Below are 140,002 nucleotides of genomic sequence, written 5' to 3' on the forward strand. Positions count from 1 at the left end.
TTTTAATGAATTTATTAGCAAATTATGGTGGAAAATAAGTATTTGGTCAATAACAAAAGTTTATCTCAATACTTTGTTATATACCCTTTGTTGGCAATGACAGAGGTCAAATGTTTTCTGTAAGTCTTCACAAGGTTTTCACACACTGTTGCTGGTATTTTGGCCCATTCCTCCATGCAGATCTCCTCTAGAGCAGTGATGTTTTGGGGCTGTTGCTGGGCAACACGGACTTTCAACTCCCTCCAAAGATTTTCTATGGGGTTGAGATCTGGAGACTGGCTAGGCCACTCCACGACCTTGAAATGCTTCTTAAGAAGCCACTCCTTCGTTGCCCGGACGGTGTGTTTGGATCATTGTCATGCTGAAAGACCCAGCCACGTTTCATCTTCAATGCCCTTGCTGATGGAAGGAGGTTTTCACTCAAAATCTCACGATACATGGCCCAATTCATTCTTTCCTTTACACGGATGTCTTCCTAGTCCCTTTGCAGAAAAACATCCCCAAAGCAGGATGTTTCCACCCCCATGCTTCACAGTAGGTATGGTGTTCTTTGGATGCAACTCAGCATTCTTTGTCCTCCAAACACGACGAGTTGAGTTCTTACCAAAAAGTTATATTTTGGTTTCATCTGACCATATGACATTCTCCCAATCTTCTTCTGGATCATCCAAATGCTCTCTAGCAAACTTCAGACGGGCCTGGACATGTACTGGCTTAAGCAGGGGGACACGTCTGGCACTGCAGGATTTGAGTCCCTGGCGGCGTAGTGTGTTACTGATGGTAGGCTTTGTTCCTATGGTCCCAGCTCTCTGCAGGTCATTCACTAGGTCCCCTCATGTGATTCTGGGATTTTTGCTCACCGTTCTTGTGATCATCTTGACCCCACGGGGTGAGATCTTGCGTGGAGCCCCAGATCGAGGGAGATCATCAGTGGTCTTGTATGTCTTCCATTTCCTAATAATTGCTCCCACAGTTGATTTCTTCAAACCAAGCTGCTTACCTATTGCAGATTCAGTCTTCCCAGCCTGGTGCAGGTCTACAATGTTGTTTCTGGTGTCCTTTGACAGCTCTTTGGTCTTGGCCATAGTGGAGTTTGGTGTGTGACTGTTTGAGGTTGTGGACAGGTGTCTTTTATACTGATAACAAGTTCAAACAGGTGCCATTAATGCAGGTAACGAGTGGAGGACAGAGGAGCCTCTTAAAGAAGAAGTTACAGGTCTGTGAGAGCCAGAAATCTTGCTTGTTTGTAGGTGACCAAATACTTATTTTCCACCATAATTTGCAAATAAATTCATTAAAATCCTACAATGTGATTTTCTGGATTTTTGTTTCTCATTGTGTCTGTCATAGTTGAAGTGTACCTATGATGAAAATTACAGGCCTCTCTTATCTTTTTAAGTGGGAGAACTTGCACAATTGGTGGCTGACTAAATACTTTTTTGCCCCACTGTATCTGTGGCCCATGACCTTGAGCCTTCTTGGATGGGCACTTCTAATGTAACTCTATGGCAGCACCCAAGGGGCTAGAATGTTCTATCTCTACCCTTAGACTTGGCGGTGACGTAGTGTCTCCATGAGTGACAGAACACTGAGCTAATCCCGGTGCAACGTGTCGTGGATATTCAGTACTGAGAGAGACTTGGTCTTGGTCATTTCTTCAAACATTCATCTTTATTTAATATCGATTAATTATTGCAATAATGAGACCGTCAGCCCACCAGTCTTGACTGACTGTTAGGCTGAGTCTAGCCTTTTCAGACGATGCAGTTTTTATATAGCTGACACCAAGATTGCTCAGTCAGAGACCATGTTTGTATGCGGCTTTATTAAGTCAATGCTATATTTTTTTTATACATTGTTTGCGAACTGATATGTGACACGTATTATTAATGCCAAAATAACATGCAAAACAGGCAAGTCACCCCCCAAAAACGTTTTTTTTTTAAAGTTTTTTATGTGGGGCTCAAAACAGATGGGGCTCTGCCTTATTAGCTCATTGTTATGGATGTATCCAAATAAATGTCACTAGAAAACAGCTTAAACAAATGCAGCTACTGTTGTTATTCTGTCTGCACTGTTTGACGTGACTGTAAGTTAGCCGTGGTTGGCTAGCTGGCAAGCAAGGAATAAGAACGTTGCCAGCCAGTACGACAATGGAACATTTAGAACAAACGACTGGGACTCCATAGATACAGAACAAAAAGACTGAACGTCTGGGTCGCATCTCTGGCAAACAAACCAATAGAACAAACGACCAGCCGGCTTGGGTAGCAACCCAAGATTTGTTTCGGGACTATGTCTTGTGGAAGGATGAAATAGTATGAATAAATTCATCAGAATAATGTTTTTAATTCAAATCTGTCAATAATTATTTGAATATGTTCTTAACCTGTTGTATAAAAGTGATAATGCCCTCGAAGCTGCTGTTTGGAGGATATATTGGCACGGTTTGCCAATTTATCCTCTAAACACCGGCTTCGAGGGCATTATCACTTAAATACCACAAACCCCTGAGGAGCCTTATTGCTATTCTAAACTGGTTACCAACGTAATTAAAACAGTAACTTTTTTGTTGTTGTCATACACATGGTATACGGTCTGATATACCACGGCTTTCAGCCAATCAACATTCAGGGCTCGAACCACCCAGTTTATAATTGTACATTGTACATTTTGATTGGCTGACAGCCGTGGTGTATCAGGCCATATACCACGGGTATGACAACAACAAAAAAGTTACTGTTTTAATTACGTTGGTAACCAGTTTAGAATAGCAATAAGCCACCTCCGGGGTTTGTGATATATGGCCAATGTACCACAGCTAAGTGCTGTATCCAGGCACTCTGTGTTGCGTCGTGCAAAGAACAGTCCTTAGCTGTGGTATATTGGCCATATACCACACCTCGTGCCTTATCGCTTAATTAAAGCATATGACCAAACTGATTATAAAGTTTAACACTAGAAATATACAGCAGTTGTTTCTTGAGCTAAGGGTTTGCTGGCTGAATGTTACCTTCTGTGTTGCCCAGGTTTCTTTAACCCTACAGTGGAGGACCCTCTGCCAGGACAAAAGACTCAGCTGGTGCTGAAGATCATCAGTGGGCAGCAGCTGCTGGTGGACTGAGGGGAGGTGAGACATATCTGACAACCTCAATTGACCTCTTTAATAAAAAAAAATGTAACATTTTTTTATTGGACCTTTATTTAACTAGGCAAGTCAGTTAAGAACAAATTATTATTTAAAATGACGGCCTACACCAATTGTGCACCATCCTATGGGACTCCCAATCACAGCCAGTTGTGATACAGCCTGGATTTAAACAAGGGTTGTGGTGGATGAATCAGAACTAGTTGGGTAACATAGATAATTAAGATCTCTCATCTGCATAATATGCTTATGTGATATACTTGTTAGTGGAATATCTCCCTTTGGACTCTGGTGTTGGCAGTTGCACTTCTTCCCTCAGCTGGGGCTCAGTCACTTGGGGCCCAGAGAGGGGAGAGGTCAGGCTTGTCTTTTACATGTCTCTGGTGCTATGCAGAACATCAGAAAGGGAAGAGGACAGGATGGAACGTTGTCTTCATATGTGAATGTGTCTTTACCTATTTCTTAAACCATGTGAAGGGATGGCGTGATTAATGGGGAACCAATTAATTATCTCCACAATGTCTGTGCGCCAGTCACTCCCTCCTTTGGCATTGGGGGGAGGTGTATGGCAGTGTCTGGAACCCTTGTATGTCCTCTCTGATGTTGCACTTATCCTGGGATAGTGTGTGACCTAGAGGCTCACTCCCCTCAGTGAGCTTGTCCAGGAGTGGGGTCAAGAAGGGGTTTTACTTGAGAAGGGAGTATCTAGAGTTGAAAATTTAGTTATGCCATTGGATGAGTTGGTGTTTTTGTGCTATGAAGTACCAGGAACAAAAATAGAACCTCATTGTATGGACCAAACTGAACGATCATTTATAGCAAATGTTATCTGGCTACGGGATACCCCTTTCCATTTATAAAGTCTTCCTTTGTGAACTGTTCCTATTATCTGTGGTTTGTTATGTTGACTGGTGGGGGGGGGGGGGGGGGGATATCTTTAATATAAAAGATCTCAGTAGTCATTGTGTTGTCACTTTCAATGGTTCATTAGAAATGGTGCATCATTGAAAGTCATTGCTATTGCAAAGCTCTTATTATTAAAGATGTAGTGTAAGTATAACTCTCACTCGTGTGTTAAACTTAACTCTCCTCATTTGGTAATACAGAAATTAACCCCCACAGGTATCTGTAGTGACACCTCTAGTGCTGAAATGCAGTGCCTTAGACCACTGTGCCACACTGGAGCCCAAGGATACTACAAGGCATTTAGTCTTGTCACTCGTGTGTTGTATGTGAAGATGGTTCTTCCTTTTTTTGTAGATTATTTCTCCTTTTGTAGAGGTGGAGATTATTGGTCTGCCTATTGATTGCTGTAAGCAGCAGACAAGGGTGTTGGAGGATAATGTTGAGCATTGACCTGACCAACCTTTCAATGCAGAGGGCTAAATCAGGGTCACACGGTGTGTGATAGTCTTAAACAAATTTACATTGAAACAAAAGTATATATCACACACACATGGTTATGGGCTTAAAAAATATAGACACCTCTACCATGTCAGATAAAGAGTTGAAATGTATTCCATTTTAAGTTTGCATCCCAATATTACACTTTATATACAGTACATAACAGAAGACTGAAATACTGTATAACAAAACTGTTTGATAGACACTGGATTTTTGGCGTTTAGACAATTTATGTTTATTAATTATGAATTTATAACAAATATTAATAACATTCCACTCATGAGGCAATTAGATAATTTGACTGCAGGAAAGGGATCTATTTCAACTATTTATTTTCTGTTTTTTATTTTAACAAGATGCTCATTCAAGTAAGCATTTTGATGTTCTATTACATTTCTGTTGAATGAAAAGCACGTAAAATTTTGTGGAAATGCAATTGAAGTTAATCGTCTTGTTCTTTCCCTGTGCCATTGCAGGGTTCTTGATGCCATTGATTGGGTCTCAATGTAGGCAGCAGCCTCTCTGAGTTTGATGGCCTTGAGATATAAGCTGTTTTTCAGTCTCCCGGTCCCAGCTTTGATGCACCTGTACTGACATTGCCTTCTGGATAGTAGCAGTGTGAACAGACAGTAGCTCGGGTGGTTCATATCCTTGATGATCTTTTTGGCCGTCTTGTGACATCAGGTGCTGTAGGTGTCATGGAGGGCAAGTAGTTTGCCCCCGGTGATGCGTTGTGAAGACCACACCACCCTCTGGAGAGCCTTGCATTTGAGGGCGGTGCAGTTGCTGTACCAGGCTGTGATACAGCCCGACAGGATGCTCTCAATTGTGCATCTGTAAAAGTTTGTCAGGGTTTTGGGTAACAAGCCAAATTTCTTCAGCCTCCTGAGGTTGAAGAGGCGCTGTTGCTCCTTCACCACACTGTCTGTGTGAGTGGACCAATTCAGTTTGTCTGTGATGGGTACGCCGAGGAACTTAACTTTCCACCTTCTTCACTGCTGTCACTTCAATGTGGATAGGGGGGTGCTCCCTCTGCTGTTTCCTGAAGTCCACGATCATCTTTTTTGTTTTGTTGACGTTGAGTGAGAGGTTGTTTTCCTGACACCACACTCCGAGGGCCCTCACCTTCTCCCTGTAGGCTGTCTTGTCGTCGTTGGTAATCAAGCTCATTACTGTTGTGTCGTTTGCAAACTTGATGATTGAGTTGGAGGCGTGCATGGCCACGCAGTTATGGGTGAACAGGGAGTACAGGAGGGGGCTGAGCATGCACCCTTGTGGGGCCCCAGTGTTGAGGGTCAGCAAAGTGGAGATGTTGTTTCCTACCTTCACCACCTGGGGGCGGCCTGTCAGAATGTCCAGGACCCAGTTGCACAGGGTGGGGTTGAGACACAGGGCCTCCAGCTTGATGATGAGCTTGGAGTGTACTATGGTGTTGAATTCTGAGTTGAATTCTGAGCTGTAGTCAATGAACAGCACTCTTACATACAGTGGGGCAAAAAAAGTATTTAGTCAGCCACCAATTGTGCAAGTTCTCCCACTTAAAAAGATGAGAGAGGCCTGTAATTTTCATCATAGGTACACTTCAACTACGACAGACAAAATGAGGAAAAAAAATCCAGAAAATCACATTGTAGGAGGCTGCTGTGCACTGGCAGCCTCCGAATCCCCCCCCCCCCCCCCCCCCAGAACCATGGCAGTTATGGCCACCAGGTGAAGCCTGTACCCAATGCCTATCTGACAGTAACTCCAGCAGTGGTGGCAGTATAGACATTCTGAGTTTGGAGCTCTTGTCCTCCTGTGTGCCAGTTGGTGAGCAGAGAGAAGTGGGCACCCTGTAGAGCCAGACAAACTCTCTCTTCAACCAGAAGATAAGGGAGATCCGCTGTAGTTCGCCACTCTTTTTTTGACGGTAAGAGTGAATCTTATTAGATTGTCTTATTGTATCACAGCTGGAGAGCATGCCAGTGTTAAAGATGTATTGTTTTGGGCCTCCCGGGTGGCGCAGTGGTTAAGGGCGCTGTACTGCAGCGCCAGCTGTGCCATCAGAGTCCCTGGGTTCGCGCCCAGGCTCTGTCGTAACCGGCCGCGACCGGGAGGTCTGTGGGGCGACGCACAATTGGCCTAGCATCGTCCGGGTTAGGGAGGGATTGGTCGGTAGGGATCTCCTTGTCTCATCGCGCACCAGCGACTCCTGTGGCGGGCCGGGCGCAGTGCGTGCTAGCCAAGGTTGCCAGGGGCACGGTGTAGCCTCCGACACATTGGTGCGGCTGGCTTCCGGGTTGGATGCGCGCTGTGTTAAGAAGCAGTACGGCTGGTTGGGTTGTGTACTGACCTCGCCTTCTGGATGATAGCGGGGTGAACAGGCAGTGGCTCGGGTGGTTGATGTCCTTGATGATCTTTATGGCCTTCCTGTGACATCGGGTGGTGTAGGTGTCCTGGAGGGCAGGTAGTTTGCCCCCGGTGATGCGTTGTGCAGACCTCACTACCCTCTGGAGAGCCTTACGGTTGAGGGCGGTGCAGTTGCCATACCATCGGAGGACGCATGTCATGTTACCAGACACCTTGCCCTGATTAAAAGCAGTGGTTTGCGCTTTCAGTTTCACACGAATGCTGCCATCAATCCACGGTTTCTGGTTAGGGAATGTTTTAATCGTTGCTATGGGAACAACATCTTCAACGCACGTTCTAATGAACTCGCACACCGAATCAGCGTATTCGTCAATGTTGTTATCTGACGCAATACGAAACATCTCCCAGTCCACGTGATGGAAGCAGTCTTGGAGTGTGGAGTCAGCTTGGTCGGACCAGCGTTGGACAGACCTCAGCGTGGGAGCCTCTTGTTTTAGTTTCTGTCTGTAGGCAGGGATCAACAAAATGGAGTCGTGGTCAGCTTTTCCGAAAGGGGGGCGGGGCAGGGCCTTATATGCGTCGCGGAAGTTAGAGTAACAATGATCCAAGGTCTTTCCTCCCCTGGTTGCGCAATCAATATGCTGATAAAATTTGGGGAGTCTTGTTTTCAGATTATCCTTGTTAAAATCCCCAGCTACAATGAATGCAGCCTCCGGATAAATCGTTTCCAGTTTGCAGAGAGTTAAATAAAGTTCGTTCAGAGCCATCGATGTGTCTGCTTGGGGGGGGATATATCTGTGATTATAATCGAAGAGAATTCTCTTGGTAGATAATGCGGTCTACATTTGATTGTGAGGAATTCTAAATCAGGTGAACAGAAGGATTTGAGTTCCTGTATGTTTCTTTCATCACACCATGTCACGTTGGCCATGAGGCATACGCCCCCGCCCCTCTTCTTACCAGAAAGATGTTTGTTTCTCCCGAGCCCGTACGGGAGTTGTAGCAATGAGACAAGATAGTAGCTACTACAACAATTGGATACCATGAAATTGGGGATGAAAAAAACCTGGGGGTAAAATTAAAAAAACAAAAAAAATAAAGCAAAGATGTATTGTTTTGAATGAGTCACAAAAAAAATAAAAAAGATGTATTGTTTTGAATGATGTTAATGTGTTTAGTAGAAACCTGTATGCTCAGATCATTCGACAGTACAAAATCGATGTTGATTGATGACCTGGAATGATAATGTTATTTGATGTGTTCTATTTACTCCATGTGATAGTAGTCAGCCATTACAAGAATCACAGCAGTGGATTAAACATAGGAATATGAAATACACTCTAAACATATAGCATTACCTTGCTTATATCTAGATTCTAGATGCTTGTACAAAATGTACCACCGTGATCTGTACTGTCAGGTACACACGCAGGATCATTACAGGAGCCCAAACAAGTTTATTAGTATAATGTAATCACCTACTTTTTGACGTGTGTATTTAGATTTTTGCATTAAGATGCATGTATTATAAATAGAATGTATTACCAAGTGGTAAATAGTTCTGATTGAACCAGAATGGAACATATATTCATTATTAGACTGGTTTTATTGAAAGGTGTGCCGTAACTTTTACATCAACATCATTCTATGACAATGCTTTTTTATGTATGTTGAGTTCTATAATAACCAAAAAAATGTAACTAACGGTTTTATAGTTTCAAAAGGAATGCGCATAATGTGTGCTGCCAATTGTACAAAAACAGTTAGGTTTACTTAGTATCTACAATATGTAAATGAATAATCTACTTTGAAACAAATGTATTGCATCATACAATTAATAGCAGTAATCTGTTCTCAGTATTTGTTCTGAACAAAAGTACTGAAATGTAAACTCTTTGAAACTGATAATTTTTCATAATTTACAGATGACTTGACTTGGATCTTCATGTTTAATTTCTATTTTTGCACTCCCCTTAAATATGTATAAATCAGTACACATTACATGTTTTGTAACAGTAAATATACATGTTGATTTTCTCAGTAAAATGCTCTGCTATCATATAATTATTTTTAAACATAGTACTTCAGTAGTATTGTTAATTTACTTCACTGTTTATGTATCACTCTGTTAATAAACATATCATATAACAGTCTGGAAGCCTTTCTGATACACTCTGTCTCACTGTGGTAGATAGTATTGAAAATAAGTGTACAAGCCATGACTCATGTCAAGACCTGCATGGAGACATTTGCTTTGTCAGGCTGTATATATTATCGTATACTATCGTGTCTCCTCATGCTTTTTCTTTGTCTGTTTCCTCACTTCTCTTCTCATTGGTGGTGGTGCCCCTGAAACGCTGACTCAGTTCTTCAGACAACACTGTGCAACATGATTTCTGTGGGGAGCAAATTGTATGGATGTTTAGAGAGATCTTGACCAGGAAATCTGCTAATCCATTCATATGAAATATTCACACAATGCTCCAGTGTTAAACCAGCAGTGACTAACTCACCCTCTGCTCCCCAGCACCGTTCCGGGACTTGGCGGTGAGCTCCAGGACAGCCAGCAGCACCCCCAGTCCCAGGCCCAGGGCCAGCACCAGAAACATGCCCTTCAGGCTGTGGGGCTGCAGGGAGGAGGCCTTGGCTGGGTCTGCCATGCAGCTGCTGGCCCACCACTTACTGCGCAGGTAGGACAACTCCCCTGCCTCACTCAGCTGCAGGATGGCCACGCTCAGGTTCTTCAGCATGGGAGAACCTGAATGACACAAACAGTACCATTTGCATGTCAGCTGGCTTGTTGTCATAAAATCAGCCATAAGCCAATATGTGGATCGCATGAATATCTTGGTGCCTTGCTATTTTGATTTATAGGAACAGTTTTTAAAAGTTTCAGTCAATATGTGTTGCATGAGATCTCACTATCGGCCTAGACTACATGGCTCACCCAGGGTGCCTGCAATGCTGTACCCTCTCATGCCGATGACCTCATGGACACGGATCAGCTCACAGTGACGTGCCACCGCCAAGTCCAGTGACACAGACTCTCCAATGAAGGCAAAGTTGCCCTCCTTTGCCCGGCGAACACCCTCATCCATTGACGACACAAAACTCTTGGTTCTTTCCATGTGCTCATAGATCTTGCGGTAGGTTGGGTTATTAGAGTTCTACACCAAGGAAAAGAAAAACCACGGACAGAGAGGAAGAGGAAGTCAGTATGCTGCTGAGAGAACTGATAGAACTGAGACCCTGACACGTGAGCCTAATCCTTTGATGGGAAAAAGAGGGATATAGGAGGGCCAGGTGTGGCGGGGTACACTGGCCTCACCTTGAAGTAGGCAAGTGTAGAGGAGCCAGACAGGGTCCCATACTCAATCCCTTGCTGGTTGGCCAGGTCCTCAAACCCTTTCACCATCAGTGAATTGGAGTCTGAGCCCTGAGAGGTGCTGAGGTTGGAGAAATAGCAGGCCAAGAGGACCAGACCAAACAACCACCAGGTGCAGCAGATAATGCGTCCTGATAATGCTTTGGGGTGTGGACCGGTACCTGAGAATAAGATAAAGGAATACTAAATCAGAAGATCAAACCACCAAGCTCCTCCTAAGCTCTTATGTTGTACTGCTGTGGGTAAGCTATTGGTTGAAATGCCTGGTTAAATCCCTGTTAGTTACCCTGTAAAGTGAGGGCTCCAGCGGTGTACCACAGACTGTGGCTGAGAGTGAAGCTGTTTTTCTCAGTCTGGGGTTGACTCCACTCACATGGGCTGAGTCTGTGTTGAAAGAGTTTTGTGTAACCGTCTTTAAATTCTACTTGTAAAAGGCTCCTGTCAGGCACACGATAAATGTATTTTCTGACGAAAGTTCATCACAATAACCACTCACCTGGCTACTACACAGAAGCAGACAGCAGTCCCCAGGTACGCAGCGAGGATCCCCACCCAGGTATCTACTGAGAAGGGGGTAAGGAAGTCAAAGAAGCCAGCCTCTTCTGAGATGTCTTTCCTCAGGAGAATACTGATGCCTGTCTGCATGAAGGGTTTGGTCATCCCCACAGCCTTCTCCCGGGCAGCAGTAAGGGTAAGAGGAGCAATCGCCAGGTCTGCCTCCTACAGGGACAAGAATATATATTAATATTTTATGGACTAGCACATTATACATTTGTTTTTTATCTGCATTAATAACATCACACATGGTTATAGTCACATCTGTACAGTATCTATCATAAGCAGATGTGTGAGTAAATTGTTTTTGTATTATAATCACCTATGTATGAAAATGCTAGCTTTACTCACCCCTCTCACCACCTCACCGATCATCCCGTTCCAGGCCCCACTCTCATCCTGCCTGCCATAGGACCCATCTTTCACCAGGTGCACGTTGTATTTGAAGCTCAGTTTCTTGGCCAGTTCAGACAGTAGGTCCATGCAGTACCCTTCCAGCTGAGAGCCTTTGGACATGGTGTATGGATCTTGCTGAAAGATGGGACACAAAGGAACCATTCTGATGTAATCATATTTATACAGCAGCAAATGTCTTGAATTTGAAAATAAAATGCTTTCAGGCAATAAAGTATAGTGTCAGAAACACGTATCTTACTACCTTTATTGTAGTGATTGTCAAGTCTGGTCGCACTGATAAGGGAAAAAAGATAGTCAAATATAGAGGTTATCTTGGTTCAGAGCACCCACATCCAAATGAAGTTGTATTTGAACATGTCCAATTACATCTTTAGTTAAATCAATTAGGATTCGCAGCATCTCCAACAGTGGAACATTTTTAGTGCTTTCTAAGAGCATCAATGCATCAATACATAATTTCAATTTAATAAAGGAATATACACATGAGGACAACAATGTACATGCTGACACATTGAAGAGACAGAGGAGAGGGAACCGGCAGCAGGCTTGAGCAGAACTTCTCCATCGGCATTGAGATATTGCCAAAGCGTCTTTCCAGTCCCACTGAGTTTTTCTTTCAGTCTGTGTGCAATGGGAGCACCTTCCAAATTTAGCAGGCGGAATCAAAGAGCTCTTTGTGTTGTGGCCTTCTTTAGGCCTTATACCCTAAGTCAGTGACCCCTTTGCAGATAGTGAGGGTGAATGTGGGGGTGCATTGATGCCTTCTTACTCATCACCACTGGTTTCCGGCATCCCAGAGATCTGGTCAATCTCTTTTCCCTCTTGAAAATGTTGAAAACCCCCAAGATCTATTTACAGCCAAAAACCAGTTAGTGAGTTAATTCAAGCCATCACAAAGCCGTGGCACTATGGGGTGGGAGGGCAGTCTAAGAGTATCAAAAGCCTTGATTCAGACTAAGGCCTCAGGGCTCCATCAATACCATAGGGCGATCCTGACACACACATCAGCTCCTCCTATTCAAAATATGACACACATACAAGCTCTCAATGGCCCTGTCACTATTTGGCTACACTTAAACACAAGGATTTTTGTGATCATGTCAGCTGGCTCTCTTATTTTTCTATCAGAGTGGGGTATGGTGTGTGTGTGCCAGACAGGATGCGGCCCCTCACTTTGATGCCATGCCCAGCTGACAGTCACCCCATTTATGACTCGTCAAGGCCTGAGAAACTATACCACGTCAAGCAGAGAGGACATGAGGAGTCTGGCATCAAAATGAGCATATCCACTGTCACACTGCCACCAGACAGGGATACAAGTGCAACGACTGGTCCAACGGCTAAAGAAAAACATCTAAAGTACAGATACAGTATGTAATTTTCACATGAATTTAGCCTGAGTCCCAGTTTGTTTGTGTCATCATGCTAACAATAGGTGGACTTAGCTATGTTTCATAGGTTTCAAATTAAATGGACCCCAGCTGCCCAAGGTGCCCACACTGACTGATTGTGGACTATTTTAGTTATATATTTTTCACACAAATGTCAGTGAGCCACTCACTCAACATCTTTATAGGCCCTATACATTTAATTTTTAATTGTGGGATAATAATAATCTAGCAGTACATTTATGGGGGAAATGTCTCCTTTGGGTGTTAGGGGGCCCATCAACAGAATTTTGAAATGGGCCCCCAAATCGCTGTCTGCCCCTGATTGCCAACTCCTTGTCACTCATTGTCATACCAAACAAATCTGCAATGTTCTGCTCCAGCTCTTTAGAGGTTATTAACAATAGAATGTTTTTCCTGTAACGCCAGACAATAACAGCATTGGGAAGAGCACAAACACATCTGGGACAAGGTTACGGTGAATCCCATGCATGTCAAGATTCCTGTTTTACACAATTTTGTTTGCTTAAGTGAAAGACAAACAGGCAAACCACTCACTGGGTTTCTAAGCACAGTAGGATGTATGTTAAACATTGCATTACCTGCAGCACAGCTCCCTAGGGACAGTAGAAGCACCACCGTGCACACTACAACACCCTCCAGCACCCTCATGGTTTCACCTTTGATCCTAATGATGTAAAACAATCAATGTGATTGATATTACAAACTATTAAATTCAGAGAATAAAAAAACTCAGGGAATAAATTAAGGAATACAATTAAACATCTGACAAAAAATACCCTAGGTATGAAGCATGGCATATTAAATCTATGACAATAAACAAATGAAAAATATCTCCATACCTGACAGGATTGTTAGCTGTAAATTGAGTCTGCTGTGTTGAACCTTCCAACTATAAACTGATCCTGATGAACTAGGGCAAATGATGATGAGAAATATTCATCCCAACACAACATAGTTGCTAAAACAGCCAATGGACTTTTTTGTGGGTGGAGAATGAGATTTTAAAGGGGGGTGGGGGACAGACAAATAGTTTGTCCCCTGTGAATGTCACTTAATAATATGTTTGGAAGATTCAAACACAGAATCACCCATATCCAAGCCTGTATCACAGGCTGTTATAATTGAGAAAAAAATCTTATAATCTGCCAAATTAATTGTGAAGGGTTTGAAGTCAGCCTCAGGTTCACAGCTGTTTACAGAGCTTGGCTGTAGGCTCCTGAACAAATAATACAGAAAAGGTTTTTAAAAAAACATCGACAAAGAAAGGGGGTGGGGATGTGTGTAGTGTAAACAGCTTTTTTTACCTTTATTTAACTAGGCAAGTCAGTTAAGAACAAATTCTTATTTTCAATGACGGCCTTGGAACAGGTTAACTGCCTGTTCAGGGGCAGAACGACAGATTTGTACATTGTCAGCTCAGGGGTTTGAACTTGCAACCTTCCGGTTACTAGTCCAACGCTCTAACCACTAGGATACCCTGCCGCCCCGGACCTGGCTAGTTCACCTGCATGGCACCTGCATGGCGCTATTCCTCTTTACATGTCTAACATGTCTAACATGTATATGGCTGCATATATGTGGCCCCTTCATTAATCAAAATAAAAAAAATTGTATATGCAATAAATTGTGACAAGTTAAGTAACTATGCAGAAAAAGGCTATGCATACAGGCACAGCCTACATTATGCACCTGGTTCACCTATTTTTTTAACCGTAACCAACGTATCAAAAGGAATACAACTTCTAAGCAACACTGTACTGGACGTAACAGGTGTGAAATACTGTTGTGCGTCGATAATGAAGTTAAGGCGCGCAAGAAATGTCGATGAGTTTTTCTCAACGATTTGCGCTAATATGTGCTCCCGTTGCAACTCGATGCAATGGGGTTTCTGTGTTGGCCAATCATAATCGAATGCGCGCTGTGTACGCGGCAAAAATAGGACGCACAATTGGCTGTGCTAGTTTTTTTTCCCCCAAAGGGGCGTATTTTTCAAGCCATCTTGACTGAATATCTAGCTAGCTACATCAACCTGACATATCTTACATAATTTTATGTAACAATTAGTGTATATATTTCCAGTTGAAAACGTCTAAATCACAGATATGTAACCAGGTCGAGTTTGAGCATTTGTCTGAAGTCACCATGGAGGACTGAAGTGCTGAAGATGACGCCCCTGAAATTACCGGCTAGCAATGCCCTAGCTTGTTATTAGGAGGTCCTTTTCGGTCGTATTTCAACATTAGCTATCTAATATTACCTTTCTCTGGCTTGCGCATACCATAGGATCACGTTAAACAAGGTAAACACTTCCGACATTTTGGCTGACTTGTTTGTTTTTGCTTCATAAGATGTGGCGTTCGTCATGTCGAGCTAGTTATGTACAAGCTAGTTTGCGCTAACCTAGTTATACTGAAGGGTCTGTAGCCTGCGTACACATACGAGGACGCATATATTACGGCAATCTAGCCGACATGGCAATTGTACAGTTGTGCACAGTGTTAACCTGGCTATAGTGCCCCGGTTGTGCTGTTGCCATTGTTTTTATCGGTTGCGTATCAGTTCACAATAATAGTGTTGACTGCAAATGTTGTTGAACGGATAAAATGGCTGACAGTCGGGATACTCGGTTTGGTATTTAGCGCCCCGCAACCCAACTATATCTTATGTTCAGCTGTAAGCAGAAAATAATACGAGCAGTTGATTGGCAAGAAAAATACGTGTGCAATGGTCTCGAGACGTGATTGGATGTCGAGATGTACTCTCGAGTGTCAGGTTCGCAGGTTCTAAACTCTTGTGTAATACCAAATTACTTTTAGATTAATTAATAGCATATCAGAAAAACACTCATTTGTTTTAGATTGCAGATGACTAGTAAAATCAGTAGGCCAAATATTTTTTGCTGTGTGGCTATTTTGTCCAGAAATAGAATGTAATGTTCATGTGAGTCTCTCTTGTCTTGCACAAACTTGTTGCAGACTGGCACCAATGATGTGTATTTATACACTCAGTGGCCAGTTTATTAGGTACAACCACCACATTCACGAAAATGGTTCGGTCCTACAGACGGTGAGTCACGTGTTCGTGACATGCTATATAAAGCAGGCAGACAGTTACTGTTAATTAAACTTTAGAACAGCCAAAATGAGTGACCTCCAAATCAAATCATGTAGACCTACTGGTGTACTTAAAAGCCCTTAACCAAAAATTATGTTAAGAAATATTTACTAAATAAACAAGTATTAAAAAGTAACTGAATAAAATAACAATAACGAGGCTGGTTACAGGGGGTACCGGTACCGAGTCATATGTGCTGGTACAGGAAAGTCAATGTAATTGAGGTAATATGTGCAGTACCAGTCAAAAGTTTGGACGCTTACTCATTCAAGGGTTTTTCTTTATTTTTACTATTATTTTTACACATGGAATCATGTTGTAACCAAAAAAGTGTTTGAGATTCTTCAAAGTAGCCGCCTTTGCCTTGATGACAGCTTTACACACTCTTGGCATACTCTCAACCAGCTTCATGAGTTAGTCACCTGAAATGCATTTCAATTAACAGGTGTGCCTTGTTAAGTTAATTTGTGGAATTTCTTTCCTCAATGTGTTTGGGCCAATCAGTTGTGTTGTGACAAGGTAGGGATGTGAATTGATTGCACCCCATCTATCGTCGAGAGTTCATACTACTAGGTGACCTAAATTGGGATATGCTTAACACCCCGGCCGTCCTATAATCTAAGCTAGATGCCCTCAATCTCACACAAATTATCAAGGAACCTAACCTAACCTCTTCAAAGGGGGAGACACTCTAGACCCATGCTGTTACAGACCTATATCTATCCTACCCTGCCTTTCTAAAGTCTTTGAAAGCCAAGTGAACAAACAGACACCAACTATTTTGAATCCCTCTGTACCTTCTCTGCTATGCAATCTGGTTTCAGAGCTGGTCACAGGTGCACCTCAGCCATGCTCAAGGTCCAAAACGATATCATAACCGCCATCGATAAAAGACAGTACTTTGCAGCCGTCTTCATCGACCTGGCCAAGGCTTTTGACTCTGTCAATCACCGTATTCTTATCGGCAGACTCAACAGCCTTAGTTTCTCTAATGACTGCCTAGCCTCCAAACGAGCTTCAACGCCATACAACACTCCTTCTGTGGCCTCCAACTGCTCTTAAATGCTAGTCAAATGAAATGCATGCTCTTCAACCGATCGCTGCCCGCACCTGCCTGACTAGCATCACTACTCTGGACCGTTCTAACTTAGAATATGTGGACAACTATAAATACCTAGGTGTCTGGCTAGACTGTAAACTCTCCTTCCAGACTCACATTAAGCATCTCCAATCCAAAGTTAAATCTAGAATCGGCTTCCTATTCTGCAACAAAGCCTCCTTCACTCATGCTGCCAAACATTCCCTCGTAAAACTGACTATCCTACCTATCCTTGACTTCAGCGATGTCATTTACAAAATAGCCTCCAACACTCTACTCAGCAAATTGGATGCAGTCTATCACAGTGCCATCTGTTTTGTCACCAAAGCCCCATATACTACCCACCGATGCGACCTATATGCTCTCGTTGGCTGGTCCTCGCTACACATTCATCACCAAACCCACTGCCTCCAGGTCATCCATAAGTCTTTGCTAGGTAAAGCTCCGCCTTATCTCAGCTTACTTGTCACCATAGCAACACCCACCCATAGCACATAGCATACCTGTGGATGTATTTCAAGGCCTACCTTCAAACTCAGTGCCTCTTTGCTTCACACCATGTGAAAATCTAAATAAATCAGCCAAGACCTCAGGAAAAAAATGTAGACCTCCACAAGTCTGGTTCATCCTTGGTAGCAATTTCCAAACGCTTGAAGGTACCACGTTCATCTGTACAAACAATAGTACGCACGTATAGACACCATGGGACCACGCAGCCGTCATACCGCTCAGGAAGGAGACGCGTTCTGTCTCCTAGAGATGAACGTACTTTGGTGCGAAAAGTGCAAGTCAATCCCAGAACAACAGCAAAGGACCTTGTGAAGATGCTTGAGGAAACCGGTACAAAAGTATCTATATCCACAGGAAAATGAGTCCTATATTGACATAACCTGAATGGCCGCTCAGCAAGGAAGAAGCCACTGCTCCAAAACCGCCATAAAAAAGCCAGACTACGGTTTGCAACTGCACATGGGGACAAAGATTGTACTTTTTGGAGAAATGTCCTCTGGTCTGATGAAACAAAAATAGAACTGTTTGGCCATAATGACCATTTATGTTTGGAGGTAAAAGGGGGAGGCTTGCAAGCCAAAGATCACCATCCCAACCGTGAAGCACGGGGGTGGCAGCATCATGTTGTGGGGGTGCTTTGTTGCAGGAGGGACTGGTGCACTTCACAAAATAGATGGCTTCATGAGACAGGAAAATTATGTGGATTTATTGAAGCAACATCTCAAGACATCAGTCTAAGCTTGGTCGCAAATGGTTCTTCCAAATGGACATTGACCCCAAGCATACTTCCAAAGTTGTTGCAAAATGGCTTAAGGACAACAAAGTCAAGGTATTGGAGTGGCCCTCACAAAGCCCTGACCTCAAGCCTATAGAGAATTTGTGGGCAGAACTGAAAAAGCTTGTGTGAGTAAGGGGGCCTACAAACCTGACTGAGTTATGCCAACTGAGTTACGCCAGGAGGAATGGGCCAAAATTCACCCAACTTATTTTGGGAAGCTTGTGGATGGCTACCTGAAACATTTGACCCAAGTTAAACAATTTAAAGGCAATGCTACCAAATGCTAATGGAGTGTATGTAAACTTCTGACCCACTGGGAATGTAATGAAAGAAATAAAAGCTGAAAAAAATCATTCTCTCTAGTATTATTCTGACATTTCACATTCTTAAAATGAGGTGGTGATCCAAACTGACCTAAAACAGGGACTTTTTCCTTGGATTAAATGCCAGAAATTGTGAAAAACTGAGTTGAAATGTATTTGGCTAAGTTGTATGTGAACTTCCAACTTCAACTGTATATCACTCCAGTGTAAATTGCTAAATTGTAATTACTTCACCAGTATTGGCCTATTTATTGCCTTACCTCCTTACTTCATTTGCACACACTGTATACAGATTGTTCTATTGTGTTATTGACTACGTTTGTTTATCCCATGTGTAACTCTGTTGTTTTTGTCGCACTGCTTTGCTTTATCTTGGCCAGGTCGCAGTTGTAAATGAGAACTTGTTCTCAACTTGCCTACCTGTTTAAATAAAGGTGATGTGTGTGTGTATATATATATATATTGTTTAAATACAGAAGATTTGGTACAAGACCAAGTCCATATTATGGCAAGAACAAACAGCTCAAATAAGAAAATAGAAATGACAGTCCGTCATTACTTTAAGACACCAATAAAAGACTTGCTTGGGCCAAGAAACACGCTCAATGGACACTAGACCAGTCCAAATTTGAGATTTTTGGTTCAACTCTGTCTTTGTGAGACGCAGAGTAAGTGAATGAATGATATCCGTGTGGTTCCCACCGTGAAGCATGGAGGAAGAGTTGTGGTGGTACTTTGCTGTTGACACTGTCAGTGATTTTTATTTAGAATTCAAGACACACTTAAGCAGCATGGCTACCACAGCATTCTGCAGCGATATGCCATCCCATCTGGTTTGCGCTTAGTGGGACTATCATTTGTTTTTCAACAGAACAATGACCCCACATGCTCCCAGGCTGTGTAAGGGCTATTTGACCAAGAAGGAGAGTGATGGAGTGCTCCATCATATAACCTGGCCTCCACAATCACCCGACCTCAACCCAATTGAGATGGTTTGGGGTGAGTTTGACTGCAGAATGAAGGAAATGCAGCCAGCAAGTGCTCAGCATATGTGGGAACTCGGTCAAGACGGTTGGAAAATAATTCCAGGTGATTCTCTCAACCATACTCACAGCTGGTTGAGAGAATGCCAAGAGTGTGTAATGCTGTCATCAAGGCAAAGGGTGGCTACTTTGAAGTATCTAAAATATATTTTGATTTGTTTAACATTTTTGCTTACTACATGATTCCATATGTGTTATTTCATCGTTTTGATTTCTTCACTATTATTCTACAATGTAAAAAATAAAGAAAAACCCTTGAATGAGGAGGTGTGTCTAAAGTTTTGACTGGTACTGTACATGTAGGTAGGGGTAAAGTGACTATGCATAGATGATAAACAGCGAGTAGCAACAGTGTAACATTTAAAAATTTTTTTTTTGCAAATTGTCTGGGGAGCCATTTATTTCATTGTTGAGCAGTCTTGTCTATACTTGGGGGTAGAAGCTGTTAATGAGCCTTTTGGACCTACTGTAGACTTGGTGCTCCGATTCCACTTTCCATGTGGTAGTCTGACTTGGGTGGCTGGAGTCTTTGACAATTTTTAGGGCCATCCTCTGACACTGCCTGGTATAAAGGTCCTGGATGGCAGGACACTTGGCCCCAGTGATGGGCCATATACACTACCCTCTGTAGCTTACGGTCAGATGCCGAGCAGTTGCCATACAAGGCGGTGATGCACTCGGTGGTGCAGCTGTAGAACTTTTTGAGAATCAGAGGACCCATGCCATATATTTTCAAACTCTTGCGGGAGAAAAGGCGTTGTTGTGCCCTCTTCACGACTGTCTTGGTGTGTTTGGACCATGATAGTTTGTTAGTGGACACAAAGGATCCATTCCACTATAGCCCAGTCGATGTGAATGGGAGCGTGCTTAGCCCTCCTTTTCCTGTAGTCTATGATCAGCTCCTTTATCTTGCTCACGTTGCGGTAGAGGTTGTTGTCTCTCACCTCCTTACTATAAGCTGTCTCGTCGTTGTCGGTGATCATCAGCAAACTTAATGATGGTGTTGGAGTCGTGCTTGACCACCCAGTCGTGGGTGAACGGGATACAGGAGGGGACCTTGCACTCACCCTTGGGGTTGGCCTGTCAGGAAGACCAGGATCCAGTTGCAGAGGGAGCTGTTTAGTCCCAGGGTCCTTAGCTTAGTGGTGAGCTTTAAATGTGCTATGGTGTTGAATGCTGAGCAGGAATCAATGAACAGCATTCTCACATAGGTGTTCCTTTTGTCCAGGTGGGAAAGGGCAGTGTTTGAGCTGTATGCAAATTGGAGTGGGTCTAGGGTGTCCGGGATCATGGTGTTGATGTGAGCAGCAGTGTGCAGCGTTTTCCATTCTGTTTTCCATGAGTTTGCCTACAACTCCAGCACCTGCGGAAAGTAGCTGGATGTGTGTATGTTCTTCAGTTTTAGCCATGACCAGCCTTTCAAAGCACTTCACGGCTCACATCAATACCACCATCCCGGAAACCCTAGACCCACTCCTAAGCGACTTTGAGCGTCGGTGCCAGGCTTGCCGGTTCCAGTATCTCAGAAATGGCCGGCCTCCTGGGCTTTTTACGCACGGCAGTGTCTAGGGTTTACCGATAATGGTGTGACAAAAAATACATCCAGTCCGAGGCAGTTCTGTGGGTAAAAACAGCTCGTTGATGCGCGGTCAATGGAGAATGGAAAGAATCTTGCAAGCTAACAGGCGGGCCACAAACAGGAAAAAAATGTAATTTGATACAATGCATTCGGAAAGTATTCAGACCTCTCAACTTTTTCCACATTTTGTTACGTTACAGCCTTATTCTAAATGGATGAAATCGTTTTTTCTCCATCAATCTACACACAATACCCAATAATGACAAAGCAAAAACAGTTTTTTATTTTTAATACATTTGCCAAATTTCTAAAAACCTGTCACATTTACATAAGTATTCAGACCCTTTACTCAGTACTTTGTTGAAGCACCTTTGGCAGCGATTACAGCCTCAAGTCTTCTTGGGTATGATGCTACAAGCTTGGCACACCTGTATTTGTGGAGTTTCACCCAATCCTCTAAAGCTCTGTGGGTGGATGGCGGAGTGTTTCTGCACAGCTATTTTCAGTTCCAGGCTCTGGCTGGGCCACTCAAGGACATTCCAAGACTTGTCCCGAAGCCACTCCTGCGTCGTCTTGGCTGTGTGCCTAGGGTTGTCGTCCTGTTGGAAGGTGAACCTTCACCCCAGTTTGAGGTCATAACCTGCTCCAGAGCGCTCTTCATCAAGGATCGCTCTGTGTTTTACTCCGTTCATCTTTCCCTTGATCTTGACTAGTCTCACAGTCCCTGAAAAAAGTCCCCACACATAATGCTGCCACCACTATGCTTCACCGTAGGGATTTCCGTAGTGATTTCCTCAAGACATGGCACTTGGCATTCCGGTTTCATTAGACCAGAGTCTTGTTGAGAGTCCTTTAGGTGCCGTTTGGCAAACTCCAAGCGGGCTGTCTTGCTTTTTACTGAGGAGTGGTTTCTGCCTGGCCACTCTACCATAAAGGCTGGAGTGCTGCAGAGATGGTTGTCCTTCTGGAAGGTTATCCCATCTCCACAGAGGAGCTCTGTTAGTGACCATTGGGTTCTTGCTCTCCTCCCTGCCCAAGGCCCTTCTCCCCCAATTGCTCAGTTTGGCCAGGCGGTCAGCTCTAGGAACCTCCAAGAATGATGGAGGCCACTGTGTTCTTGGGGACCTTCAATGCTGCAGAAATGCTTTGGTACCCTTCCCCAGATCTGTGCCTCGACAATCCTGTTTTGAAGCTCTACAGACAATTCCTTCGACCTCATGGCTTGGTTTTTGCTCTGACATGCACTGTCAACTGTGGGACTTTTTATATACACAGGTGTGTGCCTTTCCAAATGTTCAATCAATTTAATTTACCACAGGTGGACTGAAGGATGATCAATGGAAACAGGATGCACCTGAGCTCAATTTCGACTCTCATAGAAAAGGGTCTGAATGCTTGTGTAAATAAGGTAGTACTGTTTTTAATAGATTTTCAAAAATGTCTAAACCGGTTTTTGTGTGTAGATTTGATGAGGACAACAATTAATTTAATACATTTTGGAATAAGGCTGTAACGTGGAAAAAGTCAAGGGGTCTGAATGCTTTCCGAATGCTCTAAAGATAGTTTGAAAATAAATATATCTCATTGGCTGGCACTGGAGAGTGGATTAGCTACAGTATGTTGATGAGTTGGTGTTTGACTGTTTCAAATTTACTCTGGTGGGTTTTTCTTATCTGTCAACTCCTAATGTGATATGTAATCAGCCTACATTTGAAATGTTATGAATGATATCTTCTAATTAGTTCCTCTATTGACTTATTGTGAAATTCTGAATTTAGCAGATTAGGTTTTTTCTTTCCTTCTTTTGCAGAACTCCGTCCTCCTCGCCCTCTCCAATCTAGAAAGCTAGTGCAAACCCCCATGAGGAGGCTGCGGAGGAGGGGATGCAGGCCAGGAGTAGTTGGCCTTGAGATGGGCAGGGGTAGAGGGAGGGGGAGGGGCAGGGACTCCAGTGTTCAGCTGCGGCCACCTTCCCCCTATAGACTGCAGCTATCTCCATCTAGAGAAACTTTGACCTATGCTCAGGCCCAGAAGATGGTGGAGGTGGACCTGGATGGAAGGCTTCACCGGATCAGCATCACCGACCCTCTGCCAGTCATCACAGAGGATGAGATGATGGCTCAGGACATTGTTGAGTGCAACAGTAACAAAGAGAACAGCGAACAAACCCAGAGCAGAGCCAGACCAGGGCGCAAACCTCCCAACCCAAAGGGCCGCAGGAGGGAAAGCAAAATCTCATCTCACCAGAGCCGACGTTCTGGCAGTCAGCAGTACACTCAAAGCCACACCAATTCCTCCCAACACCCTTCTCACCAAAGCCCTCTCCCCGAGCCAACCTTCCGCGTGCTTGACTGTCCGTGTCCTTTAGACACACCTCCCCTACCTGTGGCCTACTACCGTTTCGTAGAGAAGTCAGGGGAGGAGCAGGACTGTGAGGCAGAGTATGACATGGATGAGGAGGACCTGGCCTGGCTGGAGATGGTCAACCAGAAGAGGGTATCTGATGGCCACGCGTCCGTCTCCCCGGACACCTTTGAGCTGCTGATCGACCGTCTAGAGAGGGAGTCCATCCTGGAGTCACGGAACCAGGCCCTGTCTCAGAGTGCCATAGACGAGGATGCCTTCTGCTGCGTCTGCCTGGACGACGAGTGTCTCAACAGCAACGTCATCCTGTTCTGTGACATCTGCAACCTGGCCGTCCACCAGGAGTGTTACGGTGTGCCCTACATTCCTGAGGGCCAGTGGCTGTGCCGCTGCTGTCTGCAGTCCCCCTCGCGCCCTGTGGACTGTGTGCTCTGCCCCAACCAGGGAGGTGCCTTCAAACAGACTAGTGATGGACGCTGGGCCCACGTTGTCTGTGCCATATGGATCCCAGAGGTGTGCTTTGCCAACATGGTATTCCTGGAGCCAGTGGAGGGGGTGAAGAACATCCCCTCAGCCCGCTGGAAGCTCACCTGCTACCTGTGCAAGCAGAAAGGCCGGGGAGCGTCCATCCAGTGCCACAAGGCCAACTGTTACCGGGCCTTCCATGTCAGCTGTGCCCAGAAGGCTGGCCTCTTCATGAAGATCGACCCGGTCCGGGAGACTGGGGTCAACGGAACCACCTTCTCTGTGAAGAAGACTGCCTTCTGTGAGAATCACTCCCCAGTCGGGTCACGGCGAGATGGGTCAGGTGTTGAGGCGGTGGAGGGAAGGCTGGTGGGAGGCAGGGGGAATAGGGGTCAAAGGTCATACACTCAGAGCCCCCCGGCACCGCCCAGTAAAAAGACTCCCAAAGGCCAGAAGAAGAAGAAGAAGAAGAAAGGAAAGAAGAGCCTAGCTGGTCAGACGACCCGTCGCTCTGCTGTGCCTGTGCTGCTGGTGCCTCAAATCCCCTCTCACAGGTCTGACCTCAGACACCCCTTCTGCTAACACACCACTTCCAGTAGCAGTAGTTTTCCTTATAAACTATATTTGCTTGTAGAAAGCACATGTTTGTGTATTTATTTAGCTTGTTTAATGTTAACAGTACAGCTGCCTTATACTAACTATTAATACACCACCTATACAGTGGAAGGATGCCAATGTATGATTAACAGTTATTGCTATGTCGTAAACAGGCTGAACAAGATTTGCATTGGGGTTGCTGTCCAGAGGAAGAACCAGTTCATTCAGAGGCTTCACAACTACTGGCTGCTGAAACGTCAGTCTCGAAACGGCATGCCTCTCATCCGGCGCCTGCACTCGCATCTGCAGGCTCACAAGTCTGCTGAGCAGGTCAGGAAGATACAGGGAGAGAGAGACCTAAAGTCAATTATAGATCTCATGTTGATGGTAAAATAGAAATTGTGAAGCTGAATGTGTGTGTGCATGTGTTCAGAGGGAACCAGATGAGAAGCTTTGTGCGGCGAGGGAGGAGCTACGGTACTGGCAGAAGTTGCGGCAGGACCTGGAGAGAGCCCGGCTCCTGGTGGAACTCGTCCGCAAGAGAGAGAGACTAAAGAGAGAGCAGGTACTGTTTCAGTCAGAGGACAAAATGTCAACATATTATATAATCCTGAGTTACCATCTGCATATACCGTATGAAAATAATTAACTTTTACAATCACTGTATCGTTCTTATGTCTTTCCTTAAATGACTCTGCACCCTTTTTATATTCCCTCTTTCTCTCCCCCTCTCTCTTTCTCTCTCTCCCTCCAGATGAAACTTCAACAGGCTGCTCTGGAGCTGAAGTTGACCCCAGCGTTAATACTGCTGCGTTCCACCCTGGACCAGCTTCAGGAGAAGGACGCAGCACAGATTTTCTCTCAGCCTGTCAATCTAGCAGAGGTTAGTAAGGTTAGATAAATGGGTCACTTTTTGCATTGATTTAAAATTCAGCAAGTAGTACTGCAGTTGTCTCCTTTTCTTGAATAGTCTGTTAATTTGTATGTTTTTAATTGAAGGTGCCAGACTATCTGGAGTTCATCTCCAAGCCCATGGATTTATCCAGCATGCGTGCCAAACTGGAGGCCCATGCCTACTGCTCCACAACCGACTTGGAGGGGGACTTTAACCTCATGGTGTCCAACTGCCTGAGGTACAACTCCAAGGAGACCGCGTTCCACCGAGCCGCCTTGCACCTACGGGAGGTGGGAGGAGCCGTCATCCGCCACGCCCACAGACAGGCGCAGAGCATCGGGTTGGACCCCAGCACGGGCATGCACCTCCCAGACTCTCCTAACAAGCATGGCTTCTACCAATGCACCTGGGAGGACGGTGAGCAGAGCACACCAACTGGGTTGGCCTTGGAATGGCTTCCTGTGAAAAATATGCCTTTTCACAATCGTAAAACACATAAGAAATCATTATTTATAGAAATTCAATCGCGCTTTTCATTGCAGAAATGAATTTTTCTGATCCTTCATCTCATCTACCTGTTCTCTCTTTTACGGCCTTTGTGTTCTGTACAGTGGACTCTCTCCTGGATCCAGACAACCGGCTCCACCTGTCCACAGAGGAGCAGCTGAAGGCCCTGCTGGAGAAGCTGGACATGGTGGCATCCATGCGCTCCAGTGGAGGACGAACAAAACGCATCCGGCTGCTACGTAGAGAGATCAACACGGTCACGCACAAACAACAGCGCTCACAATCGCACAACGGGAAAGAAGAAGAGGAAGAGGAGGAAGAAAATGGAAAGAAGGACAATGTGGAGAACAGTCCTTTAACATCAGCCTCTACTCCGGGGAAAGGTAAAAGGGATGTACTTTGATTGTTCGTGGGCTTGTTGCTGTCCAACTCTACTAGTCTTTCTGGTATGGATGTGTTAGTTTAATTAGCTAATGATTTTGCTGTTGTGCATTTCTGATTTTATTATTCTAACAAAGTGAATGCATGTTTCCTTCTTGCAGATGCCTCTCCACCAACACTAGAGTCTTCATGCCCAGCGTCGTCACCCCTGCCAGGCGATGCCCCACCTGAGCCACCCGTACTGGGCCTTGTGACCGCAGGGCGAAGGTCACCAGGGCGCTCTTACAAACGCCAGAGATCCTCGCCGAGTGGGGGAAAAGGGCAGAGTGATGATGATGCTGAAGTTGAGGAGACAGCGACACCGTGCAAACAGAAGGAGGATTCTGAAAAGTTCTCTCCTTCACAGACTCCCAGTCCCCCCACTAACGCATGTCCTTTGATTGGAGTTGGCCGGCGGACATCTGTTCTGTTCAAGAAAGCTAAAAATGGAGCGAGACTGGCAAAGATTAGAGCAGCTCAGTTACAGTATGTAGGCACCACTGAGGATAAAACCAATGGATTGGACAGTTCCCCCACCATTATAAAACCTCCCAGTGAGACTGCCCTTTCCACCCCTGCCCCTCCCCCCACTCCCTCCTCACCGTCATCCCACCGCCTGAGGTCCAGAGGGCTCAGCTCTGACAGCGAGGGAGACAAGCCCCTCCCCCTTGTCAAAGTAGAAGGTAGATACAAAAAAAAATGTTATTTACATTTGCTCTGTCATTTCATTAAAGCTGTAGGCGATGAGTAATAAGTTATTACTTGTTATTAAGGAAACCATGTCTTTACCCTTTATTTGTGAGTTGCATAAGGGAAGAGAGGGGTAGATCATAATGATGACGTACAGAATTTTGTATTCTACTAGGCTTTACAAATGGTCTAGGAAAGCACAAAGATGACTCCTCAGACATAGCATCCAATGACCAAAAACATAGGTGAGGATCCCACTAAACACATGATACTTCTGAAATGGAGATTGATTTCCAAGATGGATATGTTCAGAAATAACATACCTGTTTCCTTTGTTCTGTCTATGAATTAAGTGTCCCCCCGCCACCCAAACGCAGCCGTGGTAAACCAGCTCTGGCTAAAGTCCCAGAGAGCCAGAATGGAGGCTCAGGTGAGTGCGTTCAGGCACCACAGACCTTAGGGTCAGACAAAATAGCTCCAATTTCAACTTCCAGTAAATCGTGTATTGGCAAATATAGATTTATACAGTATAGTAAATCCTGTAAAATTCTAAAAATCATTACAGAAAATAATTTTTCCATCTCAACCATTTCCATTTTTCCAGTTCAACATCCCACATCTTTGTGTTTGTGCTCAGGGGGAAGTATGCTTCTGCCCTTTGATAGTGACACAGAGCTCACACCACTTGACCTGGTCTGGGCTAAGTGTCGTGGATATCCATCATACCCAGCAATGGTGAGAACATGACTTCAGTCACTTATTCATTGCAATAAGAGGGTTGGCCTGATTTTCAATATTTTTGGGGGGTTGGCACAAGCAATGGTTGATAAGTTTAACCTTTTATTTAACTAGGCAAGAACAAATTCTTATTTACAATGACGGTCTAAGAACAGTGGGTTAACTGCCTTGTTCAAGGGCAGAACGACAGATTTTTACCTTGTCAGCTCGGGGATTCAATCCAGCAACCTGTCGGTTACTGGCCCAACGCTTTAACCACTAGGCTACCTGCCGCCCCGATGTAGTTCAGCGAGTTGGTTTTGCATGACTCGTTTCCCGAGGTGGGTGTAGTTTTCATTTTATGAGCAATGGAATGGTCTAAAATGTGCAAACCCTGCCCAACCGTGGCATCGGCCAATGCAAAACCAACTTGCCCATTGTTGTACCACAGAGACTAACAGGGTACATAAACTGCCCATGTGTTTCCCCAGGTTGTTGACCCAGACATGCCTCAGGAAGGGCTTCTTCACAATGGCATCCCCATCCCCGTGCCTCCTGGGGACGTGTTAAAACTGGGGGAGCGGAGGCAGAAGGAGACCGGGGAGAGGCACTACCTTGTGCTGTTCTTCGACACCAAAAGGACCTGGTAAGAAATTCAAGACGAGTGTTCTGCCTAAAGTTTAGTCTCACATTAATTAGCTAAGGCAGTTTTTTGGGTAGTTGATGTGTGTGTCTATTGATTGCTTCTATTCTATGTGTTTGTGTTCTTTTGAACCCTCTTTCTTCCTGTTAGGCAATGGCTGCCACGGGACAAGTTGCTGCAAATGGGGATGGATGACACGGTGGACAAACTGCGCCTGATGGAGGGCAAGAAGCCCAGCGTCCGCAAGTCTGTACACACGGCATACGACCGTGCCATGATACACCTGAACCACGTTATCAACCACGTCAAGGGGAACCTCACTTTCAACCCCTCCAATTTTATATGAAGGATTTTAGTGTCAGTCTGCAAATCCACAGCAAACTGTCTGGCTAGGACTGCTCAAACCCTCACCAATAACACCAATCTTCAGTGAGAAAATAACATTTTCTTCATTCATTTACTAGAAGGTGGACATGGAATTTGAGTGGTTCAATATACAGTTTTCTTAAATAATGAACTTTCTTCTCAAATAATGTTCCTATTGGATTGTCAACATTGCTGTACACCATTTTGCTATGGGGAAACTTAAGTTAACAATTCTAATTTAGAAAAATAAAAGCAAATGGAATGGACAACATTATTGGCAGGAGCTAATACTTTGTTGCCCAGCCTTTGGCTAAGTTAACTGAAAAAGAATTAGCTTGCTGCACCGTTCTACTGGCAATTTGTCCTACGCTTCAGCTGCAGACTGCTTCAATTCTTCAATGCTTGAGTGGTGCCGCTCTCTCCATAGGTTTTTGATGGGATTCAGTTCTGGACGTATCACTGGCCACTGCAGAACAGTTCACTGTTTTATTCTTGAAACATTCCTGGCTGCTTTTTGATGTGTATTTGAGTTGTTCTGTTGGAAGACCCACAACCTTCAACAGAGACTCAGTTTTTGGACACTGGGTTGAACATCGTACTCAAACACCTGATAATCTCATGATTTGATGATGTCTTGTACACATTCGAGGACCCCAGAGGCAGCAAAATGACCCCAGGCTTTAAACATTTTTTTTTAAGTTCAATGGGGCTTTCTGGTCTCTGTCAGGAGTGGGGTCTTCCTATGTTTACCAATGACCAAATGATGCATTCAAAGAAAATAACACCCTCCCTAGACTCAAACATGGGGAAGGTGTGGGGTTGCTTTGATGCCTCTGGTATGTAGGGCCTTGAATGTTTACAAGGTGTTTTGGAGTACAATGTTCAACTCGGTGTCCAAAAACTGGGTCTCTTTTGAAGGGTGCGGGTCTTCCAGCAGGACAACAACCCAAACACACATCAAAAAGCACTGAGAAATGTACTGGAGTCCAGAGCTGAATCCCATCAAAAACCTATGGAGAGATCGGCACCACTCAAGCATTGAAGAATTGAAGCAGTCTGCAGCTGAACAGTGGGCCAAATTGCCAGTAGAACGGTGCAGCAAGATCCTTTGTGGTGTTATTTTGCAGTCAACTTGGCCAAAGGCTGTGCGACCAAGTATTAGCTTGTAGATGCCAATAATGTTGTTCATGGTATTTTGCTTTTATTTTCAGAAAAAAAAATTGTAAACTGAAGCCCCCCATCCAAAAAAAATGGTTCTGCAATGTTGACAATCCAATAACATTTGGAGATCAACATTTTCTTTGGTAATTTCAACTTATTTTAGAAGACTGAGAATTCTTTAAGAAAAGTGCAAGGGTGCCAATATATTTGGCTGCAACTACCTAAAATGAGTGATGATCTGATTGACTCTGACCTTTTTTTAGGGGGAATGTTATAATTTTGGAAATTGGGGGGAAATGTGAAAGGAGGAGTTCCTAAAAGACATGGATTTTAGGATATATATTTTTTAAGATAAAATATGATTACTCATTGATTACTTTTTAGTACTTTACACAACCACTCTGTTGCAATGAGTCTAGTAATAATATACATTTTGTTTTAGCCAGAAGTCAATCAAGACAAAGAAAGTCATTGTATATATTTTATCCTCAAAGGGGATTTGCTTGATTCAAAGCATATTCAGATTTGTCATTGAAATGCCATGCTTCTTATACATTTTTACACATTGATGCTATTTCTGGGTTTATTTCTTTTTTTTTATATGAAATGGTGGTGGTGTGCTTGTTTGCAGCTATTTGATGGAACAGGACTTTTGAATGTCTCGTCATGACTTAGGAAATGGGTCACTGCAACCACTTCAATAAGGTCAATAACTTGGGATTCCAGTCAGTGGCAAGATGTGATTTGCAAACCCTCCAATGACTTGAAAAGCACAATGTTAGTTTGAAATGGTTTGTAGATTGAGCTCTGAAGCCATAGGTATGAAGAAAAAAAATATGCATATGCATATTTGTATATATGTAAATGTCTGTGTTTATAATACACAAAGTAATTTAAGGAATGCAAAAAAAAATCTAAATATTAGATTTTAATTTATATTGTGACAATTGAGTCTGTTATTTAAAAAAATAAATATTGAAAAAGATGTAGGAAGCTTTGTAGGTCTTTGTATCAATGTTTCCTAGTGGTCAGTTGGCACAAAACCCTGTAGTTGTCTAGGCATAAGTGCACTAGCCTACTAGCCTGTTTATTAGGTGGCTCAAAGGAGTTCTGGATCTTGCAATTTGAATTATACCGCAAGATCTAAAATCTGTCAAACAATATTTTCTCAAATAAATATTGTTTAAAACGGTTGTTTGTTTTCAGTCTTAATCTAACATGCAGTTATAAAATGACAAGGTGGTTTGTGCAACCTGGGATTTATTTAGGAACTCACTGAACATAAGTCAAATCATGAAATAACACATCATAGTTGATCCCGGTATCCGCCGGGAGAATTTGTGTCTTTAAATAAAGAACCCCACAAATTGGAACTCTAATCTAGGATCTGTCGGCCGGACAAAGCATTTAGCCTTCAAGTACTTTACTCTGGTAATCCTCAAATAACGACTATTACAGTGTGGGGAGAAAATGTGGCTCACAGATGTAAAAATATTAAGGATAGAAAAATGTAACTGAATGTTTATTACCAGAGCATTATTTACAATCTAAACAAAGACAACATGCCAGTCAAACAATTGTATCAACTAAGAACAATGAACATGTAGAGAGGTGATGGACTCTCTACATGGTCTATCCAGTCATCCAGACACAAGAGTGGTAATCCTTCCAATTCCAGTTGTCTAGAGGATGCGATTTCAAAATAAGACATTGATACATTTAAATTCTGTTCATCCCACCAATAACCAAACTTTTTAAAATGAATTTCCTATTTGTCATCCGGTCAACATTAAGGTTTCTAGCAATAAGTATGATGGCAAGGCAGTTGAAAATAAATTTAGGAGTAGTTCTAGGTAGGCCTTCCTTTCATTTGTGTAATGTGCTACAGTGTCAATGACCACAAAAGCTTGAATTGCAATAGTTGTATGTAATGAGTCAGATATTATGCCTTCGAGAAGAGTTCTCACCTTTGTCACAATAGAATAAAACAATATAAAAACAATGAGATATTATTGAAAGTTCCACCACTAGCCAATTTTAAAATGTTTGCTTTCTCCTTACAGTTTTCCTGACCAAGTTGGAACCTAAAAGCACTAACACAGTTACTAAACATGCTTTCTTATAAAGGTACAGAAATATTAATAGAGTCAGTTTCAAGAAGGCAAGTCATCCTTCAATAGTCCAGTGGTCAAAGTTCAATGAAGTCCAAAAAGATGTAGGATGTGGTCAGTGCCAAACACCTCTTCTAGTAGAACCGGTGTATAAACTGTTGACAGAGCCAGGGCTAGATCAGCTCTATAGTAGAGACGCAAAGCCATTATCTGTGGAGTCCTGCTGGTCAGACTTGCGGGAGCTTTTGCTGGGGTTGGGCGTGGTTGAATACTTGGGTGGGTATCGGATAAAGAGACGGTCCTCCTCCTTCTTGATCCAACGTAGAAGCTTGGTTATTGCGTTAATGGCACGGGCCTTAGTCACCAAGGGGCTGAAGCAAGTGTACAACTCAAATTTACTTGTGACCTACAGAGAAATGGACAGAGCATGCAATTAGTTGACTTAGCAGGTCCATTTCAACTATTATTAATGGTCTATTCATTTAGGTATGGACTGTATACTGCAATTCAGCTCTTAGTTACCAATGTTCTACATCATGACAATAAACTAAACCTTAAATATATAAGTTTCAAATTCCTTGAAATTACTGTTGTGTTCCATTGAGCCGAAAGGTATGCAACATGAACGCTAGCAACAATCCATCATAGCTCAAATACTGCAATGTAAACTCTGGAACAGAATCCAAGTTTGTGAGACCCTAGTCTCCAGACTAAAACAAGCTTCAGTCAATAGACCTGCCCATAGTAACACTACGCGTATATTCCATGTGGGCGTGACATACCCAGGCCAGCAGGGTTTCCCTCTCTGCCACGTGGTAGATGAGCTTGAGGGGCCGGGAGGAGCTGTGGATGCGACCGTGCATGTAACGGTACAGGTCCAGCAGCCGCATCCTCTCCTCCGTGCTGTAGGGAGCCTCCATCTCTGGGCTGAAATCAACAGCACATCAAACGTCTTAAACAAGGACAGGGCAAGACCTTAGACATTATGCAGTGTAAATATCGGCCAATTGTATACATCAGAAAGAAATTGCCATAGAACAGTGTGTTTCGAAAAATAAAACATGTTTGCTTCTCCCACTTTGATCATGCTGCTCTAACGTAAGTCAGACTGTTAGCCTTTCAATAACTCAGTGTGCAAGACACAGCATTGCATGGTGAGTATTTATTTTCCCTGTTTTATTAGATTTTGGAAGTTGGTTCTCACTGCTGGTCTAATAAGAAACCCAAAGATGGCAATCAAGATAATTAAGAAATAATTGAAGTCATGCTTCGCTTACAGTGAGAGTGATACAATCTTATCAGTGTCATCATGGATATCATGTACTTTCAATGCATATGATTCTGTAATGTTAATATGGTTTCCATGGGTTTGATGCCATTCCATTCGCTTTGTTCCAGCCATTATTATGAGCCCTCCTCCCCTCAGCAGCCTCCTGTGCTACACATTTTTTATTTAATTTAACCTTTATTTAACTAAGCAAACAAATTCTTATTTTCAATGACGGCCTAGGAACAGTAGGTTAACTGCCTGTTCAGGGGCAGAACGACAGATTTGTACCTTGTCAGCTCGGGGATTCGAACTTGCAACCTTTCGGTTACTAGTCCAACGCTCTAACCACTAGGCCACCCTGCCGCCCCACAACTCCCCTTTGACATTACTTTTTGAGTAATTATGTTTGTAGGCTAATCTTTCTGCGCATTAACACAGAAATGCAGAACCACTATTTAGTTAAAACATGCAACAAAGTAGTAAAAGGACAAAGACGTGAATAATTCATAATCATTCACTGGGTGAAGGTTACACAGGCATAATCAAAACATACCACCTACCTGGTGAACTGGGTGAGCTGCTTGTGGTTGTCTGGGACATCAAAGGGCTTGTACATGAAGTGCCTGAGGTCTGAGACACCCACCTGGCTCACGCTGTAGGAGTGGGCATTGGCAATGAGCCTCAGAGAGCTCTGAGCCAGCATGGCCAACTCTATCCTCCTCTTGCACTCTGCCACTGCATAAAAGGCCTCCTTATCCGTGGAGAGCAGCAGCAGACACACAGTGCATTCTGGGGGGTCCAGGTAGGAGATGTAGGCATAGAAGTAACAGTCAGGGTTAAAGAGAGGCAGGCAGATGGGAGTCCAGATCTCTCCAGCCTGGAAGGCAGAGGAGGCCCCAATGAGGTTGAGCAGCAGGTGGACATCAGCAGGCTCCAGCCTGGTGTCCTCAATCACCGTCTTCTCCTGGACAATGGTGAGCAGCTGGTTCTTGGCAATGAGGATGGAGAAGACCAGGTTTGGGGTAATGGCCTTCTGTAGGATCTGGCTGAGGGAGTCCCTGAGAGAGGAAGTCAGGGGCAAGCAGTGCACCGCTGCCAGCAGGAAGCTGGGGTCTGAGTCCACCAGGTTGAGGAGGCCATCCAGGATCTTCTCGGAGCCGGCCAGTAGCCGCCGCAGGTCATAGTTCTTCTTGTGTTCGAAGATGCGTGTGATGCTGGCCTGGGTGAGCATGCTGATGATCTGGTAGTAGACGTACAGCAGCTCAGCACGCAGCTGCTGCTCTGACTGACGGCTGCTTGACACAGACACCAGCACCAGAGGACCCTTCTGCATGAACACCACCGTGTGCCCGTCTGAGGGAAGAGTAGAGGTAGAGACACAGGGAAACATCATGATGTAAAGCTGTACAGAAGGAGCCAAGTATGATACAAAAACACCTATAGTAACTTATTGTCATAGTCAAGAATGTAAGGAAATTCTAGAAATGCTCACCTGAGTAGACAGAGCGGATCATGTTGTCACTACTCTGGACAAAGGATACCAGTGCCATCATGACTCCCATGGTGGACGACAGGGCCTCTTCACTGCCGTAGCGGGAGTAGATTGGTTTCCCTGCCTCACTCAGGACAAACACATGCTTCCTGTGCTGCCTCCAGCTCTCAGCCATCACGTCTTCATCACGGTAGGATGGGTGGGCCTCTGGGGCGCCAGTCTCTGAAAGTGTAGAGGACATCCCCTTCACTCCCATATCTTGTTCCTCCAGTTTACCTCTGGCCAACATAGTGACCACAAACTCCCCTGAGTCGTCCTGCACATTCTCAGCTGAAGATGAAGCCTCTTCTGGCACAGTCTCTGGTTGACCACCTGAACTGTTATGATATTCTGTCTTATTGCACTCATCAGTCTCTTCATCTTTTACCTGGTCAGGAGCTGGTTCTAGTTCCTGATCAGGGGCTGGTTCTAGTTCCTGGGTCCCCTCCTCACCCATAGTATCTGATGGAGGTGTATTCTTAGGCTCCTCTAAAGTCACATTGGTGCCTTCGTCTCCTCCCACTGGCCCAGCAGGCTCAGGAACTGTGTGATTTTCAGAGGGCAGAGCAGGAGTGAGATCAGCAGAACCTGAAAATCACACAAATGAACTCAGTAAAATAATTACAAACACTGCTGATCCCCCTACTTACTGAGTGGAGGCATGTCAAGATCAGCTGGATGTCATTAAAGATTAGCTAACTTTCATTATAGATTAGATATAACATGCTATTAGAAAGGCATTTCATTACCAGTTGACAGTGTGCAGTCAGAGGATGGATTCTCACTCTTTATCTCCTCCATCTCTCCCTTTTCTTGATTGTCATCTCTCTCCATGTTGACATCACAAACACTGTAAATCACAGAAAAGGAAGCATTCATTGGCATACTAGTCATTCATTTGATATTCAGTTAACAGTAACAGACATACTACAACAGCACACCACTAGTGTTCGAGCTACGCAGCTAGCCACAAACTGGTAATGCAAGTAACTAATGCCCTAGATAGACGGACATGCCTAAAATGGGTCATTATGGAGTGTCAAAGGACATAGAGTGGACAAAAAATTAGGAATACCTTCCTAATATTAAGTTGCGCACCCCATTTGCCCTCAGAACAGCCTAAATTAGTCAGGGCATGGACTCTACAAGGTGTCAAAAGCGTTCCATAGGGATGCTGGCACATGTTGACTCCAATGCTTCCCACAGTTGTGTGAAGTTGGCTGGATGTCCTTCAGGTGGTGGACCATTCTTGATACACACAGGAAACTGTTGTGTGAAAAACCCAGCAGCGTTGCAGTTCTTGACACACTCAAACAGTGCGCCTGGCACCTACTAACATATCTGGTTCAAATGCACTTAAATATTTTGTCTTGCCAATTCACCCTCTGAATGGCACATATACACAATCCATGTCTCAAGCCTTAACCTGTCTCCTTCCCTTCGTGTACACTGATGGAAGTGCATTGACACAGCGTTGGTCAGTCTATGTCATGGTAAGTGCAGGTGTTCCTAATTTGTTGTACACGCAGTGTGTGTTAAGTTTTGGTAACAAACACTCACTGACTGGCATCTTGATCAGATTAAAGCCCCTGCAGTAGGAACATATTTAAGTAACGTTAGCCGTTTGTTACTGGCAACAATAGCTTTTTTTACTAGACTTTGAACTTCAACTTAATTTAACTAACTAAATGAATTTCCTAAAACAGATGAAGCCAATGTGCATCGCTATACAGACCAGAAAACATCACAGTTAACATTAGCTCTAAATTAAAATGCCTTTGTCTAGCTAACTGGATTAATACGATTAGCAGGCAAAACAATTTTGGGATAATGAGTTAACGTTGCCTATCTAGCTATCTAACTATCTAACTAAAACTAAATTAAGTACCTAACTAGCTAGATGATTTAGATGTTATTGCAGGCTAAAGCTACCCTCACTACGTAACATCCAGCTAAATACATTCCAGTACTGTACTTCCCAACCCCCCAGTTTGCCGAACACAATAAAGCAGCCAGCTAGTTAACTATAGTAGCTTTAGCAAATACCTAACGTTATCAATGTAGCTACAATACTAACACAACTTGAAATAATGTAACAAACACATTTTACGTTTGGCTATTCCGTTGTTAAATCATCGGGGGAAAGGTATAACTAACTGGTAAACAAGTTGTTTTTCCACTCACAACAGCACATCCATAATCCCAATGGTGACGGGATTCATTGTCCAATGATAATTTAGATGGAGCAAGTAATAAACCAATGAGGGGAGAAACTCCCTCTCCCACAGACAGGGTACGTTCCAGTGCGCTTTTTCGTTTTGTTTGTTGTTTGTTTACGATTCGCGCTGGTTGCCGTCAATGCGCAGCCATGTACAGACACGATTCCCTAAATCTAGACCAAAAAATATACTTTCAGATTTGACACAGAGGATTCTATTCCCCCCCAAAAGGTAGCTAACTGTACCAAGAGCTAGCTATATGAGATACTGGTTATCTCATTATAATAGTACGGTTATTTGAATTGAAAAGTGTTTCGTGACATAACAGTAAAAAACAAATATTATTACATCTGTGACTGAACATTTCCTCCTCAATCTGTTTGACGAATGGGGTGATTTGAAACAGTCAGCGCATCACCCGTTGGCTAGCTGTTACGCGTTTAGCCCCTGTTCATATAGCTAGCTATAGTAAACCTCAGTGGTTTAGACAGTTACTCGGCCTTGGTCATATTAACTAACGTTAGATAGCTGGTTTAGATAAAATATGTTTTTTGACAAAGCATACATTTTGGGTGTTGTTTTATAAAATGGAAGAGCCCTGGGATTTCGAGTTTTTATCCCGCATTGTGGACGGGTTTGTTTCGTTTCTTTCCGAATTTGTTGACGACTGGCTTGCTAATGATATGAGAGTGTCAATATTCAAGATATTGTTTAGTTGGCTCGTTGTCAGTCTCATTGCCATCCATTTCGCTTGGAAATTTTACGGAAACACTGTGAACGATATGTATTACCGACAAGGTAAGTGCTAAACTAGATAGTTATTCATATTCGAATATTTGCCACCATCATCACGTTTAATTCTATAACGTCAGTTAGCTATGTCTGAAAGGCATGCTGCCATGAAGTGCTAGCTAGCTAACTTGTATTGCTTTCTAACGTTTAGGTACTGGTGGAAAGAATGGAGGCACACCTGACACTGCACCTCACAGGAGCGGATGGTAGGTGTCCAAGCATCCATGTCTCCCTCCAGGTACCCCCAAATACTGACTGTTATTCTCCCCAGTCACTATACAGTCTCGTTTATAGGTGTGAACCTTTCCTTGTCTCATATCAGTGAATGGTTGTGATAATGTTTTCTATCTGTCAGGGAGAGTGCGGCAGGAGACAACCTCAAGACACATCGTGAGTGACAGACAGGACATAAGTTGGACTACATACAATTTGCTCTCTGTCTTATCAGACAGGGTTGCTGAGTAGACACAGACTTGCTAATGTTGTGCCTTTTCAAATGGACTGGAGTTCATTGATGAGGTGGGCCTGTGGACGCTTCCTTTGAGCTGAAGAAGTTTCTCCTTGTTGGTTGTCATGACGATATAACGATATAAACACCATGTAATATGCTAAGATATTCTCTCATATGCCATATCTTTTTTAATCTCATATCTTTTTAAATTTAGCTCCTCTGGCTCATGTACAATTTTACCTCCTTTTATTGGTGAGACATTCAAATATCCATCTGGCTACATATCCACTGATTGATATAGATTTACATGAAATGTTATTCTAATCTAGACAGAATCTGGAGAGACTCAACAACAAATGCTGTGAGAGTTGTGGGTTGGTGTGACTGCAGTTATGTTCATAACATATTGTATGAGTAAGGAGCTGTTCAGAGAGATGGTTTCTGTTTTTATTTTTGCTGGAGCAAGGCTACATAGTAATCCATGAAGATTGCGCTGGAGCAAGGCTACTGTGGAGAGAGTGGTCAGAGATAGAGGTCTTACATCAAACAGCAGCTTTCCTCAAATTCATATTTCTTATTATTGACAGCCTGAGCCCTCAATGACTGTCTTTTGATTGTTATGAAAATATAAAACAGTGAAGACTGGGGTGCGTTCAGTTTGATTGAACATTTGCTACATTGTTTATCTGTTTGTACTAAATGACACGTTTCCCCAAAACGTTATTGAACAGATGTTGCGGTAGGTTTGCTCTGTTTCGTGGGTCTGACAGGTTGATGCTTGAAGAAAGTGAGTGACGTATTTAAAGGTAAGCCGCCATGCTGACAGCCTTCCACAACCCAACCCCTGCCCGTTTTTAACTGGCCATTTAGAACAGCACCGTTTCCATTTGATTGAATGTTGGAGTATGTTTTTTTTGTACTGAACGCAGCCCTGTCTTCTGATTGCTGTGAAAATATTAAACAGTGAAGGCCAATAATGATTTTTATTGTCTCAGGTACAGGTTGGTACCTGTAGCAGTCCAATGGAGTAGGCACATTGATTGTACATTTTATGTTATGGTCTTGTGCAGTTGATTGGTACATAAATAATTTTGTTTAAAATTCTAATTTCCTAATGTTTTGTTTTTTTCATTGTCTAAAACGATGTCTAGCACACAACTTAGTCCAGCAGATAGGTGACATAATTCTTCCATTTTATGATACAAGTATCAAACTTGGTACACTAATACTAGATACTTTAAGGAACATTTTAATGTTTTTTGCAGCCCGGGAAGCTTGTCAGTCAACCATGGTGGCTATTTTTAATAAAATGGTTAGAAGAAAATAGAGTAAAATCATTCCAAACAATATCAAAATAACTCATTTATCTACCCACTATATTACCCCAGATATAGACAAATCTGATCATAAAGTACTCTTAAGACCTTAATAGGGGTCATATTGAGGTCACTTTGACCATAGTCCAGCAGCTTTGTGAGAAAATGATAGAGCCACCAAATTTCACACATTGCTACGGCATGTCTAAATAACTATTTTTGTAATGCCATTGCAGATTTGGTCAATTACACCACCCTGGCGTCATTTCCAATATGGCCACTGAAAAATAGGCTAAGAAATCCAAGATAGGGAATTAGTTGGATAGATGTCACCAGGGGTATAATTCAATTCATTTAGACAAGAAGTTTCTGATTTTTTCAATGTTACGAAGATGAAAATAGGCTGCTCTTGAAATATTTTTGACACGTTCATCGAAGGCAATATCAGGGTCCAGAGTAACGCCAAGGTCCTTCAGTTTTAATTTGCGATGACTGTACAACCATCTAGATTTACTCTGCTCCGGTCAGAGAGCAAGGAGACAGAGCCAAAGTTCACATATTTATTATGGACTTGTGGTTGGACATGGTAAAGTTGGATTTGTGTGTGGTTCTGAAACAAAGGAGAGACATAAGCAAGTTGCATAATGTAAAAAGGTGATAAGGATGATTATATTAAACAAGGAAAAGTATTACGTAACTAAAATATACAAGGAAATAGGAAATGTACTTTTAACACAACTGGAAAGAAACTTGAGTACCGGCTTGACAGGCTCATTCACACCTTGAGTTTGTATTTAAATCCTATCAGGGCAGTCCTGATAATTAGTGACAAGTGTGTGGCATTGAGAAAGAGTCAACAGGTGAAAATCAACTTGGTTGATTAAAGTCATCTCTGTAGTATTAGAGAGGAACATCCAAAGTGAGAGGGATAACTGGACCCAAAATCTGTCTTCTCCAGCAGGTGTTTTTCATTTTTTCTCTCTGGCCAAGCAAGGCATTTTTGTATGGAGATCAATGAGTGTCGAATTTGGTGAACAAAATTCACCACTGAGTATAATAGGTTAAATCTGCAATGGCACTATAGCTAGACATCTTTGTTTAGACTTTTACTACGTGTAAAAACTGAAAGGTCTCATAATGGGTTACCTGTCTCTCTCTGCTGGACATAATGCATTCCTATGTAGTTTTACCTAAAGTGATGTGTACAGGGCAGGTTTCCTGTCTTTTTTAATTGACAAAACATATCATTGCAATCAGTAGACTTCAGGGAACACTCAAATGACTTTCTAGAGTGTTTACATGTAAAACTATTGGAACTAGTCATGGAAAAATTCATTTGACATGTTTTCACCACAAGTTTAAAGGATAAGTATATAAGGCGTTTGTGAGCCATTTTGTGTTTTCCAGACCCTCTCAAACATTTGAAACCATCATTGGGCTGTAAGTACCATTTTAATTTTATGGCGACATGTCCAAGTGAATCCTGTCCAATATGTCCCCATGCAGCTGGTTATTGGTCATATGGGAAATGGCAGCCAGGGGGGTAATGGACCAAATGTAATGGCACTATAGCCAAGAATAACGTAGACGTGCCCCAGCTGTGACATTTCTTGGCTCTATCAACAAGTTCAAAATGTTTTCCTGTAGTCATTGGACTAGGGTCAAAATGACCTCAATATGACCCCCTTGAAGGTCTTAAGAGTATGTTATTGTCTATGTTATTTGTGGGTAGATAACATTACAAAGTCATTTACATATGATTTGGAATGACTACCCTATTTTCATCTAATAGGAAATCAGAATGGCAGCCATTTTATTAGACTGCATCCAATCTTCAAAAATGTTCCTTAAGGTATCTAGTATTAGTGTACTATGTCTGATACTTGTATCATAAATTTGAACATTCTTGGGTATATTTGGTTATCCGCCTGACTAACTGCTCTGTACAGAAACAATCTCTTCACAAATAACACAAAAGTAAACTATTTACTGTATTTATTCTTATCATAGACATAACTGATTGCTGCTTTTTAAATTAAACATGGATCTCCAAAAGGGCTTGCTGGAAAGAATATCATGGGCATGGTCAGCTTTGAAAAGCTGCTCTCTGAATATACTCAGTCTGCTCTGTATGGATTCATACTGAAATGTGTAATTGACAGCTTTCATGCCCTTGTCTTCATCAACGACCAGACACAACTATGGGGATTGGTGGGATGAGCAGCATGTGCACGTCCATCACATTGGTACCTGTTAACCCTGGTAGGAGCAGCCGCTGCCCACCAGACAGGCGTGAAAAGAAGGTGAAGGAATCATTGTTGACGAGGAAGCCATCAGGGTCGAGCCCCTGTGCTCGTGCTTCTTTGCCAAGCCCCGCGTCTGTGACTGCCCCTGCTGCCTCAGTTGGCCCGTCCTGACCATCGGTCCCACCACTCAGGAACAGGGGACCCTTCGGAGGGAGCTCCATGCCTGCCAGCTCAAGCCCTACTCTCAGGGCCAGCTCCTGGTTCCGCCCACCACGCCCCTTGCCTGTCAACTGCACAGTGGGCTCTCCCCCAGCCAGCAGACAGGTGGCTCCCCAGCCCTCCACCCGCCCCTCACCAAGCACCTGCATAGCACGGCACAAGTCCCAGCTTTCCACGCCTGTCTCGGGCCCCAGCTTCAGAATCTCAGCAGGCAACTCAGGAGGAGGCTCGTCACGGGAGCAGGCAAAGCGAGCCAGTAGACCATAAAGGCGAGAGACAGACTGTACGTTCCCGCACACCCCTGGCGACAGCACAACTGGACGGAATCCGAGCTCCCGCGCACGTCTCCCTGCGCATTCCAGAGCAATGCTATTGGAGCCAATCACAGCATTGAGAACATGTGCCGCCCTGTCTGACTGCTCTCCAAACTCCTCCCATCGGGGAGCTGAGCGTCCAAGCACCTCTTTCACCGAGACAGGGAGAGAGGAGGACAGCCCGTAACGTTCAAGGATCGACCAAATTTCCTCAGGCCACACCTCAGTCCACACTGTGGGACCACTGGCTATCAAGTCCAGGGGATCTCCAATTACGTCAGACAGAACCAGGGCCACCACCTGTTATAAAATGTTAACAGGAACATTTTATTTGACCAAATACAACCAGAATGTAAAGCTAATGTGCAAGAAGTTCAGGTCTTTGGGTAAAAGTTCTATAATGAGCTAGTACAGTTGTGCTCTTACCTGAGCAGGGTGAGCGCAGTGTGCAAGTCCTCCTCCTTTCAAAATTGACAGGGCACGGCGTACAGAGTTAAGCTCCTGAATGGTGGCACCAGCACCAGCCAGTCTACGTGTAACATCCTGTTTGTCTTGAAGAGAGATTGGTGGGACTGGTGCAGGCAAGAGTGCAGACCCTCCTCCTACACACACACAAGGTATGTACATATTTATGGGCAACCTGTAGCTTCAGTGATTCAAATTGAGTAATGACTAGTTTGTGTGACATAGTTACATGATTTAATAGTTTGGCATCAGTTTACCTGAAATGAGTACAAGCAACATGTCATTCTCTGTTAGTGTGCTGACCAGCTCCTTGATACATTCGGCTGCCCTCTGGGCATCAGCATCTGGCAGGTTGTGTTTAGCTCCCTCCATCACTGTGATGCGACTTCCATCCTTCAACAACATCTGGCTGAGGTGGAAGTAAAACAGATTAAGAATTAATTGACCAACCAAACCCATCCCACCCACAAACAATCTGGTTCTAGTGTGAGTTGCTTACTCTTTCCCATGCTGCCGTATTGTCTCCTGAATGCCGTGTGGCACACTGATCACTCCTCTCACCAAGTGGTCCCCCACTATCCTCTCTGCCTCGGCAGCCATGCCCAGCACAGCTTTGCCAAAGCCTACCAGGTGAAGGTTGTTCTTTAGCGTGAAGCTGCGTCCATTCACTAGGAGCGTGTCTCCTGTACGCTCCAGACCCCGCTGCATCACAATGTCTGGTTGCACAGCTTCGATAGCTGTAGCAAACACCTCCCGTGCTCGCATGTCCAGTGACATTCTGCAAACTATGGCTCGCCTCACCCCCACAGGGGCCAGTAAAGATAAAGGCCGATACAGGGACACAACACAAGCCATCAGGCTGTCCTTGCAGGGAGCACCTAGCGGACAGGAGAGAAAGGGCAAAAACCATGTTTCTCGATCACAGGATGTACTGTAAATTATGACCACCCCCTTTGCTGTTTCTGCTGTTATGATTTTACTGGTCATTTACCAAAAGGAGGACACCCAAGAGAATCCAGATAGGTCAACTTTGTCACTTGCCTTGAGATGCCCACCAAACATGTCGGATAACCCCATAGTCTCTGCATTTAGTTGACAAGTTATTGACTGAATCCTACAGAGATTGCCTACCTGTACACCGGGTATGGTGAACCTCTGGATTTCCTTTGTGCTCCGTGTGCGAGCTGTGTATTGCTAAGGCAGTATGGCACACTAAGGCAGTGTGGCAAAATCTGGACAGAGCTCAACTCAAGTTGAATGTGTACCCTATGTGTAATGATTGACTCAAGCCTGACCATAGGGCAGGAAAAGTGAGCAGTCTGCGTGTTTGTCTTTTTAGATGAACAAATCAGCTACTACCCGGAGGTCAAAACACACAGCAGTATTCAATTTGAGCAACTAGGTATTAAAAATATTGACTGGAATGAGGATAGATCCACCTTGTGGCAGGGTGGATGAGTGCTGAATATTCAAACCTCACTCACATACAGCTAACTGCCAAAATAAAGGAAACACCAACATAACATTTCTTAATAGGGCGTTGGGCCACCACAAGCCGCCAGAACAGCTTCAATGCGCCTTGGCAGATTCTACAAATGTCTGGAACTCTTTGGAGGGATGCGGCACCATTCTTCCATGAGAAATTCCATAATTTGGTGTTTTGTTGACGGTGGAAACCTCTGTCTTAGCGCCGCTCATAATTGGGTTGAGATCTGGTGACTTGACACACACATACATCCTTTAAACCTGATTGTTTATTTTGAGACCACCCTTAAAGTAAATGATGGGAAACTGGACATTTTTTGTTTGTTATACATGAACGGAAATAGTTATACAGAATTTTTTCAAGCTCAATTTCTGTAGGTGACCATGCTATTTAGAGGATTGGTCAACCCAGAGATTGAAGATACACACATCTCGGCATGTTTATTTCACGCTTGGGAATTCTGTAACATTAGCCAGTGATGGCAGACTAAAAGCATAGCATGGGATGTTAATTGCTTAATTAACTAATGGAAACCACACCTGTTTGGAAGCACCTGCTTTCAATATACTTTGTATCCCTCATTAACTCAAGTCTTTCATTTATTTTGGCTATTACTTGTACGTCACTAACGTCAAGATGGGAAGCACAGTACACAATTTGTTTCCATGTGCTTATCACCTGTCGTTGGCTAGGCTATCACCTGCAAACTGGTAATGTGATGGGGAGGCAAATGTCTCTCAATGACAACTACCACCACTAAAAAACAAGACATTTCTAGGTAGCCATTTAAACCATGTTCTCGGAGCTAAACGTTTTCAGTGTATCTGAAAATGATTGGATAGGTATTATGGGAATACCCCACCCCACCCCACACTCTGATTTGATATGTGGATTTTGCCCTGGGGTGTATTCAGTTGCAGAGCGTTTTGTCTTAAATGCTTCCATTGCTCTAAAGTGGGGTGAAGTCCCCGGGTTTCCTTCAAACTTCTTTTAGACATATTTGTTTTAAGAGGAAGACTGCTGAACTACAACTTGTGTTTAACAAAACATAACGAGTTTAGTGTCAGCGGTTTCTGTTGCAAATCGTTTTGCAATCGGCGTACTGAATACACCCCAGGGCTAGAGGTCGATTTACATAACCCAATGACTTCAAACCCACCTGCATTGCTACTTCGGTTACTCTGTCTTGACAGTCAGAGCACGTATTATTGTATGACTGATAAGTAGTTACAATTATTGTAGATGTGAGAATTTCTCTGCTCACTTTTGTCTGTATCCAAAAGCGTTACGATTGCGTCTTCCTTGTTTATAGTCTGTGCTCTTATGGTTGTGTGCGAAACATGAACTGACTGTACCGCGATAGTTGTTGGATATCGCGAGAGTTAATACGCGTGTCTGTGGAACTTGCGGGTAGCCGACGTATGGAAAGGCGGTGCTTTTACATGACTCGTGTAACAAGTGTACCAGGAGGTCTTTCTTTACAGCTTTTGAAACACACAGTTCTATATATTTTTTTCTTCAAATAGTAAAGCTCCTATTTTAAAACCACATAAATAGATGATCAGATAATAGATTCAAGTAGAAAACGAGGGTCTGCGCCCCCTCAAAGAGCCCATCATGAAGCTGACGGACAATGTGCTGCGGAGCTTCAGGGTTGCAAAGGTTTTCCGAGAAAATTCAGACAATCAACTGTTTTGATTTCAGCTCAAACGGCGAAACCATTATTTCTAGCAGCGACGATGACTCCCTGGTTTTATACGATTGCCAGGAGGGAAAGTAAGACATGCATTGAATTCATATTAATCGACAGTTTTTTCCCCGAGCTGCCTGTAGGCCGACCCTTGTGCTGTAACTAAGATCTGCTCCGTTAGTACTAGTGAGGCCTACTGCGGTATGCAAATTCCTCGGGCTCGAGTTAAGACACGATCGAGAGTTTGAGCGGATGCAGGTCTGGGTTGTAAGCTTGGTAACAAAACTATCAATTGTATTTAATCTTATTTCCCACAAGCATGTAGTTTGTACATTGTGGAGGTAGAATACATAACAATATTTAACAATTGTATGTGCTAGTCGAGGTTAGCACTATACGTTGCTGTTTTAACCGCCCGTATTATGATTGTCATTGGGATTTCAGAGGCTGTTGGCTTTGCTAGAAGTTTCTGTGCCAGCAATCTAACATGGTTCCTTAAATGTTTTTCCTCTCCATCCTGTGCTGGTCCAGACCCAAGCGGACCCTCTACAGTAAGAAGTATGGAGTGGATCTGATCAGGTACACACATGCAGCCAACACCGTGGTCTACAGCTTCAACAAAATTGATGGTATGTTAGTGAGGCGATTTGTGATCAGTTGGCCTATATCTGTCGATAAGCAGTTGTCCATGTAACTCTGGCCTGGCACATTTCAGGAGTGTAATATTGTATGTATATAGAAGATTGATCATGGGGATTTCCTGACAGGGCCTGACCTCGTTAATCTCATCCTGGGGCGGCCATGCTCACCCTGGTCTGAGGTAGTTGTTTGTACAGTTTGAGGGTCCGTGATTCTGCCCGATAAAGGAGCTAACTGTACAAGCCACTGCCTTGCCTAGGGTGGTGTCTACTCATCCGACCTGCCCAGTGCCCATCGCCTCCAGGATCGGAAGCTCTACTTGCTCTCTAGTTGTCTATGGTGATGAATTGGAATGCTATGCTGTCTTCGGCCCATAACCCCATGCCTTTATGATAATTGCAGACACTATCCGGTACCTCTCCCTCCATGACAACAAGTACATTCGGTACTTCCCCGGACACAACAAAAGGTGAGGATTGAGACCGAAAAACCCAATTATCTGAGGGGTAGTTTAGCCTACATTACTGTACTATTACTTGAGTATTGTTTTTTTTAACAGAGTTTGGGTTTATTTTATTTTTACAGGGACAGTGTACATTAATCAACGTTTCAGTAAAAGTGCCAGTTTTAGCCAGCCGGCTAATTTTCAACCGCAGTCCCTGGGCAGGTTATTAAAAACAATTACAATATAGACAATCATTGAGCAGTGAGCACACGCAGAGCAACATAGGACAAGCAAGACATAGGACAAGCAAGACGTAGCATACAGACAGAGCAACATAGAACAAAAAGCAGCAAGACAAAATTCATAAAAGCAACAAAGTGTTTCCACACCTCACAAGCTACAGACAACATGGAAATGGGCAATACACCACTAGGGATTATGATCACAAGACATCAGGTGTTTCTCTCAAGGTAGATGTTTCTGTACCTTTAACATGAATGTTTCAGAGTGACGGCTCTCTCCATGTCCCCTGTGGATGACACGTTTATCTCAGGATCTTTAGACAAGACTATGGGACCTGCGGTCTCTGCCAGGTGTGTTCCCTTACTCACTAGGTCTTAGAGGTTGACACAGAAAAATGACGTTGTCATGAAGCAGGACTGCAGATATTGCGATGGACGAGATGCACAACTTTGCTTTCACAGTCATACACCGTATCTGCACATGTGCATGAGTTCACTTCACACTTTTTACAATGTGGTAGCCACGGGACCAAAACAGCAGAGAAGTTGAGCCTTGCGCTACCTTGACCACTCCTTGACATTGCAGATCAATTGACTCTAGATCAGGGATGTAAACTTGCCACTATGTGATAGTCACCTTTTTGATCTCAATAGGTCATCCATGGGAATACTGTAGATCGTTAAAGAAAGTGCATACATCACCATTGAGCTATAAAGTGCATATATCACCATTGAGCTATAAAGTGCATACATCACCATTGAGCTATAAAGTGCATACATCACCATTGAGCTATAAAGTGCATATATCACCATTGAGCTATAAAGTGCATATATCACCATTGAGCTATAAAGTGCATATATCACCATTGAGCTATAAAGTGCATACATCACCATTGAGCTATAAAGTGCATATATCACCATTGAGCTATAAAGTGCATATATCACCATTGAGCTATAAAGTGCATACATCACCATTGAGCTATAAAGTGCATATATCACCATTGAGCTATAAAGTGCATATATCGCCATTGAGCTATAAAGTGCATATATCGCCATTGAGCTATAAAGTGCATATATCGCCATTGAGCTATAAAGTGCATATATCGCCATTGAGCTATAAAAGAGGCACAAACAAATCTTCTCCCTGGGAGAATCTCAATTGCATACTCCTCGCGTCCTCTCCTCGCGTCCTCTCCTCGCCTCCTTCTCAAAACCATTGGAGAAGGTTAGAGGGGTGGGACCTCTGGATATTTCATCCAATGGACTTTGAGGAGAGAGAACGCACGGAGTATACAATTGAGATTAATTAACGTTACCTTCTCTGGCGGCTGTGTCATCACGCACTCCACGCAACAAACTTTGTTCCCGGCTGGAAAATTTGGAATGCAACCTGTGTTCGAAATGATGCTGAGGTTATAGTTGATAAGAAGCAAATTATAGTTGCACGTATGTTTCAATAGCGCAAATTATTACACACACAGTTATTAACGTTAGCTAGATACGTTAGTATTTAAGCTGGCAACTGAACATTACCACCCGCCAATTTTAAAAATGTATTATTTCACCTTTATTTAACCAGGTAGGCCAGTTGAGAGTTACAATTGCGACCTGGACAAGCTAGAGCAAAGCAGTGCAACACAAACGACAGAGTTACACATGGAATAAACAAACATACAGTCTATAACACAATAGAAAAGTCTATATACAGTGTGTGCAAATGTAGTAAGATTAGGGAGGTTAGGCAATAAATAACCCATAGTGGTGAAATAATTACAATTTAGCAATTAAACACTGGAGTGATAGATGTGCAGAAGACGAATGTGCAAGTAGAGATACTGGGGTGCAAAGGAGCAACAAAAAAAAAATAACATGGGGATGAGGTAGTTGGGTGGGCTATTTACAGATAATAATGGGGTATGTTTCTCATATCGAAATGAATGACTGAACACAGAATGAATCCTTACGCATCTTACAAATAGAATCTCAGAGCGTGATGTCAGATATATATCAGAATGAGTGCTGCATCCAATAATATCACGTGTGACAGCGGTGAGCAGCCAGCTGCATCCCCCTAACCAGACATTAGTCTACTCAGCTGCTTCTCTCCAGGCCTGGTGGGAGGATATAGTGACAAAGTTTAAATGAGTGAGGGGCACAATTTTTGGTGCTTCTTGCATTGGAAATGTATTGAATTCTGCTTCTATCACGCTATACCACAATAAACACAGTTCAAATGTCGAGACTCTGACCATTGAGTGCTTTTGAGGTGACAGGTCGGTGTGAAATCTGTAGTCCATCTATGTATCAGCACATCAGACGGCTTCCTACACACTAAAGCGAGGCCGTTTTGGTAATAATATAGGCTAATGGGGCGGCAGGTAGCCTAGTGGTTGGGCCAGTAACCGGAAGGTTTTAGGATTGAATTCCTGAGCTGACAAGGTAAAAATCTGTCGTTATGCCCCTGAACAAGGCAGTTAACCCACTGTTCCCCGGGCGCCCCCCCGCACCTCTCTGATTCAGAGAGGTGAGAGGTTGGGTTAAATGCAGAAGACACTTCAGTTGAATAAGTTCAGTTGGACAACTGACTAGGTACTAGAGGTCGATCGATTATGATTTTTGATTATATGCAACATACTAGTTAACCTAGTAATATCTTCAACCATGTGTAGTTAACTAGTGATTATGTTAAGATTGCTTGTTTTTTATTAGGTAAGTTTAATGCTAGCTAGCAACTTACAGGTGGTTCCTTGCTGCACTCGTATAACAGGTGGTCAGCCTGCCACGCAGTTTCCTTGTGGAGTGCAATGTAATCGGCGTCCAAAAATGGCGACTACCGATTGTTATGAAAACTTGAAAATCGGAGAACCTCTACTAGAGACCCCCCTTTCCCTACAAGATAGATGGGCTGTTTGTAATAGGTGAATTACCCTATATGAATACAGCCGTACACACCGCTGTCTTACCAAAATAATGCAAACTAAATGCTGAAAGTAGTAGCCTTGTTATTCATGCATACAAACAAATACTATATAGCAGTCGAATGCAAACAGAACAAAGCAGCGGTACCAAGTAGACCTAGTAAACAAAATATTTGATCGATAAAGGAATGACACAATCTATATTTAGGCTAGTTGCGTTACTGTTGGAGATCCAGATAACCAGAACGCAGTGAGCTGCAGCCATGCTCAAATAGGCCTAAAGGCCTTTGAAAATCATGCCGCTCATGAGTACAGCAACACGTTGTGATATGGCACAATACACTTCTGTGGATTACATTCGAACCCTGTAATCATTTAAGTAAAGCCAGCCCACCATAAACATGTTTCCAGAGTATTGAGATTGTTCAAATATGTACTTGTCATTCCCTGAAAATATTCAAATGATATGCACAAAATAAGTCATTTTTGGAGCCTTGCCAGTTTGCATCCCTGTTCTAGATGTAGTGTTGCGTTGGATGAAATGTATTTCCTGTGACTGTCTCTGTCACTACCAGGGCCTGATGCACCTCCAGGGGAAGCCAGTTTGCTCCTTTGACCCTGAGGGTCTGATTTTTGCTGCTGGTGTGAACTCTGAGATGGTCAAATTGTACGACCTGCGATCCTTTGACAAGGTAACAGTAGTTTTCAGGGCTTTCTGTTTTATAGTTGTATGTGTATTGAGAGCTGTGAATGCAGGTCAGTGGTAGATGGTTGTCTTCAGAGTAACTGTTCTTGTTGGCTTCTCTATAGGGTCCATTTGCTACCTTCAAGCTACAGTACGACCGACCGTACATGTGAGTGGACAGGACTCAAGTTCAGCAATGATGGGAAGCTCATCCTTGTCTCAACCAATGGGGGTGCTCTCCGCCTCCTCGATGCCTTCAAGGGCGCTGTGATGCATTCCTTTGGGGTGAGAGATAATACGCATTCATGCGGACACTTAAAACCTAGACGACGCTGTTAGATACTTAATGCAAAGACTCTTGAACTGACATACATTTCACAACAAGAGCAAGTTGCTCAAGAAGTAAATGATAGGCCTATACTTATAGACACTCCTCTATCCTACAGGGCTACAACAACAGTAAAGCTGTGACGCTGGAGGCCTCCTTCACTCCTGACTCTCTGTTTATTATGATCGTTAAGTCCACAAGGAACGTGAGGTAACAGGATCTATCTTCTGTAAAGTAAGACATGAAAGTTCCAATTGTCTTCTTATTCTACCATAGAACAATTTGGTAGTAATTATTTTAAACTGCTAATTTCACCTAACCTGGAAACATTACACACACTAAAACAGTAGTTAAGCTTCCTCTTGTTTTTCCGTGGTCTGACGCTGGTTGTGTCTCAGGCTCTGAGGATGGGAAGATCCACATGTGGAATGCAGAGAGTGGGATGAAGGTGGCTGGTCTGGATGAGAAGATCCACATGTGGAATGCAGAGAGTGGGATGAAGGTGGCTGGTCTGGATGAGAAGATCCACATGTGGAATGCAGAGAGTGGGATGAAGGTGGCTCTGAGGATGGGAAGATCCACATGTTGAATGCAGAGAGTGGGATGAAGGTGGCTGGTCTGGATGAGAAGATCCACATGTGGAATGCAGAGAGTGGGATGAAGGTGACTCTGAGGATGGGAAGATCCACATGTGGAATGCAGAGAGTGGGATGAAGGTGGCTGGTCTGGATGGGAAGATCCACATGTGGAATGCAGAGAGTGGGATGAAGGTGGCTGGTCTGGATGGGAAGATCCACATGTGGAATGCAGAGAGTGGGATGAAGGTGGCTGGTCTGGATGAGAAGATCCACATGTGGAATGCAGAGAGTGGGATGAAGGTGGCTGGTCTGGATGAGAAGATCCACATGTGGAATGCAGAGAGTGGGATGAAGGTGGCTGGTCTGGATGAGAAGATCCACATGTGGAATGCAGAGAGTGGGATGAAGGTGGCTGGTCCCATCACCTGCCTTCAGTTCAACCCCAAATTCATTACTTTTTCTAGTGCCTGTTCAAACATGGTTATGTTGAAAACACACAATCTCACATACAGAATGCTCAGTAAATCTGTTTTGTCCTCTGCAGGCATTCTGGCTCCCCACTATTGATGATTGATTGAGAGAGCGAGATGCTATAGAAGCCACAGGCAACGTGAGATCCCATTTAAAACCAGCAGGCGTCAGCACATCCAGCTCTTTGTGTGTGTGTGTGTTGCCAATTCAAGTTGATTGTAAATATGTAGAACTTCAGGAATATAAATGGTCAGATTTTTGTGTTCTTTTTATACTTGTAACATTAAATGTTTTATTTTTTAACAAGTGTTGGACTTCTATGTGTGTCTTCCTAATCAGAGGTTGTTTACCTCCACCCAGTCAGTGAACCACACGGCATCATTAGCACTAGCAGGCTAGTCTAACCTAGTCTAGGACAGCTGGGGTGTATTTGTTCAGACCAAGACCGTAGCAAACCGTTGCCAAACGTTTTGCAACAGACTTTACTCCAAACTGAAATTGTTTTAGTAAGAAAAGAGTTTCATTTGGACAAATTTGGATATGTCCCTACCCGCTTGGTTCCTAGTGAATACACCCCTGGTGATTTATAATGTACTACCACAGTGCATTCCTAATATGAAGTTTGTTTGTAGACTTGTCTCAACTGACAGGTTAATATCAACAGGAGGGTGTGTTCAGCTGGTGAAGTGTTATCTGTGTCTATGCTTAACCTCTGTTAACACAATCTTAGGGTCACACATTATCAAATATTATCTGTTATATTGACAAGATTGTCGCATGACCGCTCTAACAATGGAAATACACATCCTCAAAAATGTAAGGCATGCGGGACGATGCGAGGTCAGGTGGGACCATTTTAGCCAATGAAAGGGCAGACGTTGTTGCTGAATTGCAATGTGCATCCACTTATTTATTTCGTAACAACCTAACAATTATTATGAAACGTATATTGAAGAAGCTTCACCGAGGCAGATGTGCAATTACATTTGTTGTTGAACAAATTAGAATTCCTCTGGTTTTATTTTCGTGGGAAGATTTTGGACGGAGTAAACCCTTTTCCTCTGACGACCAATAGCTCTTCCCGAACCCCTCAATACTTGCCCAGCCTCTCAAAGAACAGTGCACATTACTGAAGTTATGGATAAATTATGACAAGGCAAGCAGGAACATGGGAATGATTGACCAACCAAGTCAAGAGACTGGTCTCAATGGGATTCCCTGTCTAAATAAAGGTTAACATGCATTTAATGAAGATGGAAATACGTCAAGGCGTAAGGTGTGAATCAACAAGTAAGCACGCCTCCACAGTTTAATTCACCCTCTCGTGATAAAACCACAATATTTACTTGAAACTGCATTACCACTGTCTTCTTGGAAAGGAGCATGTCTACCCCTGAACACGGTCAATTGGCAGCAATACTCTGAAACCTGCTGCTTGAAGTCACAGATGACAATTTAAAGTTATGTGCAACAAACTAGGAAGAGGTCAGTGATTGAAGCAGTCATGCTATTCTTGGAAAGTGAGAAATTACAATCTACAATGAATGCAAAAAGGCGCTTGAGGTTCCTAATTCCTAATGGTAGGTCTGAGGCATTTCAGGGAATTCAAACGTAGAGTTCTTGAAATAGATTCTAACAGTGGGCCAGTTTCTCAGAATATTGAATTAGGATGAAAATGTGTTTTTATTACTGTGTCCCTAATTAGATGTTGTCAACCACTTACAGTGATCGTAGCTCACTACAACCAAGTTATCTTCACAAAAAGATACATCTATATTCATAATTTATAACTAATTACTTCTATTCCGATCAAAAAGTAGTCCATGAAGTACATGCTCTCAATGTTCCTAAGAAAAATATATTGTCAACTAAATCTGTCATAGTCTACAGTGGATTGATTATATTACATCTGCATTCTTATAGTTTGGTTTCGTTTTGACTTTTGTTTGATATGCCATACAAAATCCTTCCTGGCTCGTTCAAGAGACAAGCGTGTGCGAATTTGCTAGACTAGTGGAGGATGTCTAGTTAAATCCTAATTGCACGCACAAAATGTCCAGAAAAAAAGTTAACAATTATGGGAAAACAGAATCCAATTGATGAACAGGATTTCACTCAACACATGAGTGTTTTGATCTGGATTAAAAACATTTAAAAAACCGTTCCCTGGACATACAGTAATAGCACATACAGTGCCTTGCGAAAGTATTCGGCCCCCTTGAACTTTGCGACCTTTTGCCACATTTCAGGCTTCAAACATTAAGATATAAAACTGTATTTTTTTGTGAAGAATCAACAACAAGTGGGACACAATCATGAAGTGGAACGACATTTATTGGATATTTCAAACTTTTTTAACAAATCAAAAACTGAAAAATTGGGCGTGCAAAATTATTCAGCCCCTTTACTTTCAGTGCAGCAAACTCTCTCCAGAAGTTCAGTGGGGATCTCTGAATGATCCAATGTTGACCTAAATGACTAATGATGATAAATACAATCCACCTGTGTGTAATCAAGTCTCCGTATAAATGCACCTGCACTGTGATAGTCTCAGAGGTCCGTTAAAAGCGCAGAGAGCATCATGAAGAACAAGGAACACACCAGGCAGGTCCGAGATACTGTTGTGAAGAAGTTTAAAGCCGGATTTGGATACAAAAAGATTTCCCAAGCTTTAAACATCCCAAGGAGCACTGTGCAAGCGATAATATTGAAATGGAAGGAGTATCAGACCACTGCAAATCTACCAAGACCTGGCCGTCCCTCTAAACTTTCAGCTCATTCAAGGAGAAGACTGATCAGAGATGCAGCCAAGAGGCCCATGATCACTCTGGATGAACTGCAGAGATCTACAGCTGAGTTGGGAGACTCTGTCCATAGGACAACAATCAGTCGTATATTGCACAAATCTGGCCTTTATGGAAGAGTGGCAAGAAGAAAGCCATTTCTTAAAGATATCCATAAAAAGTGTCGTTTAAAGTTTGCCACAAGCCACCTGGGAGACACACCAAACATGTGGAAGAAGGTGCTCTGGTCAGATGAAACCAAAATTGAACTTTTTGGCAACAATGCAAAATGTTATGTTTGGCGTAAAAGCAACACAGCTGAACACACCATCCCCACTGTCAAACATGGTGGTGGCAGCATCATGGTTTGGGCCTGCTTTTCTTCAGCAGGGACAGGGAAGATGGTTAAAATTGATGGGAAGATGGATGGAGCCAAATACAGGACCATTCTGGAAGGAAACCTGATGGAGTCTGCAAAAGACCTGAGACTGGGACGGAGATTTGTCTTCCAACAAGACAATGATCCAAAACATAAAGCAAAATCTACAATGGAATGGTTCAAAAATAAACATATCCAGGTGTTAGAATGGCCAAGTCAAAGTCCAGACCTGAATCCAATCGAGAATCTGTGGAAAGAACTGAAAACTGCTGTTCACAAATGCTCTCCATCCAACCTCACTGAGCTTGAGCTGTTTTGCAAGGAGGAATGGGAAAAAATGTCAGTCTCTCGATGTGCAAAACTGATAGAGACATACCCCAAGCGACTTACAGCTGTAATCGCAGCAAAAGGTGGCGCTACAAAGTATTAACTTAAGGGGGCTGAATAATTTTGCACGCCCAATTTTTCAGTTTTTGATTTGTTAAAAAAGTTTGAAAATGTCGTTCCACTTCATGATTGTGTCCCACTTGTTGTTGATTCTTCACAAAAAAATACAGTTTACTATCTTTATGTTTGAAGCCTGAAATGTGGCAAAAGGTCGCAAAGTTCAAGGGGGCCGAATACTTTCGCAAGGCACTGTAAACTGGGATTGAATGCAGTTGATACTCATTGTGCAAGAAGCATGGGATTAATGTATGATCTGAATTATTTTCAGTATTAGACAAACACACACCATCGAATGGCCTGCAGCAGCTGAACTCGGGTAATCTGTTTATATCACAGGGGCCATATAGATTTTTTTACCAAGGTCTTTGGTCTAATTCACCATCTCATTCTCTTAGATAAACTAAAATGCTTGGGTTTGCACAAAGGCCTTGGAATTGGTTTTCTGAGTAATAATTTAAATCAGAGTTAAAAAAGAGGCCATTAAGTTCAATCACTTGATGCTGCTAGGTTCAATACTTGGACCATTGTTATTCTTCATTGTTGGTAACTGCATTAACACAAATGTTCCCTTGTGACAGACTGTGTGCCGTACACGTCCATTAAACACATATCTCTGCAGTCTTTGTCAATAGTCTTCAGTCCTCCATTTACTTATCTCCACCACTGAACAGTGCACCAAATTACAATCAAATATTGTTGAAAACAGTTTAACAGAAATGTCACTTGGTCAGGGGCTCAGGTGAGTGTGGTTTTAAGGTTTTCCGGTCACTAGTTTGTCTCTGAAGCTGACCCTGGTGGGCTGGGGGTGGGGAGGAAGATGGACAGGCTGGACAGTCAGTATCAGCTACATTTGGGAGAGAGGGGATTAGGTTGCCTCTCTGAACACACATGATCCTGCTGTAGTTACGCTAGCTGTGTCCTAGTCATACTGTCACACTCACTCAGACCAGTGCTTAGTCATACCGGCTTTATCAGTGCAGTTATTGCTTTAGGTTACCCCATTGTGTGTCTTTTTTTGGCTGGGCTAAATCTCCATCATCTGCTCTGGTACTTGGCTTGGCTCTACCGTCTCTGTCTCTCAACCCCCTTCCCCCCTACAGCACACCACGGGTGGGACATACTTTGTGCTGAACTGCCATGTTTCTGGTTCTCGTTGTGATGCCAGAACTAGGGGAGTCCTTGGCCAGGGCAAGGGGTGGAGCTATCCGCCTCATCCAGGACGGTGAGTGACCCAGGGGACAGCGGTGTAGTCAGGTTGCAGGGGCAGGAGGGATCTAGGACGGGAGGGTCTTGGTAAGGCAGCGCAACAACATTTATATGAATTTGATGTCTTGAATGATTTATCCTGAATTGCCAGTGTTATGTGATTAAACTGATCTAACTGTGTGTTTTGTATGATGATGTGTGTATTTGTGAAAGTGTGTGTGAGTTATCCATGTTGTTCGCTGTTCTGCTGTTCAGTCACTTGATTGTGTGTATGATGCTGGTGGAGATGTCATTGAGTTGAATAAAAACAAACATTTCACAATGTGTTTGGTCAGATGATGCATTCAGTCTGTTGAAAGGGGTTGCAAGAGAGACTGACTGCTTTCCTCAACTTTGTGATGGTGGGCAAGTTGTCAAGGTTTACAGTGCCTTGCAAAAGTATTCAGACATTTTATTGTGTTACAAAGTGGGATTAAAATGGATTGAATTGTTATTTTTTGTCAACAATCGACACAAAATACTCAGTAATGTCAAAGTGGAAGAAAACTTGCAATATTTTTAAAAGATTAATTAAAATGTAATAACTAAAATATAGTCGTTGCTTAAGTATTCAGCTCCTTGAGTCAATACGTTAGAAACAAATCAAATCAAATTGTATTGGTCACATCTGCCAAATACAACATGTGTAGACATTACAGTGAAATGCTTACTTACTTACAAACACCTTTGGCATCGATTACAACTGTGAGTCTTCTTGGGCAAATCTCTAAGAGCTTTGCACACCTGGATTGTGGAATATTTGCCCATTGTTCTTTTCAAAATTCTTCAAGCTCTGTCAAGATGTTGGGGATCATGGCTAGACAGCAATTTTCAAAACAAATATGTTGTTGTAATATTTGTATTCTGTATATTTGTATTCTTCTTTTCACTCTGTCATTTAGGTCATTATTGTGGAGTCACTACAATGTTGTTGATCCATCCTCAGTTTTCTACCATCACAGGCAATGAACTCTATAGCTGATTTAAAATCACTAATGGCCTCATGGTAACATCCCTGAGCAGTTTCATTCCTGTCCTGCAGCTCAGTTCAGAAGGACGACTGTATCTTTGATGTGTCTGGGTGGTTTAATACATCATCCACAGCATAATTATTAACTTGACCATGCTTAAAGAGATATTCAATGTCTGATTTGTTATTGTTACCCATCTACCAATCACTGCCCTTCTTTTTGAGGCTTTCAAAAAGCACCCTGGTCTTTGTAGTTGAATCTGTGTGCGAATTTCAATACTTGACTGAGGGACCTTACGGATGTTGTATGTGTGTGGGACAGAGGAAGGGTTAGTCATTCAAAAATCACTCTTCACAAAGAGTGAGTCCATGTAATTTGTGTGATATTTTTTAAACCAAATTTTACTCCTGATCTAATTTAGGCTTGCGTCAACAAAGGGTCTGCATACTTACGCAAATACTTTATTTTAGTTCAGAATAGTTTTTATCAAAAATAAAACTTTGATTTTTCTTTCACTTTGACATTACAGAGTATTTTGTGTAGATTGTTGACAAAAAAAGTAAATTCAATCCATTTTAATCCCACTTTGTAACACAATAAAATGTGAAGAAATCCAAGGGGTCTGAATACTTTTGCAAGGCACTGTATATGATCCAGTTGAGATATCAAGTTACGTTAAATTCCCATTCAGAAGGGTTAGTGGAAAATATAATCTGAGCCCTCACTGGGCTCACTGTCTAATGATACTCATCATGACAAAACCTGACTGTTGATTGCACCTTATGAGTCGCTAACAGCACCTGTAGCAGAAACTCACTTTAGTCAGGTAACATAACATGATTAGGTGCAAGGGGGCTTCTTATTTTCTGATAATCTTTTCAGGGTAGCTTTTCAGTATAAAAAACACAACAATAAGCAGCCAGTTACATGCATGAAACCACTGTGGAGATGTTGATCCAGGTGTCAGGCATAACACTCAAATGGCCAGATCTCTCACACACTGTGATGTTCATAGGTCCATCCATGAGCTGTCACACAAAATAAGTCTAACATTCATTAGACATGATGATTTATTTTCCTCTATGTGCCAGACTATGCATGTGTGAAACATACCACGAGACAACAGGTTGTGTTGATCGTCTGTCTGTGATTGGACTTCATGTTGTTGATCGTCTGTCTGTGATTGGACTTCATGTGTTGATCGTCTGTCTGTGATTGGTCTTCATGTGTTGATCGTCTGTCTGTGATTGGACTTCATGTTGTTGATCGTCTGTCTGTGATTGGACTTCATGTTGTTGATCGTCTGTCTGTGATTGGACTTCATGTTGTTGATCGTCTGTCTGTGATTGGACTTCATGTTGTTGATCGTCTGTCTGTGATTGGACTTTATGTTGTTGATCGTCTGTCTGTGATTGGACTTTATGTTGTTGATCGTCTGTCTGTGATTGGACTTCATGTTGTTGCGGAATTCTATGCGAGTGTGTGTGTGCATCTCATCTGTGACCTCATTTTATAGACCTGGTTAATTAGTGATCTATTTCTAGTAAATAACACCAATGTGTCATTTTAAACACAGCGTCTCCGCTGTCGTCATGCATGCCAAAGTTAGTGACCCTGGATAATTTGACAACGTTCTTTTCCGATCTTGTCAATATTATTGAGAGAGAATTAGCTGAGTGCACAATCGAGGACTGCCATGTAGGTTACTGTCAATCATTGACAGGCTCAACTCATTAAATGGTCCCTATACACCAGTGAGATGAATAGGTCCTGAGACTTGATGAATAGTTCATTGATGTGTTGAGACTCATTTAAGCCAAGCACAAGAGTAGGGGAAAGATAAGCCACAGAAGAGGCTTCAGTGCATGGAGTAAAAGTGATGAAAAATGATATCACTGCAAAAAGAAGAGCATTGGCTGGACTACAGTGGCTTCGGGGGACAGAGAAGGTGTTTTTGCCTGTGTGTAAAGGACGTCACGCTACTTGCTTAGCCAGTACCACTTCCTTCTGATTCGGCTCACACCAAGACTCAAACCCAGGACTCTCTAGCACACATGACTGTCTTCCTTAAGCATCTCATCAGTCTGTGCCATATAAAAAGTTAGCTATTCAGTGGCGACACTTCAGGCTGAGGAGTAAGTTTCACACATCACCATGTGCTACGTTTACCCCTCAAACTTACTCAACAACGACCTTAGTGCTACTGTAGATCTGAGACAATTGGCACCACTGTAAAGGATGTCACGCTGCTTGCTTAGCACAACTTCCTCCTGATTAGGCTCACACCGAGGCTCGAACCCAAAACCTCTGCTTTGCTAGTACATGTGACCACCCTCCCAAAGCATCTTTACCAGTCAGCCCCACAAGAAAAGCTAGCTATTCAGTGTCACAAGTGGGGACACTTCAGGCTAAGGAGTAAGTTTCACACATCCCCACCTGCGTGTATGTGTAGCTGAGTAATAATGTTTAAAGCATGGGTCAAGGTGTGTAAGGGGTTGTACTCTGTTTTTCAGAGTAGCTGGTGCTGGGGACATTCAGAGAGCCGGGACAGAGCTGAGACCATGACTATGACCACTTCCTACTTCCTCTGCTGGACGACAAGGAGCCCTGCTACATACTATACCGCCTCAACTCCCAGAACGCACAGGGATACGAATGGATATTCATCTCCTGGTCTCCTGACCAATCTCCAGTATGTGTAACTGTGCAACCAAGGTTATTATAGTACATGAAAACTGACACTAAAAAAGGTACAACAATTGAAAAACAATTTAGTAAACTGAAATAAAGAATTTAAACTAAAAACATAAAAAAACGAAGACTATACTGAAACTATTATCTTTGAATGCAAAACTAAATTAAATAAAATAAAAACCATCATAAATTATGTTTAGTTTTAGTTTCTTCTAAACTTTGGTTAAAAATCGAATGGAGTTTTCGAGCTTCTGAATCTAGTGGGTAAATGTTGCCAGTGGATGTCGATTTTTCAAATGAGCCCTGCTTGTGCATCACTATCCCTAGCTATCACTAGCTAACAGGGAAGAAATCTTAGGTTGAGCACGAAGCATGACTGGGCCAAGATAGAACAGCTTCTGAAGTTGTTGGAGCCGTTCGTAATCCTCACCGACCAACTTCAATCTGACAGCCAGTCGCTGTCTGATGTGGTGCTGTGTCTTCCCAACCTTGAGGCACACTTGCATTCAACATATGTTGCAAAACAGTTGGCACAGGTCCTCCTGAAGTCACTGCATGAGCACTTCGCATGTATACTGAATTCTCTGGCAGCCAACTTTTATCCAACCCCTGCATCAGCTTGCCTGATGGACCAAAGTGTGTCTCTGGCACTTCGCTCAACAGAGATGTAGCCACTGATGAGGGAAGCAGAGTCTTTTGTACATCAGCAAATCGGATAGTACAGCCGTGAAGCAGCAGGGTCCCAGGAAGATGCAAGCACAATGACTCGTGCAAGCATCTTGACCGCAGTGCTTCAGAACAATATCTTCCTCACATCAAAGATTGTGTCTGAGGTCACTGTCCGGGTAGCAACAGACTAGCACAGTATGAGTCATAATATCCATAAAACCTAGTGGTCAAACATGGAAATGGTTCCAACCATTTTTCCACTATTCATTTTTTCCATGTTTTGTGTAGATTTAGCCTGGCTTGATGTTATTATAATCATGTAAATCTCTCTAACACAAGGTGACTTTTATCAATATATTCACCTGTATTTACCCCCAAAAATTGAAATTCAACTTAGCTGCTAATGTGGCCCGTGTGAGCTGGGGAAATACCTGGAAAAGGTAAAGAGTGACATGTTTACAGAGTCACCTCTCTAGTTCTGTCAGACAAGGATGGCTGTTTATCCAAAGCTGTGCCCTGTGGCACTGGATCTGGTTTACGCCCCTGCATCCCAAGCGTTCATAGAGACAATATTCTCTTTCCGTGGACAACTGGTTTCTCAGGATTGAGAAACCAAATGACCACCTCTCTGGAATGCAGAAGATAAACCAGAAAATCCTGTTTGGTTGAACGGAAACACACACACGCTGGCTAGCTGTGAACTGATAGATTTGTGAAGCAATGTTGTATTGCTTATGTTTTTGCTGTTGTTGCCGCTGTTTTCATTAACCCTATTTGAAGGGGTTAGTCAGTGATATATGACAAAACAAATCACATTTTATTTGTCACATGCTTGTAAACAACAGGTGTAGACTAATAGTGAAATTAATACTTATGGGCCCTTCCCAACAATGCAGAGAGAAAAATAATAACACAAGGACTAAATACACATTGAGTAACGATAACTTGACTATATACACATGGTACCAGTACCGAGTCGATGTGCAGGGGTATGGGGTAATTGAGGTAGATGTGTACATATAGGTAGGGATAAAGTGACTAGGCAGCAGGATAGATAATAAACAGTAGCAGCAGCATATGTGATGAGTCAAAAGAGTTAGTGCAAAAAGGGTCAATGCAGATAGTCCGGGTAGCAACAGACTAGCACAGTATGAGTCATAATACCCATAAAACCTAGCGGTCAAACATGGAAATGGTTCCAATCGTTTTTCCACCATTCATTTTTTCCATAGAAGATTTTAAAATGACTTAAAATAAGGTATGTGTTTTGTGTAGATTTAGCCTGGCTTGAAGTTATTATAACCATGTAAATCTCTCTAACACAAGGAGACTTTTATCAATATATTCACCTGTATTTACCCCCAAAAATGGAAATTCTACTTAGCTGCTAATGTGGCTATCCTAAAGAACTACAAATGTCATGATGATCTAGATGAGTCTGCCAAATCGAGGCAAAGGTAAGAACCTCTGGATTAACTATCTAATGTTCGCTAAATATAGTAATAAATAAATTGACAAAATGTCTTTAAATGGACAATTCTGTGAACTGTCTTGTGCAAGTTTTACAAGGTTATCAGAACGTTACGCCAGGGTAAGTCTAAACAGCCCTTATTTTAAGTGTTCTAAAAAAATAAATGAAAATGAATGGTGGAAAAACGATTGGAACCATTTCCCTGTTTGACCGCTAGTTTTTATTGGTATTATGACACCTCCACTGTGGGGCTCTATTGGTTAACTATTTAGCAGTCTTATGGCTTGGGGGTAGAAGCTGTTCAGGGTCCTGTTGGTTCTAGACTTGGTGCATCGGTACCGCTTGCCATGCGGTGGCAGAGTGAACACTCTATGACTTAGGTGGCTGCAGTATTTGAAAAATGCTATACCGCCTGGTAGAGGTCCTAGATGGCAGGGAGCTCGGCCAAGGTGATGTCCTGTACGCACTACCCTCTGTAGTGCCTTGCGGTCGGATGCCAAGCAGTTGATACAGCCAGTCAAGATGCTCTCAATGGTGCAGCTTTTGAACTTTTTGAGGATCTGAGGGCCAAATCTTTTCAGCCTTCTGAGGGGAAAGAGGCGTTGCCGTGCCTTCTTCACTACTGTTTTGGTGTGTGTGGACCATGTTAATTCCTTAGTGATGTGGACAACGAGGAACTTGAAGCTCTCAACCCGCTCCACTACAACCCTGTCGATATGAATGGGGGCGTGCTCGGCCCTCCATTTCCTGTAGTCCCCAATCAGGTCCATTGTCTTACTGACGTTGAGGAAGAGGTTGTTATTCTGGCACCACACTGCCAGGTCTCTGACCTCCTCCTCCCTATAGGCTGTCTCATTGTCGTCAGTGATCAGGTCTACCACTGTCGTGTCATCGGCAAACTTAATGATGGTGTTGGAGTCGTGCACAGCCCGACAGCATCGATGTGGATGGGGGCCTGCTGGATGGGGGCCTGCTGGATGGGGGCCTGCTACATAAACATAACATGTCAAATGTGCCATGACCTCATTTGTTGTTTTTTCCTCTCTCTTTCTGTCAGATAAAGGTACTTTCACTAAAGGTAAAAAAGCATTTGATTGGTGTAAACATGGGCAAGAGAGTTTCCTTCCACCATATTTCTTGCACCAGTCTTGGCGCTTATCCTTTAAATCCAAGTCAAATTAGGATTTATTTATAATTTAAACCTAACCAAACCTATGTAATGGCCATGGAGTTGAATGACGTCCTCTAGTTGCCAAAAGCCTGTGTTAGCATGGGCAGCTCCATTGAGGATTCACCATTTTGATTTAGTCGACTTCCACCTTCATTGGCTGATCCCTCCTGATAATCCAGTTGGGATGACCCGGTTGGAGTCATGATAGTGTAGCTGGGTCAGCAGGAGGGATCAAACAATGTATTTTACTCGTGAAGAAGAAAATTGACCATTTCAAGATAGAGATGGCCTCAATGGAGCTGCCCATGCTTTCAAAGACGCCATCATGACACAGATAGAGATGTGTTATTTATTTTCAAGTCTATGGTCCTGGCCAATGTATTACTACCCCCCAGTAGCAAGAAGGGACAGCCCCCCCAAAATAACTATATAGGCCTACAATGCATAATAGGCTCTCACGTATAGGCTACTTCCTGTCCCTAACACTAACACTAAAACTAAATAATATAAAAACAAAATAGAAATGTTTTTATCAAACTGAAATGAAATGAAAACTAGCAAATCAAGTCTGAAAACGAACTGAAACTAAACAGAATATCAAGTTAAATCTCAAATGAATAGAAATAAAAAATTAATATTAAATCACAAAACTATAATAACCTTGTGTGCAACACACACATACTCTCATGTTCACAATGAAGTCCTCGATCTACTTCCACAGAGTCAGATGAACTCGTGGAAACCATTTTTATGTCTCTGAGTACAGTTTGAAGGAAGTTGCTAACTAGAGCTAGCACAATTGCTAGTTAGCATTGGCTAATGAAACTACCTCTAACATCCTTCATACTGGACACAGAGGCATTAAAATGGTATCCACGAGTTCATCTGACTCTGGGGAAGTAGATTAATTTCCAAAAGCCTGTAGTATCACTTTAAGTAATAATGTATTGTGTCTGTGTATATGCTGCCCCCATCAGGTGAAAACAAAGACCAGTGTAGAGAGTAAGAGCCAAACACTGCAGGGCCTTGCTTACCCACTGCAGGAGGATGCCAAACGGGTTCTACAACAACTTGCACAGAAACACATCAACTACATTCAGCTGGTGAGCCATATAGAAATGCCATTAGCCAACCAAATACAAACAAACGATTGATATCTCTGGCGACCACAATCTCAGCGATAATAGCCATGTATTCTGACCCAAGGCACACTGCCTGAGCCATATACAGTCATCTCAGTGGTAGCTGTGTAATATGTGTGTGTTGCAGAAGTTGGACACAGAGAAAGAAATTATAGAGCTGGTTCATTTCGAACCGACAGAGGCCCATGAGCTGCCTTGTAGGGTTCCACGGATACGCCCTGACACCTCTTCTACCCTCTATAAACACTCCCATGAAGGGGATTACTTGGAATCTGTGGGTCAGTCTCAGTCATTGATTTTCTGCCCTGATCATTCTACTCTCTCTCTCTCCCTTCATTCAATGAAATAAAAATACAATGGTGCACTATTATAATATCATAAATACTGAACAAAGAGTAGCAGGTCCAACCAACCTCTTTCACTTCCTCTCAGTGTTCATCTACTCCATGCCAGGTTACAGCTGTAGCATTAAAGAGCGGATGCTGTACTCCAGTTGTAAGGGTCGACTGCTGGATGAGGTGGAGAAAGATTACCATCTGGAGGTTGCCAAGAAGGTAATCAGCTGAAATTCAGATATTGCATACACAATGTGGTCTTTGTGTTTTTACAATATTGCTCTGTGCCTGAGTGGAAGTGCACATTTACTCCGTGGTATTATATTTACTCTGTGTTATTACTTTGTTGTTGTAGTTACTTTGTGTTATTGTATTTACTCTTTAATTGTATTCACACTGTGTTATTGTATTTACTCTGTTGCTACTCTGTGCTATTGTGTTTACTATGTGTTATTGTATTTACTCAGTGTTATTGTATTTACTCAATGTTATTGTATTTACTCAATGTTATTGTATTTACTATGTGTTATTACTGGGAATTATTGTATTTACTTTGTTGTTACCATGTTTACTGTGTTATATTTATTCTGTCTATTGTATTTACTGCATGTTATTGTATTTACTATGTTATTGTATTTACTCTGTATTATTACGGTTTTACTGTATGTTAATACTCTGCGTATTGTATTTACTCTGTATTATTAATCTGTGTTATTGTATTTACTCTGTATTATTACTCTGTGTTACTGTGTTTACTCTGTGTATTGTATTTACTGTGTGTTATTAATCTGCATATTGTATTTACTCTGTGTTATTGTATCAACTCTGTGTATTTACTCTGTGTTATTGTGTCTGTGTGCAGATGGAAATTGACAATGGGGATGAGTTGACAGAGGAGTTCCTGTATGATGTGGTTAATCCTAAGCAGCATGCCTTCCAGCAGGCCTTCGCCAAACCTTGTGGCCCAGCAGGGAAGAAAGGCAGTAAGCGCCTCATCAAGGGTCCAGCGGATGGGGAGGGCAGGCTGGAGAGTTAGAGAGAGGGAAAGAGCTTTGTCATCACCCCAGCCCAAGCCATCCCCAGCCCTGCCCTCAATCCTCATCCTCCTGTTGCCACGCCATCTGGCAGCTTGTTTGGCCACGAGGAAGGAAAAGGAGAAGAACATGGACAGATTTCTCCTGTCATTTTTATTTTTACCTCCCTTTGCTTGTCATTACTGTACATGCTATTCATGAACATCAACAATAGGATAAAACTAAGGAAATCAATGTTTTTCTCATTCTCTCTCTGTGTCACTCTTAAAAACCTTACACATACTGTTACGTTCCCCAGTTTCTGTGTTGTTGTGGGTTTGTATGTGTATGTGTATGTGTGTATTTCAGGAAATAGAATCCTGGATTCCTCAAGCAGCTGATTGGTCGGCCCCATCTCTGATTGGAGCTCTGACCCCTCCCTCTAATCAGGGGAAACAGCTGGCTCTTCAATTACCAATTCCTTCTCCAGCTTGATAAAAGTCAGTGTTCCTTTGTCAGAAAAATAGCTTATTTTTATGTCCTGTGTTGATTTGTTGTGGCAGTCTGTAAAAGTTTTGTGGATATTATTTTGTAGGCCCTCCTTCCGAGGTATGTGTATGCCAATAGGACTTAGTGTTTTTGGTTATTGAAATTGTTCACTAAGTAGTAGTAACTATTCTGTTTCATTTGTTCCGGGGGAGAAGGGGAACGCACCTTGGGAGTGTTTAGGCAAGAGGCCTGCGGGCACACATAACCCGTAGTATTTAATCTGTCTATGCACACTAGGTAATACCCCTGGTATTTTGGTTAGCGAGCCAGTTGGTGCTAAAGGTTAGGTAAGTAGTGGGAAGGTAGGAGATGGGACTCTTTAACTTACTTTCTTTGGTTCCGTCCAGCCCCTTTTCCCCCACCTTACCGTGTTCTAAGGAATAATCAATTCCCTGTGACGGTATTTTTCTCTGCCTCTGTCTTTCCCCACACCTACTATCACACTTTTTTCTTTTCACTCCACGGGGAGTTGAGATGTAGCAGGGTGTTGTGTTCCCTCCAAGGGAGGGAGGGACGGACGGACAGACAGACAGACCAATGGATGGTCTTACAGATGCCTCAGCCAAATTTCTCTATTGCAAATGTCACATAGATCTACAGAAGAAGCCTGTCCAGCTGATGTGTTGTCCATAGGTTTAAAAAATTCAGGTAACTTTCCCCAAATTCCAAGTTTTTTCCCCTGGAAATCCTGGTTAAAGGTTTCCTGGATTTCCTGCTTATTCCCTCGTGACTCCAGGAATCTTCCAACCAGTTTTTCTGGAAAACCAGGGCATTTGTGGAATGCCTGGACTTTTGCAACCCTAGTTATCCATACCTTGCCTGTTGTCACTAAATGTTTTGCATCAAACATGTTTGTAAAGACAGATGATAATGAGAGGAATTCTAAATGAAATGTAGATGTTTTTCAGTATGTTTTGTCTTTTTCTTATCACTGAAATGATAAGTAAAAAAAACAAACTGCATGGGACCGATGATGCATCATTACAAGAGAGCCTCTTGTGGCAGCTATTAAAGGACACGCAGAGGGGACAGGGAGGACACTTCTGACTAGACTACTGTAGGCTGCACCCCTGACTGGCCTGTTGAGGAAGCGAATGACCATGTTTTAACATAAGCACAGATTGTCAATATGCGCTGGCAGCCATGCATAAATACCACAGAGCTTAGAGCCTGTTAATTAAGATCTGCAAGGAATTCCTTCATTTAAATAGCGAGTAGCCCACATGCCTTTGAGAGCAGGTTAATTAAAACATCTGACACTTTTTACACATGTAGACTAACATAAGGTAAAGGCACCCCAAAAATCCATATCTATTGACATATTACACAACATTTCTTCAACAGTGTATTGTCATTTAATACTGGTCCCTTGATTAATTGAAACAGGTTTATTACTGCTGGTCAGAGACAAAAGCCTGTACAACCGTGTGTTTCCAGCCAGGTCAGCCCAGCTGGAAGACGAATTCAATAACCTTTCCAACAGTTTGTTTCAAAGCTTGCCTTACTCTACTGAACAAGTCTGTCACAAACAACGAGCCATTTGAGTGGCAAATTAATGTTAGGCCACCACACCAGACCTAACATCACATTTTGTGCATCAAAGCGGGGACCGAGAGACTGAAAAACATCTTCTATCTCAAGGCCATCAGACTGTTAAACACCCATCACCAGCATTGAGTGGCTGCTGCCAACATACTGACTCAACTCTAGCCACTTTAATAATGGAAACATTTATTACATCAATTTATCACTAGCCACTTTAAACAATGCCACTTTATATGTTTACATACCCTACATTACTCATCTCATATGTATATACTGTCCTCTATACCATCTACTGCACCTTGCCTATGCCATTAGGCCATCATTCATTCATATATGTTTATGTACATATTCTTATTCATTCCTTTACACTTGTGTATAAGGTAGTTGTTGTGAAATTGTTAGGTTAGATTACTTGTTAGATATGACTGCATGGTCAGAATTAGAAGCACAAGCATTTCGCTACACTCTGCATTAACATCTGCTAACCATGTGTATGTGACAAATAACATTTGATTTGATTTTGACATTTGTTTATAAGCAGGGGTAAAAGTAAGGCGGTATGGTCCAGGCAGAATAGTGTGGTACGCCATACCAGTTAAAAGTAAGTCTATCACAATTAAAACAACAAGCCCAAAAAACTGCAGGCTATTATACCATTATTTGACATTACTGCATATCAGCCGCATGAATAATTAGCGAATTGACTGGAAATCGGTTGGTATACGCTCCAAATTGAGTTGTGGTTTGAGGAGAACACTAACATGTTGCCAAGGCAGAGATGCGTGGCCGAAACGCCCGCGGACAAGACGGAGCTGAGTGGCCGAGACCGTGGCGCGCGTGGACATCCGTGGATGCATCAATTCAGCTACAAGTGTAGGCCTAATGACTTTGTCAATGGGTCAGTGTCGCTTAAGTTTTTTTCCAACAATAATTTCCAGATTAGATGGAGGTCATATTGTATTTCTGTCTCCCCTTTTCGTAGGCTAATTATATATGAACCAGACATCGTTTTTATTGATCTGTTTGTCAGTGTCAGCAGAGTAGGCTCCCATGTATATTTTATCATAGAAAAAAAGAGTGCGCGCACTTGGATATCCCGTACCCGTAAGAAATTAAATCTACTTTCACCCTCTGTTTATACGTATTTTCAGCTGACGAATGTCTATATTATTTGGAAAAACCCTATTCGTTCCGCATACCCATTATTCTAGTGACTCAATTCCCAGAATGTGTAAAGGGCTGGCTGCAGGTCTAGTGGGCGGAGATAATCGCACCGATTCTTGGAAAGTGATTAGGGGGAAGGTAGTGTTGAGGTCCGATTCCTGGCAGCAAGACCGAAAGACTGAATTACTATGATGAATTTAGACTCACCAGGAACGAGCTAAATTTGTATTTATTTTTACACTGGCATTCACAGTAACAGATTTCAAATAATAAAATTTGGACAGGCTCGGTGGCGGTGCGCATGACGTCAGAAGCTCCGGTGTACTGAACAGTTCTCAGAATAGAATCACAGAGTATAATTCTTGGAATTGGTTCATTTTAAAAGCCGAACCCACACACCCTCCCTCACATGCTAAGAACCCATTTTAGAGACAACACTCATCTGCTGCTCTGTATCCTATTTTTCTACATTTCACATTTATTTTAGTGCTTTTGAATTAGTTTATTCATTTTCGGATGCGTCTCTATTCACTGAACATTTGCGTGAGACATTAATTAGAATAAAATAATTACATTCCTTTGTATAGACCAGCTATATTTTCGTAAAAACCGCTGTGGAATTAGACTATTGTGGAATATTGAAGACTCACCATCATGATTCTTTGTGTTCAAGGGTAAGTTCACATTCTTTTGTCCCTGTTTGATGTGACATTTCATGCTTTGATGTTGATATTCAAAATCAAATGACAAAGACATTTAATTCAATAAAAATTCCAGGTCATTCTTAGAATTGAGAAATAATTCAATTACTGTCAATTCCAATATTTAAATTCCAAGAACTCAATTCCCAATTAAATATTATCACTAACAATTGCACAAATTCTGCTGTGCAGATAGCCTAGCTATACTGTAAATATAAATATACAAGTTGACATTTAAAACAAATCCTGGAATACATTTGATACTAGGTTCATTAATTCTAATAATATTAAATTCCAAATAAATTCCAAAAATGAAATGTTTTTACAATTCCAATTCAAACAGTCCAAACAGTTTAAATTCTAATCCAATTAAAAATCCATAACATGAAGATTGTTTAAATTCGAATTGAATTCAACAGATTTTCCTCTTCATGCGTGATTTCAAGAATTTTATTTACAATTTAAATTGGAATCGAATCCAACCCTGTTGTGAATTCATATATTATAATACTTCCATTTGAGGTCTTGTAAAGCCCCCCCCCCCCCCAACATAACATTAAGGCCAAGGGTGGACTGGCCATCTTGCATTTCAGACAAATGCCAGATGGGCTGGTCCATTTTCAGCCCATTGGGCCTGTCTAACTTGTTTTTTTTGTGTGCAAAATGACAATTACTTGACTAATAATGGGGGCCTCTGGAAAAAAATGGTCCGGTGAGGGGGCCTGAAGGGAAAAATTGTCCGGTGTGGGGGCCTGAAGGGAAAATTGTCCGGTGTGGGGGCCTGGAGGGAAAATTGTCTGGTGAGGGGGCCCGGAGGGGAAAAATTGTCCGGTGTGGGGGCCTGGAGGGGAAAAATTGCCCGGTGTGTTAGCAATGCCAGGGCAGATTTCTGGTTCAAGTCCGCCCCCTGATTAATTAGCCTATGACAATATTAGGACTTGTCCTTTAACAGGATAGTGGGTAATGTAATGAATGATTCACCTGGTTGTTCCCTACTGTCTCCTACACTTGTCCTGTGCTCATTGTTGTAGTCTCTTGTTTACAGCCCCAGACCACTGCTGTCTGGCAGCCCCACAGAGGGCCCTGTGGGCATGCGGACAAGGAGCATCTCCTCACCTCACTGCCTTCACAGCACCCCTCCACAGTGGGACCCCACGAATGATCTGCGCACCATCGCCAAAAACTTCTTCTACCTTGATACCTCAGGTAATGCAAATCGAATTTCCAAACTGTAAACTCCTCCCAACAGGCTCCCTGAAACCCTTTCATGGTTTTAATGTTTTTGGTAACAATAACTACTTGCGTTTCAGTTCGTCCAGTCGACTGCTTACTACAGGATTACTCAAATCTAAACCATTGAATAAGTTAATAAACTTTGACCTCTCACTCTTTGCAGGCTGGTACTGGGGAGCCATCACAGCAGGTCAGGCCCATGCAGCTCTCCAGGCAGCGTCAGAGGGGGCCTTTCTGATTCGAGACAGCAGCCATCCCCTGTACATGCTGACCCTGTCTGTTAGGACTGCCCGTGGCCCCACCAGTATACGCATCCAGTACAGTGGAGCCCGGTTTCTGCTAGACTCCAGCTCGCCAGCCCGACCCAGCCTTTTGTCCTTTCCTGATGTGCCTAGCATGGTGCAGTACTATGTAGGACCAACAAGGAAGGTACAGAAGGGCAAGGTGGAGGAGACTCATGGCGCACAGCCCGCCCAGAGGACAGTTCAGGAGAGCACAGTAGTGCTGAAGCTCAAGCGGGCCCTGCACAAGCCCCAGGCCTTCCCCTCCCTCCAGCACCTCACACGCCTCACCATCAACCGCAGCACAGGCTGTCCGGACCAGCTGCCACTGCCACGCCCACTGGTGCGCTACCTGCAGGACTACCCCTTCCATGTATGAGGGTCCTCAAGTGCTGAATTAAACAAAACAGTTCAACTAAACCTTGAGGAGCGCTGTCAGTAAGAGGTCCCTGGCAGCTGGAAACAACATCACTGCACTGGAAACTAATGGAGCCACATCAGACATACGGTTGGTCATGAGACCATGTTTGGGAAAGAACCTTCCAGAAAATGGTGCCTGGTTTTGGATTTCTCAGAGGGAAGTGTGGTTCTGTGTACCACCCCAATTCACAGAGGTGATTGACTGGAAAACACATGGTGCTAACTGTAGTGTATCCTCGTGCTATGAGGGGTAACATTTTCTTTCTGTTTCTGAGCAGTGAATTGCTTTTCAGTCACAGATGTAAATTGTTTAATTTTTTTTTTTAGTCAACGTTGTCATTTTTTACCGCCCCGACACTGTACATATCCCTTTTTTTATTAAAACAATATTAAATGAGTTATACTGCTCCTGTCTTCAATGTCCCGTTGTCTTTTGGTGGGTCAAATGCCACAACAAGCTTTATAGCCTACATCCACAGAAGAGAAAATGGGTTGCGTGGGCAGTGTGCCCAATCTCAGTTGTTATCTGAAGCGGTCTTTATAACATAAAGAGATTAAACCCCCTCGGGTATAAGTGTGTACACAGCAGAATCGACTAGGCAATATAGGCAGGATTCAATGTGCCTTTGTGTAAGAGTGAATCTGAGTCAGCAGCCTAGTCAGCGGGGAGGGAGAATCCCTTGATTCGTAGAACTACTGAATGCCTTCTGGGAGGGTAAAATTCTGAGAGGGAGGGTTCTAAGAAAAGCCTCTCAGTAATTACCTTCAGCCTACTACTCGCTCGGTCACTATCACCCTCCTTTATTGCCACACAAACACACATTAGCACCTACAACGTCCTCAGGTATAAATGAAGCCCATCTACGATATGTATACGTGCGTGTTTGTGAATTTCTACATTATTTGAGCTCAGTAGTGTGTACAGTACGTGGCAGATGGATGGTGGGTGTTGAGGCTGTAGCAGGCTGGTCTGAAGCCAGTGAAACAGGATCCATATCTCACACAGTCTCTCAGTCCTGGTCCTGATCTGTGTTGCACTCCTTTTTTTGAAGGATGCAGAAACGAGGCCTATAAGCGACAGAGAGAATATGACTCAGGCGTTCAATATGAATACATTTCTTGATCGAAGGTTTTGAAAATGTAGTTATTTAACAAAGATATAGCAGTCTGATTTACTCCTGACCTGTCAGTAATGTCACAATGCGTGTGCAAGTAGTGTAACTCTTCAACACTTTCCTCTACCCACTGCTGGATGAGCTGTGGATGACGTGGGTCTACTTCCAAGTATACACGACTGCAAGACAGGAAGAATGAAAACACAGTGAAGTGAAACTTCTCAAACCATTGAAAAACAGAGATTGAAGTAGTGAGACCTGCTTTACAATATATACAACAGAGTGACTAGACAGAAAGCTTCTTAGTGTGCGCCACAAAACGGTACATCTAAAATAATATTGGCCTACTGTGAATATTCCCTTAAAACAAACACTGTGGCCTGCAAAAACACTTCCAATACAGTTTGGAGCTCCAGAACTGACTTGAGTTTCACCATATGGATATGATGAGCGGTAAGGTCACTAGGAACAACGGGGGGAGGGAAATTATAGATAGCAATGATACATTCATATTGACAAAATTTCAAGCGTGTGATTATATGTTATGTTCTAGATGCAGAAAATACACCCAGTGCCTTACCCATGGTTGGATAAGAGCTTTGGAGCCAGAGTCAGAATGTGTCTCATCACCTGCATGCCATCTTTCCCCCCATCCAGAGCAGCATGGTCCTCAAACCTGAGGATGTCAGCACAGAACACTGTAGTTCATATACCTCCATTTGAACTCGAAGTGTGCATGCGTTTGTGTGTGCGTGCGACTGCTCGTCTCACCTGAGGATTTCAGGTTCAAGTGATATCATATCCTCTGAGAACAGGTACGGAGGGTTGCTGACCAAAACGGAGACTGGACTGCACATGCTCACAATTATGTCTGCATCTAGAACATAACATAAAATCACACACTTGAAATTGGTCAATATGAATGTAACATCTGTATGGCTTATCTTCCTTTACCGATGTTATAATATCCCTCCCCCAGCATTCCTATTGACCTTACCTCTCATCACATCCATATGGTGAACCTCAAGTCGGTCCTGGAACCCCAAACTGTAACATACAGCCAATCAGGTTGGCACATATTCACAAAACATGAATTAATGTCGCTAATTAAAATCAGCTAATCAAAGTAAAATTGGTATCCTGTGTTTTCATGATTACCTGTGTGAGTTCTCTCTTGTCAGATCCACAGCATCCTTGTTTTTATCTAAAGCAATCGCTCTGAGCTGAGAGAGAGAAACTCAAATATCAGTGTTGTTTGAGTGAAGGGGCTCAGGGAGAAAGTAAAAGAGGGGGAGAGCACACCTGTGGGAGGCTCTTAAGTAAACTGAGGGAGATAGCACCAGAGCCACAACCCACTTCCAGGCACCTGAAGCTGGTCTCCTCACTTAATCCAGTCCCCTGCTTCATCTGGAGATCTGTAAGCACTAGGCCAACCAGCTCCTGCACAGACAGACAGACGTGCAACCATAGCTTGACAGAAGATCATGTCTCTGCAATGGAAATTCTGGCGACAGTCACAGAATGAAATATTTAAATGCGCTCTTATCACAAGAGATTATGGTCCCTTGTGTTTCAAACAACTTGTTTTATAGTATGTGTAAGTGACTTACCTAGTTAAATAAAGGTTAAATAAAAAAGTGTACGTGTGTGTGTGTGTGTGTGTGTGTACTCTCCCGCACCTCTGTTTCAGGCCGGGGGATAAACACGGGAGGTCTCATCTTCAGTGTCAGATCTCTGAAGTCCCACTCTTCAATCACATACTGCACTGGCATTCTGAACACACAGCACATTTCACATGTTCACGCACTGTAGGCTACACTTTCCAATTAAATTCTTAGCTTTCAGAGACAGAAGAATAGGTCAAGTGCACCGTCACTGACTAGCACGTTAAGACTAAGCTTGTATGTACCTGGTGAGACGTCTGGAACAGAGCTCCCATGTCTGCTCTGTCTGTTCTTGTGTCAGGAATTCAGCCAGCCTGTCCTGTCCAATGCCCTCTAACTGCGAGGGGAAGAGGTTGAGGGTTAGATGATTCCTTCAGTGAGAGACTGATAGACCGAGAAGGATAAAAGGTGGAAAGGTGAACATGGAAATTATTTGCAAGGATCATATTTTGGGTTCAGAAACTCACTGTTTTAGCACCAAGCAAATGTGCAATGATGTACTGGCTGGAGAGATGTGGCTCTGAGACACCTCTTTGCTGGAAATGGTCTGTCCATAACTTGACAGCTTGCTCCACGGTGAGCCTGCTAGCTGTAGGTAAGGCTGGGACGCATTCAGCCACACACGGAGACGTGCACAGCCACTGGAGGAAGGGAGGGAGCGAGCGAGACAGCGATAGAGAGAATATTACGAGGCTTCATTCAATAATGAATTCCAGCTATGTTTATACTGTAAACAACGCACTTTCCTTGCAATCGACGTGAAACACTTTACAGGAAAGGCATCTTAATTTACCTTGTGTCCAATAAATCCGTCTTTAAGTGGTTTAAAGCAGTTATAAACCTCCTTCAATGGTCTTCGTAATCGTATCCACATGGTATTCCACTTTCTCTTGACAGAAGACCAACACGTGAAGCAGTTGACATAAAGAAGGTAAAAAAAAAATGTAGCTAATATGAAACTCCGAAATAATCGTTTGACTATATTAATGAATATTGTGTAAAACCAGCTGAATGTGGTCTAAGTAAGTTGACTGTACTAACTATTAAATACAAAATAACCAACCATTTCAATCATTCATTAGAGGTATTCACTTCCGGGCATCCTTCCTTTTTTCAGAATAATAGTGCATTAGATTAATTCATAAATCCTTCCAAAATAAAAGTGAACTGTATTATGTCGATCCATACAATTAGGATGAAGTTAAATTATATTTTTAAGAGGAAAATTGCAGTACATGCATCAAATTAATTCATACCTGATCTACATTTATTTAACATGTACTATAAAGATTTAATTTCCCAAATCTGACATCGATCGACTTGTTTGGCGTGTCCTGGAACGTACCCATCAGTAATGCGCAGTACGGGTAAATTATGTTCGGGAACTCCACCATGTTTCATCGATAGCGCAAGGTTGTTGTTAGCCATATAGCTAGCTAGCATACCACTTGTTCGATTGTATTTACGCTGTGGTATATTTTTTTGCATGACATTTAAACAGATCGGTCGTCAATTGTAAGGAAATACAAGAGGATCCAGTTGTATGTTTACACATTAGCCAGAGAGTTAAGTTAGCTAGAGATAGCTGGACTAGCTAGTTAGGGTAGACTGTCAACAACAACCCTTCCCTGCTCTGTCAGGAATTAGGAGTCATCATAGCTACTAGCTAGCTACAGTAACAAGAGAGTGATTTACAACCACTAGATACACAGCTACTGTAGGTCTTCAAAAATACGTATCTTCAATTGAGCATTCACATTGTCTGAGAACGGAGTAAGAGATTGACGCAGTTGGAGTTGCTTTCTTTCTTTATTATACTACCTGAAGTTTAAAGTCCTTTTTACAACGTCTTCATGGGGATGAGTCGAATAGAGTGTATATTTTTTAGTGAGTTTCACCCCACACTGGGACCAAAGATTACTTACCAGGTAGGTGTACAGTACAGTATATGTTTCGACAGTTTTTGCAACGAGTGTCAAGCTAACTTTCTAATCAAATCGCATTTTATTTGTCACATGCTTCGTATACAACCTGGCGGGTAGACTAATAGTGAACTGCTTACTTACGGGTCCTTTTCCACCAATGCAGAGCTAAAGATAAGATCAAAAATAGAAATAGTGACGCAGTGAATAACGGGTAAATATAACATGCTATATACAGTGGTGTAAAAATACTTTAATGTACTACCTAAGTAGTTTTTTTGTGGTATCTGTACTTTACTATTTATATTTTTGACAACTTTTACTTTGCTACATTCCTTGACAAAATAGTGTTCTTTTTACTCCAGACATTTTCCCGGACACCCAAAAGTACTCTCTACATTTTGAATGCTTAGCAGGACAGGAAAATGGTCCAATTCACACACGTATCAAGAAAACAACCCTGGTTATCCCTACAGCCCCTGGTCTGGTAAACTCACTAAACACAAATGCTTGGTTTGTAAATGATGTCTGAGTCTTGGAGGGTCCCCTAGCTAACGATAAATACGTTGTTTTTTTTAAACGGTGAAACGGTGTCCTCTGGTTTGCTTAATATAAGGAATTAGTAATTATTTATGCTTGTACTTTTAATACTTAAGTATATTTAAAACCAAAATCTTTTAGACTTTTACTCAAGTAGTATTTTACCGGGAAACTTTTACTTGAGTCATTTTCTATTAAGGTATCTTTACTTTTACTCAAGTATGACAATTGGGTATTTTTTCCACAACTGGCTATAAATAGGGTTTAGAAAATAACATGGCTATACAGGGAGTACAAGTACTAAGTCAATGTACAGAGGCACAAAGTAATTGAGGTACCTATGTACTGTACTGTACATACAATGCATTCGGAAAGTATTCAGAACACTTGACTTTTAACACATTTTGTTATGTTACAGCCTTATTCTATAATGGATTATTAACTGGGTGGTTCCAGCCCTGAATACTGATTGGCTGACAGCTGTGGTATATCAGACCGTATACCACGGGTGTGACACAACATTTATTTCTACTGCTCTAATCTAAGTAGGCAAGTCAGTTAAGAACAAATTCTTATTTACAATGACAGCCTACCAAAAGCAAAAGGCCTCCTGCGGGGACGGGGATTAAAACATGTATATATTCTCCCCCGATTTCTCAGTTTGGCCGGGCGGCCAGCATTAGGGAGAGTCTTGGTGGTTCCAAACTTCTTCCATTTAAGAATGATGGAGGCCAATGTGTTCTTGGGAACCTTCAATGCTGCAGAAATGTTTTGGTACCCTTCCCCAGATCTGTACCTCAACATGACCCTGTCTCGTAGCGCTATGTACAATTACTTCGACCTCATGGCTTGGATTTTACTCCGATATTTACCACAGGTGGACTCCAATCATGTTGTATAATCGTCTCAAGGATGATCAATGGAAACAGGATGCACTTGAGCTCAATTTCGAGTCTCATACCAAAGGGTCTCAATACTTATGTAAATAAGGTATCTGTTTTTTATTTTTAATACATTTGAAAACGTTTAGAAAAACCTGTTTTCGCTTTGTCGTTATGGGGTATTGTGTGTAGATGGATGAGTATTTTTTTTTATTGAATCCATTTTAGAATAAGGCTTTAACGTAACAAATGTGGAAAAAGTCAAGGGGTCTGAATACTTTCCGAATGCACTGTATAGGTAGGGGTAAAGTGACTATCAGCAGCTTATGTGGTAAGTGTGAGTGTGTGCGTTTCATCAGTTTGCGTGTGTGTGTTGGGGGTGTCAGTAAGTGTGTGTGGGTAGAGTCCAGTGTGTGCATAGTCAGGTAAATGCAAGTAGTCCGGGTAGCCCTTTGATTAGCTGTTCAGAAGTCTTATGGCTTGGGGGTAGAAGCTGTTCAGGGTCCAGTTGGTTCCAGACTTGGTGGATTGGTACCGCTTTCTGTGCGGTAGCAGCTAGAACAGTCTGTGGCTTGGGAGGCTGGAGTCTGACACTTTTTTGGGCCTTCCTCTGACATCGCCTGGTATAGAGGTCCTGGATGGCACGAAGCTCAGCCCCAGTAATGTACTGGGCCGTACTCACTACTCTGTAGTGCCTTGCGGTTGGATGCCAAACAGTTGCCATACTGGTGATGCAGTTCGTCAAGATGCTCTCGATGGTGCAGCTGTAGAACTTTTTGAGGATTTGAGGGCCCATGCCAAGTAATTTCAGTCTCCTGAGGGGGAAGTGGCGTTGTCGTGCCCTCTTCACAATTGTGTTGGTGTGTCTGGACCATGATAGATCCTTAGTGATGTGGACACCGAGGAACTTGAAGCTCTCGACCCGCTCCACTACAGCCCTGCCGATGTGGATGGGAGCGTGCTCGTCCCGTCCGTTTCCTGTAGTCCATGATCAGCTCCTTTGTCTTGCTGACATTAAGAGAGATGTTGTTCTCCTGGAACCACACTGACAGGTCTCTGACCTCCTCCCTATAAGCTGTCTCATTGTTGTCGGTAATCAGGACTACCACCGTCGTGTTGTCGGCAAACTTAGTGATGATGTTGGAGTTGTGCGTGGCCACGCAGTTGTGGGTGTACAGGAGGGGACTAAGCATGCACCTCTGAGGGGGCCCCTATGTTGAGGGTCAGCATGGCTGTGTTATTGCCTATCCTCACCACCTGGGGGTGGGCTGTCAGGAAGTCCAGGATCCAGTTTCAGAGGGAGGTGTTCAGTCCCAGAGTCCTTAGCTTAGTGATGAGCTTTGAGGGCACAATGGTGTTGAACACTGATCTGTAGTCAATGAACAGCATTCTCACATACTGTAGGTGTTCCTTTTGTCCAGGTGGGAGAGGGCAATAAAGATTGTGTCATCTGTGGATCTGTTGGGGCTGTGTTCTATCTTTTCCCATCTTTCTATTGTGTTCTATCCTCTCCAGGTTCCAGAGGAGTACATATCCCGGGAGCTCTTTGACACAGTACAGGTGTACATCATTACCAAACCAGAACTGCAGAACAAACTCATAACTGTGTACGTACACTTGGGAATTTACATTAGGATATTCTTATTCATGGTCCAATTTAACAACAGGTCTTATTTTTCTCTCCTCTTGTGTCTGTTACTTGAACTAAGTGAATAATTTATTTGGGCTGCAATTTTTTCCTTTCCTGTGGCGGTCCTCACAAGAACCAGTTTCATCATAGCGCTTGATGGCTTTTGAAACTGCACATTTTCCCGAATAGACTGACCTTCATGTCTTAAAGTAATGATGGACTGTCATTTCTCTTTGCTTATTTGAGCGGTTCTTGCCATAATATGGACATGTCTTTGACTGATGTAGAACGGCCATGGGGAAGAAGTTAATTGGTTGTCCGGTGTGCATCGAGCACAAGAAGTACAGCCGTAATGCTCTGCTCTTTAACCTGGGCCTTGTATGCGATGCAAGGACCAAGACCTGTGCCCTTGAGCCAATTGTCAAGAAGCTGTCAGGGTACCTCACAACGCTGGAGGTAAAAGGATCTCCCTGGAGGCTAGTGCTCTTTTTCAAAACATCACAAGATCTGAATGTCTTATGGGATATATAGGTCAAAGTGTTAATATTTCTCTTTATTTTGCAGCTGGAGAGTGGGTTCATATCGAACGAGGAGAGCAAACAGAAACTGCTACCTATTATGTCCACCTTGTTAGAGGAGCTAAATGCTACCGGAGCCTGTACCTTACCCATCGGTATGTGTGCATTTGTACACAGCAATGTGTCAGATAGTCTTTTCTCTTTCTCTCACACACCATTCGTTTCCTCCCTCTTATTTAGATGAGTCCAATACAATCAACCTGAAGTTGATTGAGCAGCGCAGGGACCCTCTGATCGTGCAGGAGTACGACGTGCCTGTCTTCACTCAGTGCAAAGACCACTTCATCAAATCCCAGTGGGATCTCACCACTCAACAGGTAGGTCTTTCTGCCACACCGACAGTGGCTCACACAGATAGACCCACGCCTCATCCTTACCAGAAGCGTACATACAGTGTGGCTGACATCCCATCAAGGGTTTCAGAGAAACGATGATTTGTCTATACAGTACCAGTCAAAAGTTTAGACACCTCATTCAAGGGTTTTTCTTTTGTACTATTAAAGCTGTCAACAAGGCAAAGGGTGGCTACTTTGAAGAATCTCAAATAGAAAATAGATTTAGATTTGTTTAACACTTTTTTTTTGGTTACTACATGATTCCATATGTGCTATTTCATAGTTTTGATATCTTCACTATTATTCTACAATGTAGAAAATAGTACAAATAAAGAAAAACCCTTGAATTAGTAGGTGTGTCCAAATTTTGGACCAGTACTGTGCAATGTCATCATGCACCTGTCTCAGATTAAAGCGCTGATGAAAAATATGTTAGAAATGTGTTGAATTCTGTTGTAGATCCTGGCCTACATTGATGGGTTCAGGCATATCCAGAAGATATCTGCAGAAGCGGATGTTGAACTTAATCTAGTCCGGATCGCCGTACAGAATTTACTGTGAGTGCTTTAAAACTGGTAATATGATGCAACAGATAATGAACCCATTGGAATGGATTCTAAGAGAACATTATTTATGATGAAACAACATTTCCCTTTGAAACCATGGAATGGATTCTAAGAGAACATTCTTTTTCTCAGGTATTATGGTGTTGTAACCTTGGTATCAATATTTCAGGTAATGAAACCCTCAGTAACAATACCTTCTTCTGAAATGTGGTGTGTGTGTGTGTGTGTGCAGTCCTGCTAACACACTGTATGTTGTGTCTCTCCAGTACTCCAATGTGTACTGCACAACCCCTACAGTCCAGAGCCTGATAGATGACAGGTCCATTCAGGAGGAGTGTCTCAACTATGTCACCAAGAAAGGTAACAGCCAGTTTGGAAAGTTGTAGTCAGAACAAGTTAGAATTTGTTACAGTGAGTGTATGATAAGTTCTGCTGTCTGTGTGCTTCAGGACAGAAGAGAGCCTGTTTAAGGGATGTGTTCCAGCTGTACTGTGGTCTGACTCCAGGCACCACAGTTCGTGATCTTTGCTCCCGCTACTCACAGCAGCTGCAGAGGGTAGATGAGAGGTGAGTTATTAAGCATCCATGTTGACTCATGATGTTTATGTGGTTGACATGGACCTCAATGTCCATATTGATTTATTTATTTGTCAGGGACCATGTACAACATGCCATTGCACCAGATTTAGCTAGATAGCTAATCCTCATCTACGTGGAGAAGTGTAGAGAATAGTGTTGTTGATATCATGTGATGCTCAACAGGAGGCTGATCCAGTATGGACTGATGAAGGCTCTCATTCGCCGTCTGCAGAAGTATCCTGTTAAGGTGACACGAGACGAGAGGAGCCGCCCACCACGCCTTTACACTGGTTGCCATAGTTACGACGAAATCTGCTGCAAGACGGGTAGGTTAAGGCGTTTATGATGACACATTACTGGTTTTATAGTGATGACGTGTTTAGGAAGATTAATAATTACAGAGGGCTGGATAAGTATTTTGAGAAATCGTTCTATACTCTGTAATCTCTCATGGCAGCGCCTTTCCCTGTATTTGCAGGAATGAGCTACAAAGAGCTGGACGAGCGCTTGGAGAATGACCCCAACATAATTGTGTGCTGGAAGTGATACCCTGGCTTAATCAGCAACCACACTCACTTTGATAGAGAAAGCCATCTCTCTAACAAAGACAGACAGACACAAGGTCCGATTGTACTGAAACAGAGGCCTCCTGCTCGTCTCTCATCTGACCCACACAACTGCCTGCTGTCCAGGAGACACAATGTGGATCAACCTCGGCCAAAGATGCCTTAGAAAAGTCAGTTTATCACTGTTGTTGTCTGTGGACTTCATCCGAAATGTTCTGGAAATTATCTGTGCATTCAAAGGCTGAGACATGTAGGAATTTATATACTACTAGTATGTCACCAATGTCACCTGTTATCATCCCCAGGTTTTTCCATCCAGACTTTGAATCAATCATTGTGGGATAGTTTCATTCAGAACAATGAATGGAATCATTTAAAAAGACCACAAAAATGAGGAATGTGGCAGGTAGCCTAGCGGTTGAGAGCGTTGTGCCAGTTCAGAGAAGATTCGCTAGTTCAAACTCTTGCGCCGACTAGGTTAAAAATCTGTTGATGTTCCCTTGAGCAAGGCACTTAACCCTAATTGCTCCTGTAAGTCGCTCTGGATAAGAACATCAGCTAAATGACTCAAATTGCTTATTAATGTACCAAAAAATGATAATACCAACTCCTTGCAATAATAAAGATGCGTTGTTGATTTGAATGACCCATTGTCTGACTGTGTTTATCTTGCTCACTTCACCTACAGAGCCTTCAGAAAGTATTTATACCCCTCAACTTATTCCACGTTGTATTACAGCCTGAATTCAAAATGGATTGAATTGGTTTTGTTTCTCACCCATCTACAGTGCCTTGCGAAAGTATTCGGCCCCCTTGAACTTTGCGACCTTTTGCCACATTTCAGGCTTCAAACATAAAGATATAAAACTGTATTTTTTTGTGAAGAATCAACAAGTGGGAAACAATCATGAAGTGGAACGACATTTATTGGATATTTCAAACTTTTTTAACAAATCAAAAACTGAAAAATTGGGCGTGCAAAATTATTCAGCCCCTTTACTTTCAGTGCAGCAAACTCTCTCCAGAAGTTCAGTGAGGATCTCTGAATGATCCAATGTTGACCTAAATGACTAATGATGATAAATACAATCCACCTGTGTGTAATCAAGTCTCCGTATAAATGCACCTGCACTGTGATAGTCTCAGAGGTCCGTTAAAAGCGCAGAGAGCATCATGAAGAACAAGGAACACACCAGGCAGGTCCGAGATACTGTTGTGAAGAAGTTTAAAGCCGGATTTGGATACAAAAAGATTTCCCAAGCTTTAAACATCCCAAGGAGCACTGTGCAAGCGATAATATTGAAGTGGAAGGAGTATCAGACCACTGCAAATCTACCAAGACCTGGCCGTCCCTCTAAACTTTCAGCTCATACAAGGAGAAGACTGATCAGAGATGCAGCCAAGAGGCCCATGATCACTCTGGATGAACTGCAGAGATCTACAGCTGAGGTGGGAGACTCTGTCCATAGGACAACAATCAGCCGTATATTGCACAAATCTGGCCTTTATGGAAGAGTGGCAAGAAGAAAGCCATTTCTTAAAGATATCCATAAAAAGTGTTGTTTAAAGTTTGCCACAAGCCACCTGGGAGACACACCAAACATGTGGAAGAAGGTGCTCTGGTCAGATGAAACCAAAATTGAACTTTTTGGCAACAATGCAAAACGTTATGTTTGGCGTAAAAGCAACACAGCTCATCACCATGAACACACCATCCCCACTGTCAAACATGGTGGTGGCAGCATCATGGTTTGGGCCTGCTTTTCTTCAGCAGGGACAGGGAAGATGGTTAAAATTGATGGGAAGATGGATGGAGTCAAATACAGGACCATTCTGGAAGAAAACCTGATGGAGTCTGCAAAAGACCTGAGACTGGGATGGAGATTTGTCTTCCAACAAGACAATGATCCAAAACATAAAGCAAAATCTACAATGGAATGGTTCAAAAATAAACATATCCAGGTGTTAGAATGGCCAAGTCAAAGTTCAAACCTGAATCCAATCGAGAATCTGTGTAAAGAACTGAAAACTGCTGTTCACAAATGCTCTCCATCCAACCTCACTGAGCTCGAGCTGTTTTGCAAGGAGGAATGGAAAAAAATTTCAGTCTCTCGATGTGCAAAACTGATAGAGACATACCCCAAGCGACTTACAGCTGTAATCGCAGCAAAAGGTGGCGCTACAAAGTATTAACTTAAGGGGGCTGAATAATTTTGCACGCCCAATTTTTCAGTTTTTGATTTGTTAAAAAAGTTTGAAATATCCAATAAATGTCGTTCCACTTCATGATTGTGTCCCACTTGTTGTTGATTCTTCACACAAAAATACAGTTTTATATATTTATGTTTGAAGCCTGAAATGTGGCAAAAGGTCGCAAAGTTCAAGGGGGCGGAATACTTTCGCAAGGCACTGTACATGCTGTTTTTTCAATAAATTTGCTAACATTTCCAAAAGCATGTTTCACTCACGTTATGATGCTCATAACCCCATAATGTGAGTGAAAACATGTTTTTAGAAATGTTAGCTAACTTATTGAAAATTAAATGCAGAAATACAGTCTTTAATTTACAGAAGTATTCACACCCCTGATCTCAATACATGTTAGAATCACCTTTGGCAGTCATCACAGCTGTGTCTTTCTGGTTAAGTCTCTACGAGCTTTGCACACTTAGATTGTAGAATATTTGCACATGCTTAAAATAATTCTTCAAGCTCTGTCAAGTTGGTTGTTGATCATTGCTAGACAGCCATTTTCAAGTATTGCCATAGGTTTTCAAGCCAATTTAAGTCAAAACTGTAACTAGGCCACTCAGGAACATTCAATGTCGTCTTGGTAAGCAACTCCAGTGTATATTTGGCCTTGTGTTTTGTGTTATTTTTCTGCGGAAAGGTGAATTTGTCTCCCAGTGTCTGTTGGAAAGCAGACTGAACCAAGTATTCCTCTAGGATTTTTTTTTTTTTTATCCTAAAAAAGACTATACTCATAACATGATGCAGCCACCACTATGCTTGAAAATATGAAGTGGATACTCAGTAATGTGTTGTGATGGATTTGCCCCAAACATAACACTTTGTATTCAAGACAAAGTTAATTTCTTTGGCACATTTTTTGCAGTTCTACTTTTGTGCCTTGTTGAAAACAGGATGCATGTTTTGGAATATGTTTATTCTGTACAGGCTTCCTTTTTACTCTGTCAATTAGTTTACTATTTTTGAATAACTACAATGCTGTTGATGCATCCTCAGTTTTCTCCTATCACAGCCATTAAACTTTGTAACGGTTTAAAAGTCACCATTGGCCTCATGGTGAAATCCCTGAGTGGTTTCCCTCCTCTCCGGAGTTAGGAAGGACGCCTGTATCTTTGTAGTGACTGCGTTCATTGATACACCATCCAAAGAGTAATGAATAACTTCATCATGCTCAAAGGAATATTCAATGTCTGCTTTTTTCATATGACCCATTTATCAATAGGTGCCCTTTTTTGCGAGGCATTGGAAAACCTCTCTGGTCTTTGTGGTTGAATCTGTTCACTGCTCGACAGATAATTGTACATGTGGGGTACAGAGATGAGGTAGTCATTCAAAAATCATGTTGAACACTATTATTCAGTCCATGTGACTTGTTAAGCAAATGTTTAGTCTTGAACTTATTTAGGCTAGCCATAACAAAGGGTTTGAAGACATTTCAGCTTTTCATTTTGTATTAATTTGTAAAAAAATTTAAAAACATATTTCCACGTTGACATAATGGGGTATTGTGTGTAGGCCAGTGACACAAAACTCAATATATTCCATTTAAAATTCAGGCTGTAAAACAACAAAATGTGCAAAAAAGTCAAGGTGTGTGAATATTGTAATGGGATCATCAACTAGCGCATGGTTGGGGGGCCAGAACATGATTACAAATAACTTGTAGACTGCAAATTGACCGCAAGAAGCCCAAACAGATATAATATTTGACAAAACATGCATGGGAAGACTTGGGAACAGATTTCCTAAATTAAAATGACTTGTAGCTGATTTCCTGGTGTTTTTACAGTTTTTTAGGTCCAACAATGAAAATTCGAAAGAAATGTTTTTTTTACTTGGGGTGTGGGGTGGGGTGTGGGGGGGTATAAAACTATTTGGCCTGCGGACCAGGGCTTAAAGGTACAGTATTCTCAGCCAGTACTGGCGCTTCTGACAAGAGTGGCCTCTGAATCCTAACTATCAAAACTATAGCTCAGGAAGAATGTCTGTTCAGATCATTGTCCTTCAAAATCTTTTCTTATCTCCCCTCCGATTAGAAGACAGATGAGGTATCCAGGCTTTGCTTTGACTGGTGTTTTCTCTTACTATTATTTACATGATTGTGTCTCCTTCCTGAACATACGTGAGGATATAATTATGAGCTCTGAGAACTGTGCAGGATAGTATAGGTGGTCTATCAGACAGACCACAATGCAGACAATAAAAGTCTAACTCAAACTGAAACTTATTTTCTGTGTAGCTGTGGTTTCCTGACAGAGGTTAAGAGACCAGCTGGCCAACCTGGTGGAGCTCCAGCGCTTCCTCAGTCACCTCACTGTCACAGACCCTGCCCCTGCAAAGAAAGACCTAATCTTGGAACACACACACACACACACACACACACACACACGCCAGGGTTTCCGTTAGACGCCTTTTGCCTATAAAATAAATTAAAAGCCGTTTAAGTGAAGTTGTAGCTGAGGGGCTGCATATTATACATCCCGATTTCACACTTCAGCACCAGTCTCTCACTCCTTGCACGCTGCCTTATGTGCATCAAATCACATTTTATTGGTCACATACACATATTTAGCAGATGTTATTGAGGATGTTGCGAAATGCTTGTTCCTAGCTCCAACAGTGCAGTAGTATCTAATATCTAGTATCAGCATGCATCTGCTGCTGAGCAGAGAGAGAGGAGAGAAAGTTAAAGGAAAGTTAGAGAGTATGCCTACAGTGAAAGGCCTACCAGAGGAATGCCCTTTGAATGGAGAACTTTTAATATTGTAGTGGACAAAGATGAGAAGAAAGTAGGTACGACCAAATGCAGGCTACTGTGCAACTCGCAATTTTGAAAAAAATTCATATACAGTGCCTTGCGAAAGTATTCGGCCCCCTTGAACTTTGCGACCTTTTGCCACATTTCAGGCTTCAAACATAAAGATATAAAACTGTATTTTTTTGTGAAGAATCAACAACAAGTGGGACACAATCATGAAGTGGAACGACATTTATTGGATATTTCAAAAAATTTTAACAAATCACAAACTGAAAAATTGGGCGTGTTTGTTCGTATACTGTTCTTTGTATGACATTTTAATATTTGATAATTAACCAATGATATTAGGCCACTTTTGGCCATGATTACAGACACCTGTGTCTTTTGACACTATATAAACGAGTCATCCCGCAGTGTTTGTGTTTATACCCTGATGAAGACAGCTTGACTGTCGAAACGTTGGTAATTCAATTTTTGCATCTGAGCTCCTAGAGTGTGCGGCTCTCTTTTATTTTCAAGTTATCTACTCCGCTAGCCAGCACCTCGCCTAAATAGGTGTGCGTTTATTTTTCTTCTAGGAAGTTTACATACACCTTATCCAAAAACATTTAAACTCAGTTTTTCACAATTCCTAACATTTAATTCAAGTAAAAATCCCCTGTCTTAGGTACGTTAGGATCACCACTTTAATTTTAAGAATGTGAAATGTCAGAATAATAGTAGAAAGTGATTTATTTCAGCTTTTATTTCTTTCATCACATTCAACTTGTCGTGTTTGGAGGACAAAGAATGCTGAGTTGCATCCAAAGAACACCATACCTACTGTGAAGCATGGGGGTGGAAACATCATGCTTTGGGGCTGTTTTTCTGCAAAGGGACCAGGACGACTGATCCGTGTAAAGGAAAGAATGAATGGGGCCATGTATCGTGAGATTTTGAGTGAAAACCTCCTTCCATCAGCAAGGGCATTGAAGATGAAACGTGGCTGGGTCTTTCAGCATGACAATGATCCCAAACACACCGCCCGGTCAACGAAGGAGTGGCTTCGTAAGAAGCATTTCAAGGTCCTGGAGTGGCCTAGCCAGTCTCCAGATCTCAACCCCATAGAAAATCATTGGAGGGAGTTGAAAGTCTGTGTTGCCCAGCAACAGCCCCAAAACATCACTGCTCTAAATCAAATCAAATCAATCAAATCAAATTTTATTTGTCACATACACATGGTTAGCAGATGTTAATGCGAGTGTAGCGAAATGCTTGTGCTTCTAGTTCCGACAATGCAGTAATAACCAACAAGTAATCTAACTAACAATTCCAAAACTACTGTCTTGTACACAGTGTGAGGGGATAAAGAATATGTACATAAGGATATATGAATGAGTGATGGTACAGAGCAGCATAGGCAGATACAGTAGATTGTATCGAGTACAGTATATACATATGAGATGAGTATGTAAACAAAGTGGCATAGTTAAAGTGGCTAGTGATACATGTATTACATAAGGATACAGTCGATGATATAGAGTACAGTATATACGTATGCCTATGAGATGAATAATGTAGGGTAAGTAACATTATATAAGGTAGCATTGTTTAAAGTGGCTAGTGATATATTTACATCATTTCCCATCAATCCCATTATTAAAGTGGCTGGAGTTGAGTCAGTGTCAGTGTGTTGGCAGCAGCCACTCAATGTTAGTGGTGGCTGTTTAACAGTCTGATAGCCTTGAGATAGAAGCTGTTTTTCAGTCTCTCGGTCCCAGCTTTGATGCACCTGTACTGACCTCGCCTTCTGGATGATAGCGGGGTGAACAGGCAGTTGACAGTGGCTCGGGTGGTTGATGTCCTTGATGATCTTTATGGCCTTCCTGTGACATCGGGTGGTGTAGGTGTCCTGGAGGGCAGGTAGTTTGCCTCCGGTGATGCGTTGTGCAGACCTCACTACCCTCTGGAGAGCCTTACGGTTGAGGGCGGAGCAGTTGCCGTACCAGGCGGTGATACAGCCCGCCAGGATGCTCTCGATTGTGCATCTGTAGAAGTTTGTGAGTGCTTTTGGTGACAAGCCGAATTTCTTCAGCCTCCTGAGGTTGAAGAGGCGCTGCTGCGCCTTCTTCACAATGCTGTCTGTGTGAGTGGACCAATTCAGTTTGTCTGTGATGTGTATGCCGAGGAACTTAAAACTTGCTACCCTCTCCACTACTGTTCCATCAATGTGGATAGGGGGGTGTTCCCTCTGCTGTTTCCTGAAGTCCACAATCATCTCCTTAGTTTTGTTGACGTTGAGTGTGAGGTTATTTTCCTGACACCACACTCCGAGGGCCCTCACCTCCTCCCTGTAGGCCGTCTCGTCGTTGTTGGTAATCAAGCCTACCACTGTTGTGTCGTCCGCAAACTTGATGATTGAGTTGGAGGCGTGCGTGGCCACGCAGTCGTGGGTGAACAGGGAGTACAGGAGAGGGCTCAGAACGCACCCTTGTGGGGCCCCAGTGTTGAGGATCAGCGGGGAGGAGATGTTGTTGCCTACCCTCACCACCTGGGGGCGGCCCGTCAGGAAGTCCAGTACCCAGTTGCACAGGGCGGGGTCGAGACCCAGGGTCTCGAGCTTGATGACGAGCTTGGAGGGTACTATGGTGTTGAATGCCGAGCTGTAGTCAATGAACAGCATTCTCACATAGGTATTCCTCTTGTCCAGATGGGTTAGGGCAGTGTGCAGTGTGGTTGAGATTGCATCGTCTGTGGACCTATTTGGGCGGTAAGCAAATTGGAGTGGGTCTAGGGTGTCAGGTAGGGTGGAGGTGATATGGTCCTTGACTAGTCTCTCAAAGCACTTCATGATGACGGAAGTGAGTGCTACGGGGCGGTAGTCGTTTAGCTCAGTTACCTTAGCTTTCTTGGGAACAGGAACAATGGTGGCCCTCTTGAAGCATGTGGGAACAGCAGACTGGTATAGGGATTGATTGAATATGTCCGTAAACACACCGGCCAGCTGGTCTGCGCATGCTCTGAGGGCGCGGCTGGGGATGCCGTCTGGGCCTGCAGCCTTGCGAGGGTTAACACGTTTAAATGTCTTACTCACCTCGGCTGCAGTGAAGGAGAGACCGCAAGTTTTCGTTGCAGGCCGTGTCAGTGGCACTGTATTGTCCTCAAAGCGGGCAAAAAAGTTATTTAGTCTGCCTGGGAGCAGGACATCCTGGTCCGTGACTGGGCTGGATTTCTTCCTGTAGTCCGTGATTGACTGTAGACCCTGCCACATGCCTCTTGTGTCTGAGCCGTTGAATTGAGATTCTACTTTGTCTCTGTACTGACGCTTAGCTTGTTTGATAGCCTTGCGGAGGGAATAGCTGCACTGTTTGTATTCGGTCATGTTACCAGACACCTTGCCCTGATTAAAAGCAGTGGTTCGCGCTTTCAGTTTCACACGAATGCTGCCATCAATCCATGGTTTCTGGTTAGGGAATGTTTTAATCGTTGCTATGGGAACGACATCTTCAACGCACGTTCTAATGAACTCGCACACCGAATCAGTGTATTCGTCAATGTTGTTGTCTGACGCAATACGAAACATGTCCCAGTCCACGTGATGGAAGCAGTCTTGGAGTGTGGAGTCAGCTTGGTCGGACCAGCGTTGGACAGACCTCAGCGTGGGAGCCTCTTGTTTTAGTTTCTGTCTGTAGGCAGGGATCAACAAAATGGAGTCGTGGTCAGCTTTTCCGAAAGGGGGGCGGGGCAGGGCCTTATATGCGTCGCGGAAGTTAGAGTAACAATGATCCAAGGTCTTTCCACCCCTGGTTGCGCAATCGATATGCTGATAAAATTTGGGGAGTCTTGTTTTCAGATTAGCCTTGTTAAAATCCCCAGCTACAATGAATGCAGCCTCCGGATAAATGGTTTCCAGTTTGCAAAGAGTCAAATAAAGTTCATTCAGGAGATCTGCATGGAGGAATGGGCCAAAATACCAGCAACAGTGTGTGAAAACCTTGTGAAGACTTACAGAAATGTTTGACCTCTGTCATTGCCAACAAAGGGTATATAACAAAGTATTGAGATAAACTTTTGTTATTGACCAAATACTTATTTTCCACCATAATTTGCAAATAAATTCATAAAAAATCCTACAATGTGATTTTCTGGATTTTTTTTCTCATTTTGTCTGTCATAGTTGAAGTGTACCTATGATGACAATTACAGGCCTCTCTCATTTTTTAAGTAGGAGAACTTGCACAATTGGTGGCTGACTAAATACTTTTTTGCCTCACTGTATTCTTTACTATCTATTGCATCTTAGCCGCTCTGTCACTGCTCATCCATAAATTGTATACTTTATATTCTCATCCCATTCCTTTACTAGATTGTGTGTATTAGGTTTTGTTGTGGAATTTGTTAGATATTAGGTTTGTTGTGAAATTGTTAGATACTGCTGCACCGTCGGATCTAGAAGCATTTCGCTACACTCACAATAACATCTACTAACCATGTGTATGTGACCAATAAAATGTGATTTTACTTTATTTGTCTTACAATTAAACATCTTACTCTTACTTGTCGATCCTAGAGATATGGAACAAAATTATGTGGGACAATATGTGTGGAAGGCCATTGCCAAGTATCAAGTGAAGGAAACATTCAACTCCTCTGAGAAGGACCTGAGACAACAAGCACTCAGGTAATACTGAGTCTGGTGACATTAGTAAAGGAACGGAATGAGACCAAAATCCACAAGGGAGAATGAAACCTTGGAGGGGATTCAAGACCTGCCATTGTGCATATCTGTTACAATCTATTCTCTGCTTGCATAGGAATCATCTCTGCTAGGTTGGCCCAGACCTATAACCTGGATGTGATGGAAAGTTTGATCCCTGAGAAGCCTATGTGTGGGGAGGAGGCTTCCAAGAGACACTCCGTTACCAGGGAGAATGGTACTGCCAGAGGTAAGACTGTTCACACTGTAGCACTACAGGGAAATGTTTCTACTTGAATAAATATCAAACGAATGGTGCTGCTACTTTTCTCTAAATCTGTTACTAGACTTGCAAAGAATGTGTTGATATATTACAAGAGATTGTACTCAAAAGACCATGAAAAAACATTACACCCCATGTGTTCAAGAGGTTCTACTGTGTAGCCCAAAGCAGCTGAATGAGATTATATGTCAGGGGTGTCAAACTCATCTTCAACAAGGTCTGGAGGGCCACACTGAAAATTGGTTGTATTTCCTTGCCGTCAAAATTAGCAAAAGATAGACCCTCTATCCAGTGTTTTTTTGATACTCTGACTGTCTAGCTTTCATTTTGGTTATTGTTAACGAGCTGGACACGTTCATGACTGTATAAATGTAAGTCCATTACATTTTTACACAGTTTTGATTTGGTTTTAGTCATTTGAAAGTATATTGAGTTTATATTGAGTTTTATGTTTTACTCAGACCACCTGCGGGCCAGATTGCGGGCCATAAGTTTGACACCCGTGTTCTAAGTGTTGCTGCTCTGTGTTTGTAGGGAATGCCAGGTGAAGCACTGGGCCAAACACAAGGCGGCCTGCCAACTGATGACTGAAGCCACAGAAAAGCTCTAGAAGGACTTGACCATAACTCCCGAAGAGAGAAAGGTGGACATCAGCAATATATTGGACTGAATTTTTTATTTCACCTTTATTTAACCAGGTAGGCAAGTTGAGAACAAGTTCTCATTTACAATTGCGACCTGGCCAAGATAAAGCAAAGCAGTTTGACACATACAACGACACAGAGTTACACATGGAGTAAAACAAACATACAGTCAATAATACAGTATAAACAAGTCCATATACGATGTGAGCAAATTAGGTGAGATAAGGGAGATAAGGGAGGTAAAGGCAAAAAAAAGTGTGATGGGAGAGAGAAGAGAGGTCTTATGTGGTGACAAGTCAATGGAAAGATATTCGCCTATATGCAATTTGGGATGGGATTTGAATGCAATTGTTATGGTTTTGGACTGTTAATGTTAATCTTTTGAGGTTTGTCTGTCTCAATTAAATTCCGACTTCTAGATTGTATTAATGCAAACGTTGACGGCTCCCGGGTGGCGCAACGATCTAATGCACTGCTTGTCAGTGCTTGAGGAGTCACCACAGACACCCTGGTTCGAATCCAGGCTGTTTCACAACCGGCCGTGATTGGGAGTCCCAAAGGGTGGCACACAATTGGCTCAGCGTCATCCAGGTTTGGCCGGTGTGGGCCATCTTTGTATATAAGAATTTGTTTTTAATTGACTTGCCTAGTTAAATAAAGGTAAAACATTAATTAAATATATATATATCAAGCAGAGTTGATATCCCTTTGATCTCAGACGTGATATATCCCTTTGATCTCAGACTGAGTGGAACTCACAGGTTGAACCTGGGAAGGAGCACAACTCAAGACTTGCTAATTAAATTGTAATAATGGGCTCCTCATTAGCTTGTCATCTTACAAGTTGTTTAGCACATTTTTTTGACAATTCTAACAATTAAATAAGCCTATGCGTCTGTCATAGATGTGAAATAGAAAAATGTTTTACAAGAAACTCCAAAGTTTGTGGCCTCATGTTTTGACTCATCATCATGGTCAGTCATCCTGGGATCAGAATCTGCCCATTGTTCAGGTAACTGCACGGTATCCATTTCACTGGGTAGTATTTCAAAGTAACTTTACCCACTTGATTGTTTAGACTCTGCACGTCTTGAACAGTAAAAAAGGGTGTGCCTGTGAAGTTCACAAGTTAACTGACAAACATATAACATATACTGTCAATGGATGATTAGTAAATTATTATCCTTAACGTAGTTTTTATTTGAATGTCACTAATAAAATAGCATACAGATACACAGATACACAGTGTTCAATGGCGATGGAGGGCTGGGGGATTTACACACACACACACACACATCTTCCGCGCCCGCTCTACTGTTCAAGACTCAGAAGCACACATTCCGGATGTCAAGAACAGTAGTCTGCTCTTCACTTTCTCGTCTTTCTCTCATTTTCTTGTCTTGTTATTGCGTCACATGTTGGGGTGTCCGAATAGGGTGATGGGGTCGTTATAAAGTAAACGCGCTGCTGATAATCTCGATTTTTTTTTCGAATTGGGGTATTTCCGTTAAGTAGCCAATAATACATTGTTTCCAGACCAGACGCGAAACTGCCCACCTCTGCTCCGTTATTCGTAATAACTTATATGGAAACTTGGTACGATAGAAGAACATCAGGGGCGAGGCATCGGCCGCTGCGGGGTGGATCCCGGATTTGGTAAATTGTTAAACTTTCAAAACAAGTCTATAGCAAATTTTATGAATTATGTGAAATAGGCTCGAGTCGGTCCCTTGCTTCTTGTGTTTCTAGGCTACCCCCTCCTCCCTCATACATCTTCATCTGTGACGCTAAACGGCTGCATGTAGGCCTGATTTACAATTATTATTCACGACATGTTTGAAGCAGAATGTTGGCGATTTATTCGATTATATAATCTGACATTTGATCGTATGCAAATTAATATAACTAGTTATCTTGGTATTTAATAATAGACGGCAACGTGTTCCGTTATTAAAACAATAAAGAACAGGACAATTATAAAATAGCCTTAAAACGCTATTTTTTTATTATTATTGCCGATTAGACCACTTTATTGATGCAGCAAATGGCAAATTATATTAAAGTACTAACACAGATCATTTTATGTCGAGGAACAATGACTTCATTCATACTCAGTAGGCTATTTTATTTAGTTCAAGACGTGGTTTCTATAGTAAGGGAAGCATAGCTGTATGGGAAGTTCTCCCCACATTTGAAGGCTAGCAACAATGTACTACTGTAGGCCAATGTCCTGTCCATGAGTTGGTGCTTCATGATTGGTGATGTTGGATTGTGTATTATTGTTTTTAGTCACAGGTGTGATGATTGCCTATGAGTGAAGAAGGAACTGAAGCTGTGACTAACAGAATGTCTTGGGGTGAGTTCATTGAGCTCCGTGAGTTGAGGCTGCATGACAATGACCGGATAGAGCTGACCTGCTGCGAGGTGCCTCGCTCACCACCTCGCCTGGAGCGGGCCAATGCCCTGCGGATCAGCCCAGGGAAGGTCCCAGAGCTGCTCAGCCGGGTGGGCATCATCCGACTGCTGGGGGATAGCCTGGACCCACGGCTCACAGATGAGAGGGGAGAGGGACATGACTTCCAGCCCTGCAGCCATGCCCAGCCCACCTGGTGTGACCTGTGTGGAGACTTCATCTGGGGACTGTACAAACAGAGCCTGCGCTGTGCCAGTGAGTCTGCCTTCTGCTGCTGCACAGGATTGACTTGACTTGCATGATAATGATTAGGATTGTATGTCTGCATACATGTATGTCACAGGCGGTGGCACCTTAATTGGGGAGGACGGGCTCATAGTAATGGCTGGAACGGAATGAATGGAATGGTATCAAACACATGGTTTCCATGGAGTGAATTAAATGGTGGTTGATACCATTTAATTCACTCCAATCCAGACATTATTATGAGCAGTCCTCCCCTCAGCAGCCTCCTGTGTTATGTAGGCCTATGTGCGTGAGTGTTATAGGGTTTAACTATGGCTAGCCTATGAGAATGTGTTTCAGGTTATCCCACTTCTGACACCAATATAATGAAACGGGCAAGGAGTGTGGCGCGAACCCTTGACCCTCTAGTCCGTAGACATAGAAAGCATGGTAAAGAGGCAGAGTTGATTTCCGCCCGTGCAAACCAGGGTCCTACAGTATTATATAGCCTGTTTGTGTGTGCATAGGATATACTGTATGTGTTTGTTTATGTATATGCTAGGCCATATAGCTTTAAGTCATTGTTTCTCAGATGGACTAAATGGGCTTTTTGTAAGATGGGCTCTATTCACAGGACTCAGTATTCATTAAGCCTGAACAGGCTTTAATGAGGAGTTTCTGCAAAGAGGGACATTACCGTTCCCAGCAGCGACGAACCAGCTGAGAACCAAACCGCTCGCTAAAACCCTGTTTTAGCTCTGGAGTACTTGGAAAACTCCCAAATTCAGTCAGCTGTTGGCGGCAGTCTATTCCTCAGGGCATTAAGATGGATCTAGTGGGTTTTTTTTATGTCTGTGTAGGTGCATGCATAATCTTCAAAGTTTACACTATGAACTTCCTTTCCTCTGGCTGAAACCGGTTATGTTATGTGTGGCCATTACATGTGTGGAGAGAGAATTGAGAAGTGTAGCCTGTGTCTGAAGTGTATGGGGAATATACTGGTAACATCTCATGAATACACCTGTTTATGTATGGGGAATATACTGGTAAAATCTCATGACAACACATGTTTATTTGTCAAATAATCCCTCTACTGTCTAGCAATACTTGTCTGATCATGTCCTGTTTGATTAGTTAGTGACCAAATTGAAGTAATATTTTTTAGTCTGTGACTAGTTCTGTCAAACGTGTAATGACTCCATGTGGCCAGTGGAGGACAGCAGATAAATTAGAATCTCAAAATGTCCCAAAACTGGAGGGAATTGATGTCCTAAATTGAGTAAATGGAAGTTTCCGTGCCAGTGCTCAACACTTCTTTTCATAGCTGACATTTCCTTACATCTGTGGAGAAGGCACAAATTTGATTAATCACTTATCTTTTCTCACAGATTGCGGATTCACATGTCACTATCGATGTCGACCTCTCATCCAATTAGATTGCAGTTTGGATCGTGGCTCCACAGTTGAACAAACATGTGCTGTAGAGACTGATACAAATGTGGTAAGAACCTCAAGATCTGATGTATGCGTGTCATTTCATTTGTTTTCTCTACTCAACCTCTCATTCACCGGCCATGTCGTGTGTCATGACCACCACCTATCCACTATTCAGGCCATACTCTTTGTGGTGACATGGTGTCTGCACACTCTCTGTAATCAATCACCCTAGTCTTCTTTTCTTTCTATTCATTTTTCTTTCTATTCCATGATCCCCCTGTGTCAGGTCCTTTCAGTTCAGGTCCTCTCTCTCACAATTCCCTTTGGCTACAGTACCCTATCTATGGGCATCAATCATTTATATGTATTTTATTTGTATTTTTTAATTAACCTTTATTTAACTAGGCAAGTCAGTTAAGAACAAATTATTATTTACAATGACGGCCTACCCCGGCCAAACCCGGACGACGCTGGGCCAATTTTGCACCGCCCTATGGGACTCCCAATCACGGCCGGTTGTGATACAGCCTGGAATCGAACCAGGGTCTGCAGTGCCTTAGATTGCTGCACCACTCGGGAGCTAGTCTTATCTGATATATTTATTTTTCTCTAAAGTGGTGTTCTCTGTAGAATCCTAGGCCTACATGTCATGCAATTGTCATGTTATGTGAATCCCCTATGCTCTGCTATCATCTGAATCCTCACATGATTTTCATCGTCTCACGTCGCATTTATTATTGTCAGACAGGAAAAGGGGGGGAGGGGTATGATGTCATGGGAGTTCTAATTTTCCCTCAGCGCCCAATCATGGCCGTTTGCGCTGGTTTTGTGTATTTTCTAATCTCAACTGCCTGGGTGGGGCCTCCGCCGTCCGGGGAGAGAGATGGAAAGGCGGGGGCTGGTCCCGCATCCTGTTCTCTGCTCGTCTTGAGAAACCGAAACGTGGCCAGATTGAACAGGAAACCGACAAAAACGTGCTTTAGAACGTTGTTGAAGTTTATAGGGAGATACTAACTATACTAGCAGTCTGAATACGCTACACACTATCTGTGAATCTCAAGTTGCTGTAGTTACTACATGTTTATTACAGCGGGATACATTTTAAGATATAAATTGTTTTATTAAACGGGAAACTACGCCTATTAGTGCTCCAATCAAAGCAGAATTAGATACAATTTGAGAAATTGTAGCGAAGTCTAATCGCAATATCGTTCCAGAGTCTAACGTTACATTGCAACATTTTGATCATGCAAGACGCGGTCAGTGGTTCGGATAAGAGCCCATCCTTCGGGAAGACGTGGGGCAGCTCCACCAGTAGCGGATACTGCAGTGGGGACTCGGATTCTGAGTTCGAGCAGTACTTTACTGCTCGCACATCATTCATTTGCAAATCCAAGAAAGAGAAGGTAAGAATGATAATTTTATCAGGCAGACAGGACTATGTCAATTGCCTACCAAGCTGTTTCCATTTAGAATATTTCTGTTTAATTAATTTTTTTATTTTCACCTTTATTTAACTAGGAAAGTTCTTATTTACAATGACGGGTTACCCCGGCCAAACCCAAACGACACTGGGCCAATTGTGTGCCGCCCTGTGGGACTCCCAATCACGGCCGATTGTGAGACAGCCTGGAATTGAACCCAGGTCTGTAGTGATGCCTCTAGCACTGAGATGCAGTGCCTTAGACCGCTGCATTATTCACTAATAGCGTGATTGCTGTAGTACCCCGAGTAACTCTACCATGGCTCCTTTAAAAAAAATTATAATTGGGATCTGCTGTACCTCTCATATAAAACACGTGTAAAACATTTCACTACAGACCCGTGTTCAATCCCAGGCTGTGTCACAGCCGGCCGCGACCAGGAGACCCATGAGCCGGCGGACAATTGGCCCAGCGCCGTCCGGGTTAGGGGAGGGTTTGCCTGGCTGGGATGTCCTTGTCCCATTGCGCTCTAGCGACTCCTTGTGGCGGGCCGGGCACATGCACGCTGACTTCGGTTGCCAGCTGTACTGTGTTTCCTCCGACACATTGGTGCTGCTGGCTTCCGGGTTAAGCAAGCAGTTTGGCTTGCTTAACATCTATATTACAATGATGACTCTTACACCCTGATGCTGAGAACCACTCACAAATTAATGTTAAGTGACGCACCCATGATACTGTACCTCTAGTTAAGTTTCGGAACACAAACACACTAGTCATGTATCCTACTGTTCAGTGTTCTACTCTCACATCTGAACAAACATTACACTTACAAAGCTTGCACACACAAGTCTGCATACAAGCCTGCACACATATTTCCGCAGGGTTTGAATGAGTAATGGCAAAATATAATCATGTCTGATTAACTAATATTTCCACATCATCTTGAATGTTATTATACAGAGTACAGTACAAAGTGATAACGTCACCGTGAACATTAGTGACTCCTTAGTAGAATGAGTTGGCTCTCATTTTGTGATTGCCTATTTAATAATTAACTGTAGGACATTAACTCAGCAGCCTTTCAATCTGCATTAGGATGTAGGTTATTGATCTGGTTTATTGATCTTTTTTTCACAGCTTGACATTGCTTTATGTAGTTTTGTGCGCCATGAATTCTGGGCAGCTGTGGCCATTCATTTCTCCAATGTGTAAACATCAGCTAACTCTCCGCATTAGGAACATGATTAGTGGGATAAACAACACAAGAGCAATATAGTTTTGAATGGCACCATTCCTAAAGAGTTATTTATTTGTCCCTGTGATTTTCCTACTGATTTAGTTATTTTTCTTGCGATTTTGCCCCAGAGGAGAACTCATGTTGGGTACTGATGGTAGCACGAGCCATGGAGATTAATGGCTATTGATCTATGGATCATCCCTCCCCCCTCCACGAAAAACAGCTACTGTTGGTCCCCTAATTCAGTGTTTCCCAATCCTGGTCCCCAAGTGCCTCCAACAATACAGAGTTTTGTTGTAGCCTTTGACAAACACACCTCACTCAGCTAATTGAGGGTTTGATGATTAGTTGACAAGTTGAATCAGGTGTGCTTGTCCAGAGTTACAGTAAAAATGTGTACTGTTGGGGGTACCTGAGGACTAGGGTTGGGAAATACTGCCCTAATTGATGCGCCTACGTTTTGTGCATCATATGTCCTGAATAACATCCTCACACAGGAAGCAAGAACGCACCACTAGACACCGGAAGTGCACACATGTGGTGGATACCGTGTGTCCATACCAGACATCTCAAGCGGGCGGGGGATATTTTTTTTTACATGAACACAGCATTAAAGAATGCAGCTCAAAGCCGTTGCAGACATTACAAACAGCTGCACGTTCCCCCATGGTGCCTCCCTCTTCAGAGATAGGAGTTCAGGAACTAGGATTGGTCAGCACTGACATCATTGTGCTCCACTACTTCCCTATTGTAAGCTATGGCTACGTTGACACTTGACAGGAAGTTTGGAATCTGATGCAACCGGTGGTCATTTGTGAAGGAAGGAGTGGAGCTTACAGGAAGTTAGCACTGTGAAGCATAGGTTGCTATTTAGCACATTTACCAACTCTTCATTATACAGCAGCAACAAGTCCTGAAAAAGCAGTAATGCTGTTTCTCATTCAATACCATTTTGACTTACACCAGTCTAGTGCCTCCTTCCTCTCAGCTACTGCGGGAAAAAAACCCAGCTTGTCCACCTCTGGGAATTTTCATTGGGCTGATTTTCTTAACTAAATGTTTAGTTCAATTGGTCGATATGTCGTGCCTCCTTAACTGTCCCTCTAATCAATTTGAGTTTTTTTCAATATGAAATGTTGTGGGGTGTTAGTTTGCCCCCATTAGGCCCACATAACACATTTCTTACAGGCATCATTTTAGATGCAACACATTTAAACTTGGCTTAAAGTGGTAGAACACAAAAGACTCCCAAGATAACCCTTTTTGTCTTTAGGAAGATGAGAGAGAAAGCAAAATGGAAAGAGGGCTTTTACGGCTGCTTCGACAATTAAAGTGTAGCCAATAAATGGCTTATTGAAATATTGACTCCCTTTTCTCTCTCTCTGGTCAGGATGAGCAGGTCAAATGTGGGAAGCAGCAGGAGCTGTCAGGCACAGACATCCAGCAGAAGGTGAAGGAGTACAATGCTCAAATCAACAGCAACCTCTTTATGAACCTGGTGAGTACTAACAAGTTGCCCTTATACCATTGTAGTAACATTGTAATAAATCTAGTATACCATTGTAGTAACATTGTAATAAATCTAGTATACCATTGTAGTAACATTGTAATAAATCGAGTAATTCAGTAATTGCTCAGTTACAATACTGCAGAATTACCCCAACAATGTAATGTCTACTATGCAATAACATGTTGATAATGTGTGTTAATGTTACATTTTATGCCAACATTTCTTCATTCTCTTCAACAGAACAAAGATGGCTCCTTCACTGGCTTCATAAAGGTCCAGTTCAAGCTGGTACGACCTGTGTCAGTTCCCCCACCAAGAAAGGGTACTGCAACACAGGATGGTGCGGGCAAGAAGAATGGGGGAGTAAAACGTTGCACCTCTTTCTACCTGCCCAAGGATACATCTAAACACCTACACATCAGCTCCCGGACATGCGCTCGTGAGGTCATCGAAGCCTTGCTAAAGAAGTTCACTGTGGTGGACAACCCTGGAAAGTTTGCTCTGTTTGAGCGCACCGAGCGTCATGACCAAGGTAAGCCTACCTCTGTGACCGGTTTTGTGGCAGCACATGTCTGTTCTTTGTTCTGCATTGACATCACATACAGTAGATAAATACAACGAGGTGCAATACAGTTGATTAATTATATTGTCCTCCTGTATTTCTCGCAGTGTTCCTACGTAAGCTGTCTGATGACGAGCGTCCACTCGAACTGCGTCTGTGTGCTGGACCCAATGAGAAAGCCCTCAGTTTGGTATTGAAAGAGAATGAGACTGGAGAGGTCAACGTGAGTATTGAGCATGCATTGGGCATTCATTCTCAAACCAACATGGCCATTTCACATTGTGCAGCATACACTAATGCTCTGTCTCCCTCCTTTCTCTGTCCAGTGGGATGCCTTCTCTATGCCAGAGCTCAAGAACTTTGTCCGCATGTTACAGCGTGAGGAGGAGGAGCATGTCAAGCAGATTTTGCAGCGCTACGCTCTGGCCCGCACCAGAATGCAGGAGGCCCAAGCTGCTGCTTCCATCCCTGGTGGTTCCTCCGCTAGTGGTTCTACCCCTGGCTGAGAAACATGTCGCCTATGGGACAACCTGCACCTCTGACTGACAACCATCACAAGATGACCAGTCATCACTGCATCCAAAGATCCCAGAGAACACAAGTGGACACCTCCCTCAAAGGAGGAGAGTGAAAGAACGAATGAGAGCGAGAGGGCGCATGAGAGCAAGAGGGCAAGCGCGTGTGAATGTGAGAGCTATCAGAAGTGCCGTACAGCTGGAGAGAGTCTGTTGATAATGAGAGTTGAGAAACAGTATATGAAACTGTGGCTGATGAGAGACTGGCTTTGTCCAGTACTGCCTCTCATTATGGGGGCGCCATTTCACTATCCTGGGTGAGCTACCTGGTTCGTAGTGTTTATCACATTATTCTTGCTGGCAGTAGGGTCCATAGATTATATCATTTATAGCTTTGGGGTAACGATCAAAGATAATTTTGAGACACCTGAGTGGGGTAAGCCATATCAAAAAGCTGTTTAACTCCCTTAATGCCAAGCAATAAGAGGGTAGCCAACCTACTAGCTAAGACAAATGTTGAACATATTCAGGTGCTGTCTGCCTCAGTATCTCCAGACCCAAATGCTAGTCAGAATAACAAGCAATGGACATTATGGGCCAGGTAGGTACCCCCAGGTTTCCATTTGACCCCAATGTCTGCCACATACCTCTTGCACATCCGTACTGTGATGGATGTTACTCTTTTTGCTGTCCCTTTATGAAACTGAGTGGGAGTGCCCCATGTGTTGGGTGCACTGTGAATGTCAATTGAGAGAACAATCCCCAGGTTGATTTAAATGATAGGGGAATCTCATCCTCGAAACACTTTGAACTGGAAGCTGATGATTTTTATGGAATGTTTGTTTGTTTGTATATCTTTTCATGTTCTTTATGAGATTTTAAACCTAAAACAACAGAATAATAGAGTTGAGAATTAAATTCCTATTATCAGTACATGTCTATATTGCTTGAAATAATACCTTGACTGTCAATTATTCAAAAAAAAAATGTTTTTACATGTCCAGTGTCAATATATTTTTTACAAAACAATAATAAATTAGCACTGTTCACATAAGATATCCTTCACAAAGGTGTGGTGTCTCTTGGTGATGGGGGTATTCCATTGGGATGATATTCGTTTACTAAATAATGCTATCCTCACTTGGCAGTTATGGCTAGTTGCGAGTATATGGTTTGCGGTCCAAATACTTAAAAGACACACTCTCTTCCACTTACCCTCGCCTTATGCCCTTGGGGGATACTCCGTCGCCATCTTGGCGGGTGGTCCAAATGATTAGCCAAGCAAGGGAAGTTTGCAACGTAAGGCCCCCAGGCATCGTTTTCATTGAATTTTGCGAGTGTATAATTATGTTAATTCCGGGGTCTGAAACTCCCCATAATTCAATTCGCGACGATTGTACATCCGCTAAAAAAAGTCAGCGAAAACTTAAAAACAACATCAATGGAGAAGGCAACATATAAGTGTAAGTAAAAACGAATGCAAATAAGTTTGAAATTGTGCTACTAATGCACATGACGGCACAAACACGTCTCGTTAAAAGCAAATATGTTTGGTTATCTTTTGAAAATTGCAGATAAAAACATTTCCCTTCCTCAGAAGTTCCAGCTAGGCAGGCTAACGTTAGTTAGCTAGCTATCATACAGTAGGCGTATATTAATAATGATATATTTAATATAAGTAGACACGCAATCATAATTGACTGTTGCGCATATAAAGCACCCACAAGTACCTGTGGCTGAAAACACAATCATCGCGGGATGAACTGCCTCCTTTTTAATTTATTTATTTTATTAACAACAAATTAATACAGGAAGTATATGTGGGAACACAAGTATATATACATAATATACAATGGACAATAGGGCTAGGGGGTACAATATCACATTATACAAGGATCTTAAGGGACATACATACTCATTATTCTAACAGCTTTTTGTTAGTAGAGTATTTAATTGTCTTAAAATACAGTTCAATTTATTTTTGTAAGGTTAGAATATGTGTTTTTTTGTTTGTAAATGTACATTTGTCAATATGAAATTTGGCCAAAAGAATAATGAAATTAATTACATAAATGTTTCAGCTTATTTCTATCGTAGGTAAAGAATTCAAGCAGTACATCTCTCCACAATATTGTAAGATCTTCATAAATGTGTTAAATTATAAATCTACTGATGTCTTGCCACAGTTTTCTTACATGAATACAATGCCAAAAAAGATGCAACACAATTCCTGCCTCCCTTGCCCTGCAAATGTCTACTTGTCAAACGTCATGAAACGTCATCAAAAGTGTCCACTTAATTTGAAAACTGAGGGGATAGGGTGTGTCTTAAGTGTTTGGACTGCAAACTTTGACAAAGATAATGTTACTATTATTTCCTTGTGATGGTGTACAGAGTTAGTAAAGGATATTGTGCAAACATCTACCTACATCCTCTCTGTACTGGCTAGAGGTACATTGTTTATGTCACTCATGCGCAAGCTCAGCTGACCAACAGTGCGGTTCTTTCGATCGTTTAGACCATACGTATGGCGTGATTGTTTTTTGAGATCTGTACTAGCTAGCCAGCCATTTTAGCTATTTAACAACAACAGTGTATTTGATCAACACTACCTTACTCCAAGGACGAATAGAAGTCACAGCTAAAATAATGAATATGTTACTGTAAGTGCTGTCACCATAATACACCGCTAGCTAACGTCAGCTTACCTTGCTAATTGTTAAGTTACTAGGCTAGCGTAGCAAACAGCCGCTGAGATAGTTATCTAGCTTTGGTTGATGCAGTTTAAAAGCTTAATTAATTTACTCTATTAAGATAACTTAGTTTGCTATCAACTGTAATTTGAACAGTGTTACGTTAGCTAGCCATCTTGGCCAAGCTGGCCAACGTCGTTCGCTAACTACTATAACTAGCTAATGTTAAGTTGACCGTTTGAATGCCAACTAGTTAGCAAGCTAACCTAGGTATTTAACTTGCTAGCTAACTATTGTTTGGCCTATGTGGTAACATCAGGCTAGCTAACGCAACAGCTTGTGTGTTTTATCAGCAGTGCCTATGGCATAACTGTTCTTGTTTTCAGATCCAAACCAGGAGACAACTGACTGTCTGTACAGCTCATATACTCGTTGCCTAGGGGGTTTCACAGGGGATAATGTCCCATCACTGAAGATGGGAGGCAGTGGGTCCAAGGTGAAAGGTGCTTGGCCATTTGCTGGTTCAGGAGCTGGAGGTGATTCAGGCAGTGAGGGGCAAGAAGACCAGTCTTTGACCCGCCTCAAAGGGACCAGAAAAGCAACCCCATTTATTTTCACAAGGAGGAGGTAATGTTTGCTAAATGCAATATGTAGCCTATATGATATGTGATCCTTAGTGAAATGCTTTCCAATACCTGATTATTATTTTTTTTGTGTGTGTGTGTGTGTGTGTGTGTGTGTGTGTGTGTGTGTGTGTGTGTGTGTGTGTGTGTGTGTGTGTGTGTGTGTGTGTGTGTGTGTGTGTGTTTTGATAGCTCTCTTTACTATGATGAGGATGGGGACCTGGCTCATGAGTTCTATGAAGAGACTTTGGTGACAAAAAATGGCCGGAAGAGGTCCAAGCTGAAGAGGATTCAGAAGAACCTCATACCTCAGGTACGCTGATTGGATGATCACTTGAGAGTCCCAGACTCTGTTTTGGAAAGGTTCCCAGTTACCCATGGTTCTTGTTCTTGTTTATAATTACTCTTGTGGGTATTGTTATCTTTTTGTAGGGAATTGTGAAGCTGAACCATCCCCGGATCCATGTAGATTTTCCTGTCATCCTCTGTGAGGTGTGAATCACATTGGGCTGGTCTAATGTGGAAAAGATGTCAGTCAAAGGCTGCCCCACACTACAACTGCTCCATCTTGAACGCTGGTGTTCCTCTGAGAAGATGGATGAGATGTCTGACTACAGCTGTGGACAGACCACTGAAGCTATGTTGCGGAGAGAAAGGGGAGGCGGATAGATGTTTTGGTGAAAGATAGAGGATAGAGTAAAAGTACTGCCTTTTGTGACATGTAGAGAAGTGTATGTGTGGGAGAGAAAGGTAGCTCAAGATAAGGGAAGGTTTATGAATTCCCACAGTACATGTTGACCATTTTCAATTTGATCATATCTATGTCTGCCCCTGTGATTGGAGCCAAGACCTGCACTAGTGAACTTTTAATGTAAATAAAAAAAATATCTGTCTGAGTTGGAAATACTTGAATAAATGGTTTACCAGGCTAAAAGACTGAGGCATCCCCTGTTTTTATGAAGTCCACATATGGTTCAGAGTTTTGTTCCATAACAATGTGGTCACAATATCGATGGTTTTGTATTCTGCAATTTAAAGACTGATTGGCTCAATTTACTAGTCCTTCTCTTTCTCGTTATCATAGTCCTGGGAAGCTGTTGGTGAATATTTTTTTTCTCTGCTGTATTTAAGTTTAGGCACCAGGGGGCAGTGCTCTGGTACAGGTGGGTCTCATCATAGGTTTGATTCTGTAACGTTTTTGGGCCAGTCATCTTTTATGCCAATTGACTTTGAATAATTTAAGATGATTATGACATGACATATGTCTACTTGTTTATGATAAAGTGAAGTACTGTATATACAAATTGAAGGTTTGCGGGAAAATATTCTAATGATAATTTGTACAGTATCTAATGGTTCATGATCATGACATATTGTCTGTTTCAGTGTTGTTTGCTCTCTAGTAGCATACGGCTGGCTATGGGCATAATGGCCATCTCTGGCCCCTGTAATTGTATGGAATGTGGTTGGGTGTGTTTCAGGGCCAGGGGTCAGAATGATGTAATTCCTCCTTCATTCCTTCCTTTGATGTTCTGTAGAGCAACTTCCTCTGAGATGGGTTACTCTCGAATGGGTGAGGCTTGTTTATGATCATAAATTCCTAAAGCGTGTTTTATCCATACTGATGGATTTAGCAAGAAGAGTAATACATCCAAATAGCATACTGTAAGCAATTTACATGGTGTGATGGAAAAAGGTGTGTGAGGGTGTAAATATGTACATTTCAGTTGCATCATTACATTTTATTTGATTTAATCAGAAAGTCCCATGGAGTTCAGAAGACCACTTTCCCAAGGGAGACCTCAACCTGGCATACTTTCAAATGCCATAGGCAGTTTATGTAAAGTATGTGAATTCATGGGTTGTTGGTGTAAAAATATATTTTCATACATCTCAAAGATAAAAATGAATTTTATAAAGCCATTTCCCACATGATCTACAAAGTTCAAAATGTAACCTGTGTGAGTTCCAGGCTATTATACAGTCCTATGGTCCCTCTGATTTTTAAAGTGCTTGTGTATGATGAAGGTGACAGAGTGTGTTTCCAGTTCCCCACATTGTTATCACTTCCTGGAGGTGCCTGAAGGCTGATGATGTAATGTCCAGGAGTCAAGGGTCAAAGGGAAGCACGCAGGATGGAGGGAAACTGCCCATCCCTTCTCGTCCCTCACTCTCTCTTTGTCTCATTCACACGCATACTAGCAGGTGAGTCAGCAGAGCTTGGAGAACAAACAGCGGAACAGCATCAACTGAGTGACCCCCCACAGGATGAGGCCTCACCTCACTTCCAGGGTTTTTTGTCTATCATGTGCTCTCAGATCCTCCACATTACATGCACCCTTTAGGCATATGTTTTGTTGGACTTTGCTTCTAACTATTCATTTAAAAGCTTTCAACGCCAGCCTGCTCTAAATCTTTCCATGATCTTGGCAACATGACAGCATGTGGTACTTGGTTGGTTCATTTGAGCCACTGCCAATGGCCATCTCATCTGCCTCAAGCGGAACATCTGCATGCCAGATGTCTGTGTCCAGACAGAGTTTAAATACTACTAGTCCTAGAGATATACCATGCTTGCTTACATGAACTATAGGTTATTCTGTAACACTTTATATTATGGTGTAGCCTACTTACAATTATTTATTAAGGGCTTTAAACTGTCAATTATAAGTGTATAGATAGTTTATGAATATGTAATGAACATGTTTAAAACATTGATTGCAATTGTATGCTTGTCATTTAACTGTTTGGCCAAAAACTGTATATGAACTCAAATGGTCCTGTGTGGCTCAATTGGTAGAGTGTGGCTTTTGCAACGCCAGGGTTGTGGCTTCGATTCCCATGGGAGACCAGTACAAAAATGGATGCACTCACTACTGTAAGTCACTCTGGATAAGAGAGTCTGTTAAATTACTAAAATGTATTAAACTGAGAACTCAAACTATAGGCATGGCATTCTCAGTATGTTGGGAGGGTCTATTCCAGGCTTCCTCAATAGGCGGGCCGCAGGTGATTTTTGTTGTTGGATATTAAATACTGTAAAATCACAAGGAAATCGGCTCAGTGGTTTTTATTTAGGACATCTGTTACGAAGTATTCCCACGCATAAAAAAGAGTCATATGTGATCGTATCCCAATGTAAACAAGGTTTGGAGTTATGTTTTGTCAAATAATCTGTTTGGGATTATTGTGGTTAATTTGCAGTACAAATTATTTATAACCATGTTCAACCCCCCCGACAATCCTTTCAAGGGAAAACCGGCCCATGACTGAATGTAATTGGGACCCCTATTCTATGCTGTCAACAGCTATTACATCTAGATAATGCAACAATATACACTATATATACAAAATTATGTGGACATCCCTTCAAATTAGTTGATTTGGCTATTTCGGCCACACCCGTTGCTGACAGGTGTGTAAAATCGAGCACACAGCCATGCAATATTCATATGTAAGTGCTGTTATTGTGATGTGGAAACGCGTAGACGCAACAACAGGTCAGTTGCAAAGTCGTAGGCCACAATCTCACAGAACGGGGATGCCGAGTGCTGAAGCGCGTAATGCGTAAAAATCGGGTTGTAACACTCTCCCCTGAGTTCCAAATTGCCTCTGGAAGCAACGTTTGCACACGAACTGTTAGTTGGGAGCTTCATGAAATGGGTTTCCATGGCATAGCAGCCTCACACACAAGATCACCATGCGCAATGCCAAGTGTCGGCTGGAGTGGTGTAAAGCTCGCCTCCATTGGACTCTGGAGCAGTGGAAACACATTCTCTGGAGTGATAAATCACGCTTCACCATCCGGCAGTCTGAAGGACAAATCTGGGTTTGGTGGATGCCAGGAAAACGCTACCTGCCCCAATGCATAGTGCCAATTGTAAAGTTTGGTGGAGGAGGAATAATGGTCTAGGGGTGTTTTTCATGGTTCATGCTCTTTAAGTTCCAGTGAAGGAAAATCTTAATGCTACAGCATACAATGACATTCTAGACGATTCTGTGCTTCCAACTTTGTGGCAACTGTTTGAGAAAGGCCCTTTCCTGTTTCAGCATGACGATGCCCCGTGCACATAAAACAAACAAAGTCCATACAGAAATGGATTCTCAAGATCGGTGTGGAAGAACTTGACTGGCTTGCACAGAGCCCTGACATCAACCCAATCAAACACCTTTGGGATGAACTGTAACGCAGACTGCGAGCCAGACCTCTCTAATGCTCTTGTGGCTGAATGGAAGCAAGTCCCCGCAACATCGAGTGGAAAACCTTCCCAGAAGAGAGGCTGTTATAGCAGCAAAGGGGGGACCAACTCCATATTAATGCACATGATTTTGGAATTAGATGTTCGACAAGCAGGTGTCCACGTACTTTTGGTCATGTGTATTGCATCTGTTTTCAATGACCAAATTGGAAACGTTTTGGACTGACTCATTCTGAAGTGTTCAACTGACAAATTAAAGGAACTATTTTCTATTAAAAACTGGAAAGAAATATTAACTGGAAAGAAATATAAATATAAGATATTAAACCTAGGTTAGTTCAATTTTGTTGGTGTCATACAATATATTAAGAACCACTTGACACGCCTACAGTACAAATATCATAATTGTACGGTTTAGTTCGCCACTCCCCCCTTTTCATGCTGAATGGAACATCCTGAAGTGGTCCAGTCTCCCGCTAGTCTAGGGTAGGCGTTTCGTGCAACTGAACTGACAACAGTACAAGGTTTACGGTACACTCACTGTCGTTTCAAGTTGTCAAGTACAGTAATAATACACGCCAGTGACATAAATGAAGTACCAGTGTTTTTACCTATTATTGCAGGGATCACTTAAAGTTTGTTTCATTCACTTTTCTCCAACTTATCTTGAGGAAAGACAAACGTGGCTTGGAATATAGCAGGACTCCATCTTTTGGGAATGCTTCCTCGTTTCTGTAAAGTATGTTTTTCTATTTTCTTTTCCACTAATTAAAACTTCCTCATGGGTAAAAGGTGGGTGTTGTACACCCACAGCAAAACAATTTAAGGGTGTGTTTCCCGAGACAAGCGTCTACTGCTTTTTCAAGTCCACTGCTGCTAAATACTGTTTCCCAACAAACGGATTACTTTCAGTAACCTAGAACTTTCACTAAAAATTCAATTCATCATCTTCATGAAATGTAGTATTGTTTCTAGGCTTGTCATATACAGTAGGCTGCTTGATCTTCATGCATTATTCATAGAGGCTTTCACGCGGAATACAATGAATTAAACCAGCTGAACTGTTCACACCATATTATCCCCTTTATTCATAAACCCAGTGTATGTCTTGAACCTGTGGGGAAAGTCAGCCCTCTATTTAAACTTTTATGGTCATGGAGGTACCCAAGTAATTACAATTGGTAGCAAATCTGAATCTATTGATTAGAAATCCCAAATATAATTTGTGATGTTCACTTCAATTTACATTTCAAATAAGTTAATGTAATTTATCTTTACAGGACAGGAGAGCAGAGTGAAAATATATTAATTCCCCACAAAAGTCATGTTGTACTGGACTGTACTGCCTGATTGGAAAGTATTGTTGTTGGTGACTCTTCTATGGGACTGCTGCTTCTGTGCTGAGGAACTGAAGCCCACAAGATGGCCACTGTATCCCCAAAAGCCTCTGGTCCTGGCCTGGAATGCCCCGACGGAGGACTGCGGCCCGCGGCACGGTATCCATTTTCAGCTGGAGCAGTTCCAGATTGTGGCGTCGCCCAACGAGGGCTTTGTCCGCCAGAACCTCACCATATTTTACAAGGACCGCTTAGGGTTGTACCCCTACTATGATGAGCCTGATGGTACAGCCATGAACGGTGGGCTCCCGCAGATTGCCAGTCTCACTCAGCATCTGGAGAAGATGCCGGAGGGCATTCAGAATTACATACGTGAACCAGGGGCCAAGGGACTGGCAGTTATTGACTGGGAGGAATGGAGACCACTGTGGATCCGCAACTGGGACTTCAAGGATGTGTACCGCAGACAGTCACGCCAGCTGGTGGCTGAGAAGAACCTAGCTTGGCCCGCAGAGCGTGTGGCTAAGGTGGCCCAGCAGGAGTTTGAGATGTCGGCCCGGAAGTTCATGCTGGAGACCCTGAGGCTGGCCAAGAGCCTGCGGCCCAACCAGCTGTGGGGGTTCTACCTATTCCCAGACTGCTATAACCACGACTACAGGATCACTCTGGAGAACTACACAGGCCGCTGCCCTGACGTGGAGGTGGCCCGGAATGAAATGCTCAAATGGCTGTGGACTGAGAGTACAGCCCTCTTCCCTTCCGTCTACATGAGCACAGTGCTACGTTCTTCGCCCTCTGGGCGCCAGTTTGTCCGGAACCGGGTGAAGGAGGGGATGCGTCTGGCATCAGGGGGAGACGGGCTGGCACGTCCTGTCTTTGTGTATGCCCGGCCCACCTACGCCAACGTATTGGACCTGCTGACAGAGGTGAGGGGCTGTTTCACTGACAGTCACATAGTACTAACCAGGAGCACTTATCCTACCTAGACCTTTAAATAATATAGTTTTTTGTAAGTCTTTGTATGTTTATTGGGTTGAGACAGATGGAGGTGAAAGGTATGAGAGAGAGGTTGTGGAAAGAGCACTGTAACAGATTCAAATCCATTCTGGCTGCAGAACATCATACATGTCCTCCAGAGGCAGTGGCTTAGACAGATAGGCCACCCCAGGCCACCTACCTAGACCTTTTGATCAGACTGTTTACCATTGGACAGGAAATCCATCCTGTATATCATATTCCAGCTCAATTCAGTGAGAAAGTAGTCAAGGAGTTGGAAGAATAGTTTCTGTTAACCAATATCTACAGCCTATAAACCTACCCTAATCCTACCCTAATAGAATCTTCATCGGGATTTGAATGATGATTCCGATTCAGTTAATATTTTGAGGATTCAATGAGTTTTAGTTTGAAACCGTTTCATATTTTTTCTGAATACTCCCTCTTTAAAATCTATTTAATCAATGGGTGTGATTTCTAACTGCTCTTTTGTGGGGTGTGTCTGTGTGTGCTGGTTTGATTGACCCTGATTCACAGACAGATTTCTCTCTGTCCTTATCTGTGGCTGCAACCCTTTCCTGCGCTATCAGCAGTCACTCCAATACTACCACTCTTTTGTATGTGTGTGAGCAGGATGGGTGTTGGACATGTTACTCGCTAACACTCCATAGTGCATTTCCTTAGGGGGCATGAGCAGATAAGAGGTGGTCATACACAAGGTCTATAGGGTCCAGTTACCTCTCGCCCCCTCTCACGCTCAACAATACTAAGTGCATGTGGTTAATTCTGGTTCTATTTCCACTGGCTGATTTGTGATGACTGTGCACGGTGTGCTTTTTGTGACAAATCTGTACTCCTATAGTCAAGATTTGTAATGATTTCATCTCTCTGCAGACGGACCTGGTCTCCACCATTGGGGAGAGTGTGGCTCTTGGGGCCGCAGGCATCATCCTCTGGGGAGACCATGCTTATGCAGGCAGCAAGGCAAGTGTCCACACAATGACATCGCTACGAATCACTGAATGACCAAATCACAGGACCTCTGACTGCTTGTCACAATATCATAGTCAATCATGTCACACACTTGATGATCAGCTGATTATGAGTTGTGTTTTTGTAGCAGCCCCTCTTCCTATGCTTTTTGTTATTATGATGTGAAATGGTTTGTAGTGGACTGTAAGCTTCATTTAAATTGGAGAGACGCAGGAACAACATCAATCTTTCAACTCTGTGTGTGTTTTTCTCTTTCCAGACCAGTTGCTTCAGTCTGAATGAGTACCTACAGGGTCCGCTGGGCCGGTACCTGCTCAATGTCTCCACGGCAGCAGAGCTGTGCAGCCAGAGGCTGTGCGGTTCCCAAGGACGCTGCCTGCGCAGACACCCTGACACTAACGCCTACCTGCACCTCAGCCCCCTCACCCACAACATAGTCAGCCTGGAAAATGGCAAATTCAAGGTTCAAACTCTAGGTCAGCTTGGGGAAGAGGAGATAATGGGCTTTCAGAGAGAGTTTCAGTGCCAGTGCTATAGTGGCTACCAGGGAGAGGGTTGTGGCCAGAGAGACCCCCTACAACAGAGAGGTATCGCACCTTCAGTCATGGGGACATGGGTTCACTGTCTGCTCCTGCTACTCCTCACACTCCTGCTCTGACTGATTGCATACATACATAGTTCATACAGCTACATTTAAAATGATTTAATGTGTATTGGTATACACATGACATTATCTACACACTTCCACAAAATGCACAAACATTATATACATACACTGGGACAAATGCAAATGTATTCACTGGGGCCCAGGATGCTGTAAAGTTGGTGAATCTATGATTAGATGGTGGAACACTGTGGAACATGTACGTAGAGTTATGGTTGTTTGTGTGTTTTGATTTTCTTGATACATTGGAGGGCTCGCTGGAAATAACTTTGTTTACATTGCTCTCTCGCTCTTTCTCAGTCCCAACAATATATATATCTCTCATGCCTGCCTATTCTTCCCACCCCCCTCCCCTTTCCTTTCTACAACCCCTCCCCTTTTAAGTTGTAATTTTCTCATGATCCCAGTTTGTTTTTGTGTGGTAGTTTTCAGTTTATGATGTATGTGCAGGTTTGTGTTATGTGTGTGTGCCAAAATGGGACAGATGCACTTGATTTTTTTAATAGCACAAAATTGTACTTAGTGCCTGACCTTTGACATTTTTATCTTTAGTTAAAAGTTCATATTTATATGAATGTATTTTCACACAAGAAAAAAGCTTTTGTTATTTTATGACAAATGTTATGACAAAAACAAGACTACTATTTTCTCTCCAGAATTGTGCATCTATTTTACTGTGTACTGTGTTTCAATCTTTCAAAAATAAATCAAAGCCTTAACAACATCCAATACAAATCGTGCAGATGCATCACTCTTGCTGGTCACTGGTCTATCAGTGCCTCTCTCTGCTTTGTTTCTGGTGGATCCAAAAATCACAATGTACACATATGGGCTATAGGCCTAGACCCTTCAAACTCAACTCTGGACCTCGATACCAGTTCCACTGCATTTTTTTCATTGTTACTCTCTAATCAGGGACTGATTTAGACCTGGGACACCAGGTGTGTGCAATTAATTATCAGGCAGAACAGAAAACCAGCAGGCTCCGGACCTCGTAGGGTAAGAGTTGGATACCCCTGGCCTAGACCTTAAATACAGGCTACTTTTGAGATTGGATTTGTCTGGCACAACCCCTTCCCCCCTATAATTGTCTGGTGCTGCCTGCCAAATGTTCTTTTCAGCAATACACGTTTCCAGGAAGCTGACACATGACCTAACATTATGGAAAGACCCTGCATGTTTATAGAATTCTGAGGGCAATTCTCCACTGATCTATATATCTTTTAAAAAACAGTTGTTTTTTTTTGACATCCAAATTAGTGGGTAATAGGCTACCCTCCCGATTTTGGGGTCAAATAAAACTTTGTCTGAAGCATTGCCTTACTGTAGCCTAGGCCACAACACCATATTTGATTTAACAGCCCTCCTCTACCATAATTATAGGTTTCCTCTAGCCAAAATTATTTTGGTTCCTTTGAAGTCTTCAGCAACAGATCCTAAAGTTTTATAGGCCTGTGTGTTTAGACACATTGCAGATAGCCAGGTCTGTTAAAATGTTAATGCACAGAGCCTGTTTATTTTAATTATATAATTAATTAATTATCCCGAGTGGTGCAGCGGTCTAAGGCACTGGTTCGAATCCAGCCTGCATCACATCCGGCTGTGATTTGGAGTCCCATAGGCCGGCACACAATTGGTCCAGCATCGTCCGGGTTTGGCCGGGATAGGCCATCATTGTAAATAAGAATTTGTTCTTAACTGACTTGCCTAGTTAAATAAAGGTTAAATACAAATATTAAAGACAGTGCATTCTGTAGGCCCATTCTGAGAGTAATACTCATTTATATAATACACTATTTTCACGAGATGAATGGGCTATAGTGGTTCCCAACCTGTCCTGTTCCGGGGACCACCAAATCACTGTAAAAAGCTCTCGAGGACCACCATTGGTGGAGTCGCAGAATTTGCTAAACAAAAAATATTTTGGTGGTCAAATGTTGTCCATTTTTAGCAGTAAATGTAGCACATAATAATATAATAATAATTATTATAATATTATAAACTATTATAAACTATAATAATTATAATTGTTTATAATAATAATAATAATTGTTTATAATAATAATAGTAATTATTATTATTATAAACCATTTGCATCGTGAAATTGCTTATAATACCATTAATACTCACAACTGTTATTATGTCTGGAAGAAAAAATATATATTAAAAAATTAATCTAAACAATTTCGCAAACCACCTGCAGCACCCCCGCGGACCACAGGTTGAAAACCACTGGGCTACAGTAAACTAAGCATACATTGGCTTGATATTTCAAACTCGCAATTCGATTCACAAAGGTGATTCAGAGCGAAATACATTTGTTCATGTATCTTTAACGAATGTCGACTGTATGAGAAAACGTTCTGCCACGTCCTCTTTTGATTGGTGCTTGGAAAATCTCCTCTGGTTTTTCAAGATGCACTGCATTTAGTTCGCGTGGCACAAATGGTGATCAGAATTTGCACTTTGTGCAATAAAAAGAACGAAGTCCGAACCCCAGGCATAGCGGACGACCTAAATCCAGCGCACCTACTTGTTTCTCCAGACCGTTTTCCTTCCTCTTTCTTACTTTGAAAAGAGAAGTTGGCTATCAGCAGATCATGCGATAGCATACACTTTTCTCTATAGTCAGTTGACTTGTATAAACCAACTATTTGCCCACGAAACCGATGATATGGGTAAGTAGACTAATAAGGAGCTGTTATTGTGTGATTTTGACTTAGCTAAGTAATGTGTATGCAGTGCATATTTTCATTAGATTCCCTCATTAGATTCCCTTAGCACACTCCAAGTCATGTGACTTACTTCCTCACAGTAAAATAGCAGACTGTAGAACTTGAATCAGTATGTACTGACTGTGTCACTCAGGCACACTGCTTTTATTTCAATTTGGCAAAATATGGTATAAAAGTTGTGTTTTCTCTCTGCAGGTATAAAGTGCATTTTCCCTGGGGCGCTGATTCTTTGTGTGAATGTGGCCAGTATTGTTCTTAGCAGTGAGCATGAAGCAGGAGCACTCCCCACACTGTCCCAGCTGCCCTTCCTCACTGTGTGGAATGCCCCTACAGCCCAGTGTAAGAGCCGCTATGGGGTGGATCTGGACCTGGGAGTGTTCAACATAGTGAGCAATCAGAACCAGAGCTTCATGGGTGACAACATCACCATCTTCTACAATACTAAACTGGGTCTGTACCCAAGATACAACCAAGGAGAGGCAGTTAACGGCGGGGTGCCACAGAATTCCAGCCTGCTGGAGCACCTGAGGGCTACCTCTGAGGACCTCCGGACCTACATGCCTGACAGAGACTTCCAAGGGCTGGCTGTGGTGGACTGGGAGAGCTGGAGGCCACTGTGGGAGCGCAACTGGGAAGGCATGAAGGTTTACTGGGAGGGGTCCAGGGCCCTAGTGAGGGCCAAGCACCCAGACTGGAGCCCTGCTCAGGTGGAGGTGGTGGCCCGCAAGGAGTTTGAGGATGCAGCACGGGCGTTCATGGAGGGCACCCTAAGGTTGGGGGAGCAGGAGAGACCCAAGGGGATGTGGGGCTTTTATGGCTTCCCCTCCTGCTATAACTACTACAAAAACACAACATATAACTACACAGGGGAGTGTCCTCAGATAGAGTTGAAGAGGAATGATGATCTGTTCTGGCTGTGGAACGTCTCCTCTGCCCTCTACCCAGATATCTACCTGGATCTTGGGATGCGTGGTCTTGGCAACGGCATCCTCCTCTACACACACCACCGTGTCATGGAAGCCATGAGAGTGGGCGCGCAGGTGACCCCCATGGTCCCCCCTGTGTTTCCGTACGCCCGCATTGTCTACACTTACTCTCTGGAGTTCCTCTCTCAGGCAGGTACCCCCTTGTTCAGTATGCTGTTCTGTACTGCCAATCCCTATTGTCTATCAGTGCAATAGTATGAGTCTAAGACTGTTATGGTACGTGATACATACTGACCCCTGATTGCTACTTTGTTAGGAGGTCCTTGTCCACACGATTGGAGAGAGTGCTGCTTTAGGATCTGCAGGGATCGTACTGTGGGGAGACGATGCCTACTCCAAATCTAAGGTACATTACAACTTCGAATTTGGTCCATTCCCTGCATATGCAAACACACACAAATAATGATTATTTGTGATTTCCTGTTTTCCAGGCGAATTGTGAGGCAATCAAAGACTACCTGGATGAAACCCTGGGCCGTTACTTGGTGAATGTGACCACAGCAGCTACTCTGTGTAGCAAGACGGTGTGCTCCTCTCAGGGCCGATGCCAGAGGAAAGACAAAGTCTCCCGTGCCTACCTCCACCTGGACCCCAGTGCCTGGACTGTGGTGCCGGAGAAGAGGCCAGAGGGAGGGCAACGCTACAGGGTGCTGGGCCAACTGAAGCCACGTGAGGCTGTGTACATACAGACCCACTTCCAGTGCCAATGCTATCCTGGCTGGGGAGGTAAACACTGCTCCAAGCCCCTGTAGTTCTGATCGAGACAATCCCCTTGTGGTTAAAGGAGCATCGGTTACATTACGTTACGGTACGCTACATTACATTACGTTAGCCCACTCTGATTACTGTACTCACTCTTATGGGACACATTATACCCAGTCCTGAGCCAATAGGGTATAGCAGTATAACAATTATACCCAGCGTTGTTGCATTCGTGACCCTCATTCAGACTCCCCCTGCTCAACACCAATCTGCCTCTGACCACTCCAAATAGGTGGGTTACATGTTACCAGTTGGATGAGTTTACTAGTGAGGGATGAAGTGATATGATATTATGAACAGTTTATTTGTAGATCACTGAGAAAGCTAGGAATAAACCATAGTTGACATTGACATTTAAGCACATGTCTCTTTAGAAAATAGTTTCCAGACATTTTACAAAAGTAGAAATGTAATCTTGTTAAATTACAGTTTATGACCTGGGATTATTCCTATTGGTTTCAAACACGTCACAGAAAATCAGTGGTTATGCTTGAATCCTTAGTTGAAACAATAACAAAGGGGTCATTCCGCCTATGTTTCGGTATTAAGCTGAGGGATGGGCCTTTTAGAACTGTAACCATTCTCAAATTTATAGACAGAGCTATGGATGCAAGGACTGCCCATCCATAAAATCAAAATGATAGTTTTAACCATGTTTTGATGCTATACAGTGTTTACACTGTTTACCAACATTGGAGTAAAACAACATATTTTGGGTTCTGATGGGGTATGCGAGTTGAGCTAAGCTCACGATGCATTTACAAGTTATATTCTTCAAGAATCAATGGGTATATATCATTCATTAGTCCAACAATGGATGTACCAACTAAGGATTCTAGCTTTAAAATAATGCTTCATTTCGGGACTTTAAGTTTTTAAAGCTATTAGAGCTAAGGAGATCCAACTGGAGTGGTGCTTGACAGTTTCAGCTGTTAGCTAATGGCAAAGTGATTCTTGAGCACCACAAATGTACAGAAATGGACTAGAACCCCGTGGGCGCATATGTGACTCATTAGAAATGTGATGTAATGTACTCATGATTGATACTGTATGGGTGAATGTATTGTCTACCAGATACTTTAACTGAAATGTTTTTGAATTTTACATTCAATAAATGATTTCACTGGCATATCTGTACTAAAATCACAATAGGAAGTGGGCTTCAACCATTTCAGCACAGCTGCATGTGATATCCCAACCTCACACCACAGTGGACCTATTATGGATGCCTTGTACCCACACTCTCATTTAGAAAGAACATGGTTATTTCTATACTTGTGTGTGAGCTGTTAGCAGAGGAGCAGCATGCTGAGCTCTGACAGGATTCCCTGGGTTTCCTACTGCAGGTCTGTGACCACCAGGTGGTGGTATGTAATAATTAAACTGAAACAAGAGCTTACCCAAGGCTTTATATGTAGCTACTACTGGTCACCACAGCTCAGAGTGGATTAAGTGGCTCTTTGCAAAAGATAATTGGCCCACAAAAATGTATGGATAATTTCATGCCTCAGTTTTGAAGAGCTCAAAATATGAGTGCTTATCCACATTATTGAACTAACAGACACTGACAGACACTGTCTCGGTGTCTTCTTAGGAACATGTGGTGACCCTGATGCCCTTGATTGATTTTCACGCAGCATGTAAGACCCTTTCTCTTCTGATAGCTCCTGTTTCAATGTGGTGTGGTTGGCTGTAATTTGGCTTTCTCCCTGGAGGATGGGCTTGCTCTTTCCCACTTCCCTCTTTATCACAGCAGATTGGATTGGGGGGGAAATGAGAAAGATATCCAAAGGCTGCTGTTTCCACACACTATTATTCCCATATATGGAAACTAGGAATATATAGGAGCCTTTTAGAATCATCAAAACTGTGGTTTTGGCCTGCACTGACTTGAATTACACATGACATTGTGTAATTACGCAATGATAAGTAAAAAGATGAGAACAAATTAATGTTACAACAGTCATAATAACAATTTGAATGCAACTGTAGCTGTTATATTTTCTCCTTTTCCCATACTCCAATACTGAATAGAGCTGACCTGTAGCCTTCAGGTAGATCAGCTATAATGAGAGGCCACTGTGAGCGTTATCTGGCTCCTGCTAGAAACACAACTCTCCAAACAATTGGCCCTCTCTCCCACTAACTAACCCCTGTCTGTCAGTTCCAGTGAGCCGGGCCCTCACTCTCCATCTCTCGATCCTCTAATCTCCACATTTGTTCATTTTGGTGTCTCGCTCTGTCACCCCTCTGTGGTCACGCCTCCCCCTCCCCTCCCCTGCCGCTCGGTCTAGAGATTGTCTCGGTGGCTCTTGGTATAATAAGTGGTTCGTCACACTCTCTGTCAGTGTCCTTCAAAATAGTCAAGACTGATCAGGCTTCATAGAGGTCTGATGTTCTTCTGTATCTCTGTAAGGATGTGTTGTCCCTTATATGTGTGAGCAAGTCTATGTTTTTGTTCATTGATTTTTCACTGTGGTAGGGGAGTGGGAATCAAGTCAAGTTTATTTGTCATATGCACAGGATACACATGGTACACAGTACAATGAAATCAGAACCTGTTTGATGTGGTTGTATACCAACTGTGATCACACTGGCTCTGAATATCTTTGACTAATGTCTTCCAAAATTACAGTACCAGTCAAAAGTTGACACACCTACTCATTTCAGGGTTTTTCTTTATTTTTACTATTTTCTACATTGTGAAGAAAACTAGGAAATAACACATATGGAATGATGTAGTAACCAAAAAAGTGTTAAACAAATCAAAATATATTTTATATTTGAGATTATTCAAAGTAGCCACCCTTTGCCTTGATGACATTTGCCTTCTCTCAACCAGCTTCACCTGGAATGCTTTTCCAACAGTCTTGAAGTAGTTCCCACCTATGCTGAGCACTTGTTGGCTGCTTTTCCTTCACTCTGCGGTTCAACTCATCCCAAACTATCTCATTTGGGTTGAGGATGGGTGATTGTGGAGGCCAGGTCATCTGATGCAGCAATCCATCACTCTCCTTATTGGTCAAATAGCCCTTACACAGCCTGGAGGTGTGTTGGGTCATTGTCCTGTTGAAAAACAAACGATAGTCCCACTAAGCACAAACCAGATGGGATGGCATATCGCTGCAGAATGCTGTGGTAGACATGGTGGGTAAGTGTGCCTTGCATTCTAAATAAATCACTGACAGTGTCACCAGCAAAGTACCCCCATACCATCACACCTACATGTAATTACACTTTTGTTGTTACTACATGATTCCATATGTGTTATTTCATAGTTTTGATGTCTTCACTATTATTCTACAATGTAGAAAATAGTAAAAATAAAGAAAAACCCTTGAATGAGTAGATGTGTCCAAACTTTTGACTGGTACTGTATATTTTATATTACACAGAAGGCCAATGCACTCTTTGTGACCGTTTCACAGAAATAAAACTCATGAGCTCTCCTGTTTCTAGGTACACGGACACAACAGATGCTTGATGGAGGCTGAGGTGTTTGTGCAGACTGTCACACAAAATGTTCTCTGACACTTCAATAATAATATATCCATCAAATGTAAGAAAATTACATCAGGACATAGAGAGAGGGGGGGGGGGGGGGTGTGGTGATAGAGGTCACAATGTCCTATTTCTCTGAGATGGGGCTCTGATTGCACTCACTTCACTGAATGGCCATTTCTCCCTCTGAGTGGCAGACAGACTCTATCTGGCTGTTGTGCATGTCATATCAACGCAATGCCTGAATGCAGACTGTTTCAAGATATTCACTTTCTTTATTCATGGGAGATAAATGAATAACCTTGTATAAACTCTCTCTCAGGGGTATGACATGAGAGGAGTGTGTATCTCTGCGCGTGCAGGTGTGTGCACATGGGTTTGTGCGCCTACCTGTGTATGTGAGTGTGTGTGTGTGTGCGTGTGAGTTGAAGATTTGCTGTCTCTGCAGTATGTGTCCTGATGAGAGGTGACCTGACAGACTGTCACATGTGACTTCTCCACCGATGAGCAGCGCTGTTCTCAACCCCTCCACCCCTGCCAGACCCCATTAGAGCTCGGTGAACACCACCACACACAAACACACACACACCAAGGTTAACCCCATGGACCTTCAGCCAATGAGGGAAACTTGCACTTTTCAGATAAGTAATTTATTATGTAATTCATTTAAATGTGATTTATTTTTGTAAGCAGATAATCCATTTCAGAATTTTCATTTTACTGAATTTTGATCTAAGCTCATTTGAATAAAATGTTTTCTCCATATTAGTCTGGGTAATGAAGTGGATCTCCGAAGAGAGATGCTTTTGTTATGAGAGGAGGCTCTCGGTAGTGGCACAATGAAGGAGAAAACTGACATGCTGGTCACCTCACAGTGGGGAAATGCTGATTGGATTGTAGATGGGAACCAGTGAAGAATAAGAATAAGTACTTGTAAATTGCTACAAAATAGGAAGAATACCACTCATCTCATACAATTGTATGCACACAATCATATGTAAACGACTGTAAGATGGCTGCCAGTGCAAAAGGGAAGGGATCACTGCAGCTACCTCGCTTTCCAACCACGATGACTGCCAGTGCAAAAGGGAAGGGATCACTGCAGCTACCTCGCTTTCCAACCACGATGGCTGCCAGTGCAAAAGGGAAGGGATCACTGCAGCTACCTCGCTTTCCAACGACGATGGCTGCCAGTGCAAAAGGGAAGGGATCACTGCAGCTACCTCGCTTTCCAACCACGATGGCTGCCAGTGCAAAAGGGAAGGGATCACTGCAGCTACCTCGCTTTCCAACCACGATGGCTGCCATTGTAAAAGGGAAGGGATCACTGCAGCTACCTCGCTTTCCAACCACGATGACTGCCATTGTAAAAGGGAAGGGATCACTGCAGCTACCTCGCTTTCCAACCACGATGGCTGCCAGTGCAAAAGGGAAGGGATCACTGCAGCTACCTCGCTTTCCAACGACGATGGCTGCCAGTGCAAAAGGGAAGGGATCACTGCAGCTACCTCGCTTTCCAACCACGATGGCTGCCAGTGCAAAAGGGAAGGGATCACTGCAGCTACCTCGCTTTCCAACCACGATGGCTGCCATTGTAAAAGGGAAGGGATCACTGCAGCTACCTCGCTTTCCAACCACGATGGCTGCCATTGTAAAAGGGAAGGGATCACTGCAGCTACCTCGCTTTCCAACCACGATGGCTGCCATTGTAAAAGGGAAGGGATCACTGCAGCTACCTCGCTTTCCAACCACAATGGCTGCCATTGTAAAAGGGAAGGGATCACGATCCAACCACGGCTGCCATTGTAAAAGGGAAGGGATCACTGCAGCTACCTCGCTTTCCAACCACGATGACTGCCATTGCCAAGTGTTTTGTGTTCCTTTTTCAAACAGTCTCTGAACATTAATATCAACCTGACAAATGTTGCGTTAGCAGCAGATAGAGCAATAGCGATCCCATGTGTTGGAGGGCCTTAGCACATACCGTGCTTGGAGCTGATTTCAAATGAACTACATCCTGACACTTAGTGGCCTTGCCTAGGCCCTGGGGACCTGAGAACCTAGTCTAAGAAAAATTTGACCAAAGTTTACAACAGACATCAAACAGTTCTGTAACATCTCTACTCTCTCCTATAATACGTATGCTATGTCTTTTAAAGAAGTGTGTCTTTTGCTATGTCTTTTAAAGAAGTGACAGAGAGACAACGAGAGGAAGAGAGAGAGACAGGGAGAGAGAGAGAGATTAGAATAATGTAATTTGCATATTTCTATACCCATATTTTTTTAAATCTACAATTCAGTCAAATTGTGTCCATCTTCTTATCATATTTTTTATTTAATTCTTGGAGATGTAGCTTGCCTTGTGCTTTTAATTAACTTAAAGCCCCACTAAACATGACTCTTAGAGAAAAATTCATTTTTTGAGCATAGAATAAACTTTTCTCAGTAATTCACTTTAATTAAACACACACACACCACCTCTCCCCTCCCACTCACCCACACACTATAGACATGAATACACATCCTTATATAAATTCAGTCTTTGTACAGGAATCCCAGGAATGCCCGTTGTTCGGCCTCAACAGAAATGTCACGGTTACATTTTGTAACCTTTACTAGAGAACGTTATCTGCTCTGATAGCGAGGCAGAGCTGGGACGGGGACCACGGCGATGCGATTGGATTTGAAAGGTCCCCGTCGGAGTCATGCCCGCGGGCTATCTCCCCTTCACAGTTCAGCAACACCAGCGCTACGGCAGGCCGTCCACACCACACACCACTCTGTAAAGTTACAAGGATCTAATCTGTCCCAGTGTATCTGCGTCTCTCCACACACAGCATCAGGCTGGGGGAAGATGGTGGGGATAGAGGACGAGGGATGGAGGATGGAGAGAATAGAGGAGGGTTGGAGGAGGATGGAGAGGGATGGAGAGGATGTAGAGAATAGAGGAGGGTTGGAGGAGGACGGAGTAGGAATGGAGGATGGAGTAGGGATGGAGGATGGAGAGAATAGAGGAGGGTTAGAGGAGGATGGAGGAGGATGGGAGTAAGGATGGAGGATGGAGTAGGGATGGAGGATGGAGAGAATAGAGGAGGGTTGGAGGAGGATGGAGAGGATGGAGAGAATAGCGGGTTGGAGGAGGACGGAGTAGGGATGGAGGATGGAGTAGGGATGGAGGATGGAGAGAATAGAGGAGGGTTAGAGGAGGATGGAGGAGGATGGGAGTAGGGATGGAGGATGGAGAGAATAGGAGGGTTGGAGGAGGAGGGTGGGGAGTAGGGATGGAGGATGGAGAGAATAGAGGGTTGGAGGAGGATGGGAGTAGGGATGGAGGATGGAGAGAATAGAGGGATGGAGGAGGATGGAGGAGGGTGGGGAGTAGGGATGGAGGATGGAGAGAATAGAGGAGGGATGGAGGAGGATGGGAAGTAGGTATGGAGGATGGAGAGAATAGAGGATGATGGAGGAGGATGGGGAGGAGGGAAGGTGGATGGAGAGAATAGAGGAGGATAGAGGAGGATGGGGAGTAGGGATGGTGGATGGAGAGAATAGAGGATGGTTAGAGGAGGATAGAGTAGGATGGGGAGTAGGGATGGTGGATGGAGAGAATAGAAGAGGGTTAGAGGGGGATAGAGGAGGATGGGGAGTAGGGATGGTGGATGGAGTAGGGATGGAGGATGGAGAGGATAGAGGAGGGATGGGAGTAGGGATGGTGGATGAAGAGAATAGAGGAATGTTAGAGGAGGATGGGGAGTAGGGATGGAGGATGGAGTAGAGATGGTGGATGGAGAGAATAGAGGCGTGTTAGAGGATGATGGGGAGTAGGGATGGAGGATGGAGTAGGGATTGTGGATGGAGAGAATAGAGGAGGGTTAGAGGAGGATGGGGAGTAAGGATGGAGGATGGAGAGATTAGAGGAGGGAAGGGGAGGATGGGGGATTATCTGTCCATATTCTTCCTTGAGGTACACCATTCATGCAGGTATACGTCTCAGTCCACTCCCTTTTACACACTAGGGGGCAGTAGTAGTTAATGTAACTCAACAGGTGAAACTGGGCGCTGATATTCTCTGCATGTGGATAGTCTCTCTCAGTCGTGCTGCCTGGGCGAGGTCCCTACTTGCATTTTCCCAGCCATTTTGGTTGCTTGTCATGTCTGTGTGATGTATTCACCGCTTCATATTTCATATACCAATAAACCCTACAATACTTCAACATGTTATCTTATGGTGACCTTACACATTTGTGTGGCTCAGTTGGTAGGGCATGGCATTTTTGTGGCTCAGTTGGTAGGGCATGGCATTTTTGTGGCTCAGTTGGTAGGGCATGGCATTTGTGTGGCTCAGTTGGTAGGGCATGGCATTTTTGTGGCTCAGTTGGTAGGGCATGGCATTTGTGTGGCTCAGTTGGTAGGGCATGGCATTTGTGTGGCTCAGTTGGTAGGGCATGGCATTTTTGTGGCTCAGTTGGTAGGGCATGGCATTTGTGTGGCTCAGTTGGTAAGGGCATGGCATTTGTGTGGCTCAGTTGGTAGGGCATGGCATTTGTGTGGCTCAGTTGGTAAGGGCATGGCATTTGTGTGGCTCAGTTGGTAAGGGCATGGTATTTGTGTGGCTCAGTTGGTAAGGGCATGGCATTTGTGTGGCTCAGTTGGTAGGGCATGGCATTTGTGTGGCTCAGTTGGTAGGGCATGGCATTTTTGTGGCTCAGTTGGTAGGGCATGGCATTTGTGTGGCTCAGTTGGTAGGGCATGGCATTTGTGTGGCTCAGTTGGTAGGGCATGGCATTTTTGTGGCTCAGTTGGTAGGGCATGGCATTTGTGTGGCTCAGTTGGTAAGGGCATGGCATTTGTGTGGCTCAGTTGGTAGGGCATGGCATTTGTGTGGCTCAGTTGGTAAGGGCATGGCATTTGTGTGGCTCAGTTGGTAAGGGCATGGCATTTGTGTGGCTCAGTTGGTAAGGGCATGGCATTTGTGTGGCTCAGTTGGTAGGGCATGGCATTTGTGTGGCTCAGTTGGTAGGGCATGGCATTTGAGTGGCTCAGTTGGTAGGGCATGGCATTTGTGTGGCTCAGTTGGTAAGGGCATGGCATTTGTGTGGCTCAGTTGGTAGGGCATGGCATTTGTGTGGCTCAGTTGGTAAGGGCATGGCATTTGTGTGGCTCAGTTGGTAAGGGCATGGCATTTGTGTGGCTCAGTTGGTAGGGCATGGCATTTGTGTGGCTCAGTTGGTAGGGCATGGCATTTGCAACGTAAGCGTTGTGGGTTCAATTCCCATGGGAGACCAGTATGGAAGAAATGTATGAAAAGTATATCCACAATCTACTCTAAGTCTCTCTGGATAAAAGCGCCTGCTAAAATGTAAACATTAAGAGTTCACACGTTTAGAGCTCATATATGGTTATTGAGTCTCTTTTTTATTGTGGATAATGCAGCAAATACTTTGAAATGTTGTCTTTGTCAGCATGTTGAAAGGTCAGAATGGATGCCAGCCAAAATAAAGGCCTCCAGGAAAGGATTCCTGTGTCGGTAAAATGTCGGTAACTTTCCCAAAAACCCTGGTTTTCCAGAAATCCTGGTAGGAATCAGGTCTTTCTGCTTTTTACCTCTTGAATCCGGAATCTTTTAACCAGGATTTCTGGAAAATCTGGGAATTTTAGGAAAGTTAACAGAAATTTGCAACCATAGACCGATGAAAGCACTTCCGAAAACCTCTATGCACTTCCGAAAACCTCTATGCACTTCTAAGAAAATTAACAATGAAATAATCTTCCTCTTTTTTACAAATTACAGCACCTGGTATTCCAGGCAGTCTCCCATCCAAGTACCAACCAGCCCTGACCCTGCTTAGCTACCAAGATCAGGCATGTTCTCACCAAATTGACCCATTATCTCACCGAATTACAACATTGGCTCTTCGCCGTACCCTGCCACAAGGAGTCGCTAGAGCTCGATGAGCCAAGGAAAGCCCCCGGGCCAAACACTACCCTACTACGGACAGCACTGTCCTATGGGGCTTCAGGTCACAGTCGGCTATTCTTTCTCTTCTTCTAAGCGTTAGTACATGCTTAACTGAATGAGAACAGAGACAGAATATAGAGGCTGATGACTGGTTGCCCTATGCTGGGCAGCTGGCATCGACCCCACCCCAACGCTTTTAAAATTATAAACTTGTATTAGCTAACAAAACATGCCATTGGAACACAGGAGTGATTGGGCCTCTGTACGCCTATTTAGATATTCCATAAAAAATCAGTAGTTTCCAGCTACAATAGTCATTTACAACATTAACAGTGTCCACACTGTATTTCTGATCAATTTCATGTTATTTTAATGGACAAAGCATTTGCTTTTCTTCCAAAAACAAGGACATTTCTAAGTGACCCCAAACTTCTGAACGGTAGTGTACCTGATCAAGTGCTAGAAATATGTTTTAGCTGTTATCCTCATAATTCCAGTGGAGATTTGACTTTCAATGTATGTTTAGAGATCAAAATTTTTAAACACACTAGTATGCAATATTACACAACAACTTGAAAACAACAGATACCACTGAACATTTGAAATTCACAGAACTCAGCGGATTCACTGAAGTATCCTCATGTGGACCATGAACATCTCTAAAACGGTCTAATTTGGTTATGACTGCTGCAGTGTTTCTGCTAGAGAGTGCTATGTTGTGGCTCCTGTGTGTGACTGTGTGACATTATGTCTCCTTGCTGTTGTTTCAAGAGGCTGCTGTTAAATGGGTCCTTGCTATCCGGGAGCTCTAACGTCACCCATTAAAGTTGACATGTAAGATGATTAAGGTAGAGGTTAAGGCTAGAGTTTCGGGTAGGGACGTCTCGAGGACCCCGGATAGCACTAACCCTGCTTAATGCTGCCTCCCAGGCTGCTCTACTCAGCCATCTTCCAAATCCCTGATTTCTGTACCTGTTTCCTAGACAACCGACTGCCGTTTAAAGGGGCAGTTCTGCTTATTGACCGCATGCCCTTGACCAGAACCGCACTCACACTTGAAGCTGTGATTAGACCCTTTTTTTATGGCACTTCAGATCCTTGTGGAAGGATCAGCATAGCGTGGCATTCCATGCTAAACACCCTGCACACTAAAACAAAGAGGTAGGGTTTATCCTGTGTCATCTCAAGTTGTCTGAGTGAGCTTATTATGGTACTGTAGGCTTAGTGCAGATCTATTGCTTTCTACATTCACTATCATGTTCATTTAAGTGTGTGTGACAGTATACCAATACATGGTATTACTTGATGACATCTACACCCTGTCTAAAATGACGACAATATCACATTGCCAGTGGGGGATATTCAGCCCCTCTTCTATCCTCCTGTGGAGATCTCTCTATCTCTCTCTCTGTCTCTCTGTCTCTCTCTCTAGCTTTGCTTTCTCTCCTTATATCAACCAAGAGTCTGATGTCTTAATCTGGCACTCCATAATTTATTTCCCGCTCTTAATTACTATGCGATGGTTCTAACAGGTAAACCCAGTCAAGCAAGACTAATGGGATTTCTCCCCCCAGTGTCGCAGGAACAACCACCTCCATGTTGGGTTTAACTACACTGAACAAAAATCTAAATGTATCATGCAACAATTTCAAAGGTCTTACTGCGAAGCGCTCACTAAACAAATTTGTGCAGAAAATTTGAGAGAAATATGTTTTTTTTTGTGCGTATGGAACATTTTAGGGATCTTTTATTTCAGCTCATGAAACATGGGACCAACACTTTACATGTTACGTTTATATTGTTATTCAGTGCAGAAAGGAGCATGAAAGAGAGAAGAGACAGATGAAGGAATGCAAATGATATGTGTCAGGATGAGATTGGGCTTTTGTTTTGATGGCGCTGCTCTGCAGCTGTCTGTTGGATAGCTGTCTGTCTGGCTGCTAGCCAGGCCGCTTGTCACGAGTAGCATATTGGTTGTCAAACCAATTATAGCCTCAATAGGTTTCAGATCGTTCCTTTAACTTATTTTTTTGTTTGTTTAAAACTCAGTTTCATGAACTTTCTGAAGGACATAGACCATTTCTGTTTTAGACAGTGTGACGTGATCTTTCTTAGAGGTCATCATCTCTGAGTTGGACTAATCTAATGCCGACTAAACAAAAACCACACACAAACAGACTGAATGCACGCACACGCGCACACATACACACACACAGTCTGAGCTAAGAAGCCTAACCAGCTATCTCAAGTCAAGGTCACTCAATTAGAATAGCTGAACCTGAATCTTCTCCAACTCCCTCTTTCTCTCCTCTCCCTCTATCTCTCCTCTCTCACTTTCTCTTCATCTCTTAGTTTTTTCTGCCTCTGTTTCTTTCACTCTCTTCTCCTTCTCTACTTTCTCTGATCGGGCAGCAGACAGCGTGTAAGTACTCTAACCCAGAGAAGTCTCTGGGAGCCCTTGCGATTGGTTCTGCTCTGTAGCACTGTTCACAATCGATTAAGAGACGGTGCGCTCCCACTAACAGCTTTCCTCTGCTGCTCCTGTGGCTTTAATACTGTCACATAGACTCCCAACTTCACACCTAACCCTTCAACCCGCTCTTTCCCCTCTCTTTTTCTGCACCTCCCTTCTCCTTTTTCCCCTCTCATTTTGAAACTCCCTAACTCTATCACCCCGCAAAATCTCTCTCAACATCTCTTTATTCTCCCCTTCTCTCTCGCCTCGATGCTCCACTTTCTTTATTCTCCCCTTCTCTCTTGCCTCGATGCTCCCCTTTATTCTCTCTCTCGCCTCGATGATTCTCCACTTTCTTTATTCTCCCCTTCTCTCTCGCCTTGATGCTCCACTTTCTTTATTCTCCCCTTATCTCTCGCCTCGATGCTCCACTTTCTTTATTCTCCCCTTCTCTCTCGCCTCGATGCTCCACTTTCTTTATTCTCCCCTTCTCTCTCGCCTCGATGCTCCACTTTCTTTATTCTCCCCTTCTCTCTCGCCTCGATGCTCTACTTTCTTTATTCTCCCCTTCTCTCTCGCCTCGATTCTCCACTTTCTTTATTCTCCCCTTCTCTCTCGCCTTGATGCTCTACTTTCTTTATTCTCCCCTTCTCTCTCGCCTTGATGCTCCACTTTCTTTATTCTCCCCTTCTCTCTCGCCTTGATGCTCCACTTTCTTTCGCTCTGCTCTCCTCATTATTAGTTGTTCACCTCCTTTCAATCCTCTGCTCTCCGGACTCACCCTGTTTCTATCACCATTAATATCCAATGTTTTTCTATCTTTTATACTCTGAGAGAGAGATACAGAGAGAGAGAGACTCGTACATTTACTCAGTGAAAACAATGTACTGAGCAAATGTCAAATTGGCCTTTTACCAAATTACAGCACTCTGCACACCCTAATTGACAAACAAACAAACCAAAACAAAGGCAAAGTCTTTTAATGTTTTGTTGATTTCAAAAAAGCCTTTGACTCAATGTGGCGTGAGGGTCTGCTATTCAAATTGATGGAAAGTGGTGTTGGGGGAAAAACATGTACAGAAACAAGTGTGCGGTTAAAATTGGCAAAAAACACACACATTTCTTCACACAGGGCCGTGGGGTGAGACAGGGATGCAGCTTAAGCCCCACCCTCTTTAACATATATATCAACAAATTGGCGAGGGCACTAGAACAGACTGCAGCACCCGGCCTCACCCTACTAGAATCTGAAGTCAAATGTCTACTGTTTTCTGATGATCTGGTGCTTCTGTCACCAACCAAGGAGGGCCTACAGCATTATTTAGATCTTCTGCACAGATTCTGCCAGACCTGGGCCCCTCTGCATGCAGACTTCTGCAAAAATATCCTCTGTGTGCAACGTAAAAAAAATAAAATAATGCATGCAGAGCAGAATTAGGCCGACCGCTCTAATGATCAAAATCCAGAAAAGAGACGTTAAATTCTACAACCACCTAATAGGAAGCGATTCCCACATTTTCCATAACAAAGCCATCACCTACAGAGAGATGAACCTGGAGGAGAGTACCCTAAGCAAGCTGGTCCTGGGGCTCTGTTTGCAAACACAAACAGACCCCACAGAGCCCCAGGACAGCAACACAATTAGACCAAACCAAATCACGAGAAAACAAAAAGATAAATACTTGACACATTGGAAAGAATTAACAAAAAACAGAGCAAACTAGAGTGCTGTTTGGCCCTGAACAGAGAGTACACAGTCACAGAATACCTGACCACTGTGACTGACCCAAATTTAAGGAAAACTTTCACTATGTACAGACTCAGTGAGCATAGCCTTGCTATTGAGAAAGGCCGACGTAGGCAAACCTGGCTCTCAAGAGAAGACAGGCTATGTGCACACTGCCCACAAAATGAGATGGAAACTGAGCTGCACTTCCTAACCTCCTGTCAAATGTATGACCATGTTAGAGACATATATTTCCCTCAGATTACACAGATCCACAAAGAATTTGAAAATAAACCCAATTTTGATAAATTCCCATATCTGCTGGGTGACATACCACAGTATGCCATCACAGCAGCAATATTTGTGACCTGTAGCCACAAGTAAAGGGCAACCAGAGAAGAACAAACACCATTGTAAATACAACCCATATATATATAAAAAAGTCACCTTTATTTAACCAGGTAGGCCAGATGAGAACAAGTTCTCATTTACAACTGCGACCTGGCCAAGATAAAGCAAAGCAGTGCGACACAAACAACACAGAGTTACACATGGAGTAAACAAACTTACAGTCAATAACACAAAATAAAAATGTATATACAGTGTGTGCAAAAGTAGTAAGATTAGGGAGGTAAGGCAATAAATAGGTCATAGTGGTGAAATAATTACAATTTAGCAATTAAACACTGGAGTGATAGATGTGCAGAAGATGAATGTGTAAGTTAAGTAGAGATACTGGTGCAAAGGAGCAAAAAAATAAATAACAATATGAGGATGAGGTAGTTGGATGGGCTATTTACAGATGGGCTGTGTACAGGTGCAATGATCGGTAAGCTACTCTGACAGCTGGTGCTTAAAGTTAGTGAGGGAGATATAAGACTCCAGCTTCAGTGATTTTTGCAATTTGTTCCAGTCATTGGCAGCAGAGAACTGGAAGGAAAGGTGGTCAAAGGAGGAATTGGCTTTGGGGATGACCAGTTAAATATACCTGCTGGAGCATGTGCTTGCGGGTGGGTGCTGCTATGGTGACCAGTGAGCTGAGATAAGGCGGGGCTTTACCTAGCAAAGATTTATATATGACCTGGAGCCAGTGGGTTTTGCAATGAATATGAAGCGAGGGCCAGCCAACGAGAGCATACAGGTCACAGTGGTGGGTAGTATATGGGGCTTTGGTGACAAAACTGATGGCACTGTGATAGACTACATCCAATTTTGCTGAGTAGAATATTGGAGGCTATTTTATAAATGACATCGCTGAAGTCAAGGATCGGTAGGATAGTCAGTTTTACGAGGATATGTTTGGCAGCATGAGCGAAGGATGTTTTGTTGCGAAATAGGAAGCCGATTCTAGATTTAATTTTGGATTGGAGATGCTTAATGTGAGTCTAGAAAGAGAGTTTACAGTCTAACCAGACACCTAGGTTGTCCACATATTCCAAGTCAGAACCGTCCAGAGTAGTGATGCTAGATGGGCTGGCAGGCGGGTGCGGGCAGCGATCGGTTGAAAGGCATGCATTTAGTTTTACTTGCATTTAAGAGCAGTTGGAGGCCACGGAAGGAGTGTTGTATGGCGTTGAAGCTTGTCTGGAGGTTTGTTAACACAGTGTCCAAAGAAGGGCCGGAAGTATATAGAATGGTGTCATCTGCGTAGAGGTGGATCAGCAGATCACCAGCAGCAAGAGCAACAGAATTGATGTATACAGAGAAAAGAAACTGAACACTGTGGCACCCCCATAGAGACTGCCAAAGGTTCGAACAAAAGCCCCTCCGATTTGACACACTGAACTCTATCGGAGAGTAGTTGGTGAACCTGTTGAGCTGTTGAGTCTGCCAATAAGAATGCAGTGATTGACGGAGTTGAAAGCCTTGGCCAGGTCGATTACGATGGCTGCAAAGTGTTGTTTTTTATCGATGGAGGTTATGATATTGTTTTGGACCTTGAGCGTGGCTGAGGTGCACCCATGACCAGCTCTGAAACCGGATTGCATAGTGGAGAAGGTACGGTAGGATTCTAAATGGTTGGTGATCTGTTTGTTAACTTGGCTTTCAAAGACTTTAGAAAGGCAGGGCAGGATGGATATAGGCCTGTAACAGTTTGGGTCTAGAGTGTCTCCCCATTTGAAGAGGGGGATGACTGTGGCAGCTTTCCAATCTTTGGGGATCTCAGACAATATGAAAGAGAGGTTGAACAGGCTAGTAATTGGGGTTGCAACAATTGCGGTGGATAATTTTAGAAAGAGAGGGTCCAGATTGTCTAGCCCGGCTGATATGTAGGGGTCCAGATTTTGCAGCTCTTTCAGAACATCAGCTATCTGGATTTGGGTGAAGGAGAAATGGGGGTGTCACGCCCTGACCATAGTTTACTTTGTATTTTCTATGTTTTGATTGGTCAGGGTGTGATCTGAGTGGGTATTCTATGTTTCATGTCTTGTTTGTCTATTTCTATGTTCAGCCTGATATGGTTCTCAGTCAGAGGCAGGTGTTCGTCATTGTCTCTGATTGGGAACCATATTTAGGTAGCCTGGGTTTCACTGTGTGTTTGTGGGTGATTGTTCCTGTCCTATGTGTCCCTGCAGCTGCTCACCCACCACCAACGGACCAAGCAGCGTTCAACAGGCAGGAGCAGCGCGAGGAGAAGCGCAATAAGGATTTCTGGACATGGGAGGAAAGTGGGCGGCCGACCCAGGGAGAGTGCCGGAACATAGCCCAGTGCGGGCTATTCCACCTCGCCGCACTGGCAGGGCGACCGTGAGCATTCAACCAGGTAAGGTTGGGCAGGCTCGGTGCTCAAGAGCTCCAGTGCGCCTGCATGGCCCAGTACCACCAGTGCCAGTTAGCAAGGAGCTGCCAGTCTGCAAGGAGCTGCCAGTCTGCAAGGAGCTAGTCTGCATGGAGCTGCCAGTCTGCAAGGAGCCGCCAGAGCTGCCTGTCTGCAGGATGCCGCCAAAGCTGCCAGTCTGCAAGGAGCCGCCAGAGCTGCCAGTCTGCAAGGAGCCGCCAGAGCTGCCAGTTAGCATGGAGCAGCCAGGGCCGCCAGTCAGCATCTAGTGCATGGAGCAGCCAGGGCCGCCAGTCAGCATGGAGCAGCCAGTCAGCATTTGGAGCAGCCAGAGCAGCCAGGTGTCAGCATGGAGCAGCCAGAGCTGCCAGTCAGCATGGAGCAGCCAGTCAGCAGACTCTTCCAGATCTGCCAGTCGTCCAGACTCTTCCAGATCTGCCAGTCGTCCAGACTCTTCCAGATCTGCCAGTCGTCCAGACTCTTCCAGATCTGCCAAGACTCTTCCAGATCTGCCAGTCGACCAGACTCTTCCAGATCTGCCAGTCGACCAGACTCTTCCAGATCTGCCAGTCGACCAGACTCTTCCAGATCTGCCAGGGGGAGGCTTGGGCAAGTTGCTGTGGGGGGTTCAGAGCTGTTGACAGGGGTAGGGATAGCCAGGTGGAAAGCATGGCCAGCCGTAGAAAAATGCTTATTGAAATGAGTGATTATCGTAGATTTATCGGTGGTGACAGTGTTTCCTAGCCTCATTGTAGTTGGCAGCTTGGAGAAGGTGCTCTTATTCTCCATGGACTTTACAGTGTCCCAGAACCTTTTGGAGTTTGTGTTACAGGATGCAAATTTCTGTTTGAAAACACAAGCATTTACTTTTCTAACTGCCTGTGTATATTAGTTCCTAACTTCCCTAAAAAGTTGCATATCGCGGGCTATTCGATGCTGATGCAGTACGCCACTGGATGTTTTTGTGCTGTTCAAGGGCAGTCAAGTGTCATGACGTTGCCCTCTTTGGGTACAGCGAACACCATCCCCCTCTCTCTGCATCCAGACTGGTCAGAGAGAGGTCGTAAATTCCCTGCCTCATGGCCACACAGTATAAGAGACAGAGTGAATTTTCATAGAGAACAAAGGAATTTCTTCCACCTCACAGAACTTGAGGTCCCAACAAATATCATGTTCCAGAGAAGGTATAAAAGATCGGTGAAGAATCCAGCTACTAACTGGTCCGTTTGTTACAACTTGGGGAAGCTCATGGGAGACGGTGTGGCCACATTACCATAACGCTGTTTATATAATAGCCTCAGATATGAGGTTTACATCTAATTGTTGTATAAGATGAATGAATGAATATGATACTGTTTACACAATTTTACAATGTGATTTTGGACTGTTTAATGAAGGGAACTCCAATTCCCTTTTGAGTTGAACTAAATTAGAGGTCCGCCCATGAGCCCAGTTAGGGTCTAACCACAACAGAGAGTGGGAGAGAGACGGACAATTCTACAAAAGAAACAACTTTTCAACAGCGATCAAGACGACACACTGAGCGTAAATATATATATTGATTGCAATTGTTCCCGAATGAGTGAGCGTTCATGTATAAAGGATTAGCATTTCAATTGTTATAATTATCAAATCTGTAGTGACTTCTCAGTCGACCCCCACTTCCCTTTTTGTCTAACAAGCCGCGATGCCGGTTTAGCCCACTAGGGCACATTCTCCTATCATTTCATGTAACCATATTTACTGTTTGTTTATGCATTTCTGTGAATTACTTAGTTAGTAATAAATAAATGATTTAAGACAATTGATGTATGGATGACTCATAGTGAAGACTGGGTTCGTGCAGATAACCAACAATTTACGACGTTTAGAATGAGACTAACATGAGGTAAAGTAAATGATTCATTAATCAGAAGACTATGGATCAGATATGAAAATATCTGAAAGGTTATATGGGATATTATAACTTTAATCTGAATATTTTCCTTGGTACCCCGACTTCCTAGTTAACCTTGCACCGAACCCGTTAGCGGGATTAAATTCGACAACATATGGTGATCGCTACATAAATAGTCATATTAAACATTCATGAAAATACAAGTGTCTCACATGTTTCAAAAGCGTAAAATCTTGCTAATCCAACGGCGTTGTCAGATTTAAAAAAGGATTTACTGTGAAAGAATACGATGTGATTATCTGAGGATAGAGCCCCATAAAAAAACTATTTCAACCAGCACAGGCGTAACAAAATCACAAATTGAAATAAAATAAATTGTTTACCTTTGACGATCTTCCTCTGTGTGCACCCCAATGCTCATTGTTACACAATGAATGGTATTTTGTTTGATAAAATCCATTTTTATAGCCTAACACGAAACATTTTGTGAACCGCTTGTGCCGTGAATTCCGTCTCATTCAATTTTCGATGACACATTCAATGTAAATACACACACTAAACGTGACTTTTCCAGTCATGTTTGGTTTCATTGCTATCAACTGGTTTGTTTGTAACACAACCAAACTTGATGGGTCATTTCGCGGGACCTATTGACTGAAAGAAACCGATTTGGTTTCTTTTTGGATCTGATTGACTGTATTTTAACCCAATAACCACTGATCGTCTTGAAATCTAGCCAATGAGCTGAGGTAAATGGGAATATGTAATGTTTATGTGTTGGAAGACCAACCCATGTAGTAAACTCCTGCATAAAGACGGTCATTCGCCATTGAAGATTCATACTGGAAGGAGCCAAGCTTGAGACGCACAGCACTTTTTCGGTAATGCGCATCTTCAGCTGTTTATATATCGGACATCATGGCGAATAAGTCAGGGAAAGCTAAATCTAAGACTAGATATACGAATGTAGACAAAATTATGGAGGAAATTTATCGTGATAGTGAAACATCTTCTTTTGGAAGACGATTCAGCTAGCGACCATAGCTATGACTCCAAAATGGAAGCATAGTTTTTGAACGGAGAGGACATTGTTTTAGACTGGTAAGTTCTTCTCATGCTAATGCCGTTGTTTGGAATTAATAATATAAAATATTATTTGTGATTTTTTTTGTACATTTTATTTGCAATATATAAAAATGTAATGAAATGTGTAAAGTACACATTGGCTATGCATTGTGGATGGGGGTATGTTTGTATGTATGTGATTGACCCATAGCCTATGTTTGTGTGTGTGTGTGTGTATATTGTTAGTGTTCAAATACTGGAGAGTTGAGACCAAATCACGAACGCTGGACAGAGTGGATTTCAGTTGTAACAAAAGACAGTTTTAATGAGTCAGAGATATCTTGTCCCGCAGTTTTTACGTGCACGGACCTAGTTCACATAACTCGGCAAGGAGCCAGGTGAAAAAGAGGCCTATACAACGGTTACATTCATTTTTATACATAGAATAAAGTAGGTGGAGTCTTGTCGTTTCGGTCTTCTTGACTGGTCGGAGGGTTGGAGGCGGGCCTTGCTCTAGCCAGAGCAGAAGCCCCATTGGTGCACAGCAGAGCCTTATCCTGAGTATCCGACAAATAGAGGGGGTCAGTCTTGTGGCTGGGTGTATGTGTTCTTACGACGGAATGTCTTTGTTTGTATGAGCTATGTGTATGAATGCTTATATAACAAATCCCTCTCTTCACGTCTATTAGACGTGAAAACTATAGCAGAAAGGTGGCGGTTGCAATCGTGGGTATACATAAGGTGGTGCTCCTAACCTTGTCTGGTTTGCATGGTGTGTCTGTAGGAGTAGTGCTACGTTTGGGACGGGAGTGATTGGAGGGAGTGATATCAGGAAAGGAGTTAGGGACATGTGTAGGGGTTGGTGTACGTGATGTGGCAGGGTGAAATAGTTGTTCAATTAACCATGTGAAAGTCCTAGGGTTACTCCAAATATCAGTAGGAATATCACAAATAAGGGACCAGATATCCCCAGCCTCACCCAGAGAGGGAGAAATTTCCCTCTAACTGGGCGAGGTTCCCTTCTCAGGGGAGGCGGAGTTTGATGCCGCATCACCTGAGGAAAAAGTGTCTTCATTTGGAATCGAATTTAGGCCGCTCAAATCAGCTCTGACTTCAGTCAGTGTTCTAGAAGGAATTGGGGCTGGGGTGCAATGTGTAAGGCGGTGCCAAGGTGTGCCTGATTTACCTTTGACCTGGACTGAGTGTGAAGTAACCTCCTTCACTTCGTACGGTCCAGTCCACCTGGGTTCCAGCCACTTTCTCTTGTGGACTGTAACCCTCACCCCGTCACCAACCTTTACCTTCAGTAGTGGCGTGTCCCCCGGCAGCTCCCCCTCTTGGACCTTGTGAACCTGGGTAGAGAGTGCTGCAGAGAGAACCGTCAGTTTTTTCACATAATTAGACATTACAATTTGTTGTACATCAAGGGCGGGCATATGACCTCCCTCCCTTGGTGGACCATGCATGACTCTACCAGTCATTATCCCATGAGGCACATACTTTAGCTATCTTAGCTTTTGCTTTTGGTTTGACGTTCCACCAGATTTTGGGATTGGGGCCTGTACTTAGATCCAAATCTGTGGGTTATGCCAAATCTTTCTTCCACCTGTCTCAGGTGTTTGTTAAATGTGAGCCATTTGTCAAATTTGATTTGTCTTGGGATGCCATACCTGGGTATTAGTTTGGTTTGTAGCCACTCAAAGACTGACCTAGCATCCTCCCCTTTTGTTAGTATTGCCTCTACCCATTTGGA

General features: G+C 43.0%; 12 protein-coding genes and 1 pseudogene across 24 annotated transcripts; 9 read left to right on the top strand and 4 right to left on the bottom strand.

The window, feature by feature from the left end:
* Positions 1 to 8,144: 8,144 nt before the first annotated feature.
* Positions 8,145 to 13,330, bottom strand: LOC139371323 (probable glutamate receptor). Its single transcript, XM_071111646.1, has 9 exons — positions 13,249 to 13,330; positions 11,500 to 11,531; positions 11,193 to 11,372; positions 10,783 to 11,006; positions 10,573 to 10,670; positions 10,230 to 10,447; positions 9,849 to 10,068; positions 9,415 to 9,659; positions 8,145 to 9,297 (listed from the first exon to the last, which is right to left on the bottom strand). The coding sequence occupies exons 1-9, from the start codon at positions 13,316 to 13,318 to the stop codon at positions 9,196 to 9,198; spliced, it is 1,389 nt and encodes a 462-aa protein (XP_070967747.1). The 5' UTR covers positions 13,319 to 13,330; the 3' UTR covers positions 8,145 to 9,195.
* A 1,314-nt stretch (positions 13,331 to 14,644) lies between these two features.
* On the top strand, positions 14,645 to 31,132 carry LOC139371324 (bromodomain and PHD finger-containing protein 3-like). Of its 2 annotated transcripts, none has more exons than XM_071111647.1 (13): positions 14,645 to 14,969; positions 22,927 to 24,499; positions 24,716 to 24,872; positions 24,976 to 25,107; positions 25,297 to 25,425; positions 25,542 to 25,854; positions 26,049 to 26,327; positions 26,487 to 27,047; positions 27,230 to 27,299; positions 27,408 to 27,484; positions 27,659 to 27,789; positions 28,263 to 28,417; positions 28,565 to 31,132. In XM_071111647.1, exons 2-13 carry the CDS (start codon positions 22,977 to 22,979, stop codon positions 28,758 to 28,760), a joined length of 3,723 nt encoding a protein of 1,240 aa, XP_070967748.1. In that variant the 5' UTR covers positions 14,645 to 14,969; positions 22,927 to 22,976; the 3' UTR covers positions 28,761 to 31,132. The 2 variants fall into 2 exon arrangements, with proteins under 2 accessions (XP_070967748.1, XP_070967749.1); XM_071111648.1 differs by having other exon boundaries at positions 27,692 to 27,789; positions 28,565 to 30,914.
* Positions 30,266 to 37,171, bottom strand: LOC139371325 (vacuolar fusion protein MON1 homolog B-like). 7 transcript variants are annotated; one of them, XM_071111653.1, is made up of 7 exons: positions 37,038 to 37,078; positions 36,414 to 36,442; positions 35,603 to 35,703; positions 34,815 to 35,441; positions 33,883 to 34,675; positions 32,835 to 32,979; positions 31,184 to 32,458 (listed from the first exon to the last, which is right to left on the bottom strand). In XM_071111653.1, the coding sequence occupies exons 3-7, from the start codon at positions 35,685 to 35,687 to the stop codon at positions 32,237 to 32,239; spliced, it is 1,872 nt and encodes a 623-aa protein (XP_070967754.1). In that variant the 5' UTR covers positions 35,688 to 35,703; positions 36,414 to 36,442; positions 37,038 to 37,078; the 3' UTR covers positions 31,184 to 32,236. The 7 variants fall into 7 exon arrangements, with proteins under 7 accessions (XP_070967752.1, XP_070967750.1, XP_070967754.1 ...); XM_071111652.1 differs by having other exon boundaries at positions 36,964 to 37,057; XM_071111654.1 differs by having other exon boundaries at positions 34,815 to 35,396; positions 36,964 to 37,056.
* Positions 37,172 to 37,403: 232 nt separating this feature from the next.
* On the top strand, positions 37,404 to 39,419 carry LOC139371312 (T-cell leukemia translocation-altered gene protein homolog). Its single transcript, XM_071111628.1, has 3 exons — positions 37,404 to 37,870; positions 38,016 to 38,070; positions 38,220 to 39,419. The coding sequence occupies exons 1-3, from the start codon at positions 37,660 to 37,662 to the stop codon at positions 38,260 to 38,262; spliced, it is 309 nt and encodes a 102-aa protein (XP_070967729.1). The 5' UTR covers positions 37,404 to 37,659; the 3' UTR covers positions 38,263 to 39,419.
* Positions 39,420 to 41,429: 2,010 nt separating this feature from the next.
* LOC139371310 (glycerate kinase-like) lies at positions 41,430 to 44,188 on the bottom strand. Its single transcript, XM_071111627.1, is given in 6 exon segments — positions 41,430 to 42,710; positions 42,837 to 43,012; positions 43,133 to 43,284; positions 43,375 to 43,753; positions 44,007 to 44,085; positions 44,087 to 44,188. Coding segments are annotated over 6 exon segments (1,770 nt in total). The 5' UTR covers positions 44,174 to 44,188; the 3' UTR covers positions 41,430 to 41,813.
* A 1,614-nt stretch (positions 44,189 to 45,802) lies between these two features.
* Positions 45,803 to 66,865, top strand: LOC139369491 (uncharacterized; annotated as a pseudogene).
* A 3,477-nt stretch (positions 66,866 to 70,342) lies between these two features.
* On the top strand, positions 70,343 to 72,984 carry LOC139371316 (cytokine-inducible SH2-containing protein-like). Of its 2 annotated transcripts, none has more exons than XM_071111632.1 (3): positions 70,343 to 70,609; positions 71,682 to 71,842; positions 72,033 to 72,984. In XM_071111632.1, the coding sequence occupies exons 1-3, from the start codon at positions 70,590 to 70,592 to the stop codon at positions 72,527 to 72,529; spliced, it is 678 nt and encodes a 225-aa protein (XP_070967733.1). In that variant the 5' UTR covers positions 70,343 to 70,589; the 3' UTR covers positions 72,530 to 72,984. The 2 variants fall into 2 exon arrangements, with proteins under 2 accessions (XP_070967733.1, XP_070967734.1); XM_071111633.1 differs by having other exon boundaries at positions 70,422 to 70,609; positions 71,668 to 71,842; positions 72,033 to 72,529.
* LOC139371315 (MTRF1L release factor glutamine methyltransferase-like) lies at positions 72,773 to 76,469 on the bottom strand. The gene is made up of 12 exons (XM_071111631.1): positions 76,413 to 76,469; positions 76,143 to 76,238; positions 75,817 to 75,990; positions 75,595 to 75,686; positions 75,365 to 75,458; positions 74,988 to 75,125; positions 74,844 to 74,908; positions 74,683 to 74,732; positions 74,457 to 74,562; positions 74,266 to 74,361; positions 73,754 to 73,864; positions 72,773 to 73,638 (listed from the first exon to the last, which is right to left on the bottom strand). Exons 1-12 carry the CDS (start codon positions 76,422 to 76,424, stop codon positions 73,581 to 73,583), a joined length of 1,092 nt encoding a protein of 363 aa, XP_070967732.1. The 5' UTR covers positions 76,425 to 76,469; the 3' UTR covers positions 72,773 to 73,580.
* A 240-nt stretch (positions 76,470 to 76,709) lies between these two features.
* On the top strand, positions 76,710 to 83,589 carry LOC139371313 (GATOR1 complex protein NPRL2-like). Of its 2 annotated transcripts, XM_071111630.1 has the most exons (12): positions 76,710 to 77,277; positions 77,637 to 77,758; positions 80,208 to 80,299; positions 80,610 to 80,778; positions 80,887 to 80,995; positions 81,081 to 81,217; positions 81,695 to 81,792; positions 81,934 to 81,970; positions 82,068 to 82,161; positions 82,251 to 82,368; positions 82,564 to 82,706; positions 82,859 to 83,589. In XM_071111630.1, the coding sequence occupies exons 4-12, from the start codon at positions 80,617 to 80,619 to the stop codon at positions 82,924 to 82,926; spliced, it is 966 nt and encodes a 321-aa protein (XP_070967731.1). In that variant the 5' UTR covers positions 76,710 to 77,277; positions 77,637 to 77,758; positions 80,208 to 80,299; positions 80,610 to 80,616; the 3' UTR covers positions 82,927 to 83,589. The 2 variants fall into 2 exon arrangements, with proteins under 2 accessions (XP_070967731.1, XP_070967730.1); XM_071111629.1 differs by lacking the exon at positions 77,637 to 77,758.
* Positions 83,590 to 94,893: 11,304 nt separating this feature from the next.
* On the top strand, positions 94,894 to 103,948 carry LOC139371317 (ras association domain-containing protein 1-like). 2 transcript variants are annotated; one of them, XM_071111634.1, is made up of 7 exons: positions 94,894 to 95,212; positions 95,846 to 96,224; positions 97,583 to 97,695; positions 101,683 to 101,790; positions 102,043 to 102,334; positions 102,472 to 102,587; positions 102,691 to 103,948. In XM_071111634.1, exons 2-7 carry the CDS (start codon positions 95,867 to 95,869, stop codon positions 102,868 to 102,870), a joined length of 1,167 nt encoding a protein of 388 aa, XP_070967735.1. In that variant the 5' UTR covers positions 94,894 to 95,212; positions 95,846 to 95,866; the 3' UTR covers positions 102,871 to 103,948. The 2 variants fall into 2 exon arrangements, with proteins under 2 accessions (XP_070967735.1, XP_070967737.1); XM_071111636.1 differs by lacking the exons at positions 94,894 to 95,212; positions 95,846 to 96,224; positions 97,583 to 97,695 and adding an exon at positions 98,509 to 99,037.
* A 172-nt stretch (positions 103,949 to 104,120) lies between these two features.
* On the top strand, positions 104,121 to 107,129 carry LOC139369907 (tumor suppressor candidate 2-like). Of its 3 annotated transcripts, none has more exons than XM_071109186.1 (4): positions 104,121 to 104,342; positions 105,959 to 106,199; positions 106,388 to 106,508; positions 106,628 to 107,129. In XM_071109186.1, exons 1-4 carry the CDS (start codon positions 104,321 to 104,323, stop codon positions 106,691 to 106,693), a joined length of 450 nt encoding a protein of 149 aa, XP_070965287.1. In that variant the 5' UTR covers positions 104,121 to 104,320; the 3' UTR covers positions 106,694 to 107,129. The 3 variants fall into 3 exon arrangements, with proteins under 3 accessions (XP_070965287.1, XP_070965289.1, XP_070965288.1); XM_071109188.1 differs by lacking the exon at positions 104,121 to 104,342 and adding an exon at positions 105,311 to 105,330; XM_071109187.1 differs by lacking the exon at positions 104,121 to 104,342 and adding an exon at positions 105,410 to 105,542.
* A 3,689-nt stretch (positions 107,130 to 110,818) lies between these two features.
* On the top strand, positions 110,819 to 115,113 carry LOC139371318 (hyaluronidase-2-like). The gene is made up of 4 exons (XM_071111637.1): positions 110,819 to 111,133; positions 111,675 to 112,657; positions 113,622 to 113,711; positions 113,980 to 115,113. Exons 2-4 carry the CDS (start codon positions 111,719 to 111,721, stop codon positions 114,376 to 114,378), a joined length of 1,428 nt encoding a protein of 475 aa, XP_070967738.1. The 5' UTR covers positions 110,819 to 111,133; positions 111,675 to 111,718; the 3' UTR covers positions 114,379 to 115,113.
* Positions 115,114 to 116,777: 1,664 nt separating this feature from the next.
* Positions 116,778 to 119,996, top strand: LOC139371319 (hyaluronidase 1). Its single transcript, XM_071111638.1, has 4 exons — positions 116,778 to 117,062; positions 117,315 to 118,234; positions 118,362 to 118,451; positions 118,537 to 119,996. Exons 1-4 carry the CDS (start codon positions 117,059 to 117,061, stop codon positions 118,855 to 118,857), a joined length of 1,335 nt encoding a protein of 444 aa, XP_070967739.1. The 5' UTR covers positions 116,778 to 117,058; the 3' UTR covers positions 118,858 to 119,996.
* The last annotated feature ends 20,006 nt before the right edge of the window (positions 119,997 to 140,002 follow it).

This window comes from Oncorhynchus clarkii, chromosome 17, assembly GCF_045791955.1.
Source record: "Oncorhynchus clarkii lewisi isolate Uvic-CL-2024 chromosome 17, UVic_Ocla_1.0, whole genome shotgun sequence".
Taxonomy (NCBI): Eukaryota; Metazoa; Chordata; class Actinopteri; order Salmoniformes; family Salmonidae; genus Oncorhynchus; species Oncorhynchus clarkii.

Coding starts and splice junctions, on each gene's coding strand:
- LOC139371323 (XM_071111646.1), bottom strand. CDS start 13,318: ATGAGGGTGCTGGAGGGTGTTGTAGTGTGCACGGTGGTGCTTCTACTG. Junction 10,671..10,782: donor TGCTTCTGTGTAGTAGCCAG/GTGAGTGGTTAT, acceptor CTTTCAACACAG/ACTCAGCCCATGTGAGTGGA. Junction 10,448..10,572: donor TGGAGCCCTCACTTTACAGG/GTAACTAACAGG, acceptor TCTTATTCTCAG/GTACCGGTCCACACCCCAAA.
- LOC139371324 (XM_071111647.1), top strand. CDS start 22,977: ATGAGGAGGCTGCGGAGGAGGGGATGCAGGCCAGGAGTAGTTGGCCTT. Junction 24,873..24,975: donor CTCACAAGTCTGCTGAGCAG/GTCAGGAAGATA, acceptor GCATGTGTTCAG/AGGGAACCAGATGAGAAGCT. Junction 26,328..26,486: donor AGCCTCTACTCCGGGGAAAG/GTAAAAGGGATG, acceptor TCCTTCTTGCAG/ATGCCTCTCCACCAACACTA.
- LOC139371325 (XM_071111649.1), bottom strand. CDS start 37,075: ATGAATCCCGTCACCATTGGGATTATGGATGTGCTGTT. Junction 35,442..35,602: donor TGACTGCACACTGTCAACTG/GTAATGAAATGC, acceptor TGTGATTTTCAG/GTTCTGCTGATCTCACTCCT. Junction 34,676..34,814: donor GATCCGCTCTGTCTACTCAG/GTGAGCATTTCT, acceptor CTCTTCCCTCAG/ACGGGCACACGGTGGTGTTC.
- LOC139371312 (XM_071111628.1), top strand. CDS start 37,660: ATGGAAGAGCCCTGGGATTTCGAGTTTTTATCCCGCATTGTGGACGGG. Junction 37,871..38,015: donor CGATATGTATTACCGACAAG/GTAAGTGCTAAA, acceptor TCTAACGTTTAG/GTACTGGTGGAAAGAATGGA. Junction 38,071..38,219: donor GCACCTCACAGGAGCGGATG/GTAGGTGTCCAA, acceptor TCTATCTGTCAG/GGAGAGTGCGGCAGGAGACA.
- LOC139371316 (XM_071111632.1), top strand. CDS start 70,590: ATGATTCTTTGTGTTCAAGG. Junction 70,610..71,681: donor ATGATTCTTTGTGTTCAAGG/GTAAGTTCACAT, acceptor TCTTGTTTACAG/CCCCAGACCACTGCTGTCTG. Junction 71,843..72,032: donor CTTCTACCTTGATACCTCAG/GTAATGCAAATC, acceptor CACTCTTTGCAG/GCTGGTACTGGGGAGCCATC.
- LOC139371315 (XM_071111631.1), bottom strand. Junction 74,563..74,682: donor CCATATGGATGTGATGAGAG/GTAAGGTCAATA, acceptor GTTATGTTCTAG/ATGCAGACATAATTGTGAGC. Junction 74,362..74,456: donor CTTGAACCTGAAATCCTCAG/GTGAGACGAGCA, acceptor TGACATCCTCAG/GTTTGAGGACCATGCTGCTC.
- LOC139371313 (XM_071111629.1), top strand. CDS start 77,203: ATGGGGATGAGTCGAATAGAGTGTATATTTTTTAGTGAGTTTCACCCC. Junction 81,218..81,694: donor GGGATCTCACCACTCAACAG/GTAGGTCTTTCT, acceptor ATTCTGTTGTAG/ATCCTGGCCTACATTGATGG. Junction 81,793..81,933: donor ATCGCCGTACAGAATTTACT/GTGAGTGCTTTA, acceptor TCTTTTTCTCAG/GTATTATGGTGTTGTAACCT.
- LOC139371317 (XM_071111634.1), top strand. CDS start 95,867: ATGAGTGAAGAAGGAACTGAAGCTGTGACTAACAGAATGTCTTGGGGT. Junction 97,696..101,682: donor TAGAGACTGATACAAATGTG/GTAAGAACCTCA, acceptor CTCTCTGGTCAG/GATGAGCAGGTCAAATGTGG. Junction 102,335..102,471: donor CACCGAGCGTCATGACCAAG/GTAAGCCTACCT, acceptor TATTTCTCGCAG/TGTTCCTACGTAAGCTGTCT.
- LOC139369907 (XM_071109186.1), top strand. CDS start 104,321: ATGGAGAAGGCAACATATAAGT. Junction 106,200..106,387: donor TTTATTTTCACAAGGAGGAG/GTAATGTTTGCT, acceptor GTGTTTTGATAG/CTCTCTTTACTATGATGAGG. Junction 106,509..106,627: donor AGAAGAACCTCATACCTCAG/GTACGCTGATTG, acceptor ATCTTTTTGTAG/GGAATTGTGAAGCTGAACCA.
- LOC139371318 (XM_071111637.1), top strand. CDS start 111,719: ATGTTGTACTGGACTGTACTGCCTGATTGGAAAGTATTGTTGTTGGTG. Junction 112,658..113,621: donor TATTGGACCTGCTGACAGAG/GTGAGGGGCTGT, acceptor ATCTCTCTGCAG/ACGGACCTGGTCTCCACCAT. Junction 113,712..113,979: donor ATGCTTATGCAGGCAGCAAG/GCAAGTGTCCAC, acceptor TTCTCTTTCCAG/ACCAGTTGCTTCAGTCTGAA.
- LOC139371319 (XM_071111638.1), top strand. Junction 118,235..118,361: donor CTCTGGAGTTCCTCTCTCAG/GCAGGTACCCCC, acceptor CTACTTTGTTAG/GAGGTCCTTGTCCACACGAT. Junction 118,452..118,536: donor ATGCCTACTCCAAATCTAAG/GTACATTACAAC, acceptor CCTGTTTTCCAG/GCGAATTGTGAGGCAATCAA.